The sequence below is a fragment of the Delphinus delphis genome, chromosome 3 (genome assembly GCF_949987515.2).
Source record: "Delphinus delphis chromosome 3, mDelDel1.2, whole genome shotgun sequence".
In the NCBI taxonomy this organism is placed as follows: Eukaryota; Metazoa; Chordata; class Mammalia; order Artiodactyla; family Delphinidae; genus Delphinus; species Delphinus delphis.
In genome coordinates this window covers 1,631,762-1,754,082 of record NC_082685.1, presented here as the reverse complement: position 1 = coordinate 1,754,082, position 122,321 = coordinate 1,631,762, and the positions used below count along the sequence as shown (strand labels likewise).

Here is a 122,321-nt window from a genome sequence, read left to right as displayed (position 1 = left end):
GAAAAGGACAGAAGCCCTGACACTCGCTACAGCGTGGATGGACCCCGAGAACACGACGCTCAGTGAGAGAAGCCAGACACAGAAGGACACACAGGGTGTGATTCCATGGATGGGAAACGTCCAGAACGGGCCGATCCACAGACACAGAGAGTGGATTCGTGGTGGTCAGGGGCTGGGGAGGGGGAGGGGGAGTGATTGCTAATGAGGACGGGGCTTCTTTTCAGGGAGATGGAATGTTCTGGAGTTAGAGGTGATGGTTGCACGTTGTGTCTGTACTAAATGACACCGAATTGTTCACGTTTGAATGATTTTTTGTGACTTCAATTTTTAAAAAAGTTCACTGAACTTGATGTGCTTACATTTACTGCATATAAGCTATATTTCATTAGAAAGGACATGGAAAAAGCATTTCACAGAAACTGCCCATTTCTTGCCCCCTCTTCGGCCCCTGCACAGGTCAGGTCCCACTATCCACGCCCACCGTGGCACCGTCCTAACCCCCATACCTCCCCACCCTAACCCCAACCGTTGCTCCCACATCCACCCCATCAGCGCTTTCCATTATCCTCCCCCATCCCCCCCCATTCTCCCACCGTCCCCTCCCATCCTCCTTTTCCACCATCCCTCCCCAGCCCCCCGCCAGCCCTCGCCACCCCTCCCGGACCTCCGCCGTCCCCTCCGCCCAGTCTCCCGGCGCCACCCACGGCCTGTTCTCCCCGAAGCCGCCAGAGGGCGCCTGTGAGCAGCGAGCCCGCGTCTCTGCTCTGCCCGCCGCCCTGGGGTGTCCCACGTCTCTCCGGGTGAGAGCCGAGCTCTCCGCGCCCCCGGGTCCTGCACCACCCGACCCACCCCGTCCTCTCCTGCCCTCACCTCCTCCCTCTCCCCGTCGCTCATTCCGTTCCAACCGCCACGGGCGTCCCCGCGGTCCCTCCCACCTGCCGGGCACAGGGCTGTCCCAGGGCCCCCTCCCAACCCCCCGCAATCCCCCGGCCAGGTGCGCCCTCGCCCCGGGTCTCCACAGGGCCCTCACCGCAGAAAGGCCTTCCATGGCCATCCATCGAAGATGTACGCCCCCATCTTCCGCCCCTCTTTATTTTCTCCCTACACCCCCAGGAGGGCCAGGCTGTCCCCCTGACATCTGTCCAGGCCTGTTGGGCACAGCTGCCCAACAATTATCTGCTGAATCACGACCCGGCGAGTGACCACCCAGATGCCACGGTGTTGCACTTTTTGGAGAAGTCAGCGAGCAGGGGGCGGGGCCAGGCCTCCTCCCACCTTCGGAGACCGCAGCAGACCCCGCCCCCCACCTGTGTGGCTGACTGGGATGCGCTATTTTTTCCTGCCTGATCTGCTGCCTCGAGTGCTTTAATTGCACAATAATAAGGGCGGGCCATCGGCGAGGAAACCTAAAATTACACCGGCACGCGCAGCCCATCTGTGGGGGCCGCCCGGCCCTCGTGGTCCTTCACGCGTCCGCCCTTGACGCCGCCGCCGCCGCCGCCGCCGCCGCCGCCGCCGGGGAAGCCTTCCCAGACCCTTGATCCAGGAGCCTGTCGCTGGGCGGGCTCCCTGTGGGCGGGGGCAGGCGCTGTTCCAGGCGGGGACAAACCGCAGGGTGGCAGCCTGGCCCTCCGGGGGCGCTAGGGAGAAAATAAAGAAGTAGGGGGAGAAGAGGGACCTGTTAGATGGATGGCCAGGGAAAGCCTTTCTGCGGTGAGGGCCCTGTGGAGACACGGGGCGAAGGCGCACCTGGCGGGGGGGTTGGGGGGGGGGGGCTCTGGGACAGCCCTGTGCCCGGCACAGCGGGGAGGGACCGCGGAGAGGCCTGGGCTGCTTGGAGCGGAGGGAGCTAGGGGGAGGGGCCGGAGGTGAGGGCAGAAGGGTGGGTCAGGCCGTGCAGGGGGCCGGCGGCCCTGTGGAGCCACAGCCCCCGGGCAGGGGTTCTCCTCCGGCCTCCCGCTGCCCCCTCACTCCACTCCGATGGCCTCCGCACGCCAGCATCCCAGCCCTCCGCTGGGCCTTTACCTGGCTGTGCCCCGGCCAGGCACCGCCCCTCCCCACCACAAAACCGCCCCCTCAGCTCCGTCAGACTTGTTCAAGCATCCCTTCCTGGTGGGGCTTCCTGATACCGCCTTACTGAACCAGCCCCCCATGCCACCTCACACCCCTGCTGGCTTTCTCCCCTCCTAGCACTTTGTACATACAGGTATGCACAGAGTAGGTGCCCAATGTATGCTGAAGGTGTATATGGATGAATATCTGACATCCAGGCCCGTGGCCAGCTCTTCCTGGAAGTGTCTGGATACAGATCCAGTGCCCCCAAGGGGGTGAGGGACCCCCGGCACCACCTTCCTGCCCGAGATGCCCTCTGGGCTCATCTCTTGGGCTGCCTTGCCAGATGACCACACACTGGGGGCTCAAATAACAGAAACTCACTCTCACATTCTGGAGGTCACATGTCCAAGATCAAGGTGTCAGCCGGGCTGGTTCCTTCCTGGCGCTCTGGGTTCTGTTCCAGGCTCTCTCCCAGATTCTGGTGGTGCTGGCATTCTTGGGGTTCCTTGGCTTGTGGACACATCATCCCAATCCCAGCTCTGTCCTCCACGACCTTCTCCTCTGGGTGTCTGTGTCCACATTTCCATCTTTTTTTTTTTTTTCTGGCCACGTCTCTCAGCTTGTGGGAGCTCAGTTCCCTGACCAGGGATTGAACCCAGGCCCCCTGTATTGGGAGCGCGGAGTCTTAGCTACTGGACCACCAGAGAAGTCCCCATCAAACTCCCTATTTTTTAAATATTCTTTTTCATATTCTTTTCTATTATGGCTTATCACAGGATATTGAATATAATTCCCTGTGCTATACGGGAGGACCTTGTTTATCCACCCTGTATATAATAGTTTGCATCTGCTAATCCCAAACTCCCAATCCTTCTCTCTCCCACATTCCCTCCCCCTTGGTAACCACACCTCCGTTCTCTATGTCTCTGAGTCTATTTCTGTTTCGTAGATAAGTTCATTTGTGTCATATTTTAAATTCCACATATACGTGATATCATATGGTATTTGTCTTTCTCTTTCTGACTTACTTCACTTAGTATGATAATCTCTAGGTCCATCCATGTTGCTGCAAATGGCATTATTTCGTTCCTTTTCACGACTGAGTAATATTCCATTGTGTATATATACCACACCTTCTTTATCCATTCCTCTGTCGATGGACATTTAAGCTGTTTCCAGGGTTTGGCTGTTGTAAATAGTGCTGATATGAACACTGGGCTGCATGGATCTATTTGAAATTTGGTTTTCTCTGGATGTATGCCCAGGAGTGGGATTACAGGATCATATAGTAACTCTATTTTTAGTTTTTTAAGGAACCTCCACACTGTTCTCCACAGTGGCTGCACCAACTTACATTCCCACCAACAGTGTGGGAGGGTTCCCTTTTCTTCACACCCTCTCCAGCATTTGTTATTTGTAGACTTTTTTTTTTTTTGAAAGGCAGACTGCCACATGCAGTGCTTCATTTGCATGTGTCTGGAGTCTTGGAAACTTGACTACCCTACATTCTCCTACAAATGGACCTTGAGAGCTTGTTTGGAGGTTCTAGCAGGGGAGCGCAGCTACTTGTATACCCTTGACCGAAGAACTGTCCTCCTCTATCAGGGAAGGTCATCCTCTTCCACCGGGCTCACAGCTTCCGGAGGGACACACGTGGAGTGGAAGGGGATACCCGCCTAGCTGGCCACATTGGCCTCACATCCTTTGTAGACTTTTTAATGATGGCCATTCTGACCGGTGTGAGGTGGTACCTCATTGTGGTTTTGATTTGCAGTTCTCTAATAATTAGCGATGTTGAGCATCCTTTCATGTGCCTGTTGGCCACCTGTATGTCTTCTTTAGAGAAATGTCTCTTTAGGTCTTCTGCCCATTTTTCGATTGGGTTGTTAGGTTTTTTGTTATTGAGTTGTATGAGCTGTTTGTACATTTTCGAAATTAAGCCTTTGTCTGTCGCATCATTGGCAAATATTTACTCTCAGTCCATAGGTTGTCTTTTCGTCTTGTTTATGGTTAAACTCGCTGTTTTCAAATTAGATCCCATTCACAGGAGCTGGGAGTTGGGACTTGAACCTGTCAGTCTGGGTGACACAATTCAACCACAACCTTTCTGGTCCTTGGCTGCCGGTTAAATCGGATTCTGAGCCCACTTAGACCTGCAGAGTCAAGTCTCTGGGGGTCCAGATGCTGCATTTTGGATACTGTTTTCATAACATTTAATTTTGATATAATTTCAAACTTACAGAAAATTTCAAGATTAGTGCCAGAAACTCCTATAGACTCTGCCCAGATTCACCAATTGGTTCCATTTTGCCCCATTTGATTTGTCACATTCTGTGTCTGTAACTATCTGTACCTGTGTCTACATCTATTATCTGTATACATATATAGATATTTATACACATTTTTCTGAACCACTTACGACTACGTTAGAAGTGTGATGCCCCTTCACCCATAAACACATCGCTGTATATTTTCTAAAACCCAGGATTCTCTTTTATAACCCGGTGCAGCTCTCAAGATGGGGAAATTTCACGTCGATACAATACTCATATCCAGCCCACTGTCCGTAGTCAAATGTCGCCAGCTGCTCCAATGATGCCCCACTGGGGAGGGGCTTGGTACCCGAGCAGGTTGCCATGGCAGCCAGGTCAGCAGGTGACAGCTCAGAGGAGCCTAGGCTGGACCTCCTAGGGAGCCAGCCTTGGGGGAGAGGGAAAGGGGAGAGCACCCCCTTCCCCAGGCTTGGAGATGGTACTGGCCCTGGGGTCAGAGTTTATAGAGCCTTGGGGACCACACAGAGCGAGGTTCCTCTTGGTCCTCTCAGATCACTGGGCGGTGTCAGGACTTGAATATGTCTTTTCGGGGAGACACAATTCAGTAGGACAAGGAGAGCCTACATTCCTGGGGGCACGGGCTTTAGAGGTTAGGCATTGCTGGGCAAGGCGGTGGGCATCTCCCTGGCCCTGCAGGTCCCCCGCTATTGCCCCGTGCACACGATGTCTCCCCCTCATGCCAGCCCCTCATGATCCCGGGGCAGACACTGCCTGCCAGACTCTTGCTTCCTTGTGGAGGAGTCTGGCTACTGTTCGGTGCCCACTCCCCACCCTGCCTGGGTGCTGGCATGAATCCTCATGGTGTCCCACCCCTTTGCTGGGGATTGGCTTGTGTGTGGACGTGTGACCCCCTTCTGGCCAATGAGATGTGAGGGAGGTGAGGGGGGCAGCTTGTGGAGTCACCACATTCCTCAGTTTGTGACCCCCCCCCCAGCGACATGGACTGATCCCTCCTGCTGCCCTCTCTCCGGTTCTCTCTCTTCTGCCTCTTTCTTCCACTTAGAAGGGCCCTTTTGATGACTCTGGGCCCACGAAGACAATCCAGGATAACCTCCCCGCTTCAAAGCCAGCTGATTAGAAGCTTAATTCCATCTGCAACCTTGATTCCCCCTTGTCGGGCAACATGACATAGTCACAGGCTCTGGGGACGTGGACGTGGACATTTGTGGGGGGTGTTATTCTGCTGACCACAGAAAGTTTCCTTGCTCCAAAGAGGGAGGCCCGGGAAAATGGTCCCTTTCTGCCTGTGGCCACTGCAGCTTCATGATGAGATGTCTGGAGCAGCTGCAGCCCTGGTGCCATCTGATGATGAATACAATGCAAAAGGAGGCAGAGCCGAGGGAACCACAGAGCAGCAGAGCCGGGAGGCTATGAGGAGGGAGTCCTGCTGGGAGGAGTCCAGGAGTCTCTTTTTGGAGGAGAGAACAGGTTGCCACATTGCTCAAGCCCATCTAGGTGTGTGTCTCAAAAAGACTACATTTCCCAGCTGCCCTTGCAGCCAGGTGTGGCCATGTGACTAAGTTCCACCAATGAGATATGAGTGGAGGGTGGGGAGGGGAGTAGGAAAGAGGGAAGAGTTGGGGGGCTGTTCTAGGGGGTCCTGGGGGCTGTCACTCGGGTGTGGCCTGTTGTGAAAGTTCGTCAAGCTGCACACTTAGGAGAGATGCTCTTCAACACTAAAAAGTAGAAAAAGTACCAAGAGGGAGGGGCACAGCCTCATCTCGAGCTGGGCATGGACTGCGCAAACCCACATGTCTGTGGGAAGAAACGATCTACTATTTTAATAAGCCCGCACCTTCTGGGTCGTGCCTGCACCCGTGAAACCAAACTCCAAACGTTGTCTGCTGAGGCCTGGCTTTCTCCCTGCCGATGCCAGCACCCTTTCCAGGTGCTCAGGAAGCATGCCTCTCACCCTGTCACCAGCTGCTGTGCGAGGGATCTGTGGGCCCTGGCTTGAGCTCTCTGCCTAGACCCTCAGCCAGACCTCCTTTCTGGGGTCTTCCACTGTGGGAGAAAAATAGACTGTCCTCATCAGGGCCAGAGAAGCCAAGGCCAAGAGCAGTATCCTTTTCAGGAAGGACGAAGCTTCTTAAATACGAGTGGAGGACGTTTGCTATTTGAGGCAAGAGCAGATGGCAAGCATCCCAACCTCCTGTCCTGCCACATGGACGTACCACACCGGGCCTCACCTACACGTCAGCCATTCTCTCCCGGGGGTGGTCCTGCCCCCAGGGGAGGCTGGGCCGTGTCTGGGGACATCTGTGGTCGTCACGACTCGGGGGGTGGGTGCTCCTGGCATCGAGGCGGTGGGGGCCAGGGAGGCTGTTCAACACCCACAGAGCCCAGGATGGTCCCGCGGAGGATGATCCAATGTCCACAGCGCTGAGGGGAGACGCTATTATGTGTGAATAAGACACGCAGCGGATGGGGAGGCCCCACGCCACATTCTTGGGCTCTTCTCAGATGCCGGTCACCGTCTGGGCCACCCTCAGACCCCCCAGCCTCGCCGGGTCCCCCCGTCCTCTTCACTGCCTGAGTGCGGGTAGGTGGGCCGGGCTGCCTTTCCCAGGACCCCCAGGATGGACTGTTGCCTAGCTTATGGACCTTCCAACTCAGGAGGAACTAATTTAGTCTTAGTGGAGGGCGGCGTGCAGGGAGCTTTGCTGGTCTTATGGCTTTCCCTCCCTGCGTCTCCATAGGAACTGGAGCGCGCTTTGAAATCCAGAGACAGAGGGTTTGGGACCCTGAAGCCTCGTTTCTGCTTCCTCTGGCTCATCCTTTGCCCGAGGTGATGAACATTGCACGGGCGAACCACCCAGAGGTGGGAAGGGCAGCGGGTCCCTTGGCTTCTGTCACAAAACGGCACGAGGCAAACAGCCCCCCTCCCTGGGGTGTTGCCTTCAGAACCGGCACCCATGACTCAGCTTCACCTGGGCTGGGCCGGGCTGGGCTGGGCCCGGGCCACATGCCTGGGCCTGGCCGGCTGCCTGTCTCGCCGTGGTCCTCGTCTCATCCTCCAGCAGCCTCACCAGACACGCTTCCACGGCGATGGCAAAGGAAACACACCAGGCAGGGCTGTCCCTTCCACCTCATTCTGTTTGTCAGAGCTCGTCCTGGGCTGGAGAATTGTATTCTGCTTTAGAGAAAGACCCCAAAGTCATGTGACAGAGGGCATGGGGACAGGGAAGGGTGAAGAACTGGGGTCTTTGTGCCGTCCATCTCCCGCGGTCATAAAGTTTTGTAAAAGATGCCACGGTGGTAGATGAATTTAAGTATTACAGCAAAATGCAATCTTGCCACATGCAAAAGTGTTGAGGGTTTTAATGCAGCTCAGATTTTCCTTCAGCTTCTCCCTCTCCCTTCCTCCTTGCTTTAGACGGCATCACCGTGCGGCTCCAGCTCCCACCAGGTGGCCCCTGCTCCAGCCCTTTCAGCACCACTCCCGGTGGTCGTGCTTCTGGATGAGGCTAATCTCTGAGCTGTCTGCTCACCCCATTTCACTTCTCAGATCTATGGGAACGGCTTCTCCCTTGCATCCTCCTGAGGGAAGCAACACTGCCCACACCCCGGCTTTAGCCCAGTGAGACCCGAGTCAGACCTGTAAGAGAATGAATGTGTCTGGTTTGAAACCACTACATTCGGGGCGATGTTTTTTACAGCAGCCGCAGGAGGCTTATACAATGCCACCAAGTGCCAGGCTCTGTGGGGACGCCGGGCCCCAGTGGGGACCCATCACTCCCCTCACGCTGCTCAAATCTCCAAACCCAGCAAGGGAACTGCTGCCGGGAGGCCCACGTCTGGGGAGAGATGTCGCCACTGATCAGGAGGAATGTCTGGAGAGGGGAACACACAGCCTTTGACTTATGAATCCCTGTCACCATTTTGGCCATATTCACCTGTACTCTTATGGCCTGACATATTTCTTCAAATCAAAACATCGACCCGGGCTTCCCTGGTGGCGCAGTGATTGGGAGTCCACCTGCCGATGCAGGGGACACGGGTTCGTGCCCCGGTCTGGGAAGATCCCACGTGCCGCGGAGCGGCTGGGCCCGTGAGCCGTGGCCGCTGAGCCTGCGCGTCCGGAGCCTGTGCTCCGCAATGGGAGAGACCACGACAGTGAGAGGCCCGCGTACCGCAAAAAAACAACAAAAAAACAACAACAAAAAAATCGACCCATTTCTTTTAACTGAACACATGTGAGCAAAAAGAGGTGTATTGTCTCTGTAAATGGAAAACCAATACAGCTTGCCATAAAGAAAGGAAAACATTAAAAAAAGAAAGAAAGAAAGATAAAGAAAAGAAAGAAGGTGTAAAAACTAGTGGATGAAATTTGATGAGGGAAAACAGAGGGTTTGCCTGGTATCAAAGTAGCTCCCTCAAGATGACTTATTAATTTCAAGGGCAACACCTTTACTTGACTGTGGAGAAGCCCGGAGTGATGCCCTGAGTCAGAGGATGGAGGTCACGTCACCAGCAACGGGACACCTGTGCTCTGGACACCACCCTCCCAGGAGGGCACAGCACCACAGCTGCAGGATTCCTGCCAACACATACAGCCTCTCACTGATCGTGAGACAATAGGAAAGAAGCCCAGGATGAAGGATGTCCTATAAAATAACTGACCAGAACTCCTCAAAATCATTCAGGTCATGAAAGACAGAGTGAAGCGTTGTTAGATTAGAGGAGACAAAGGAGACAAACACCCTGCTGCACTGGGACTGGCTCCCGGGCCAGGAAAAAAGAAGCTGTAAAGGACATTACTGGGACAACCTGTGAAATCTGAACAAGAATTCTTGATTAGATAAGGTATTGTATCAGTGCTACTTTTTCCTGATTTTGACAATCATGCTGAGGTGACAGAAGGGAATATTCTGTTCTTAGAAACACACTGGGGTATTTAGGGGTAAAGGGGTGTGCTGCCTCCAGTTTGCCTTCAAACGTGCAGGAGAGAGTGCAGACAGAAGATGAAGCTACCTGCAAAATGTCACAGCTGGCAGGTCTGCGTGAAGGTCCCCGGGAATTCTCAGGAAACTCTTGCAAATTTCTAGGAAGTTTGCAATTATTTCAAGACAACTACAGAACAACCAGAAACGAGGTGTGCAAACAAACACCAACGAGAACAAAATGAGGTTATTAAATTCTAGCTTTCACGACCTGTCCCGGGCTTGGGCCTGCTCTCCCTTGGTTAAAAGGGATGGACAAAACTGGGGGAGGTTAAACTTTTGCTGAGACTTTCTTCTTGAGGTTCCCAGAAGGACTGTAGAAGGGAGAGGGGAGTAACGTCTCATCCCCTTATTTGATGTTATTTATCGTGGGACTGTGTCCAACTTAATGGCACTGTGAAGACACCAATCTATGTGTCCTTGCTTTGGGAAACACTCTTGTAGAAGGTGGGAGCCACGGAAGGCTGCTGAGTGAGGGAAGAGTTGTGGCTGATCTCCAGGGAGAACAATTTAGGCTCAGGAAGGCCGCGTGCATCCTTGATCTTTGGTCAAGGGCATTTCCCATCACCACTGAAGTTTGCAAATGCAGCCCCACCTGGAGGCACCACCGCAGGCAGCTTAGCACTGTATGCTGTGGGTACGAGTCCTGTGCAATCTTGGGCAACGACTGCCTCTTTGAGCCTGTTTCCTCCTGGGTGAAAGCGAAACGGGGATGATGATGAAAAAGTCCACCTCGCAGAAGGGACTGTGTGTGTTTTCGGGGGGCGCGGAGGCGGGGGTGCTGGCGGGGCTTTAAGGAGATGCTGCGCGAAGACCTTGGTCCAATATGAACGCCCCAGCGGAGGGACCAACACGCCCTTGAGAGCAGCGGCATCTTGTGTCCGCCACTGGTACTGCAGCCTCTTCCCTGTGCCCGCGGAGCTCTGTTCCAGGTGCCGGGAGTCCAGGCACCTTCCCGCTGCAGCAGAGCCCGTATTCTAATGGGCTAACAAGACAACAGATATGTTAAAAATGCAATACGTGAGGTCGTGATAAAAGCTATGCAACAGGGCTTCCCTGGTGGTGCAGTGGTTGAGAGTCCGCCTGCCGATGCGGGGGACACGGGTTCGTGCCCCGGTCCGGGAGGATCCCACGTGCCGCGGAGCGGCTGGGTCCGTGAGTCATGGCCGCTGAGCCTGCGCGTCGGGAGTCTGTGCTCCGCAACGGGAGAGGCCACAAGTGTGAGATGCCCGTGTACTGCAAAAACAAAATAAAACAAAAAGCTATGCAACAGCAACAAAATTCCCGTAGATTTAGGTAGGAAAACAAGGAAGCTCTATTTCCGATGGGTGGGTGGTCAGGGAAGGCTTCTTGGAGGAGGTGAAATTTAAGGTGCCTCTTGGAGAACTCATTCACATGAAAGTCAAGGGAAGGGTAAGTGCACAGGTTGGCGTAATAGGGAAGAAACCTTGTATTCTATTACAAGCTAGTCCCTACGGGGATGTCGCCTATCAGCTTAAATTAAACACAATGGCCCATCTCTGGGAACCCTGCCTCCCAGGTAATAAGCATGAAACTAAAACACCTCTGTTCAGCTCCCAGGAAACCTCCCAACCCGGCCCACCTGAGAACGCCGCAGGAGGAAGACATTAACACCTGCCCTCCGGAGGCTGACGGGAACCAGGACGCGCTTGGCTTTAGTCCCGCCCCTTTCAGTACGGAAGAAGCGTGCGCGCTCTCTCAGGGAAGATGGTTCTTTGGGACGCAAGTCCACTGTCTTCTCCAGATCAAGTCGCTATTCCTTGTCCCAACGACTCGATTTATTAGCTTGTCGTGCGGGGAGCAGTAGAAGCTTGGACTCGGCAACGGGGCAGCAAGGAGGCAGCTCCCCTGAAGGGTGATGGAGTAGGGCCAGGGCAGTGGACGGTGGGGACCCTGCAGACCCACCTGGGCCACTTGGACAAACTCACTCAGGACTCAGGAAGGGATGGAGAGGGTTTCAGTGACGCGTTGTCGCGTAGCAGACAGCCCCATGTTAGCGACCTAAAACCGCCGTTTGTTACTTGCCGGGAGTCTGCTTCCTGGGCTGGTCCGCGTGGGACAGCTGTCTGGTCCACGCAGTGTCTGTTGGGGCTGGAGTCCCCTCACTGTCGGGGTCTAGCCGGGCACCGACCCAGACTTTGGTGTGGCTGCTTGGGCTTCCTTCCAGCGTGGGGGACGCAGAGTGGTCAGCCTACCTCCCTGGTGACCCCTGCAGTGGGCAGAAGCAGAAGCCGCAGGCCCGGGACCTCACGCCTGCCCCATTCTGCTGGCCAGAGTGTCCCCACCCAGATTCAAGGGGGGTTTGACTCCACTGCTCCACGGGGGAGCTGCCAGATGGCATTGCCGGCTCTGGAGACAAGCCGCCCGCCGCACTGAGGAGAGAGCCTGAGTGTCGGGCAGCATCCCTGGGTTCCGGCCCATATTCTGCCTCTGGACGCCCAGTTTCCTTAGTTTGAAATGAATGGATGTATTTCGTGCTTCGCAAAATCAGGGGTGACTTTCTCTGTGGGCCCTGCTGAATTTGGAGTTGTTTAAAAAGAAATTGGGTGGAGGTAAATTGTGAGACAGGTGAGTGGTGACCCAGCTGTTCATGTCTCTCCTCCTTCCCCTTTTCTCATGTGACCCTCTCTTTCTCTTTATTGAGGGAGATTTCAAGCAACTGCTGCTTTTCAAAATTTTATTTTATTGAAGTATAGTTGATTTACAATGTTGTGTTAGTTTCTGCTGTGCAGCAAAGTGACTCAGTTATACACAGATATTCTTTTTCATAGTCTTCTCCATTATGGTTTATCAAAAGATACTGAACATGGTTCCCTGTGCTATACTGTAGGACCTTGTTGTTTATCCAGCCTATATATAATAGTTTACATCTGCTAATCCCAAACTACCAATTCATCCCTCCCCCACCCCCTCCCCCTTGGCAACCGCAAGTCTGTTCTCTATGCCTGTGAGTCTGTTTCTGTTTCGTAGACAAGTTCCTTTGTGTATATGTGACCGTCTCTTATTCCATCCACTCATTCATACTGTAAAGAACACCCACGAATAAGAACGTCATCAGTAACTTCCCCATCTACAATCCCCACGGGCAACACTGTCCTGACTCCTTTACACAGTCGCTGTTCTCTCCCTCTTAAGAGCCCATCACGTGCACATGCGCTCTTTCCCCTCAGCCTTGCTCCTGAGCTGTGTTTGTGCTGCTCTGTGGCCATGGCTCATTCATGGTCCCTGCTGTACAGGATCCCGCTTCTCAGGCCACCAGTCTCCCATCCGCTCACCTGTGAGCGGGGTCCTGGGCTGTTTTCCACTCTTTCCCACTACGAACGGGGCTGGTCTGAGCAGCCTTGCTCAGGTCTCCTGATGGATGTGCTGGGATCAATCCAGGAGTGAAATTGCTGGGCGTTAGGGCAGACCAGTGTTCAACCTGATGAGATGATGCCAAAGTGGTTTCCAAAGCTGGACCAAATCACTCATTGATCCACATCCTCTCCAACATTTGAATGGTTGGCCTTTAACATTTCTGCCAGTTGAATGGATGTGAAATGTGACCTTACTAGTCTCTGTCTTCACTTCCCTGACACCAGGCACCTGCTCCTTTATAATAATTAATTAATTAATTAATTAATTAATTTTTGGCTGTGTTGGGTCTTCGTTGCTGCGCACGGGCTTTCTCTAGCTGTGGCGAGTAGGGGCTACTCTTCGTTGCAGTGTGCGGGCTTCTCATTGCAGTGGCTTCTCTTGTTGTGGAGCACGGGCTCTTGGCATGCGGGCTTCAGTGGTTGTGGCTCGTGGGCTCTAGAGCACAGGCTCAGTAGTTGTGGCTTACGGGCTTAGTTGCTCCGCAGCATGTGGGATCTTCCCGGGCCAGGGCTCGAACCCGTGTCCCCTGCACTGGCAGGTGGACCCCCAACCATTGCGCCACCAGGGAAGTCCCTGTTGTATTTTTTTGATTCCACCTACAAGTGTTATCATTGGTATTTGTCTTTCTTTGTCTGACTTACTTCACTTAGCATAATACCCTCCACGTCCATCCACGTTGTTGAAAATGGCAAGATTTCATTCTTTTTAAATGACTGGGTAGTATTTCGTAGTACATATGTACCACATCTTCTTTATCCATTCGTATGTTGATGGACGCTTAGGTTGCTTCCATGTCTTGGCTATTGTAAATAGTACTGCTGTGAACATTGGGGTGCATGTATCTTGTTTTTTTCTCTTTTTCAACATTATATTGTGCACAATTTCAAACACATACAAAAGTAAAAGGAAACCATATTGCGTTGTAAACATCCATCTTGTTTCCTCTGTACTTGTAGCCTTCTCTTACCCATGTATCCTCCACTGCTTTTGAAGCACATTCTAGGCTTTCTCTTGACGAGATCTTTCATTGGATCCAGTGATAACTTAAAGAAACTGTTATTCATTGAGCACGTACTGTGTGCCAGGTGCTTTGCACCTGTGGCCTCATGCACACCTGAAGACTCTGGGGGAGGGGCTGGGGCTCAGAGCAGCAGTGGGAGAAAGGGGGTTGGTTGTGATCCAAAAGGCCGGGCCCTGGGAGGGCCAACCCTCCCCGCTTCATGAGGGGCTGGGCTTCTCGCCTGTTCTTCCTGGGCTGAGCTCTGAGAAGCCTGTGTTCATCCCCCTGTCCCATGCCAAGCGGTCAGTGCGGCTGAGGCCAGCAAGCTGGGGCGGGAGTGCTGATGGGTCGGCAGGGTCGGGGTCGTGGCTCACTTGTGTTGCCCCCTCGTCACGGCAGGCGGAAGCCCCAGCTGCAGGAGCCGCTGAAGCTGCCCGCCTTCACGCGGGTAACCTCCACGGGCACCGTGCTGAGCCACGTGGGCTGCACCATCCTGGGCATGAACACGGCGCAGCTGTACATGAAGGTCCCAGGCAGCCAAACCTATCTTTGTGAATTAGTGATTTTTTCTGGATATATACCCAGGAGTGGGATTGCTGGATCATATGGTAACTCTATATTTAGTTTTTTAAGGAACCTCCATACTGTTCTCCACAGTGGCTGCACCAATTTAAATTCTCACCAACAGTGTAGGAGGCTTCCCTTTTCTCCACACCCTCTCCAGAATTTGTTATTTGTAGACTTTTTGATGATGGGAATTCTGACAGGTGTGAGGTGATACCTCATTGTAGTTTTCATTTGCATTTCCCTGATGATTAATGATGTTGAGTGTCTTTTCATGTGTCTGTTGGCCATCGGTATGTCTTCTTTGGAAAAAATGTCTATTCAGGTCTTCTGCCCATTTTTTAATCAAAAAAAATTTTTTTTTTTTTTTGCGGTACGCAGGCCTCTCACCGTTGTGGCCTCTCCCGTTGCGGAGCACAGGCTCCGGACGCACAGGCTCAGCGGCCATGGCTCACGGGCCCAGCCGCTCCGCGGCATGCGGGATCTTCCCGGACCGGGGCACGAACCCGTGTCCCCTGCATCGGCAGGCGGACTCGCAACCACTGCGCCACCAGGGAAGCCCCCCACCCAATTTTTTTTTCTTGACATTGAGGTTTTTGTTAGTTTGCTTTTTCTTAGTTCCTTGATTTCCTTTTTTTTAATTGAATTATACTTGATTTACAATGTTGTGTTAGTTTCAGGTGTGTAGTAAAGTGATTCAGTTCTATATATATATACCCTTTTTCAGATTCTTTTTCATTGTAGGTTATTACAAGATAATGAATATAGTTCCCTGTGCTATACACTAGGCACTTGTTGTTCATCTGTTTTATATATAGTAGTTTGTATCTGCTAATCCCAAATTCCTAATTTATCCCTCCTCCACCCCATTTCTCCTTTGGCCATAAGTTTGTTTTCTATGTCTGGGAGTCTATTTCGGTTTTGTAAATAAGTTCATTTGTGTCACATTTAGATTCCACATATCAGTGATATCATATGGTATTTGTATTTCTCTGTCTGACTTACTTAGTATGATAATCTCTAGGTCCATCCATGTTGCTGCAAATGGCATTATTTCATTCTTTTTTATGGCTGAGTAATATTCCATTGTATATATGTACCACATCTTCTTTATCCATTCATCTGTTGACGGACACTAAGGTTGCTTCCACGTATTGGCTACTGTAAATAGTGCTGCTAGATGTTGACTTGTATGAGCTGTTTATATATGTTGGATATTAACCCCTTATCGGTCATATCATTTGCAAATATTTTCTCTCATTCGGTAGTCTGCGTTTTCATTTTGTGGATGGTTTCCTTTGCTATGCAAAAGATTTTAAGTTGAATTAGGTTCCATTTGTTTGTTTTTGCTTTTGTTTCCTTTGCTTTAGGAGACAAATCCAAAAAAATATTGTTGAGATTTATGTCAAAGAGTGTCCTGCCTGTGTTTTCTGGTTTCTCCTCTTACATTTAGGTCTTAAAGGTCTTAAACTCCCTTTTGAGTTTGTTTTAGTGTATGGTGTTAGAGAATCTTCCAATTTCATTCTTTGACATGTACCACTCCGTGAAGAGACTGTCTTTTCTCCTTTGTATGTTCTTGCCTCCTTTGTTGTAGATTAATTGACCAATTAATTAATTGCGTGGGTTTATTTCTGGGCTTTCTGTGCTGTTCCATTGATCTATGTGTCTGTTTTTGTGCCACGTGTCTAGATTTTTCATTTTATTGTCTTTTGATGATCAGAAGAAGTAAAATTTAGCACGGTCATTTATGATCAGCATTTTTTTTTTTTTTTTTTTTTTTTGTGGTGCGCGGGCCTCTCACTGTTGTGGCCTCTCCCGTTGCGGAGCACAGGCTCCGGACGCGCAGGCTCAGCGGCCATGGCTCACGGGCCCAGCCGCTCCACGGCATGTGGGATCCTCCCGGACCGGGGCACAAACCCGTGTCCCCTGCATCGGCAGGCGGACTCTCAACCACTGCGCCACCAGGGAAGCCCTGATTACCATTTTTGTGTCTTGTTCAATAAAAACCCTTTCCTACCCCAAGGGCAGAAAGATGGCTACCTTAATTTCTTTCCATAAGTTTTAAAGTTTCGTTTTGGCCTTTAAATCCTGAATTGATTTAGAGTTGCTTTGGAGTGTGGTGTGAGGTAAGTGTGGTGGAAAGAATAGCGGTCCCCAAAGAAGCACCCATCTTAATATCTAGCCCCTGGGAACCTGTCACCTTCTATGGCCAAAGGGATGCAGACGGTGAGGCGGGCAGACTAGCCTGGTGACCCAGGTGGGCAGAACTTAATCCTGTGGGTCCTTAAAAGCTGAGACCCTCTCCCGGCTGTGGTCAGAGAAGTGAGAAGAGAGTCTAAACATGAAGAGACAGGCCTTGTCTTGAATATGGAGGAAGGGGTCTGGGCTGAGACATGAAGGGGAGTCTAGATGCCGTGAGCAGCCCTCCGTTGACAGCCAGGAGGAAACAGGGACCCAGTCCCGGTACTGCGAGGAACCGAACTCTGCCGACCCCCAAGGGGGCAGGGGACTGGTCCTCTGGAGCCTCAGGAAGGAGCCAGCCCCACCCAGTGAGACCCATCTTGGACATCTGACCTCCAGAACTGTCAGATGTTACATCCCTCCCGTTTGAGCCTCTAAGTTTGTGGTGATTCGTAGGCAGCAGTAGAAGAGGAATTCAGAGGGATCCCGTCTTATTTTCTGCTGTCTGCGTGCCCCGGGCCCAGCACCTGCAGTGAGATGTCTCCCAGCTGCTGCCCCTGTTCTCTTTCCATCCAAGTTCCAAATGGCCCGTCAGCCTGTGCTAGTGCCCCTTCATTTTCTGCCCAGTGACTCTCAGCTCCTGGACTGTGATCTTCCTTGCTTCTTTACTTATCTGAGCAGCAGAAATGGACCCTGGCTCTCCTTCAAGGGCTGGCAGAGCTCTGGCCCCTGGAACGCCCTCTCCTGACCCCATATGAGCGCCTGGCTGGAAAGAGGGATGTGGGGCTACGGTGAAGCCACACCCTGCCCCTCCTATGTGACTGTGGGTGGGGGAGGCCACGTCTCAGCCTCCCTGGAGCCCGGTGCCCAGTCTGCACCCCGGGCTGTGACCAGTCCCCTCTCCTGGGGTTGTCATGGGGACAAATGCACTGCCCGATGGGCTCCCTCGTGCAGGATGGCAGACGTGGTCGCAGCTCGCCGGAAGTGGGTCTAGTGAGCCATCTCGTAGCTAAGTGGCCTTGATTGTTTTAGTGTCTTCTTAAAAAGATTTTTATCGGAGTCTAGTTGATTTACAGTGTTGTGTTAGTTTCTGCTGTACAGCAAAGTGACTCAGTTATACATATACACATATCCACTCTTTTTGAGATTCTTTTCCCGTATAGCTTATTACAGAGTGTTGAGTGCAGTTCCCCCTGTGCTATATATTAGGTCCTTCCTAGTTATCTATTTTATATACAGGACCTTGTTTTTTATAAGCGGCTTCACTTTTGAACAAAGATTTTGTATGGGACTTTGCAGTGATGACGGATCTCTCTGGTTGCAACAACGTGGAACTTATCTTTTTGTGAGTCACTGCGTGCCAGGTGAGGGTTTAGGACACTTCACAACGATGGGATTTCTCGAGGATCTCCCAGATTGGACCAGACGCTCTCTAAGGCCTTCCTGTCTGGGACCCGCACAGAGGGGATGGCAAGGCCACACCCAGGGGCAAAGCATCAGGGGCACGGGGGTCTTAAATGATGCACAGGGCACAACCACACAGAGGGTTTGGGGGATGTGGTCCTGTGATGCCCTGAGGGGGTTTCCCAAAGGCTAGATCCCGGGATGGGGGGGCGGGAGTTGGGGCGGTGAGGACCAAGCAACTATCCTAACAATCACTTTCTCACTTTTTTTTTCTTCTTTTTTTTGGCCGCATGGCTTGCAGGACCTTAGCTCCCTGACTAAGCATCGAACCCAGGCCCTGACAGTGAAAGCGCTGAGTCCTAACCACTGGACCACCAGGGAATTCCCATGATCACCTTCTTCTGACCATGCGAGACAGCCTATTTTGGACACCAGCTATCGCTGAAGTTACCTCTCACGAGATGCTGGGGCTGGAAGGGTATGTATCAGGGCGCTTGTGGCTGCGGGGAACAGAAAGCCCACCTACAACTACTCAGCCTTCGGAGAACTATTCGTGTCAAGGAACAGGAAGCCCAGACACAGAAGGCTCCGGGGTCGCCAAGTCGATGATCTTTCAGCTCACGTCCTTAGACTAGCAGGTCTCATGGTCCCGATGGAACAGGGAAGAACAAATCTGACTCCACGTTAGAGCTGTTTTGCTTTAACCTTTGTGCCCTGTTGCCTGTGCTTAGTCATGCTGGCTCTGCACGTTTTGTGCAAGAATGTTGCCTGTAGCCTGAAATATACAGGACAGCCCTTGTCTCAGGGCTCTGACCTTTAAGAGCCCGTTCATAGGGAGATAAAAAGTGCAGGACGGAGAATAACATTTGTCTTGCTGGAGGTTTACAGGAACATCATGACCAGCTTCAAGAACAAAGGATTCCAGCACCACAAAGCCTGCAACAACCTACCACGCCCCTCCCACACCTTGCCTTCAAAAAGGCTTTGCTGAAACCCTTCGGGAAGTTCAGCTCCTTGCTCGGCCCTCTGATAAACCTTTCTCTGCTCCGAACTCTGATGTGACGGTTTGCTTGGCCTCCCTGTGCGTCGGCCACGTGGACTTGTGTCTGGTAGCAAGATGACTGCCTGTGCTCTAGACATCACACACAGTCCCAGCAGTAACCAAGAAGAAGACACAGGGTCTCTTCTTCCCGTCTCGAGAGACGACACCATCCCTCAAAGCCCCTGCAGACCTCCTCTCAGGTCCCATTCCTGAGCCAGTCCCGGGGCAGAGGTGGGACCCCTGCTGAACTGTCACACCCAGCACTGACTCCCCCATGTGAACACAAACAAGTCCTTTACTAAGAAGAAACATAGGGTGGAGCTGGGTGTGTGCCCCAGCACCGAGCCCTGTTCCCAGGGTAACTACTCACTCAGCAGCCCTTCCCCGAGAGCCCTCCCAGGCCCCGGGACACCAGTGAATGGGGCACTCACGGCCCCTGGCCTGGGAAGGCGACTTGCTACAAGGCTGTGCCAAACACCATGGAGAAGTCAAATCAGTGCCGAGATGCAGGGAGACCCAGGAATGGGGCTGCCTTCCCGAGGAGGAGCCCCCAGGATGTGTGCGGGCAGAGGCACAGACAAGTGCAAAGGCCCTGAGGTAGGTTCATGTTTAGGGAGCAGGAAAGCAGAGCGGCAGGAGGGGAGCGGGCAGGCTGAGGTTGGAGGGGTGGGCGGCCCCACGAGGGGTGCCCACCGCCTCAGATGCGTGGGCATGGAATGTAGGCTGAGAATGTGGGCGGGCCGTGCTCCTGTTGCCAGGTGACCACAGACAACAAGAGCAAAGCTGCAGGGCTGGGAAGGGCCCAGCACATGGGGGACCACCAGTAAAGCTCGCTGTACAGCCACCGCATGTCAGAGGCCAAGGACCAGCCAGAAAGGGGGCAGGATGACGGCACCCTGGGCCTCCAGGGCCCCACGTATGAGAACCGAGGGCCCAGGGTCCAGGGACCCCAAACTCCCCCTGAGGAGGTGACTGGGGAAGAATTCGTGGACGCCCAGAACCCGGAGGAGGCCTTCGCGGAGCTGGAGAGGGTTCTGGAGAAAGACGCGGAGGAGGGCGTGCCTGAGATGAGGTGGGCAGGAGAAGGGGGCGCCGAGGCTGGGGTGGGCGGGGGTGGCCCTGGGCGTGGCTGCACTGGCCTGGGTGCTCACTCTAGGGGTGAAGTTGTCAGCACCTCGCTGCTCTGAGGAGGAAGGCGGCAAACGGCCCCTGTCCAGGTGGCAGGGGGGTCGTCGTGGAAAACCCTACGCAAACGCCAGCTTTGGAGGTGGCAGAGTTGAGAGGTCGTGAGCCCTCCATCCGACAGAAAGAAAAAGAAATGGGGGAGAGTCTCCCAACCCCCAAAGCTGAAACCAATGCAAGTACCATACATTGCCAGAAACGCTTTCGGTGGCCAGGAGGACACCCGGAAAACCGCGGGTGCTCACTCTAGGGAGGGACCCCGTGCCCTAGTGTGTGCATGGGTTCCTCGGCTGGAACCCCTCGCCTCCTGGTCCTGGGTAAGCACGCGTCCCCTCAGGCACTGCAGAGGGGCCTTTGCCCTCCCGGCACAGTGACGGAGCTCGTGTGATGAGCGCACAGGGTGCTGTGTGATGTGGCCGGTGGGGCAGGGGACGTGTGCCGCGTAGAGGGCGGCGCTGCGCATAGGCGGGGCTCGGGGAGGGGTCCAAGCTGGGACAGGAGACTGGATGTCTTGGTGCTCTGGGGGCTTCCTGGGGGCACTGTCCATGGCTCAGCATCCCCTCTGTGGCCCTGCAGGCGGGAGCAGGTTTCTGTTCCATTTCACAAAGGAGGGAACCGAGGGCACTGGCTGGTGGCAAAGCTAGGATTTCAGATCAGGTCTTCATGGTGCCAGGGCTCTCCTCCAGAGGGCGGGGCGAGAGCACAAGGATGGTTCTACCCCGCCGGGGGAGCAAGGGCTCTGGCCTCAGCGTCCACCTTCCCTCAGCCGGCTGTCCACCTCCCAGAGGACCCCTGGCACCTCCGTGGGCTGGGAGAGGAGGAAGAAGAGGCGGCTGTTGGAGTTGGTGAAACCCAAGACCAACTGGCAAGTCTTGAAAGACAGGTGAGGTGTTGGGCGGCCTGGATGGGGGGGTCTGAGAGGGGCACGGTGCCCTCGGCAGCCTCTGGGTACCGGCCGAACTAGCGGGTCCCTGCGCAGAGGCGGGCGGGGCCCTGTCTCTCGCAGGATGGGGTGCTGCTGCAGGGGCTACGCCTAGATCTCCCCCCACATGAGGAACCTGCAGTTCTGTGTCTACTGGTGAGTCCCGCCCCCCCCCGCTGCCCACATCGTTGGGAAGGGGGGCCTTCACCGGAACCACCCTTCCTCTCCTGGGATAGGGCTGGGGGAAGGACTCTGCACTGGGGGCCCCGCCCCAGGATTCCCAGCTCTACCTGGAGCTCTGGACCCAGCCCCCAGCTTGAGATGGGTCTGCTCCTAGACGCCGGGCCGCTTCTCAGTTGCGCCTGTTTTTTTCCAGCTCCCTCCTTCTCTGAGCACCAGCGTTGCTCAGAATAACCTACACTCTCTGTGCTTCTAAGACTTTTCTCCCGCGTCCGTGTGTCCCTCTCTGACCTGCCTCTGCTGCCCATCTACTTACTCTCTCCTTTCTTCCTCCTGGAAGCTCTCCCTCCCTCGCCCTCCAGCTGCCCCTCTCCCCGCTGTCTGTGTTATGGGGTGCCCTGAGTTCTGCTGCTGAATGGGGCGCAGACCGCTGGGACCCTGGCTTCCCTCACGCTGAGCCCCACTGGGTGTGTTCCAGGCCATCTGTGTACTGGACAGAGAGGTTTCTTGAGGATACCACCCTCACCATCACGGTGCCCAGTAGGTTGACCTGCCTAACCCTAACTCTAACCCTAACTCCTTCTCTGCGGGGGGGGGGGGGGGGGGGCATCAGGGGGAGGGGGGCTGGCCAGGCGCCTGCGGCCGGGTCACCCCCATCTCACCGTGACCTGCACCTGGCTCTGTTTGGGGAGACCGAGGGGCCTCCCAGCCCAACCCTCCCAGGGGTCCCTGCGGGACTGCCCCTCCCCCATCTCCCAGGACCGCCTCCACCCCCAGTCTTCCAGGGGTCTCCTCTCTGGAGTCTGTCCCCAAGCTGGAGGCTGGTCCTGGTGGGGGAGGGGTGGGGGGCAAGCTCTCCAGGGGAAATCACAGTTTGCATCTCAGTCAAAGTGGGGTCAGTACTAGAAAACTCATTTCTGGAGAGCCGCTCAGGGCGAGTTGTCTCTTGGGTTTAGAATCCCCTGCAGTGAGCACGGAGGCCCCTGGAGCCCAGGCCCGTCCTGCAGAGGAGCCTGAGCCCCCTTTCCCCCCCACCCCTGTGTGCCCCGCGGTCCCCTGGTGAGGGTGTCTGCTGTGAGCTGTCCCTGTGTGAAGCTGGATTCAGGAGGAGGGAAGCCCTCGGGGAGGGGCAGGTTTCCAGGGAGCTGTTTCCCCTTTTGTGCAGAGGTGTCCCGCCGGTTGGCGGAGCTGGCCCGACCTAAGAGGTTCTACTCAGAGTATTACAACAACAACAGGTAGGGGGCGGCCGGGCAGGGACCCCTTTTCCTCGGGGCTTGCAGGGGAGGGTCCAGGTCCTGGGACCAGGAGACCCATTCACGCCGGCCAGGCAGTGAGCCTTTGAAGCTCAGCTACCCAGACAGGACGCAGGAGGCTCTCAGGGCTGCAGGGCAGGTGCTGGTGTCGCTCTGGGCAGCTGGCGGTTGTGAGACTGATGGTTTTAGGCGCCTGCCTCCTGGCACGATTCTGTCTCAGTTCTTGCGCCTTCCGCCCTTGCTGATGTGGGATCTGGTGTTATTAGACACAGACTGGTTTCCTATCTCACGCATGTGTGGAGAGGAAAACATGCCCGAGAGCCCCACTCACCCATGTTGACAGGCTCCAGCCACCGTTTCTGTGGCCGTCATTGTGACCACAACTTCTCACCTTAATGCTGGTTGGAGCGTAATCTGGAGGCATTTCTGTGTGACCTGTAATCTGGGGTGGCCTCTGCGATCTGTAATCTGCAGGGTGACCTCTGTGTGATCTGTAATCTGGGGTGGCCTCTGTGATCTGTAATCTGCAGGGTGACCTCTGTGTGATCTGTAATTTGGGAGGGTGACCTCTGTGTGACCTGTAATCTGGGGTGGCCTCTGTCATCTGTAATCTGGGGTGACCTCTGTGTGATCTGTAATCTGGGGGGGTGACCTCTGTGTGACTTGTAATCTGGGGTGACCTCTGTGTGACCTGTAATCTGGGGGGTGACCTCTGTGTGATCTGTAATCTGGGGGGTGACCTCTGTGTGATCTGTGATCTGGAATGACCTCTGTGTGACCTGTAATCTGGGGTGACCTCTGTGTGACCTGTAATCTGGGGCATGACCTCTGTGTGGCCTGTAATCTGGGGGGTGACCTCTGTGCGGCCTGTAATCTGGGGGGTGACTTCTGTGATCTGTAATTTGGGGTGACCTCTGTGCGGCCTGTAATCTGGGGGGTGACCTCTGTGTGATCTGTAATCTGGGGGGTGACCTCTGTGTGATCTGTAATCTGGAATGACCTCTGTGCGACCTGTAATCTGGGGTGACCTCTGTGTAAACCGCCTCATGGAGCACAGCCAGTCATGGATGGCCCCGGGCCTTCTGGTCGGGCTGACAGCATTTATCCACTGCATTCCAGCCTCAGAGATGTGAAAATAAGAGTCTGCCTCGGCTCAGTGAAATACGGCTGTTTCTGGGGCGGAGGCGGAGCCGAGATCCGATTTTAGGAGGTGGGGTGGTGGCAGGGCTGACTTTCATCCCTTCGATCCACCTCCTGGCCCCAGCCTGATGGTGGGAGTAGGGGAGACGGCTGGGAGGGGACTACCAGGGAGAGGGTCGCTCCATCCTTGAGAATAGGGGGCTCTGTTAGGGATTCTTTTAGGAACTCCTCTTGGAGGTATTTTGAAAACCCTGCACTGCACCAGGCTCTCCCTGAGCCCCAGAGTCAGAGAGGAATCGTATATACACAAGCACACAGACATGGCCCCGGGCGGTGGGTTAGGGTCTCAGGCCTGACTCTCCCTTAGGACCACCCCCATCTGGCCCATTCCCCGGTCCACCTTGGAGTACCAAGCGTCCGACCGCCTGCGGGAACTTGCCACCCCGAAGGTCCGGAGTAACATCTGGAGTATACACATGTCTGAGGTGGGTGCCCTTCTCCCCCTGGAGCTCCCCAGCTCCCCGCCGGGGGGCTCAGCGGCTCCGGAAGGACAAGAGGCAACAGACGTGTGACTGCTTCCCTGAACCATCGGGAGTCACCGGGCTTTGTTCAAGAAAAGGCGTTACTTTCCTGCCCCGGGCCTTGAAGGCAGTGCAGGGACCGCCCTCCGCTGCCTGTCAGCTCGAGGGGAGCCGGAGCAGGGTGGCCGGACAACGGCGGTTCAGAGGTGACAGCGGAGTTCTCCTCCAGTTGAGGCCCCCCCCCCCCGCCCCGGCTCAGGCCCGACTCCCGCAGCTACCCTCCGGCACCTGCGCGCCGCCCCGCCCTGGGCCAGCAGCACGGAGTCCCGCTCCCCTGGGAGGGGCCGCCGTGGGGGCATCTCGCACCCACCGAAGGACACGTGCTTGTTTCTGGGTTTTGGTTCCCGCACACACGGCTGCCGTGAGAATCTGGGTCTCTGTGGGATACGTTGCCGTATCTCCAGGGTCAACACCCAGAAGCGGGGTCCTGGCCAGGAGGCCTGTCCGACTTTATCAGAGACTGACCACCTGCTCCCACAGTGGCCGCCCCGTCTGGCACCGTGTGTCCATTTGCTGGTTTGTCTGTTTATTCCTTTACGGCCGGCCGCCCCGTCAGGTGTGCGGTGGGACGGCCTTGTGGTTTAATGTGCATTGGATCCGTGTCTTTTCATGCGGTTGTTTGACAGAACCCCAACTTGGACACTTTTACAACTAAATGCAGACAACACACTGCTTCTCCCAGAAACTCTTCATGTGGATTTCTAACAGGCGAGGGTAGTTTAAAACCCCTAACAACAAAGATCCCACTGAAAGAATTTAACAATAATACCTTAGTGTCCAAATACCCAGTCCATGTTCTGTTTCCCCAGTTGTCTCAAAAAAAGGCTTCAGGGCTTCCCTGGTGGCGCAGTGGTTGGGAGTCCGCCTGCCGTTGCAGGGGACACGGGTTCGTGCCCCGGTCTGGGAAGATCCCACATGCCGCAGAGCGGCTGGGCCTGTGAGCCATGGCCGCTGAGCCTGTGCGTCCGGAGCCTGTGCTCCACAATGGGAGAGGCCACAACAGTGAGAGGCCCGCGTACCGCAAAAAAAAAAAAAAAAGCTTCAGCAGTCAGTTTGGTTGGATCGGCATCCGGGGGAGGGTCTGGCCCCACCTCTTACCTGGAGACGTACCTGCTGTTTTCCCGGACCGTGCCTTGCCTTTGCCAGTTTAGCCTTCGAGTCCTTCTGTGCTCCAACACCCTCTGTGGCTCCCCAGTGCCCCGTGAAAACCAGCAGGATGGGGCCTTCTCCATCCCTACTACCCCATGTGCCCCCTGTTGGACTAAATGCAGGTCCCTCAACAAGCCCCTGGGCTTTGGCATGTGCAGCTGGGCATGTTCCTGCCCAGGCTGGTGGGGCCCCCATCCGACACCCCTTCTTGCTCCTTCCCAGCCCCTTTCACATGTGCTCTGGATGGGCTGTCATCCTTCCCTTAAACGTGAGCTCCCTGAGGACATGTGTCCGTGTCTGCTGTGGCCTTACTGCAGAGCTGGCCTTGCCCCGAGCAGGGCACGAAGCGGTCGTCGATATTCTTCGAATGCATGGATAAGTGACTGTTTCCCTGCCTGTCACCCCTGCAGACGGGGGGCCCCTTGAGGGCAGGACCGCAGGCTGACTCAACCGCCTCATCTGGTGACCTGAGCTGTGGGGGCCGTCCGGGTGGGCAGAGAAGGAGGGGAAGAAAGGAGAGGGGACAGAGGGGGTGGTTGAGAGGGGCGTGAAATTGTAAGCGCCAGGACGTCTTTGACAAGAGTAGTGTCTGTGATTTCTCAGCAGGACACTTTCAGGAGGAAAGGGACTCATCTCTCAGTCTCCCTAGAGAACATTACAGCCAATCCTCTGCCTCTGGGCAGTCTCCTACCCAAAGTGCACCCAGCAGAGAGCTTTTGTAAAACATTGAATGTTACACACACACCAAGTGCTTGTACAATTCACCCTCCTACCAACCACGTATCGGGATCTCTCTCCTCCCACCTTCCTGCCAGGGCTTGATAACGCCAGACTTTTTCACTTTTGCCAAATTTGTTGGCATGGAGTGATAGTTGGCTGTTTTAATTTACATTTCCCTGGCACACAGAGAGGATTATTGATCCTTTGGGTTTACTTTCCTGCATGATTAATTCAGTTTCCTATTGATTTTTCATGTTATTGATTTAGAGAAGCTCTTTATTTATGATGGCTACTACTAATCCTTTGCTGAACACACTGCAAACTAACTTCTTCCCAGTCAGTCTTTTGTCTTTCAGTGTTGCCTTCAGGGTCTTTCTGAACCAGGGGCCATGAGGAATCATGGGCTGCTTTACTCCTTCCCCTCTAATTCTGTTTCTAGGTGTCCCAAGTGTCCAGGGCAGCCCGGATGGCCACCCCCAGTCTGAGGATCATCCAGCTGGCAAAGCCCAGGGCTCCAGCCACCCTGCGGGAAGAGTGGGACCCCATGCCAAAACCCAAGCCACACGTGTCAGACTATAACCGTCTCCTTCACCTGGCCAGTAAGCAGGTCCCCAGGGATTCGGCATCTTATGAAGCAGCCTTCCCCACTGGATGCGGGCGGGGGCAGCCAGTCAACTTGGACCTGCTTCTGCCAGTTTTGTGCTTCCCTAGCTCCACCTGCACTGCAGACCAGCTGTCCAGATCCCTGTGGGCAGTTCATCTGTGGCCTGCATGGCCTCCCTGGGGGCTGGCAGAGGGAATCGCTCCCTCTGGGTGGGTGGGGGGCGGTTTGTGGGTCTCCCAGCACAGCAAGTGGGTGCAGAAGGGAAACTTGGGGTGCAGGGCCAGGGCCAAAAGAACCAAGCTGGGGCACAAGGGCTCTTTACATGGTGTTGGCCTGACTCTCCTCCTGTCCTTTATTTTATTTATTTTTTTATACAGCAGGTTCTTATTAGTCATCCATTTTATACACATCAGTGTATACATGTCAATCCCGATCGTCCAATTCAGCACACACACATCCCCCACGGCTTTCCCCTTTGGTGTCCGTACGTTTGTTCTCTACATCTGTGTCTCAACTCCTGCCCTGCAAAACGGTTCATCTGTACCATTTTTCTAGGTTCCACATACCTGCATTAATATACGATATTTGTTTTTCTCTTTCTGACCTACTTCACTCTGTATGACAGTCTCTAGATCCATCCACGTCTCAACAAATGACCCAATTTCATTCCTTTTTATGGCTGAGTAATAGTCCATTGTAAATATGTACCACAACTTCTTTATCCATTAGTCTGTCGATGGGCATTTAGGTTGCTTACATGACCTGGCTATTGTAAATAGTGCTGCAGTGAACATTGGGTTGCGTGCGTCTTTTTTTTTTTTTTTTTTTTGGCGGTACGCGGGCCTCTCACTGTTGTGGCCTCTCCCGTTGTGGAGCACAGGCTCCGGACGCGCAAGCTTAGCGGCCCCATGGCTCACGGGCCCAGCCGCTCCGCGGCATGTGGTATCTTCCCGGACCGGGGCACGAACCCGCGTCCCCTGCATCGGCAGGTGGACTCTCAACCACTGCGACACCAGGGAAGCCCGCGTGCGTCTTTTTTTTGTGTGTGTGTGGTACGCGGGCCTCTCACTGTTGTGGCCTCTCCCGTTGCGGAGCACAGGCTCCAGACACACAGGCTCAGCGGCCATGGCTCACGGGCCCAGCCGCTCCATGGCATGTGGGATCTTCCCAGACCAGGGCTCGAACCCGTGTCCCCTGCATTGGCAGGCAGATTCTCAACCACTGTGCCACCAGGGAAGTGCCCTGTTGGTATCATCTTTACTTTCTTTCATCAGTGTCTTATAGTTTTCTGCATACAGGTCTTTTGTCTCCCTAGGTAGGTTTATTCCTAGGTATTTTATTCTTTTTGTTGCAATGGTAAACGGGAGTGTTTCCTTAATTTCTCTTTCAGAGTTTTCATCATTAGTGTATAGGAATGCAAGAGATTTCTGTGCATTAATTTTGTATCCTGTAACTTTACCAAATTCATTGATTAGCTCTAGTAGTTTTCTGGTAGCATCTTTAGGATTCTCTAGGTATAGTGTCATGTCATCTGCAAACAGGGAATTTTACTTCTTTTCCAATTTGTATTCCTTTTATTTCTTTTTCTTCTCTGACTGCCTTGGCTAGGACTTCCGAAACTATGTTGAATAATAGTGGTGAGAGTGGACATCCTTGTCTTGTTCCTGATCTTAGAGGAAATGCTTTTCACCATTGAGAACGATGTTGGCTGTGGGTTTGTCATATATGGCCTTTATTATGTTGAGGTAGGTTCCCTCTATGCCCACTTTCTGGAGAGTTTTTATCATAAATGGGTGTTGAATTTTGTCAACAGCTTTTTCTCTATCTATTGAGATGATCATATGGTTTTTCTTCTTCAATTTGTTAATGTGGTGTATCACAGTGATTGATTTGCATATATTGAAGAATCCTTGCACCCCTGGGATAAATCCCACTTGATCATGGTGTATCGTCCTTTTAAAGTGTTGTCGGATTCTGTTTGCTAGTATTTTGTTGAGGATTTTTGCATCTATATTCATCAGTGATATTGGTCTGTAATTTTCTTTTTTTGTAGTATCTTTGGTTTTGATATCAGGGTGATGGTGGCCTCATAGAATGAGTTTGGGAGTGTTCCTTCCTCTGCAATTTTTTGGAAGAGTTTGAGAAGGATGGGTGTTAGCTCTTTTCTAAATGTTTGATAGAATTCGCCTGTGAAGCCATCTGGTCCTGGGCTTTTGTTTGTTGGCAGATTTTTAATCACAGTTTCAATTTCATTCCTTGTGATTGGTCAGTTCATATTTTCTATTTTTTCCTGGTTCAGACTTGGAAGGTTATACCTTTCTAAGAATTTGTCTATTTCTTCCAGGTTGTCCATTTTATAGGCACAGCGTTGCTTGTAGTAGTCTCTTAGGATGCTTTGTATTTCTGCGGTGTCCGTTGTAACTTCTTTTTCATTTCTAATTCTATTGATTTGAGTCCTCTCCCTCTTTTTCTTGATGAGTCTGGGTAAAGATTTATCAATTTTGTTTATCTTCTCAAAGAACCAGCTTTTAGTTTTATTGATCTTTGCTATTGTTTTCTTTGTTTCTATTTCATTTATTTCTGCTCTGATCTTTATGACTTCTTTCCTTCTGCTAACTTTGGGTTTTGTTTGTTCTTCTTTCTCTAGTTCCTTTAGGTTTAAGGTTAGATTGTTTATTTGAGATTTTTCTTGTTTCTTGAGGTAGGCTTCTATAACTATAAACTTCCCTCTTAGAACTGCTTTTGCTGCATTCCATAGGTTTTGGATCATCGTGTTTTCATTGTCATTTGTCTCTAGGTATGTTTTGATTTCCTCTTTGATTTCTTCAGTGATCTCTTGGTTGTTTAGTAACGTATTGTTTAGCTTCCATGTGTTTGTGTTTTTAACGTTTTTTTCCCCTGTAATTAATTTCTAATGTCATACTGTTGTGGTCAGAAAAGATGCTTGATATGATTTCAATTTTCTTAAATTTACTGAGGCTTGATTTGTGACCCAAGATGTGATCTATCCATGCGCACTTGAGAAGAAAGTGTAATCTGCTGTTTTTGGATGGAATGTCCTATAAATATCAATTAAATCTATCTGGTCTATTGTGTCATTTAAAGCTTCTGTTTCCTTATTTATTTTCATTTTGGATGATCTGTCCATTGGTGTAAGTGAGGTGTTAAAGTCCCCCACTATTAGTGTGTTACTGTCGATTTCCTCTTTTAGAGCTGTTAGCAGTTGCCTTATGTATTGAGATGCTCCTATGTTGGGTGCATATATATTTATAATTGTTATATCTTCTTGGATTGATCCCTTGATCATTATGTAGTGTCCTTCCTTGTCTCTTGTAACATTCTTTATTTTAAAGTCTATTTTATCTGATATGAGTATTACTACGCCAGCTTTCTTTTGATTTCCATTTGCATGGAGTATCTTTTTCCATCCCCTTGCTTTCACTCTGTATGTGTCCCTAGGTCTGAAGTGGGTCTCTTGTAGACAGCATATGTATGGGTTATGTTTTTGTATCTATTCAGCAAGCCTGTGTCTTTTGGTTGGAGCATTTAATCCATTCACGTTTAAGGTAATTATCGATATGTATGTTCCTATGACCATTTTCTTAATTGTTTTGGGTTTGTTTTTGGAGGTCCTTTGCTTCTCTTGTGTTTCCCACTTAGAGAAGTTCCTTTAGCATTTGTTGTAGAGCTGGTTTGGTGGTGCTGAATTCTCTTAGCTTTTGCTTGTCTGTAAAGCTTTTGATTTCTCCATCGAATCTGAATGAGATCCTTGCCAGGTAGAGTAATCTTGGTTGTAGGTTCTTCCCTTTCATCACTTTAAGTATATTATGCCACTCCCTCTGTCTTGTAGAGTTTCTGCTGAGAAATCAGCTGTTAACCTTATGGGGATTCCCTTGTATGTTGTCATTTTTCCCTTACTGCTTTCAATAATTTTTCTGTGTCTTTAATTTTTGCCAGCTTGATTCCTGTGTGTCTCGGCATGTTTCTCCTTGGATTTTTCCTGTATGGGACTCGCTGTGCTTCCTGGACTTGGGTGGCTATTTCCTTTCGCATGTTAGGGAAGTTTTCGACTATAATCTCTTCAAATATTTTCTCGGGTCCTTTCTCTCTCTCTTCTCCTTCTGGGACCCCTATAATGCGAACGTTGTTGCGTTTAATGTTGCCCCAGAGGTCTCTTAGGCTGTCTTCATTTCTTTTCATTCTTTTTTCTTTATTCTGTTCCGCAGCAGTGAATTCCACCATTCTGTCTTCCAGGTCACTTATCCGTTCTTCTGCCTCAGTTATTCTGCTATTGATTCCTTCTAGTGTAGTTTTCATTTCAGTTATTGTATTGTTCATCTCTGTTTGTTTGTTCTTTAATTCTTCCAGGTCTTTGTTAAACATTTCTTGTGTCTTCTCAATCTTTGCCTCCATTCTTTTTCTGAGGTCCTGGATCATCTTCACTCTCATTATTCTGAATTCTTTTTCTGGAAGGTTGTCTATCTCTACTCCATTTAGTTGTTTTTCTGGGGTTTTATCTTGTTCCTTCATCTGGTACATAGCCCTCTGCCTTTTCATCTTGTCTATCTTTCTGTGAATGTGGTTTTTGTTCCACAGGCTGCAGGATTGTAGTTCTTCTTGCTTCTGCTGTCTGCCCTCTGGTCCGGCCCGCAGTCCCCAGAACTGTCGCGGTTTCGGCTGCTGGGGGCCCTCCAGAGCCGGCAACCTCAGTGAGGCCGCCCTCCCCTCGGGCTCCGGGGCAGTTCAGTGACGGTGGAGGGAAGAGACCCCGAGCCAGGAGTTCCAGCTCTGTGGAAATGCGGGCTGCATTCTGGGCCTCTTCCTGTCCTTTAAAACAAAGGACATACCTGGTTCCCCCACAACAAAAGTAAAATGCACTAATTGTAGAGAGTTTGAAAAATGCAGAAGAGCATGAAGAAAGGAATCTTGCCACCCAAAGGTAGTCAGAGGCTTAGGAAAATTCGCTGTGTATCCCCGGCTCCTGGCACGTGGTCACCAGAGAGCTTGATTGGCTGTTGTGGTATAATCTGCTGTGTCCTATTTTCTCCGTTTCCTGTTTCCTTTTTTTTTGCGGGGGAGGTGGTTATTGATTTGCAGCAGCTCTTTATATAAGATGATCACTCACCCTATGTCGAGCACGTTGCAAAATAACTTCTTCCCAGTCTTTTTTCTTTCGAGCTTGCTTGTGGGATCTTTTGTTTGTTTGTTTATTCATTCATTCGTCTGTTCCCTTAATATTTGTTAAAGTATTTGTTGAATTTGTTATGACTGGTTAAATGAACAGAAACACAAATACACACGCACTTCTCTCTCAAACCATCTTGTCTCACACACATATGCATGAACACACATGTCTGGAATATAATAAGCACATGTACATTTGTACCTACACACGTGTGTATATTCATCCAGGCTTCAGGAGCACATATCAATGCACATCCGTGTGTGTATGGATAAAACTGGTGTAGGGCTGTGTTTTTCAAACCGCAGATTTCCACCCACTGATGGTTGTGACCAGCATTTAAGAAGTGAAGTGAGGATACATGCAGTGCAGGGGCCACGTGGGGTGGGCACTGGTCCATGCCGTTTTGCATTTGTGGGTACTGTGTGGCCGTGGACCAGTCACACTCTCAGGCTGTGACCAGAAGATTTTCGGAGCCCAGATGTTACAACAAAGGGAATGCCCCTGAGTCTCCCTGAGGACTCCCAGAAAGGTTGGCTCTGGGCAGGTCCTCCCGAGGTCCCCCAGCCCCTCCCTTTTGGGGGCCCCAGCACATGTCACCTGCCCAGGAGTTGTAGTCCAGCCTGAGGCTGGTGGAAGGGCCCCCCTTCTTTTCACCGAGGGCCTCTCCCCCGAGCTGTGGGTTGTCTGCTGACTAGGGGGAGGGCCCTTTTGCGATTGCAGGGTGTTGGAGCAAAGAGGAGTTTGGAAAGGCAGCCCTCAAAACCGAGGGGCCCAAAGTTAAGGCAGTGGTCACCGGTGGCCACCAGCGGTCACCTCTCTCCTGGTCCCCATGCAGGCCATGCCCCGTGGCTCCCACCGTGGAGGAAGGGGTGGCGGAGAGGTGGCGAAGGGGGCTGAGCAGGAGAAGGGCCGGGGGTCCCGGCAGGTGAACGGAGGGGGCTGGCTGAGCCACAGGTCTGCTCTGAGAGCTGTCTGTCCACGACTAAAGTGGAATGAAAGCCAATCCGTCCATTGATTTAAGTCAATGAACAGATTTTATTAAAATTAAACAACGATAAAAGTCCAGCCCATATCGGGTACTGATCCCATGTGGCTGGTGGGGCCCTGTGGAGAGGGCCCAGCTGGGGCTGCCTGAGCCCCTTCCTCACCCCCAGCCCCCAGGGTACCTTTTTCTGCTCCCTCTGCGTCCCCCATCTGGGACCCATGGCCATTTGAAATATTTTTTCTTTACAGTTCACCCTTTCACAGTGCACAATTCAATATTTTCCAGTATGTTCACAGAGCTGTGCACCCACCACCACAATCAATTTTATTTTATATTATTTATGTCATTTAAAAAATCGTATATATTTTTTTAAATTTATTTTTTATTCAAGTATAGCTGATTTACAGTGTTGTTAATTTCTGCTGTACACCAAATGACTCAGTTATACACATATATATATTCGTTTTCATATTCTTTTCCATTATGGTTTATCACAGGATATTGAATATAGTTCCCTGTGCTCTATAGTAAGACCTTGTTGTTTATCCATCCTATATATAATAGTTTGCATCTGCTAATCCCAAACTTCCAATCCATCCCTCCCCCTCTCCACCTCCCCCTTGGCAACGACCAGTCTGTTCTCTTATGTCCCACACAGTCGATTTTAGAACACTCCATCCCCCCGAAAGTGAAGCCCCGTCCCCATGAGCAGTCACCCCCATCCCCTCCCCCAGCCCCTGACAACCAGGAACCCACTCTCTGTCTGTGGACTGGCCTGTTCTGGACGTTTCCCATCAATGGAATCACACACCGTGTGTCCTTCTGTGTCTGGTTTCTCCCACTGCATCGTGTCCTCAAGGTCCATCCATGTGGTAGCGAGTGTCAGGGCTTCACCCCTTTTCATGGCTGAGTGATGCTCCCATGTGTGGAGGGGCACGTGTGTTTATCCATCATCTGTTGACAGACAGGCCATTAAACTTGGGAGCTCTGACCCAGAAGGCTGATCTCTGCGGGGCGAGGCGGGGGTGGTGGTGGCTGCATGCCCCAGGCTCCGGCTTCTGACACCACCCCCTTCTCCCGCCCTCTCCAGTGCCCAAGCCCCAGTCGGACAAGTGTGTTTCTGACCGAGACGCACGCTGGGAGGTGCTGGAGGCCACCAAGAAGGCGGTGGCCAGTCCCCGCATCGTCTCCCTGGCCAAACCCAAAGTGCGGAGGGACCTGAACGAGGACTACGACCCCTACCGCATCTCTCCAGCCTCCCTGGTGGCTCGTGCGTCCCCTCGCCTGCAAGAGCTTGCCACCCCCAAGAGCATCACCAAAAAAGCATGAGCAGCCCAGGTCTGGCCCCTCAGCCCTTTCCCAGTAAACACCCAAGTGCAGCTTGACCATGTGTGTGGCTCTGATCACTTTGGCCTGGAGCCGGGAGGGCAGCGGGGGCCCGGAGGAGACAGTAATAATAATGTTTATGTTTGCATCTAACCTGCAATCCTACAGCCCTTTTTCCCCAGTCACGTTCCCCTGGCGTCGCCAGCCCCTCGAGTGGCAGACTCCACGCTCTCCCACGTCAGAATTTTCCCTCTGAACCACTTCTGTCCCAACTTGCTTATCCAGCCGCATCCTGGGCGTCCACAGCCCCTCAAACTCAGTGACCTCCGTAAGAAACCAGCTGATGCCTGCTGCATGATGATGATCTTTGCAGTGACCCAACGGGGGGACTGTCAGTGTCACCCCTGTGCTGAGGTGGAGGCTGAGGGTCACAGAGTTTGTGAAAGACCCACCAGAGTTTCCCACGGCAGCTGGGACAACTCACCATGAACCGGGGGCTGAAAACCACACAGATGGGTTCTCTGACAGTCCTGGAGGTCAGGAGTCCGGCTCGGGTCTCACGGGGCTAAATGCAGGCGTGGGCAGGGCCGGTCCTTCCGGAGGCTCCAGGGCAGCATCGGTTCCCGCCTTTTCCAGCTTCTAGAGGGACCGCACCCCTGGCTCGCGGACCCCCCTGCATCCTCACAGCCAGCAGCGCAGCATCTCCCGTCTCTCTCTGCCTCTGACCCTCCCGCCTCCCTCTTATAAGGACCCTGGGATGACGCTGGACGTCTCGGGGAATCCAGGGTCATCCCCGTCTCAGGAGCCTTAACCTAATCCCAGCTGCAAAGTCCCCTCTACCCTGTGAGGCGACACATCCGCAGGGCCCAGGAAGGACGTGGGTGTCTTTGGGGGCTCTTATTCTGCTGAGCACAGTGGGAGAGAGATCTTTTCTGTCTCTGCAACCCTAGAGAAAGTCTCGTTTATCTCTGGCTCTGGCTGGACCACTTGGGGACTGATTGCTGGGTCCTGAGGGTGTGATGATGTACTGACAGCCCCTCACATCTCTCAGAGCCCAGCAAGCATCAGGTCCCGAGCCACGATCTGAGACCCAGTTATTCCCAGACTCTTTGAGGACGTGGGTCCAATATCACTACACATCCTTCTAAGAGGGAGGCCAAGGAAATTGTGTGACGCCAAAGCCACCCGCCGTGCTCCAGCCTGAAGAGGGAGGAGTGCAACCCTGAAAGGACCCACGGTCTCCTCTTGGGGCCTCGGGAGAGAGCGAGGCCCTGCTGACACCGTGATTTCTGCCCCCCAGATAATGAGGGTGTGTTGTATTAGCTACTGGGTTTGTGGTGATTTGCCTCAGCAGAAGGAGGAAACCAGTGCAGATTAGAAATCTTAGAGGTTCCGTCTTTAGACGCTGGGTGACTGCAATGCTGGCCAACACTGCATGTCCACCAGTGGGGGATGGTCAACCTTAGGGACCCTGCAAGACAAGACAAAACAAAACAAAACTTTAAACCAGCCGAATGTCCAAAACGACGTGCTCGTTCTCTTGTCAAAGACCTCCTCGCATTTTAGCGTTCCTCTTCAAGCTGAGAAAAAACAAACTTCGTACCGCATCTCCTGAAGAAATAAAATGTAACTTTACCTACACTGAAATCATTATCTCACGATTTAATGGGTCGATAAAGAAGCGTGTATACTGTCTGTCACCCATGCGATCCATGGTCCGCTTTGTTGAGACGGAACAGACGGGAAAATCGATCCTTTTCCGGGTTTTACCAGCACTGACGCAGGTAAACTAGCCACCGCTGCAATCAACATACACAAGTTTCATCTCCGCCCAAAACCCTGGGGCTGCTCTGTATTCAGGCTGTTCTCCCACCTGGGCCCTGGCAGCCGCCCACTTGCTCTGTGTCCCTACAGGCTGGAGTTTCTAGGGCGCAGGTAAACGGGGCAGGTGTGCGGGCGGAGGAGACTGCGTGTGACCTTCTCACTCTCGGATTTGATGCTGGTTCACAGCTCAGGGTCGGGATTTGCCCTGTGACCCACTCCGGGATCACGCTGAGTTTGGCCCGTTTACATCTCCTGATAGGACCAGTATCGGGGCTTAGTTCTTCCTATTTATGTGACACTTTCAACTGGTGTTACTTCTTTTGTTTGTTTCTTAAATCTTTCAAAATACGACTCATGCTTTGTGTCAGAGGCTAGGTCCCCAGGAAACAGACTGCGAGACAGAGGCTGAGATAGGAAAATGAGTGGGGAGGGTCCTTGTGGTCACCCCCGGCCAGGCGGTGAAGGATGCAAAGTCTGCGTACATCTCATGGGGAGCTCTGGAGCTTCACCCCTGTCCCCTGTTGACCACAGGTGCTGGGCCTGGACGCGGCAGCCTCCGCGACGGATAGGTGACATCTCTCTTCAGCCACCGATGTTCCCAGCAGCTGGGAAACTGCTTGTGTGTGTGTTTGGGGGGGCGCATGGTGCCCACAGTACCCACTAGCCACCCCTGAACTGCTCAGCTCAGGGTGATGTGCCTGGACACGGTCCCTCCAGGATTTCTTTTTCTAGGGGGAAAACTTGGAATAGAAAGATTAGTGGGTGAACCACAGCCCCACCGCTGCCCCGAGCTGCACGCCCCCACCACCCCTCACCTCCCCCAGCTCTCCCTCCGCTAGGCTAAGATGCTTAGCTGCTGGGGTGGCCCAGACCTCACCCCACACGCCGTCGAAATGGCAGAGAAGTGCCAGGAGCAAGGGACGCGGGGACACTCTGCCCGGCCGCCCTCCTGGGTGGCGTGTCCTCCGCGCCTTCACCTTGGCTGTTCCTGCTGCCAGGAACGCCCCCTGCAGCCTCCCCTCTTCCTCTCTGACCTCTCCGCTGAACACACTGCTTTTTACTTTCTTAGTTTCATTTCTTGTACTCTTTATTTGCAAATCATTCAGGTGTACAGAATAATTGCAAGAATGAGTATAGTAAAAAAAAAAAACCCCAAACTGCATACCTTTCCCCAGATTCAGCTATTAAGAGTTTGCCCCCCGTGCTTGCTCGTTTGCTGTCTTTCTCCGTCCGTGTTTTATAGACAGAAAATATACTTTTCTGAAGTACTTGAGAGTGAGCTGCGTACAGAGTGGCACTTTACCCCTGTCATTGTCCACTGGGGCGGCTCTAACAAAAAGGCCACGGACTGGGGTCTTATAAATAACAGAAATCTATTTCTCACAGTCCTGGAGACTGGAGTCCGAGATCGAGGTGCCAGCAGATTTGGGGTCTGGTGACGTTTGCTTCCTGGTTCTCGCTGTGTCCTCACAGGGCAGAAGGGGCGACGGAGGTCTCTGGGGTCTCTTCAACCAGGGCACTAATCCTATTCATGGGGGCTCCGCCCTCATGATCTAATCACCTCCTAAGGGCCCCACCTCCTAATACCATCACATTGGGGATTATGTTTCCACATACGAATTTTTAGGGTACACAGATATTTAGTCTATAGTAGCCCCTAAATACTTCAGTGTGAATTTTCCAAGAAGAACGTTCTTTTACATAACCAGAGAACAGCTACTGATTCCCATAAACTTAATATTGATGCAATGCATTTATTCCGCCTACGTCTGAATTTCAGTTTTGTCAATGGACCTAATAATTTCCCTCTGCCCAGGGACTTCCCTGCTGGTCCAGTGGGTAAGACTCCATGCTCCCAATGCAGGGGGGCCGGGTTTGATCCCTGGTCGGGGAACTAAGATCCTGCATGCATGCCGCAACTAAGAGTCCGCATGCTGCAACGAAGACCCAGTGCAGGCTAAATAAATAAATAAAATAAATATTAAAAAAAATTTCCCTCCGCCCTACTGGAGCCAGCCTAGCATCAGGCACTGTGTTTAGTTGTCACGTCTGGCGGATTTCCACACTTTTATGGCACTAATATTTCTGAAGAATACTGTCCTTTGCTCCCCCTGTTAATAGAATGTTCCTTATTTCGGGTTTGTGTGAAGCTCCTCAGGTATAGACACAGGTTATGCATTCCTGGGCATAAGTGATCCTTTCTCTGGGCACCCATCTGCCCCTCATTGTGGTGTTCATTTTTCCCACCTGGCTGAAATGTTGCCTCATTTATCCACTCTAATAATAGTCTGTGGGAAGAGACTTTCACTTTTTTATTTTTTAAATTTATTTTATTGAAGTATAGTTGATTTACAATGTTGTGTTTAATTTCTGCTGTACTGCAAAGTGAGTTAGTTATACATACGTATACACTCTTTTCATATTCTGTTTCATTATGGTTTATCACAGGATATTGAATATAGTTTCCTGTGCTATACAGTAGGACCTTGTTGTTTTCCGTTCTATATATAATAGTTTGCATCTGCTAATCCCAGACTCCCAAACCGTCCCTCCCCACCCTCCTCCCCCTTGGCAACCACAAGTCTGTTCTCTATGTCTGTGAGTCTGTTTCTGTTTTGTAGAACATTTCGTATTCATTTTTTCGTATTGCATCATATTTTAGATTCCACATATAAGTGATACCATACGGTATTTGTCTTCCTCTGTCTGGCTTACTTCACTTAGTGTGAAAATCTCTAGGTCCATCCTTGTTGCTGCAAATGGCATTATTTCATTCCTTTTTATGGCCGAGTAATATTCCATTATATATACACCACATCTTCTTTATCCATTCATCTGTCAATGGACATTTAGGTTGTTTCCATGTCTTAGCTATTGTGAATAGTGCTGCTACGAACATTTGGGTGCATGTATCTTTTTGAATTATAGTTTTGTTCAGATACACACCTAGGAGTGGGATTGCTGGATCATATGGCAACCCTATTTTTAGTTTTTTGAGGAACCTCCATACTGTTTTCCATAGTGGCTGTACCAATTTGCATTCCCACTGACAGTGTAAGAGGGTTCCCTTTTCTCCACACCCTCTCCAGCATTTGTAATTTGTACACGTTTTGATGATGGCCATTCTTACCGGTGTGAGGTGATACCTCATTGTAGTTTTGATTTGCATTTCTCTAATAATTAGTGATCGAGCATCTTTTCATGTGCCTGTTCACCGTCTGTATGTCTTCTTTGGAGAAATGTCTATTTAGATCTTCTGCCCCTTTTTTGATTGGGTTGTCTGGTTTTTTTTTTGTTGACTTGTATGAGCTATTTGTATATTTTGGATATTAAGCCCTCGTCGGCTGCATCATTTGCAAATATTTTCTCCCAGTCTGTAGGTTGCCTTTTCGTCTTGTTTATGGTTTCCTTTGCTGTATAAAAGCTTGTAAGTTTGCTTAGGTCTCATTTATTTTTGCTTTTATTTCTGTTGCCTTGGGAGACTGACCTAAGAAAACATCGGTATGATTTATGTCAGAGAATGTATTGCCTCTGTTCTCTCTTAGGAGTTTTATGGTTTCATGTCTTATATTTAAGCCTTTGAGCCATGTTGAGTTTATTTTTGTGTATGGTGTGAGGGAGTGTTCTAACTTCATTGATTTACATGAGGCTGCCCAACTTTCCGAACACCACTTGCTGAAGAGACTTTTTTCCACTGTATATTCTTGCCTCTTTTGTCGAAGATTAATTGACAGTAGGTGTATGGGTGTATCTCTAGGCTCTGTATTCCGTTCCATTGATTCATGTCTGTTTTTGTGCCACTACCATGCTGTTTTGATGAGTGCAGCTTTGTCGTATGGGGAAGAGACTTACAGAGAGGGATGAACGCATCCCTCTCTTCATCCGAATCGCCCTGCTCCCCCGCATTTTGCGGCTATTTGATGATTCTTGTCAAAGCTCCCTCCAAAGAGTCTCCTCTGGTTGCCTCAGGATGACTCAAGCCCTTTCCCTCGGTTTCTGCCACGAGTGATGATGACACAGAGCCCTACTGTCACTGCATCTGTTGGTGCATCTCCCTGCCTCACTGGAACTCTGGCTGTCCAGCGCCCAGTCGAGGGCGGCAGGGCGCACTGATTGACTGACTGATTGAGCAAGGACCCTCTGTCACAAGGGCCTGAACTCTCAGTCTGGGTGATGTATGCCAAGGTGAGTGGGGGCCCACGACTCATGTAACGTGTGACTTGTGCAGAGAGCAGGGCAGGCCTTCTAACAGGTGATCTCTCTCCTGGCTGGTAGGTTCTCGGAGCGCTGGCATAATGCTTTTACATCAAGCATCGAACACGGTGCGTCTCACCTCCTCAGCGCCCCGATGACACTGATATCAACAACAGCTTGGAAAGGACTGGGGCTCCTGAATTCCCCCTCCCCCATTGCACTCTTCCCGGTTTGTGCAAGCCAGAAACCTGGGGGCCTGCTCTCTGCTTCTGCTCCAGCCACACCCTAGTCCCTGCTCAGGCCTCCTCACTGGCCCCCATGTCCCCTCTGTCTACACCTTCTGCCTGGATGCCCCCAGCTCGTCTCTGTCTAAGACGCGAGACGTGGGGGAATCCTTGTCAGGACCACTTTGTTCACTCTCCCCCTCAGTGCCCAGCGCAGGCCCATCACATTTCATCCATTAGTTACAACCCGTGACAACCACAGTTCCAGAGCCAGCGGCCGGGCAGGCCTTCACCTCCCCTGCCCACCCGGGGCACTCGGGTTCCAAGCCTCCAATGAGATCCGTCATCACTGGTGCAAACGTGCGGAAGGTTCTAGAACCTCGCTGCCCAGGCTTCAGTCCGGGCTCCGCCGCTCGCTCGTGCCCGGGTGGCCCGTCACTCCTGGGCTCCGTGTCTTTACCTGTAACACGGGGGCACTACAGATTGGAAGGAGGAACCGGGACCAGTGCTTAAGGCGTGCTTATCAGGAATTGGCATTTCCACCACGGCACCCCCACCTCCCAGACGAGGCCAAGGTCCGCGAGACCCCGCAACCCGCGCCCGCCCGCGCGTCCCCGTCCGCGCACCTACTACGCGCCCGCCCGCCCGCGCCCCGCCCCCGGCTCCGCCCCGGCGCCCCCGCCCGCCCAGGGGCTGCAGCCAATGAGCGCGCGGCCCCGCATCCGGGGATCCCGGCGCGGCCACCGCCTCCCGCGCACACACGGCCATGGCGGAGGTGAGTGAGCGGGCCGGGGGAGCCGGCCCCCGCCCAGGCTTGCGCCCCCGCCGCTCGGCCCGGCCGCGTGGGGGCTCCGGGCGCCGGGACCCCTGCCCAGGGCTCGGGGCCGGGCCGCGGCGCTGCTTCCGTCGGGGCCCCAGGGGCGCTGGGCTCCGTCGGCGGCCGCCCCCGGCCCCCCCCTCCCGGCTGCCACATCGCGGGCGGCAGAGCGCATGTGTGGCGCGGGGGGCGGGGGCGTGGGGTGGGGAGGGGGCTGCGGGGGCGGGGAAGGGGTGAGCGCCCCAGGTTTCCCGCTCCCCCGCCCGCCGCCCCCGGCATCCGCCCCGCGTCTGCCAACTTAGCGGAGCACGCGCTCTCTCCGGACCCCGACTCACCAGACCCTCGGCCGCTGGACCCCCGCCCGCTGGCCACCCCCCCTCCCCCCGCCAGCAGGGCTTGCCCTACAGAGTCGCGCTTCCTCCGGACCCCAGCCCGCTGACCCCCCCACCCCCACCCCAGCGGCGCTGACCCCAAGGAGTCGCGCTCCCGCCGGACTCCGGGCGGGACTGGAGCTCTGACCTGGGGCCCTAACGGCGCGGATCCGGCCCGCGGGGGGCGTAGGGCTGCCTTTACCGGCGGCTTAAAGTTACTTCTCCGAGCCTCCTCTCTCTGTCCGGAAAGCGGGCCCAAGACCCCTTACCCCAAGTCCTTGGGGCCAGATGGATGTTGGAGTTCAGTGTTTCGGATTTGAGGGTTTGGGATGTGATGTTTGAGCAAACTCACCTGGTATCGTTGGGATCAAGACACTGAATAGCTTCGTGGCGGGTCAAACCAGGGATGAAAAACTTTCACTTTGAGGGCTTTTTTGAATGTCGGATAAAACAGTGCGAACCTGCTCTCACTTTATAGGGCCCTAGTGAGGATGAAATGAATAATGCACCTATTAGGGACTCAGCAAACGTGACTCTTAGCGCAGACGTTCGGTTTGGGGATGCCAAGAAGGTCCCTGGACTCAGCAAGTGATCCTCACCCAATGGGTGGGGCCGCCCGGGCCCAGAGAGGAGCAGGCACCCACGCGGTGAGGTGCAGCCGGGTCCTGGGATGCTTGGCCTGGTTATGGGGCCACACTGGGTGTTGGTATCTTGGCACACTGTGGGTGGATGTTGTGGAGGGCAGGACTGGTCATACTCTCCCACCAGTGACCTTCTCAGAGGCAGCGACAGGCCCTGTGTTTGCGCCTAAAAGGGTGTGGGCATCTCAGTCCAAGGCCAGACCTCCCCAGCTAGTTCCTGCCTTACGCTGGGTGGCTGGACCAAAAGGGCCCTTCCAGAGTAGTTCTCCTACCTTTCCTACCTTAGAGGGTGTTTGGGGAAACAGGCCTCCTGGGTGGTGGCTGGACTTGTGGGACGGAGGCGGAAGCCGGGTCTCCCGATGTCCCTGCAGGGGCACGGCGTTCTGTGTGTGCGTCTGCCCCAGGGGCCAGCTGTCTTGGCCTGGCAGGTAGCTGCGTGTTACAGGTGGATGGGGCAGACTCCCAGCCAGCCCGCCCCGAGCGCTGCGGGGTTTGGCTGTTGACTTTGCCCTGCCCAGTGTCACAGCAGCCGGGTGTCCAGGGTGCTCCTGTTGTCCTGTGTCCAGTTTGGGGTGGTGCCTGTTGAGTGAATTGGGGTGGTTTTCCTAAAAGAAAGTCCAAATGCCTGGCTCCATGGGAGGCCCTTAGGGCCTGGCAGTGAAGGACAACAGGTGTGCAAATTCCAGTCGTGGTGGGCATGGCCAGCCTCTGCCCAGGAGACCCGTTGTATTTCTGGAGCCTCTTACTCTGTGTGACCTTGGGTCGGTCACTCTCTCTGAGATGGGGAGGTCTCATGAGATCGTGGCTCCGTGCTTGCACAGAGAAGCTGAACCTTGTGCAGTCACTGTCTTGAACTGATAAAAATGGCGGTTCGTAACCGAGCGGTAAGTGCTTGATCGGGATTAGCTGCCTGATTTCTGTTGCCGCCAAAGTAGCCACAGCACCGTGAGAGAAGGTGGGGCGCTTCATGCTGCTTTCCTCGCGGATCCCAGCTTGCTCTTCGACAAACCTGAGTCCACCACCTCTGTCCTGTGCTTAAAAGACACGGCTTTTTGTTGTCCTCAGGGGAAAGCGCATCTCCTCCCCGTGACCCTTGGCCCGGTGGCATGATCTCTGAGGATCTCCCCCTGCGCCCTTCTCCACCCCCTGGGCTCCTTCTGTTTCCCTGTGCTGTCTGCAGCCTTGGGGGGACTCGCTGTGTGGTGCCGTCCAGCTGCCCTGGAGGCCTCGGCCTGGAGACGGCCACACAGGCCCTCCCTGGTTGTGCAGGCCCCCTACCCCATTTTCTCCCCTCAGTACTGTGCACATCTGCTTGTTTGTTATCTGTATCCCCAACGAGACGGCTGACTCGTCAGGACTGGACAGGCAGAACCTGTTTGTCGATTGACTGCTGTGCACCCAGTGCCTCTTGCCTCCCGGCCCAGAGCGGGTGCTCTACAGGCTGTCAGACAGGGATGAAGTGCTGGGTGGCCCAGCGGGACCAGGCACCTTTGCTGGGTGTAGGCGGGGGGTGGGGGGGGGGTCTGGTTAACGCTGCTGCCTGATGAGTCACCTCGACACTCAGTTCCTCAAAGCAGCCATCGGTTTTTTTTTTGGCGATACACGGGCCTCTCACTGTTGTGGCCTCTCCTGTTGGCGGAGCACAGGCTCCGGACGCACAGGCTCAGCGGCCATGGCTCACGGGCCCATCCGCTCCGCGGCGTGTAGGATCTTCCCGGACCAGGGCACGAACCCGTGTACCCTGCATCGGCAGGCGAACTCTCAACCACTGCGCCACCAGGGAAGCCCCAGCCATCAGTTTTTAATTACCTGTCACGGTTCTGAGGGCTGACTGGTCCCTCATGTGGTTGCGGTTGGTTGGTGGCTGGGCTGAGCCAGCCCCAGTGGAGGGAAGCATCCTCGCCCACGTGTGGCTGTGATGCCGCCTGCTGGCGTGGCCTCTCCTTGTGGCTTGTGCTTCCTCACAGCATGGGCGGCTGTGGGAACTGCACTGCATCTCACAGCTTAGTCTTGGGGGTCACGTGGAAGCCCTCTCACCAGAGTCCCAGGCCCAGCCCTCGCACAGGGTGGGGAGGCATGTCCGTGTCCCATGCCTGGAGGAACGCCTGTGGGTGGCGTGCCTGGGCCTTCCCGCCCTGGGCTTGCTCCCTCTTCCACCCCACTCACCTTTGGGACCAAGTCCGTAGAATGCTGTCTTCCTTCCTTCTTTCCTCCCCCACCCCCACACTTTTTTTTCCCTTCTTTTTCTTTTTAACCCAGAACGTGCTTAGTCAGCTCCTCATCCGTTTCCTTCTCCCACCTTGGCAAAACAGGGGCCTTAGGCTTGGGCGGGACCATCCAGGGTGCTGGAAACGGCGGGTGACTGACTTGACCTCTCTGAGCTGCAAGTCCCTTATTTCTCTTATGAAGAAAATGATTACACAACCTCTTGAGGACCCAGTGAGGAAATCAGTGTGGAAATTCCTACTAAACTTCTTTTTCTAAAATTTGAAAATTTAGTTTATTAACTATGGTATTCTATATATATATTTTTTGTAAACAGCCTTACTGAGGTATAATTCATTTACTATACAATTCATTCCTTTTAATGTGTGCGATTCAGTGGTTCTTCGTATATTCATAGAGTTGTGCAGCCATCACCAGTCAATTTTGGAACATTTTCACCAGCCCAAAAGAAACCGTGCACTCATTAGTCATCTCTCCCCCATCCGTCTCCCCAGCCCCTGACAACCAGGAACCGACTCTCTGTGTCTGCGCATCTGCCTGTTCTGGACGTTTCCCGTCAGTGGAATCGCACCCTATGTGTCCTTCTGTGTCTGGCTTCTCACTGAGCATCGTGTTCTCAAGGTTGTCCACGTGGTAGCGAGTGTCAGGGCTTCTCCTCTTTTCCTGGCTGAGTAATACTCCATCCGATGGCCATTTGGCTTCTTTCCTCCTTTGGCTGTTGTGAGTCATGCTGCTGAGAACACTCGTGAACAGGTCTCAGCGTGGATGAATGTTTTTGTCTCTCTTGGGTGTTTCAGGGAGGAGAGGCTTAACTTTTCCCTCTGCCCCCCCTGGGTCCCTGGCTGGGACTCCATGGTTCAGGCTGACAAGGGCAGCTTTGGGAGAGAGAAATAGGCAGCTTGTTAACCAGGTGGTGTGCGTCATGCGGAAGAACCCGGCGAGGAGTCCCCAAAGGGGTGGTCAGGGCGCAGGAGTGTGTGAACATCAGGGCGGTCAGTGCAGAGGGAAGGCCTTGACCTCTGGGGGCCGTGCCTTATGGGTGGAGGGGAGTGGGGCTGGTCAGTAGACTGTGCTCTGCCTCGGGGCCGGGTCTGCTTTCTCACCTGCCTTCACTGATGGTCACCCTGTGCCAGGGTGGCGTGTTGGGGGGCATCCGGTGACACCCAGGTGTATTCCCTGTGCTGTCCCATTGCACGTCCCCTCCCTCAAGTGCCTGCATTCCCTCCACACTTGATAGCATGTGTCCTCCTGGTCACAGAAGTGGTGTCTGACCTGTGCTTATTTGCTGTCCCTATTGCTGAGCTTTGCTTCCACCTGCCGATTGGCCATTTGTGTATCTCTTTGAAGGAATGTCTATTCAGAGACTTTGCCTGTTCGTCCCTTTAGAAAGGGACTGTATGATTTGCAAATATCTTTTACCGGTCTGTGAGTTGTCTTTAAATTTTTAATTTTGATGAAGTCCAGTTTATCTATTTTTCTTTTGTTGATTATGCTTTTTGTGTCTTATCTAAGAAACCATTGCCTGGTAAGAAAGATTTATCACTATGATTTCTTCTAAGAGTTTTATAGTGTTAGCTCTTATATTTGAGGTCTTTGATCCAGTTTGAGTGAGTTTTTGTGTGCGGTGTAGGATAGGAGTTGAATGTTATTATTTTGCGTTTGGATATCCAATTGCCCTAGCACTGTTTGTTGAAAAGACTGTTCATTCTGCGTTGAATTTTTCTGTCACCCCTTTAAAAATTCGCTTGGCTGTAAATATATGGGTTTGTGTTTGAATTCTCAGTTCTATTAATTTGATCTAAATATCTAGCCTTATGTCAGCACCACACTGTTTTGATTACTGCAGCTTTGGAGTACTTTTGAGACTGGGAAGTGTTCTTCCTTTTCAAGATTGTTCTAGCTGTTTGGGGTCCCCTGAGTTTTCATATGATTTTTGGAGTCTGTCAGTTTCTACATAGAAGCCCAGTGGGATTCTGATAGGCATTTTGTTGAATCTGTAGATGAATTGGGGAGTATTGACATCTTAGCAATAGTCTTTTGAGCTATGAATATAGTATGTCTTTCCATTTATGTAGATCTTTAGTTTCTTTCAATGTGTTTTGCACTTTTCAGAGTATTAGTTTTGAATTTCTTTTGCCACATTTATTCCTAAGTATTTTATTCTTTTTGGTGCTATTGGAAATGGAATTGTTTTCCTTATTTTCTTTTTGGATTGTTCATTGCTAGTATACAGGAGTAAAGTTGATTTTTGTAGATTATCTTGTGTCTTGCAGCCTTGCTGAACTCATTTATTAGTTCTGGTTTCTTTAGTGGATTCTTTAGTACCCTCTGTGTCCCAGGTCATGACTTGCCTTTCCAATTTGGATTCCTTTTATTTTACTTTCCTGTCCCGACTGCTGCCTCCTCCAGGACGACGTTGTGAAGAGACCGTGCTCTGGTTTTGGGGGAGGCGCTAGCCATCTGCCTCAGGGGTGGCAGTAGCTGGGGTTTGGATGGACGCCCTTTTCAGGAAGTTCCCTTGCAGCCTTCATATGTCGAGTGTTTTCATCATGAAAGGGTGTTGGACTCTGCTGTGTGCTGTCTCTGCATCTGCTGAGATGATTTTGGTGTGGGTTTTGTGTTTAGCCTGTCGCTGTGCTGGTTGTGTTGGGTGTCACACCTGTGCTGCATCCCTGCTCTGAGCCTCTCCTCATTGGTGTGCGGTGTTCTCTGTATGCCGTTGAACTCAGTTTGCTTGGGTTTTGTTGAGTTTTGTGTTTCTGTTTGTAAGAGATATTGGTCTAGTTTTCTTGTTCTTAATAAATTTTTGAACATTGTGATAATGGTAGCTTTTTTTAAAGACAATTAGAAAAAAGTTTATTTACTTATTTATTTGGCTGCCCTGGGTCTTTGGTTGCAGCATGCGGGATCTTTAGTTGCGGCATGTGAACTCTTAGTTGCGGCATTTGGGATCTAGTTCCCTGACCAGGGATTGAACCCAGGACCCCTGCGTTGGGAGCGTGGACTCTCAGCTAGTGGACCACCAGGGAAGTCCCAGTGGTAGCTGTTATGATGCTTTCATTTGCACTTTTAAAAAATTTGAGGTATAACTTACGTGCTTCAAAATATACCCATCTAAAATGTTTAATTCAGTGATTATTAGTATGTTCACAAAGTTTTGAGCCCTTCACTTTTGTCTGGAACATTCCATCACCCCAGAAAAACACCTGACCCCATCAGCAGTCACCCCAGCCCCTGACAACCAGGAACCCACTGTCTGTCTGCGGATTTGCCTGTTCTGGGTGTTTCCCATCAGTGGAATCACACCCTGTGTGTCCTTCTGTGTCTGGCTTCTCTCACTGAGCATCGTGTTCTCAGGGTCTGTCCACCTGGTAGCGAGTGTCAGTGCTTCACCCCTTTTCATGGCCAAGTAATATTTTATCATAAGGATGGACCACGTCTTGTTTATTCATTCACCTGGTGATGGGCATTTGGGTGTTTACACATTTTGGCTGTGGTAAGTCATGCTTCTGTGAACACCTGTGTACACCTTTTATGGACACATGTTTTTGGTTCTTTGGGGTGTGTACCTAGGAGTAGAATTAATTGCTGGGTCATTTGGTAACTGTTTACTTTTGGAGGAATTCCCAGATTTCTCCATAGTGGCTGTTTGCCTTTTTAAGACAAAGTTTCGGAGGCTGGTCCCTTGTGCAGTGGCTGTGGTGTCAGCACCTGGCTGCGGGGTGTGGCACCAGGGCTGTGTGTGGGCCTGGGTCACCTGGGCCCCGTGTCCTGGGCTGTGATCAGCACTGCTGGTGGCCGTCCGTCCCAGGCTCCTCACGGTGCCCGTGGGTGCCGTTCCCGCCGCCGGCCCTAGGCCCTCCCTGCCTGTCTCCGCAGGGACGCTTGGACTCCAGCGCAGCTACACACCTGGCCCGCCTTGACCCCCGCCCCAGCCCGCGGAGGCCTTCTGTTACCTGGTGCCCCATGCCCCTGGGGCTGGCTCTGACCCTCCACCGCCCTGTCTGGCCGCGGGGCCCTAATCCTGCTCGTCTCCTCTGCAGGCCTCCTCGCTAGAGAGGCGGAGCCCTGGCCTGGCCTCTTGCCTCTCTCACAGCCTGTGCCCTGGGGAGCCCGGCTTGCAGACCACAGCAGGTACCTTCCTCCCTGGGGCCCGGGCCTTGGCAGGTGCGAGAGACGGCACACTGGCCCCTGGAGCCTCGGGATGGGGCGTGCGGGCGGGGTGGCCAGGGCTGTCTCCTGTTGTCCAGACCGAGTGCCTCCGTTCTGCAGAGCTTCCTGGCCAACCCCGGGCCCAGGCTGTGGGTGGGGGCTGCAGGAGGGGGCGGTGCTGGGCAGGCACTCTCCCTACCCGGGGCCCTGCGCCTCCCCTGAGCTGGCCGCCTGCCCCTCCCGTCTGCTCCCTGTGGCTCTGCCCCCCTCTGCTGCACTCGGGACCCACATGCAGGTCCAGCCTGGGCCCTCACTGCTCCCTGGCTGGGGTTGAGTGAGACCTAGCTATTTCCTTTTTTGTTTTGTTTCTTCTAAAAATCAACTCATTGAAGACCAGTCATGGAGAGAGAGCAGTGAACACATCCTGGTTCTTTGGGGAAAACCCCAGATCTGGTCACGTCCCCCAGCTGCTGGGCCGAGGCCAGAGGAGGGCTGAGCATCGGTTGGGCTGCTGCGTGCCGACCCCGGCCCACGTGGACACACGCGTGTGCATACACCCCTGTGGTGGCAGCTGGGCCCCCGAGGCTTCCTCCGCCCTGTGGTCATCTGCAGAAGCTCAGTGGTTGGGATGGTGGCAAGGAGCTCACGCGGGCCTATGTCTCTCCACAGTGGTGTCCATGGGGTCCGCAGACCATCAGTTCCACCTGGCGGAGATCCTGTCTCGGAACTACGGTGTCCAGGAGGAGCGTGAAGGGGCTGCGCGGGGCCCAGAGAAGCCGGAGGAGGAGCTAGAGAAGGACTTCGTCTCCCAGGTACCCGGTGGGCGGGGCGTCCAGGGGGCATCGCCGCTGCTCCGTCCGCCTGGTCTCTGAGCTCCTCGGACTCCACGACGACCTGTGCCGCCGACCCTCTGTCTGCACAGGCCAGACCATGCTGGGCACTGAGGTCAAGGGATGGACCAGGCCAGTCCCGCCTTCATGGGGCGCTGGGCTCCAGACAAGCGGGTGGCTGGACATTGAACTCACTGTTCTCAAACTTTTTGCCCGCAGAACTCGCTTTTGTGCTCTTAAAAATTATTGAGGGTCTCAAGGAGCTTTGTTTATGTTGGTGATACGACAAACCCATTGTTAGTAGAAAGAACACATTTTTAGGAAAATGAAAAATAACTATTTTCAAGACAAAAAAATTAGGGAGAAGAGTGGACTAGTTTGACATTTTTGTAAATCTCTGTGAACGCTGTCTTTTAAGGCAGACGTTAGTCTGCTGTGATTTGTTCTTTTGGTTAAAGTGTAAATCTAGCCTCATATAGATCTGTTCTGGTTATGTTTTTTAAATAAATAAATTTATTTATTTATTTATTTATTTATTTTTGGCTGTGTTGGGTCTTCGCTTCTGTGCGAGGGCTTTCTCTAGTTGCGGCCAGCGGGGGCCGCTCACTGTCGTGGCCTCTCTTGTTGCCGAGCACAGGCTCAGCAGTTGTGGCTCATGGGCCCAGTTGCTCCGTGGCATGTGGGAATCTTCCCAGACCAGGGCTCGAACCCGTGTCCCCTGCATTGGCAGGCGGACTCTCAACCACTGCGCCACCAGGGAAGCCCTGAGGGCGGAGTATTTAACAATCTTTTCAGATAACTGGATATTCTTTGATGCTGCTCCAAGATGCAGCAAGTGGTAGTTTTGTGAAGTGAATTCTATAAGCAGATCCAGGAAAGTTTCTGTCCTTGGTGTTAAGATCCATTGGTCTTGACCCGTGTGTGATCTTGTCACCTTCTGCGTGGATGAGATGTTTGGTGAATATTGGTTCTGTGACGTATGAATCTTCCACATGTCCACAGAGTTCGCTGTATGAAATCTAGAAAGCGCACTTTGTTAATACCACAGACTGTGCTGCTTAAACAATAGACATTTATTTTTGTGCAGTTTTGGAGGCCAGAAGTCCCAGACCAGGGCCTGGCAAGGCTGTGTCTGGTGGGGGCCTGCTTCGCGGCTGCAGACGCTGCTTCTCGCCGTGTTCTCTCGGGGAGAGCTAGCTCTCTGGTGTCTCTTCTTATGAGGACACTGATCCTATTGCATCAGGGCTCCATCCTTGTGGCCTCATTTAACTTCATTTATTTCCGTAAAGGCCCCATCTCCAAACACAGTCACATTGGAGCTTCATCATATCAATTTGGGGCAGGGGGACACACAAACATGCAGTCCATTAAATGTCAACACTGATCTCACCAGATGTCTTTTAAGTCCTGGGACTTGAGTGGTTTTTTGTTTGTTTTTTTGCGGTACGTGGGCCTCTCACTGCTGTGGCCTCTCCCGTTGCGGAGCACAGGCTCCGGACGCGCAGGCTCAGCGGCCATGGCTCACGGGCCCAGCTGCTCCGCGGCACGTGGGATCTTCCCAGTCCGGGGCACGAACCCGTGTCCCCTGCATCGGCAGACGGACTCTCAACCAGTGCGCCACCAGGGAAGCCCTGAGTGTTTTTTTAAGGAGTAATCATAGGGCATTTATTTAGCTTGGTGCTGTGTATCACTTGGTGCCCATTTGGTCTTATAACCAAAACATGTCTTCTGTTCAAAAAAGAAAAATCAGTTTTAAGGAGTTCAGCTTGAATTCAGAACTTCTCAAAAGTAACCAAAAAGAAAAAAAATCAGCTATTCATTAGCTAAATTACCTCAGCTATGCTTTCTTCAGGGGAGTTCCCTGGAGGTCCAGTGGTTAGGACTCTGCGCTTTCACTGATGTGACCCGAGTTCAATCCCTGATCAGGTAATTGAGATCCCCCAAGGCATGCGGCACGGCCAAAAAAAAAAAAAAAATTCTTCAGGTATAATTTTTGTGAACTGATTAAAAGAAAGAACTTAATATCCAAAGCAAAATGAGAAACACCTGCCTTTTATATTCCCTCACCAGCGGGCATTGTGGTTTATGAAGTTCACGCTGTCACATCCAAGTTTTCCACAATTGGAATTTTGTGCTTGAAAGCTTTTACGCTGAGTTTTACTCCGTCAAGAAGCGCAGTCGGTGGTCTCCCTCGTCTGGCCAGTGCCTGGCAGGAGGCGGGAGTTGTCCGCCAGCCCTGAGCTCCAGGGTGCCGTCTCCATTACTCCCTTTTCCTCCCACAGAAGATCAAAACGACACCCGCTCAGGGTGAGCTTTCATAAAATCCATAGCGTCACAGGCATTGCAGGGTATTCTTTAGTGAGACGGGCATCTCTTGAAGCCCTTAGTGAGCACGTTGATGCTCGCGCACTTTGGTGCCCCTGCCCTGACCTCAAAGGCTGCCCCAGCCGCCCCCGTGCTGCTCCTCAGGTTGCTTCCCGGGGAGCCACCATGTCAGCTCCCACCCCACCCACAGGTGCACAGTTAGAAACTGGGAGAGGCACAGGGCGTGTGCAGGAGGCTGGAAGCCGACTGAGACCCTCAGCAGTCAGGACGCAGCATGGCCAGCGGCACTGGCCTCGAGCAGGCGAGGTTTGCAGAAACAGGATTGGAAAGCAGTACCGGAGTGGAAGGTAGTGGTGGTTTTTGCCTCTTCCTTCCCGGTAATTAAGGGTCTTATTTCTGTCTCTTGTCATATCGCGGTGGCTCCAAGTGTCAGCTGTGTTAGGCAGCCGTGGGGCCCTCGAGCGTCCTCTTGTTTGTTGTTGGTGCGGCGAGGGTCAGCCACCTCTCTGTTACATTGATGAGGCGTCCATCTCTTTACTTAGCATACTGAGGGTTTTAAAAAAGCAGGAGTGATGTTGGTTTGACCAGATGCCTTTTTTACGTTCATTAAAGGACCATGTTTTTCCCCTTCTTGTTTATTGGTGTCCCGTGTGGTGACAGTTGATTTCCAGACACTGGGAGTCCTCGCAGTGCTTGAGTGGAGCTTGCACAGGCCTGGGCGGGGAGGTGGAGGTGGACGGGAGCCTGCCCAGCTCTGCCCTTCGCGGCCAGGGGCGTTGGGCAGACAGCGGACGCCTCTGGGCTCAGGTGTCTCATCGGTTCCCTCCTGGGGCTGTGAGGGGCCCTTAGATGAGGGGCTGGGCCTGCGGTTTGGCTGGGGTGAGTCTCTGTGACTGGTCGTGGGGCTGACGGGCTCAGGGGTGGGGGAGCAGAGCCCCAGAGCAGCCCTGCCGACAGAGCCCTGCCCCCCAGAGCAGCGACATGCCCCTTGACGAGCTGCTGGCCCTCTACGGCTACGAGCCCTCGGACCCCATTTCGGAGCGCCAGAGTGAGGGCAGCGATGCCACAACCAACCTCCCGGACATGACCCTGGACAAGGTGAGGGGGCGGTTCTGGGGGTGGGCAGGAAGGCCCTAGACAGGCAGAAGCGCGGCTCTTAGCCTGGCAGTGTGGGTATAGCTAGTGCTGCCGGCTCTGGCCACACACCCAGGGTCAGGGTGGTCGCAGGGACGGCTCTGGGAGGGAGAGACGCTCCGGATCCCGAGCAGGTCGTGGCCTGGCCAGAAGGGAGGGGCTCTGACTGTCCTCAGCCTCGGGCGGAGGCCGTGTCCCTCCCCGACTCGGTGCCCCTGGCTGGCCCGCCCTTGTGCAAGTGCTTCGTCCGCGGAGCAGGGAGAGCAGCCCCGTGGGAGCCCTGCATGCCTAGAGGGAGGCTCGTCCGCCTTGGCACCACCACTGCTGTTCGGGTTAGGGTTATTTGAGATTGTTGAAACAAACTGCACAAACGTTCTCTACTTTCTTGTTAAAAGGAACAAATAGCGAAGGATTTGCTTTCAGGGGAAGAAGAGGAAGAAACACAGTCCTCAGCCGATGACCTCACCCCATCTGTGACCTCCCATGAGGCCTCTGACCTTTTCCCTAATCAGAGTGGACGTAGGTGTCCCACCCGCTCCTACCCCTGGGCCGCTGGGGACACAGACAGCGGGACCCCTGGGGGTGCCCTTCTCCTGTTCGAGCCCCTGTAGGGACCCCTCTCCCCTGCCCTGCCCTGCCCTGCCAGTGAGCTGAGGCTGGTGACCTTGGTTTATGTGAGGAGGGAACGTGTTGGTTCCTGTGCCTGAAAGTCCCTTAGATCCAGGGCAGCGTCCTCGGGCCATGCGTCCCTCACTCCCTGTGCGTCTCTGTGGCCTGAGCAGGGGCAGCGTGACGTGCTGGGGGTCTAGGCCCCTGGTTTACGACTGCAGCAGAGGGCGGCCTCCTGAGTCCCCGCTTCTGTGCCCGTCACAGCCCGTCACCCGGCCAGGGCCTGGACCCAGCTGCTTCTCAGGAGGGGCACACGTGGGGGTCAGGTGGATGGAGAATGGGGTGGAGGCCCCGGGGTCTGCTGGCTGGGGGGCCGCGCGGGGCCGAGGAGGTGCCTCACCTGCTGCTGTTTCCCCAAAGCCCGCTTCCTGCCTGATGCAGACAAGGAGCCTGGCTCCTCCAGCTCGTCGGACACCGAGGAGGACCCGCTTCCCGCCAACAAGTGTAAGAAGGTGCGTGGCCCTGACCCTGCGGCACCCTCAGCGCGGCCTCTGCTGGGCTGGGGCTCGACTGCGAGTGAGTGCCGTAGCCCCGAGGCCCCCCCGCCCCTGCCCCAGGACTGGCTGCACTGGACACAGTCACACACACAGCTGGCCTCTGCCTCCCACCTCACACCTCGGGCCGGGCGGCCTGGCTCTGGGTGGCAGCCTGCAGCCCCCATCAGCACCGCGCGCCTGGGCCTCCGTCTGCCCTGACTCTCCTGGGCCTTTGCCTTTGCAGGAGATCATGGTTGGGCCTCAGTTCCAAGCCGACCTCAGCAAGCTGCACTCGAACCGTCAGGGTGAGAAGCGTAAGTGGCCTGGGAGGTGGGGGACAGGGAGCAGGAGAAGTGCCAACCCCACTCCTCTAGGAGAGACTCCCGGGTCCAGCCAGAGCCAGTTCCCAGGTCCTCGGAGCGAGCCTGAGGGTCCTGGTCCAGGTCCGGTGGCCACCTCCCCGGGGCAGCTGAGCCTGCAGGACACTCTGGGAAGTGGCTGTCCCTCCCCGCTGGCTGGTCCTGGGCCCTGTGGGCCACCCACCCCCAGGGCTGCTACGCTTGTTCCCCTGGGTGTGTGGGCTCTTCCCACGTCACCCACGCGTCAGTCCCTCGCCTCGTCCAGGACTCGTCCCACATGCCCTCCAGAGACGTGTGTGTTTCTGCGTTCTGCCTGGCCCTGTTCTTCAGGGCGCTCACCATCCTGGACTTGTAGTCTGTCTGTCTCTCGATCCCGCTGGCATGAATGTGCGTTGCGTACGCTAGGGTGTTGGGTTCCCTCGTGTGCACGTGCCACGCCACGTTGACTCATCCTCCTGCTGGTCAGTGTTCACGGTGGTTTGCCCTGTGGTTGTCTTCGTGGACACACACACTTGTTCCTGGGGCGTCATCAGTAGGCACCGAGTGGGGCCCCCGCTCGCCAGCAGCGTGGGAGTTCCAGTTGCTCTGTGTCCTCATCAGCGCTTGGTGTGGTCTGCCTTGTTGACAGGTGTGGAGTTGTGCCCATTGTGGCTTTAATTTGCGATTACTGGCCACTTGGTGTCTCTTGGGAGGAGCCTGCTGAGGCCTTTCCCCTTTTCAGTTGGGTTGCCTTTCTCTGGTGACTTTCTGTGTGGATGCACATCCTTGGTTGGCTGTGTGGACGGCAGACGTTTTCTCCCGGTCTGTGGTGTCTGATTTCAGTGAAATCCAGCTTGTCTTTATTTTAGCCACAGTGTGTTTGTATGCTGTCTAGGGAGTCTGCAGGTCTTGAAGATATGTTCTTTTATTTCCCCTTTTATGTTGGCATCTATGATCTAATTTAATTTTAATGTATGGTTGGAGGTATGGGTCAGGGTTGACCCCACCACCACCACCCCCAGCCCTGCATATGGAAAAGTCCATTCTTTCCCCCACTGAATTGCAGTGGTGCCTTTATCAGGAATCGTGTCCGTAATGTGTATCTGCCTTTTGGGGCTTCTCTTCTGTTGTTCTCTTGTCTAACCCTGGGTCCTTACCACTCTCTTAATTATTGCAGCTTTGAAGTTAGTCTGAGGTGGTGCAAACCCTCCAACTTTGTAACTTTTATTTGTATGTCCACATAAGTTTTCAAATTAGCTTGTCATTTGTCTCAAAAATGCCTGCTAGGATTTTGATTATGGTTGCATTGGCTCTTTATTAATTTGGGGGAGATTGATACATTAACGATATTGACACTTCCAGTTCACAAACATAGCTTACTTCTCTGCTTAGGTCTTGTTATTTTCGGCAGTTTTTAGAGTTTTCAGTATAGCAGTCTTGTGAAATGCAGAAATGCAGTTTATTATTTTCAGTAATCTTGTACACAGTGACTTGGCTAAATTCACTTACTAATTTTATTACCTTGTAGATTCTTTCGCACTTTTAGACACATACAATCATATCATTTGTGTATGATAACTTTACTTCTTTCTTTGTGATCTTTTTATGTTTTATTTTTCTTGCATTACTGCACTGACTCCTTTTTGTGTGTGTGTGTGTGTGTGTGTGTGTGTGTGTGTTTAATAAATTTATTTATTTATTTATTTTTGGCTGTGTTGGGTCTTCATTGCTGTGTGCGGGCTCTCTCTAGTCACGGTGAGCGGGGGCTACTCTTCGTTGCGGTGCGCGGGCTTCTCATTGTGGTGGCTTCTCTTGTTGTGGAGCGTGGGCTCTAGGTGCGTGGGCTTCAGTAGTTGTGGCATGTGGGCTCAGTAGTTGTGGCTCGTGGGCTCTAGAGTGCAGGCTCAGTAGTTGTGGCGCACAGGTTTAGCTGCTCCGCGGCATGTGGGACCTTCCCGGACCAGGGCTTGAACCAGTGTCCCCTGCATTGGCAGGTGCTTAACCACTGCACCACTGCTTGGCCGTTATCTCTTCAAAATTGGTCCTGTGCTTTGTCCTCTTCCTCCATGACTCAGTTATACATGTCTTAGGTTGCTTGACCATCTTACACATGTCCCACACTATGTTCTCTTTAAGCTTCAGTTTGATTTTTTTGAATGGAATTCTTTCCAGTTTCACTAATCACGTCTTCTGCTGCTGTTGAAGCTGCCCAGTGGGTTCATAATTCACACACTGCATTTTCCAGCCCTGGAATGTCCATGTGATTCTTTTGAATTGATTTCAGTCCCAGCTTCCCATTGATTTTGTCCTTTTCCCTAAAGCGTTAGTCATAGTTACACTGAAGTCCTGTCTGCTAGCTCTGATGTCCAGCTGTTTGTGGAGTTATGTGTTGTCACGTGGTTTACCTCTCACCTTCACGCCGTAGGTAGACACACGGCGATGGTGGCAGGTGTCGCTTTTTCTCTAGAGAGGGGCTGGGACTCGGGCTTGACTTTGCAGATGGAGAGAGGTGGTCGCAGGTCTACAGGGGCGCCAGCCCCAGAGTCGCTGGTTCCCTCACAAGAGCGAGTCCAGTATGGAGCCGGCTCCACTCTTCAGCCACTGCGCCGGTGTTTGGCTTGTGTGTGGTGTTTAGTTTTTGGCCCCTGTGGTTCTTCCCTGAGTAATCAAGAGATGCTGACACTGGGGTCTCCCCAGGCTTGGCCCTGAACTCTCCCTTCTGCCTCTTGCTGCCACGTCCTTCCCCCCGCTGGAGGCTGTCCCCCCCCGCCCCGCCCCAAAGCAGACTGCAGCCAGAGTCCCTTTCTTATCCTTCCTTAATGCACCTGCCCCCCTCCCCCGCCATGGTAGGACCTCTACTGCCCTCTCCTCCCCTCCCTCCTCTCCCCGGGAGGTCTGCTCTCACGTGGCTCGTGTGATGCTGATGCTGCGGTTATAGGGACTGAGGCAGCCACGGGAGCTCTTGCCTGAGCGAGGCCGCTGGCACCCAGGTCTCCCCACTGTGCTTGATCGAGTCTGGGCTCTTCTCGCTGCTCCCTTGGGCCTCTGCCTTTCGCCTCCCTGAGCTCGTCCTGCAGCCCCTCCTCATGGGCCACGCTCAGAAGTCCCCCTTCCAGCCTGGGCTAGTTGCTGCCCCCTCTGGGACGCTGGCCTTGATAACTGGCTGCTCAGGGCCCACTGACCTCCCACCCCTTCCTGCCTTCCTGCCATCTCGAGCACCCAGGTGCCCGGAGCTGGCCCTGTGAGACGCAGAGGTGGAGGCCCAGGCCCTGATGGGCCCTTGTCCTCCAGAGGGGCTGAGTTGGCCTGCTGGTGATGCTTTTGGGGAGGAGGTCAGAGGAGGTGCAGACTGCGTGCCGGCACGTGAACTTGCCCCCTCCTGCACAGTCTATGAGAATGAAGACCAGCTGCTCTGGGACCCCAGCATCCTTCCTGAGGGGGCGGTGGAGGAGTTCCTGTACCGGGCGGCGAAGCGGCGGTGGCGCGAGGTGGCTGAGTCTCAGCTCCCGGAGGGAGAGGCGGTGAAAGACAGCGAGCAGGTGGGCGGCCCTGGGGGCGGAGGAGCCATGGGGCGGGGGCCAGTGTGGTTGTGTGATTGTGACGAATTCAAGGGAAACCACTTGTCCTGGGCAATGGTGGCTCCCCTCCCCCAGGCACTGTATGAGCTGGTGAAATGCAACTTCAATGCCGAGGAGGCCCTGCGGAGGCTGCGGTTCAACGTGAAGGTGATCCGAGGTGAGCGCAGCCCCAGCCCCGGCCCCCCCCACCGCCCACCCCCGCCACGGACCGCGCTGACCAACCCGCCCCCCTCCCCCCACCGCTCCAACCTTCTCAGACGGGCTGTGCGCCTGGAGCGAGGAGGAGCGCCGCAACTTCGAGCACGGCTTCCGTGTGCATGGCAAGAACTTCCACCTGATCCAGGCCAACAAGGTGAGGCCCTGCCCGCCCGCCCGCCGCGCCTCCCGGCCCGCTGGGGGCTGCTCTGGGGCTGGAGGGCTTGGCAGCCGGCACAGTTGTTGTCTACCCGCAGCGGGAGTCAGAACGAACCCCAGGCTCGTGGTGGGCTCCCTGGCTCATCTTCCTCTAGTTCCCCCATCCCCCGGAAAGGTTCCAATCTGGGGAAGGGTCTCGTGCCCACTGCCGGTCCCCCAGCGCTGACCCCCGCCTGGATCTCCCACGTCACCCCCTTGCCGTGGGGACTGAGGGTCTCCATATTCACTCCATCCAGGGACACATGCTCTCCCACCATTGCACCAAATAGGCATGACCGAAGTGGCTGCTAATGCCAGGTCCCCATGCCCGTCTCCACATCCATGTCCCCCCCACCCCCGTCCTCCCCAGGCCCGTGTCCCTAACACCAGGCCTGGGTCACTGGTCTCCCCACACCCCGCTTGGGTGCTCCCTGCCTGTGGCTCCCTTGTAATGACTCCCACGCTGACCTCTGTCACTGCCCCGGCCCTCTGCCCCCAGCCCTGGACATCTGCCTGGCCAGGCACCCGTGCCTCGTCTGGGAACCTGGCTGTCCCTCTGCGCCGTTACAGTGGCTCCCACTCCGGCCCCTCGTCCCTGTCTTGTCTTGCTCCCCTGGGGCCGGCAGCCCTGCCACTCCCACTCCCCACAGGTGGAGGAGCAGGGCCTGGCCGGCACCGGGCTCACGCTTGCCGTCTGAGCGTCTTCCCTGGGAGGTTGCCGCGGGTGAGGGGCCCTCACGGGGCTCTGTAGGACAGGGATGGTGCCCCTCTGACCGAACCCGGCACGGCCAGGCAGCACTTGGTCCTCTGGGACTGGCGCCCGCGCCTCCCGCCTCGCCTGTCCCATGGTAGAGGCCGCTTCTGTCCCAGAACCTGCTGGGCTGCTGCCTTTGTGTCCTGACCTGCTGGCTGCCGCACGCCCCCCACCCAGCTTAGGGCTGGTGACCTCTCCCACTGGAGTCTCAGGTCTGCCGTGAAGCTGGCCTCGGGGAGGCTCGTTGCACGAGGGGGTTTCGGTGAGAAGATCAGGCAGTCCCTGGATGCCCCTGCGCCTGCTTGTCTCAGCCCTCCCCAGGCACGGGCGCTGGGTCCCGCGGGGGTGGGGTTGTCAGCTGCGGGCGCAGCCCTGGCCTTGCTGCGGGTGATCCTCCGAGATGGGAAGACGCCCCGATCGCTCACCCTGGACACGAGCCCGCGGGGCGAGCTTGGCCTTCCAGGATGCAGGCCTGGCTTTTTGTGCTGCGTTGTAAATATGCCCTCAAGTTGGCTCACGCACCCGGCGTGCCCTTGTGCAGACGGCTCTCCCTGGAGCGCCAGTGACGCCCACGCTCAGTGAGAAGCGGGCTCGCTCCGCGTGCTCTCTGGGCCGGGGTTGTCTGCCCCCCTCCGCCGGGCCCGTGAGGAACAGAGCACACGTGGGTGCAGCCGTCCTCAGGGTGTCTGGGGCGAGGGAGGCGGACGGTGGGCCTGGAGCCGAGGCCGGGCACAGAGCGGGGGCAACTAGATGGGGTGCTGAGCTAAGGGCACGGGGCGGTGGGGAGCAGGCTGGGAAGGGGCTGGGGGCCAAGCTGACCGGCACCGCCCGCAGGTGCGCACACGGTCCGTGGGCGAGTGCGTGGAGTATTACTACCTGTGGAAGAAGTCTGAGCGCTACGACTACTTCTCCCAGCAGACGCGGCTGGGCCGCCGGAAGTACGGCCCGTCGGGAACCACGTACGTGCCAGGTGCCTGTGGGGTGGTGGGGGAGGCGTCCTGGCCTGAGGCAGCCCCTGCCCTCACCTTACCTCTCCCTGCAGGGACGCGGACCAGGACCTGGATGGCGGTGACCCCGATGGCCCTGGCCGCCCCCGCTCCTCGCCGCCCCTGCCTCTGCCTGCCACTGCCGACGGCCCGGGCCCTGAGCGGGACCCCCTGGCCCGGATGCGCACCGGTGAGTGGGGGGTGGCCCCTTTTCTCGGGGCGCTTCTCCCCGGCAGCCCAGCCTGGGCTGGTGGACACGGAGGAGTGAGTGGCATCCGGGGGCCAATGTCCCTTCACCCCCACGTGGTCTCACAGGGTGTCACACACGAGTCATTCTCGGGACTTGGCTCTCCACATGGGGGTACCCTGTGCGGCCTGGGGCCCAAGTGGGGCTGCTCTGCAGTCCCAGGTGGGAGCCCAGGGGGTGTTGCGCCCCCTTTGGTGTCTGGGCCCAGGACCGTGCAGGAGCAGGACAGAGCTCAGCTGGCGACTGCAGTTTCTGAAGGGGACCTCAGGGGACAAGGATGCTGCTTTGTGGGTCTGCTGGACGCTGGGGCTTCCCCTGTTCTGGCTCCAGGGTCCAGTTGGGTCTGTGGTGTGCCCGGGGGGTTGTCCGCGTGCCTGGCCCCACGGCCGTGTGCGGGAGCTCCCCGAGTCCACACCCCTCTCACTCTGTGAACTGCTGCGTCCTGTCCTGCCCTACAAGATGGGGGTCACGACCTTCCCAGGCGGGGCCCTTAGCCTCAGTGTGCCCTTCCGGTGTGACAGGGCTTTTCTGCATCCCTGTGTGTCTTACGTGTTTGTGTGAGAGCGTTTTGTGAGGAGGGGTCCTTGGCTTTGCTGGACCCGGCAGGTTGGAGCCCCGCACCAGGCACAGCCTGAGGCGACTGTGGCTTTTGGGTGAGCAGGCCGTACCGGGTTGCCCTTGACCCGGTGGAGCTGGGCGTGGGCGTTGTCAGGGCCTGGCCACAGCCGTGTTCTCCCCCCACAGAGCCCCTGAGCATGGGCAGCAGCACGTCTGGGAGTCTCGGCGCGCCCGGGGAGGCCTCCGACAGCCCCCTGTCCTCGGAGCCAGGGCCCTGTTCGTTCCAGCCACCGGATGTAGACACGCCCCCGGCCGTGCCCCTGCCTCGGCGGCCCCCAGCCCTGGCTGAGCCAGCCTTCTACTCCCCCACCACGGCCGCTTCAGAGCCTGGTGCCAGCCCGAGGCTGGCTGTGGACTTGGCCCTGCCCGGGGCCCTCCCCGAGGAGCTGCCCCTCATCTCCAGCCACGTGGATATGGACGGAGAGCCCGAGGAGGCCGTGGCCCCCGCACAGGTGGCTTTGTCGGTTGCCGAGTTTGGACTCATCGGCATCGGGGACGTGAATCCCTTCCTGGCCGCCCACCCCGCGTGCCCGGCCCCTGCGCTGCACTCGGAGCCCCTGTCACAGTGAGTGCGGCCCCTCCCCGCCCCACCCCCAGCTGCTGTACCCCAGCCTCAGGCCAAGCTGGGGCCAGCGGGAGGGGTTGCCCCGGGGCCGAGGATGGCGTGGCCCGCGGAGCAGGCTGGTGGTTTCTTCAGTTTTATTCTCTTCTTTATTTGGCTCATGTGTCTTCCTGGCTGGGTAATACATTCATGGGGCTCAGAATCCAAGAAGGTACAAACGGGGCCAGCGCCAGCTTCCTCCCGGCCCTGCCCAGGCGGCCGCCGAGGACAGTGCTGCCTCGAGAGGGGGAGGCCAGGCAGGCGGCCGTGCGGCTGTGCGGGCTGTGGGGGCGGCGTCTGCCGTGAGGCGGGGGCGGGGCCGTGGTCCAGCCCACGTCCCGCCCACGCCCCCGTGCCGGGCCTCTTGCTCTGGGGTTGCACTGACCTCCTGTCTCTCCCTCTCTCCCCCTGCAGCTGTAACGTGATGACCTGTTGATCCCTGGCCACAGGCGGGCGTTTGTGGCCCAGATTGGACTTGGGGCCGCTGTGAGGCCTGCCTGTCAGTCTTCCTGACCCTCCCCTCCTCGCGGGCCTCCGGTAGCTCCTCTGCTCAGAGCACGTCAAGGACCGGGCTGAGCGGTGGCCCCTCCCCACGCCACACACGCACCAGCACTGCTGCCTGGCTCCAGCCTCTGCGCCCACCACGGGACCCATTGGGTGGCGGGGCGCGGAGGGCTGGCCCATCCAGCCAGCAGAGGCGAGGAAGGCGGCCGGGCCCCGCCAGGGACGTGGGGAGGTGGGGCCGGACGCCGCCCCTACCAGCAGCAGCCTCCGCCGGCACCCTCGGCACTCTGCTCGCCTGTCTCCCTGCGCCTGGCCGGACTTCGGGCTGCCCCCGCCCAGGGCTCAGGGGGCAGCTGCTACTCGGTGCCAAACCCTGTGGGGCACAGAGCCATATACCTCGATGTCGGCCCGCCCCGCCCTGACGTCCACCCGCTCTCTCCACTTCAGGAAAAGCCGCACTTTATGCCCCCACCCCACCCCCACCTCCACCCCGGGGCCCCCGGCAGCCTCGGACGTGGGTCTGAGGACGCAGAACTCACAGCCCCTTGGTACCGAGGCCTGTCGCCTGCCGCACTGAGGGGACCGGCTCCAGCCCGTTTCCCTGACCCCCTAGGTCGTGTTTCTGTTGAGGCTTCCTAGCAAGGTGGCTTGGGGGCCTGGGCCTTCTCCTCTCCAGCCTCCTCGTTTTATTTATGTTTCTGTTTACAAATCGGAGTGGGGTCCTCCAGGGGCAGGGCAGCGCTCCCGGCCCCGGTGTCACCAAGGGGGGCTTTGGCTCGAGCCCGTCCGCAGGGCTGGACTCGACCTTCCCTCGGCCCACCAAGGACCACACTGTGAAGTGACAACTGCCTTGATCCCCTTGCTGTTTTATTTATTAAACTTGATTTGAAGCCCCGTGGGTGCCTCGTGGTGGGTCAGGTGGGTGGGACGCAAGGAGGTGCTGGGCCCCATCCAGGGACCTGGGGGCACGGGGGTCGTGGGGGAGCATGCTCTGTGTCTCAGTGACAGTGCGAGGGAGGTGGCCGTGCAAGTGGAGGTGACTTCCAAGCTGGACCCTGACGGGGACAGGCCTGCCTGTGAGCGCGTGTGAGGGCGAGGCTGGGGCCTCACACGTGCGGGGCAGGGGCCCCTGTGGAGACTGGACGGGGAGGGAGGCCGAGTGGAGGAGGCTCGGGGGCCGGTCGTGCTGGGTGTGTGGAGTCGGGGGTCAGTCCTGGCAGAGCTGGCTGTGCCAGCATGGGAGCCCGGGGCGTTTGGGTGGGACGGGAGGGATTGGAATGGTTGTGACGGAGTTTTCGGTCTGTTCGCGCTTTCAGTGCTTCAGAGGTGGTGGTTGCTGTCCTCTGGTTTCCTCCTTTCTCAGTAAGTGGCGTCTCCAGGCTGGCTTCTTGCCCCGCTCTGTGCGTTTAAGGTTCCTCCGTGGCTGTTCGTGGCTTCGTTGTTCACTTCTTCGTGCTGAGTGTGTGTTTTCTGGAATGGACTGTGGCGTTGCTCCGCTCGCCTGCCCGAGGGCACCTCAGTGTCCTCGATGTGGTGGCGGTGGACGCAGCGCCCGTAAGCCCCCATGTGCAGGTGTGTGTTTGGTGAACACCCGGGAGCTGGACCGCGTGGTGGTTCCCCTGTGCTTTTGTGAGAACCTCCAGGGTGGCTGCCCCTCCGTGCGCCCCTGCCTGAGGCTGCCCGGCCCCGCAGCGCTTGGGGCTGTCGGGACCGTCCCAACAGGCGCTTCCCACGGCCCCCAAAGGCAGGCTCACCCTCCTGAGGCAGGAAGTGAGTCTGCACAGTGTGCTCTTCGCGCTCGTTGGCTGAAAATGTCCGTACCCCTCCTTGGTTTTTCAAGGACTGTTTTCCTTTTTAACTTGGTATAAGATTCTAGGTTTCCTTTTTTTCTTTCGGCATTTTTAAGATGTTCCATTTATTCCTGGGTTCTCTTGTTTCTCACGAGAAATTTGGCATTTTCACTTGTGTTCCCTAAATACGATGTCTTCTTTTTCCTACTGTGATTTTCTCTGTATGTTTGGATGTGTTGCGCCTGGTGTTTCCTACATGGAGCTCCTTGGACCTGAGGGTTGATGCCTTTCATCGCTGGGGGGCTTCCTGGCTGTCATGCGTCAGGTATTTCTGCTGCCCCTTCTGGGCTCTGCTCCTGGGTCCCTGGTTACTCAGCAGTCCCCTGTTGTCGTCTGCGGACTCTGCATGTGTCGTCCTGTCCTCCCTGTGCATCTGGACCCGTCCTTGCTCCCTATCCCTCCTTCCACTGCTCCAGGCTGCCACCTGGCCCGTCCCACTGCATCTGGGACGCCTACGCTGTATATTTTGATTCTAGTATTTGCAGTTGTTTTTTTCTATATTTTTGCTGAAATTCTCCAGTTTTTTTCTTGTACATTCTTTATCCTTTTTGTAACAGTTACTTTAAACTTTTGGATAGTTCACCGTCTGGGCTATTCCTGGACACACATCTCTTAACTGTTTTCCCATGCTTATGGGTCCCAGCGTGTCCCATTCTTGTGGTTGTTTTAAAGGAGTCTCTTGCTCAGTGTCGGCCCATATCTTGCCAGTGCCCTGCCCGGCCTCCCTGTGGCCGTGGCTGCTGCTTTGCGGGCCTTCCTGGCCATAACCGCGTTGGTGCCTGTCTGCCTTGGTTTTCAGAATGTTAGTGCCTGGCGCGAGGCTACGGGAGTCCCGCTCGTGGCGCCGTCCAGGGCTGCCTGTGGACGGGAGTGTGTTCAGGAGTCGAGCATTGGTGTCAGCGCGGTGTTTACTGCTTCTCTTCTTTCTGCTTCCTCTTAACTGTTGTGCCCGGGCACATGGCCCCTTGTGGTGACCAAGGCGGCCACCCTCAGTCTGTGGTCCCTGCAGAAGGTTGGGTGAGCCTTGTTTCTGGGTCTTGTACCCATAACCGCACTAGTAACTCTGGCTGGGCAGGAGGGGTCTTCAGATTGGCTGGGCGGGGGCCACCTCCTCCCCTCACGTGGTCGGACAGGCCTCCCGGGGAGGGGCCGGCGTTCCGGGTGGGGGGGAGCGACGGGAGCACCGAGCACATGGGCAGGAAGGGTGGCAGCTGGGCCCACAGGAGTGGCGTCAGCAGTGGGGCCATGGGGCAGTGGAGGGCCAGGCGAAGGAGGCTGTCCCTCTAGGCCCGGGGACTGGAAATCTGCTTGCAAGGTAGCAGGGGCCTCCGAGGCTCCTGAGCTGGTGCAGAGTGACCGTTGCTCCCCTCAGGGGCATTGTCTGCTGACCAGGAACCTTCTGTACTGTTCGTTATCGCTGGACGTCGTGTACAAAGAGGCCCTGAAAGTGGAGCGGGAGGCGACGTGCCGTCCACCTCTGGTTCAGGGGTCTTGGTGGTGAGCCAGGCCCTGCCTGCCTGCAGGTCCACTTGTTGCCATCCCAGACCCGAGGGCAGAGTCGCCAGCTGCACCGCGCCACACCCAGGTCCCCCGTTCCGTCCCCAGTGGTAGGGGACACCTGCACAGCCTCTGGGATGGGCTTCTTACAAAGAGAAGTGTCGTTGTACTTTTACTATTACTGTTTCCCAGGTTGTCCACGGTTTTCTCCAGTCTACACGGGGGGGAGTAGAGCTCTTTTGTGACCTGCGTTCTAACCATACCGGGCGCTTGGTTTGAGGGGCCTTCCCAGGGGACATGCCAGGATTCCATGGCATGGAATCAGGTGACCCTGATTCCAGCTCCTCTGCTGAAGGAGGCTGGCATGAGCCAGGGCCACACTGGAGGCTGGACCCACAGGCAGCTCCCGGGCTTGGGAGGGGGACGGAGGAGGTGGCCCCAAGCTGACAGTCCTGGGCTGGGGCCTCGGCCTCCCTGGCCCAGGACCCTGGGCTCTGGAGTGGGACTGGGCTGTCCAGACCCGACCCCACTGTTTAGCCAATGCTTCTGTCCCCACAGTTCTTGTTTTCTTGGCTTGTGGTTCTGGGATGGGGCTGCCAGATGAAATACTGGGCACCCAGTTAGATTTGAATCCCAGGTAGACAGATATTTCAGTGTAAGTATATCCCATATAACATTTGGGACATACTTACGGTAACAAGTGATGTGTCGCTTATCTGGGATTCAAGTTTAATGGAGTCCTGTGCGTGTCCTCGTTGAATCTGGCAGCCCTGTTGCTGGGCTGCTGTAAGGATATGGGGCCTGGGCGCCTGGCACATCGGACGCCCGGCGAATGTCCAGAGGTTGGGGCTGGGCTGTGGCTTTGTCCAGCAGAGGCCGCTCCCGTCCCACCAGTCTGGGGGCTGACTGGAGCCTGTAGTGCCTCCCTATCTCGAGGGTCCAGTGGGTGGGGCTTGGCCCTCCCCGCCGAAGCAGAATTGGAGGGTGGGCAGTGGTGGCTGCAGAGCGGGAGCGTGGAGGCGTCTGCGGGGGTCCGATGCCTGCTCACACAGCCCCCACCCCCCCGTAGTTGGAGCCGCAGCTCTTGCTCAGAGACTTGGGATCGAGCTCCATGGTGAGCACTTGGGAAGTGAACTCAGCCCCTGCCGGTGGGCTGTCCCTACTGGGCGACACACAGGACAGCGGTGGGGTCACGGAAAAGGGGTTCTTGGCCTCTGAGGTTTGGAGGACTCCCTGGCCCTCCTGTGCCGCCCGTGTCGCTTTTCCTCGTCAGTCATGACCAGCCTGAAGGACCCGGGCCCGTGGCTTTGCGGGCAGGGGCGGAGGGGTGCGGTGGGAGCTTGACGGCATGCTCGATGGTGTGACCTGCCCTGTCTTCCCTCGTTTCTTGAGAAGCAGGTGGAGACCAGTCTCGTGAAGACGGCTCTGTGACTGTCTCGCACGGCTGTGATCCTGCGAGAGTTCGGGCTCTGGCCCCTGGGCTGTTCCTTGCTCATGGGCTCACCCTCATTCAGAAGCAGTGACTGAGCACCGGGTCTGTGCTGTCCTGCCTCCTGGGGCTCAAGCCTGGGGGTCGGCAGATACAGTCTGAGAGCACAGGAGGGGTGGGGAGGGCACCGTGAGGTCGGGGTGCCCTGCACGAGGGGCGACGTCACTGGGACGGGCTCCCGAATGGGGACTCAGTGCTAAACCGGGAAGGTCACCCTGTCCCCGACCGGAAGGTAGTGCGCCCTTGAGGGGTGGCGGAGTCCTGGGAGCAACGCGGTTCTGGGATTCTGGGTGAATTGGCGCTGGGTTCTGACGGAAGCCCACCTTAGGTGCCCACCTCCACCATTTTGTCTAGTGCTTCCTAGCGGGGCAGGCCACTGGTCAAGCACTTCACTATGACCCCAGGGCGGGTGCTGGCCTGTGCCCATCGTGCAGATGGAGAGACTGAGGCGCCGACTGCCCACTTAGCCTTCCTTGCCTGGACGCGCCCGGCACAGCCACCTGGGGTGCAGCCTGGGCTCCAGGACCCTCGGCAGGGAGGGAGGCCCGTGTCAAGGAGCTGACTCCAGGGTGGCCTGAGCCCCACGAGAAGTGCAGAGAGAGGCGGGGCTGCAGGCTGCACTCAGGGGGCACCTACTGTGTGCCAGCACCTTTCTGCCCACGCCCAGCACCTCTTCCTTGAGACAAGCCTGGGCCCCTCAGGTGGGGGGCGGCAGCAGGGCAGCGGTGACCTCCAGGCACAAGGGGAGACCCGGTCTCCAGGACAGGTGAGGCTCTCGGGCCCCAACTTGGGGCTCAGTTACATCATGCCGCCAAGCCCGGCTCCCCGTGGGGCGGGCCTTGCTGGTCCCCGGGGGATTCCCCAGCTAGCCCTAGTTTTAACCCCTCCTCCTAATCCTTGCTGCCCTCACCACATTTTGACCTTGATCCCGCCCAGGTATTTTAAGGGCAGGGTGAAACAGGTCAGCGGGGCCGGGGCGGGGGGTGGCCACATCTGCTCCAGCCACATGCTCTCCCTTCAGCCACTTGGTCTCCTGGCTCGTCAGGAACAGGCCATGGTCCTTCCCACCCAGTCTCTGCCCGCGGGAGCCTCCCCTGGAGCCTCCCGGGTTCAACCCCACGGTCTCCATCCAGGCCGGGCCCCACCACACTCCTCTTTGGCTGGCCCCGCCCGGCACGCAGTAGGTGCTTCATAAAGAAGCCCACATTTCATTGATGCCAGTATCATGTTGCACCTTCCCTACCTAAACTGAACGTGTCAAGACTACACAGAGAGGAGTAGTCACCCGATTGCCGCAAGGCTACAGTGAAGAGAGTGCCATGATAATGACGCCGGCTAACAGTCTCGTAACACGTATGCCAGGTACCTTCACACGTATAATTCCGTTGCATGAATGAATGAAGGGATGAATGAATGACAGGGCCCACCCCTCCCTGTGATTGCAGCAGGAGGACCCAGTGGACGGAGCCGGAGCCTTCCCGGGGCGGGGCCGCTCTGGCAGGAAGGAGTCCAGGGCTGCTGGATCCCCCTGAGCCTGAAACGGGTCCCTGGCGACAGCCCCACCCCTGCTCAGACAGAGGAAAATCTTCCGGGCAAGTAATCTGAGTCTTCTGGACGCCTTGGAGGAAGTCTGGGGGTGAGGGAGGAAGCTGCAATTTTAGGATGTGCCTTCCCAACTCCTCAGGGTGTGCGGCTGGAAAGGGGGGGTTGCTGGGATGTGCTTCCCGCACTGTCTCCGCCATGCCGCAGGCGGGAGATCCAGGTCCATCAGCTTCCACGCAGGACCTTGTTATGTCCTGGGGGTGGGCTGAGTTATTTTGAGTGTGTGTGTGGGGGGGCGGTGTCTGATGGCCTGCTTAGGGAAAGTTGTTCTGGGCTTCAGGGGCCTCGGCCCAGAGACACCCCCCTCAACCCCACAGTCTGGCCAATGGTGGAGGAGCCACAGATCAGCTGTGCCTTGTCGCCCCCCCCTCCCCACAATACCTTGGCTGTCTCCCAACCCTCACTCCCCCCACGGTGCAGGCGTCTGTTCATCCTCCCAGGAAGCAGGGTTAGGGACTCTGAGTTCAAGTCTCAGCTGCTTGACCTTGGGCCAGGGGAAGCGGCTTCCTGCATCTCTAAAATAAAGCCGGGAAACATCTTTCTGTTTTAAGATTGTTGGAGGGGGTGGGCCGGTGAACGTGGTTTGGGGGTGGGGCTGGGGCCAGGCTGCTTGGGTTCAAACCCCAGCCAGCCCTGCCTCTTGCCACTGTGTGACCTTGAGAGAGTGGCAGAACCTCCCTTGTGTCTCGCCAGGTCCAGGCAGGGCTCTCCAGGAGGTGGTGACACGCCCCGAGGCCTCTCATTTGGTTCCAGCCCCAAGGATCCCGTGTGCGTGTGTGGACCTCCTGCGCCTCCCAGCTCAGGGCTGCCTCGGGACCGGGTGGGCGTGCAGGGCACAGACCCTAACCCTACCCTTCCTAGCGTGCGGGCAAGTTCCTACCGCCCGCACGATTTGCTCCCTGTAAAAGGGGGTAGGAAGTGTGCCACCCAGGAGAAGGGCCTGGCACAAGCAGGGTGGGCGTTGAGGAACTTTCTTAACAATGCCAGGGATGGAAGGGCTGCAAGGATTTTAAGCATCAGGAGGAAAGAAGAAAACCCCTGCAGTTAAGCCGTGACACCCCCCATCTATTTGTAGGCACTTCCTGATTCAGACGTATTCAGACAGGCACACAGGAGCTCAGTGCCCCAAAGACGAAACCGAGGCGCAGCCTGCGGGTGCCCGAGCTCCGTCCTCCTCCACACCCCTTCCTGCTGGCCTCTCCGTTCACCCCTCACTCATTCCTTCGTTTGTTCGTTCCTTCTCCTGACCCCCGACTCAGCCGACCCAATCCGTGGGTGATCGGGGCGTGCGGCCGGACGCGGACGCTCTGGGGTGACACCGGACTAGCCGTCCCTGAGCCTCAGCCTCCCGGCGGGGGGCGGGGAAAATGCTGGGCACCGACGACCCCCCTCCCCCAGCTCGGAGACCCGCGGCCCCTCCTGCCGCGGGTCTCGTACCGACACTGTTCCCCTGCCATCCTCGCGCGCTCCCCACGCCCCTCCTCCCCGCGCGCCTCGGGCGGGGCGGAGGCAGAGTCCGCCCCCTCCCCTCGGAGGCTCCGCCCCTCCCTCCGCTCCCCTGCCCTGCCCGCCCCTCCCGGGTTGGGCCAGGCTCCCCGGCCATGTGACCCCGCGGCCCGTCTGGGACGCGACGGGACGCGCTGGGACGGGCGCCGGGGGTCGCGGGCAGCATGGAGCGGAGGTGGGTCTTCGTGCTGCTCGACGTGCTGTGCGTGCTGGTCGGTAAGAGCCGCGGGGACCCGGGTGTGTGTGTGAGGACCCTTTCCCAGGCGGGCCCATCCCCGGTGCCCGCAAAGTTTTGTAGGACTGGCTGGGGGCTGCAGCGGCCCTATCTCTCGGAGGCCCCCTGGAGGTGGGGGGAGCCGGGGGAGGACCCTCGGGCCGTGGATCGAGCAACGCGCCCCCGCCCCGCGTGCCCCGGCGCCCGCGCGCGCCCTCTCAGGCCTCAGTTTCCCCCGCGCATCCCCGGTCGGAGGGGGTCGGTGTCCCCCGCCCGCGGCAGCAGGAAGTCGCTGCCGGGGGCCCCCCATGCCTCCCCTCCCGCCCTGCCCGGCCCGGCCCGGGCGGTGATTCACGCGGGCGTCGGCTGGGCTCGGGCGAGCCGGGCGGGGGGCGCGGCCGCGGGTCGCCCCGGGAGGCCCTCCACCCCGCATCTTGGGTCGGCTGGTCCAGTGGGGTCTGGGAGGGCGGAGCCCTGGCCGGGGGCGCACGGGCAGTGGTGGGATTCGAACCCGCGCCCCGTCGCCCTCCTCGCTCGGGCCCAGGAGAGCCGGGAGAAGGACTGGGCCGCAGGCTGTTGTGGAACTGGAGGCCTCGGGGTGGCGCGGGCCAAACCTGTCGGGCGGGTTTGCGGGCCAAGCTGGGGGCAGAGGCCCCCTCGCCGCCCCTCCTCCAGGGTCCCGGAAACAAAGGCTGTGTGTTTGCTCCGGGGCTGTGCGGACAATGGCCCCGGAATTCTACCCCCCGCGCAGGGAGGGGCCCCTCCAGCCTAAACTGCCCTACCCCCAGTCAGGCTGGGGACCGAGGGGTCTGCCCTGACTGCAGGCAGAGGCCAGGCTCTCCTCCCATGTCCTAGAAGAGACCCTCTTGGGATGCGCCAGGTGGCAACTGGAGGTCCCCGGGGGCCGTCTGCCAACCCTGGGCGTCGTTTCCCGAGCACTTATTTATTTAAACATTTGTGTGGCACTGACTATGTCAGGCACTAAGCAGCCTGCAATTAATTAAACCTTTTTCTCCAATCAGCCTGTAAGGGGGTGCTGTTATGCTCCCCAGTTTCCACCCAGAGACGTTCAGGTGCCCACTGGAGGTCACACAGCAGCGGGGGAGGGGGGTTGGGTTCAGCTGCCATGTGCCAGGTGCTGGGGGCCCGGGCAGAGCCAGCTCCCAGCCTAGAAGCTTCAGGACACAAAACAGTTCAGTCTTAGATGGTGACAAGGGCCCTGGGGAAAACACCAGGGGTTGACACCAGGGCAGGGAGGCTCTGGTGGTGTCTGCTGTGGGGACATCTGAGCTGGTGCGGCCCAGGCAGAGGGAGGCTCCGTTCCTGTGCTCTGAGCTCTGTGCCCTGAATCCCGGGAGAGCCCAGCTCCCGCTCTGATCGGGGATGCCCGAATCTCCAGCGGGGAGGGCTGGGGCTTGGGGACAGGAGTTGGGGGGCTGACTCGATGCCCGGGCCCCCATGGGAGCCCCTGCTCTGCCCAGGCCGTGGGGTTTCTCGGCCTCTCCTCCTAGGCCTCCACCCTGGCCAGAGAGGTCTTTTGGAAACATTCTCCCTCCCTCTGCTGCAGCCCTCCTGAGACCCCCGCCCCTGCCGCAGAGCCCCTCTCCCCAGCGCTCTGCTCTCCAGGCTCAGGCCCATCTCCGGCCTTGGCACTGGCCACCCCTCTGGGGGGTGTTCTTCCCCAGGTCTCCCCTGTACTTCTTCCTTTACGGCACCTTCCCTGTGTGGCCTCCGCGACACCCTACTGAAGGCCGCAGCCACCTCCCCGATTCCGGTCATCGTGTGCGTATTATTTTTATTCCCAGTTGCTCTCAGCTCCATGAGGCAGACCTCTGTGTTCTTCACCGAGTCTTTCCCTACATCAGCACCATCACACGGTGGTCCCGGAGGCCCTTGAATTTGGCCTTTGGAAGGAGGAGTTGGCCCTGCCCTCCCCCTGCTCTGGTCGTCAGGCCCCAGCAGAGCCACACCCTTTTCCACGTGTCACCTGCCCTGCCAAGGCCAAAGGGCACCCTGCCTGGGTTTGTCTCTGTGCACCCACCCTGGGGAGCAGGGAGCCCTGTGCCCCAGCCGCCCTTGGTCACCCTTGGCTGGCGGGGCCTCTGGACTCCGGGGCTGCGGCCGTGCCAGGCAGGGCCCGGTCATGACTTGTGACTCCTGAAAGCACCTTTGGATTGAGCTCCCGGGGCCTGGGCCGGGCCTGTCGGGTCACCGTGTGGCCGGTTCAGGGACACCACGTGGATGAGGTGTGTTCCTGATCTCTCTGGCCGGCCCTAGAACAAGGAGCAGAGTGTCCTCCTTTTAACAGATGCCTGTTAAACACTGGCCTCGGCCAGGCCCCAGTAGGCTCCAGGGACTCAGCCTTGACCACGACAGGCGCGGCCCCCACCCCAGGTGCTCACGGAGCGCTGTGTGTAGCCGGGGGAATCATTCGAGTGTCACACGGTGACTGCACAGTTGCACACAGGCAAGAACCATGAAGAATGGAAGTTTCCTGCCGTGAGAGGGCTCCCAGGAGCACGGAAGGGAGTTCGAGATGTTCTGGGCCACGAGAAGGATGTGAGCAGAGGCCCTGGTGGCTGCCTGCTGGCTTCGTGCAGAGGGCAGAGAGGAGGCTGGAGGGAAGCGAGGCGGGGAGAGGGTGGGCGACGTTGGGGGGGTGGACACTGGGCCTGGGCAGGACTTTGGTGTTTATCTGATGATGACGGGGAACCACAAGGGGGTTTAATGGGGCAGTGACCTCCCATTTGCTGTGAGAAAAGCTCCTCCTAGCTCTCGGGTGGGCTCGGAGGTGAGGGGACCCGGAGGGAGGCTGAGGCAGGCGTCCAAGCGCTCGGTGCCGGCGCAGGCTCGTCCGTGTGGCCCTGGGGCTCAGAGAACCTCGTGGCTACCGGCCTCCTCTCCCCAACCCCAGCCTCTCTGCCTTCCGCCATCCTGACGCTCGTGCACGCCCCGTACAAGCGAGGATTCTACTGCGGAGATGACTCCATCCGGTACCCCTACCGTCCAGACACCATCACCCACGGGCTCATGGCCGGGGTCATCATCACCACCACCGTCATACTTGTAAGGCAGGAGGGGTGTGGAGGGCGGAGGGCTGGGGCGTTAGCAGGTCGAGTCCTGCCCGGGGTGGTGTCTGTGGGGAAGAGGGCCCCCTTGGAGTTCCCAGCCCCCCAGTGACCGTAGGGAGGCCGCGCACCCTGACCCCTTTCTTCAGCAGCCCTGAAGTCCCCAGCTGTTCCCCGCAGGTGTCGGCCGGGGAGGCCTACCTGGTGTACACAGACCGCCTCTACTCCCGCTCCGACTTCAACAACTACCTGGCCGCCCTCTACAAGGTGTTGGGGGCGTTCCTGTTCGGGGCTGCAGTGAGCCAGTCGCTGACAGACCTGGCCAAGTACATGACCGGCCGGCTGCGGCCCAACTTCCTGGCCGTGTGTGACCCTGACTGGAGCCGTGTCAACTGCTCCGTGTATGTGCAGGTGGAGGTGTGCAGGGGAAGGCCTGCTGACGTCACCGAGTCCAGGTAGGTGCCGCGGGGGCCCCGGGCCGCAGACACCCCACCCGGGGAGGAGAGTGGGGGCTGGAGAAGGGCCCTCGGGAGCTGGATATTGAGGGATGAGTTGTCAGGTATAGAAGGTACAGGGGCTCCACGCTGGGCAGAGAACAGGCAGGAGCAAGGCCTGCAGGTGCCCGTGGGCCTGTGTCCTGCAGGCAGGGAGGTGAGGTGGTGCCAGGCGTGTCGGGCCCTGGAGCAGAGCAGGAGGCTTCAGGAGGAGTGACCCACCTCCCCTAAATTTCAGGCCCCATCCTCACGCTGCTGCTCTGTCCTCTCACCATCTCTACTGGTAAACTTTTCATTTAATTGATGTCCTTATTTTCCTTCTTTAAAAATTAGATAAAAATTCACAAAGTATAAAATTCACCAATTTAACCATCTTAAGCTTCTGTCAGTTTTTGCCTCCTGTATTTTGGGCTCTGTTGTTAGGTGCTTATATCTTTGTAATTGTTACTTTTATACCTTCTTAATGGATGGATCCTTTTCCCGCTCTATAATGCTCTTTGTCTTGTTGTTTGTTTTGTGTATATTGTATCTTTTTTGTTTGTATTTCAATTTCTCCATTACTGCCTTTTCTGTTAATAGGTATTTACTCTGCAAAAAATTTGCAACTGTATAGTTCCACACCCCCCCGCCCCCTTACGAGGTTATTGTCACAAATTATACCTTTATACATTGTGTGCTCATCAACATAGATTTATAATTACTGTTTCTAAAAAATTGAGCTGTATTTGCCGTATAACGTTATGTTAGTTTCAGGTGTACAGCATAAAGATGAGATGTTTGTACTTATTGTGGAATGATCCAGTAAGTTTAGTTATGTGCAGTTGTTTTTTCTTTTTTTAATCACGTAGGGAAAAGCAGGACTGTAAACCAAAATACATTAACACTGCTGTTTATGTTTTGTATTTACTTTTACTGGTGACTTTTCCGGGCTTTTTTGTGGATTTGAGTTACTGTCTAGTATCCTTCATTCCTCCATGAAAGACTCCCTTTAGTATTTCTTGTAGCGCTTGTAGGTGTAGGAGCTATGAAGTTTCTTGGTTCTTGTTGATCTGGGAATGTCTAGATTTCTCCTTTATTTTTACAGGATCATTTTGCCAGATGTAGAATTCGTGATTCACAGGCGTTTTTTTCCTTTCAGTACTTTTGAGTATGTCATCCTTCTGGCCTCCATGGTTTCTGATAAGAAATGAGCTACTAATCTTACTGAGGATTCCTCGTACACAATGAATGCCTTCTCTTGCTGCTTTCAAGATTTTCTCCTTGACTGTCTTTTGGTGGCCTGATTATACTGTGTCTCTTTGTGGCTCTCTTTGAGTTCATCCTCTCTGAAGTTCATTGGGCTTTTTGGACGTGTAGAGTGATGTTTTTCATTTGATGAAAATATTCTTCAAGTATTCTTCCTGCCGCTTTCTCTCTTCTCCTTTGGAGACGCTTATACGTATATATGTTGGTACATTTGATGGTGTCCCACAAGGCTCTGCGTTTCATTCATTTTTCTTCATTCTTCTTTTTTGTTCCTTAGACCGAAAGTCTCGATTGACCTATCTCCACACACGCTTCTGCCTGCTCAGATCTGCTTTTGAGCCCGTCGGGTGATTTATTTCAGATACTATAGTTTTGAACTCCACAATTTCTATTTGTTTCCTTTTTATAACTTCTGTTTCTCTTTGGTGTTCTCTATTAGGTGAGACATCATTCTCACAGTCCCTTTAGCTCTCTGAACATATTTTAAATGGCAGATTAAAAGTCTTTATCTAGTGAGTCTAACATCTGGGCTTCCTCAGGGACAGCTTCTAGTAATAGATTTTTTTTCCCTAGGTACTTCCCGCATTTTTTCATGCGTGCCTTATAATTTTGTTGTTGTTGTTGTTGAAAACCGGGCATTTTCAATGTTATAATGTAGCAACTCTGGAAATCAGATTCTACTCTCCCCAGGGCTTGTTTTTGCTGTTTGTTGTAGTTGTTGGTTGTTTGCTTAGTGAGTGTTGTGAACTAACTTTGTAGAGTCGGAGTGGCCGTGAAGTTCTGCTGTTAGCTGAGTGATCAGCTAACGATTGGACAGATATGTCCTTAAATACCTGGAACCGGGGGAAAAAAAATTCCATTTTACAGACGGGCTTTGTGTGCTATGTTGGGGCATGTCAGCTGACAACTCTGCCTTAACCTTTACTTACTTCTTGCTTGGTCAACCAGAGGTGAGAGCTTAGGGCCTTCTCAGGTCTTTCCTGAGCCCTGAGGCCCAGCCCTGGCCTCTGGAATCCCAGCCCTTATTCTCCAGAGCTTCTCATTCCCTGGCCTTTCCTCCCAAGCTTTTTGGTGAGTCTGTCTGCTGCAACTGCTATCCGTTGCCCCAGGCGATGGTGACCATTACATTTGCTGTAAATATTTACGACCAGTGATCCAGGGAGCCATCAGACAGGACCGAACTATCTCAGTTCTTTGTAAGTGAGCTCTGTTCTCCCTCCACGGCCACCACCAATCTGATTCTTACCGTTGTTGTCAGTTTTTTAGTTGCTTTTACGGGGTGGGGGGATGGACCTTTGGAGTCTCTTAATCTGCCATCTTTTCTCTTGTCGGTTGATGTCCTTTGTTAAAACTTGAAATTATGTAAAAAGAAAATGTGGGGCTTCCCTGGTGGCGCAGTGGTTGAGAGTCCGCCTGCCGATGCAGGGGACACGGGTTCGTGCCCCGGTCCGCAAAGATCCCACGTGCTGCGGAGCGGCTGGGCCTGTGAGCCATGGCCGCTGAGCCTGCGCGTCCGGAGCCTGTGCTGCGCAACGGGAGGGGCCACAACAGTGAGAGGCCCGCGTGCTGCAAAAAAAAAAGAGGAAATGTGAGCCTTGTATCAGTGACCACAGGTGCAAAATGGTCTTGAAAAGAAACACAGTGAAAGTGAAGCTGCTGGCTAGACACAGTTGTCTGACCTCAGTTCCGTGTTCAGGGCCTGCAGCATTTTTGTGGTGAGGCCTTAAAGACCGCGAGACCCTATCGCATTGTCAGAGAAATGGAAAGGGAAGAACTGATGGTGTCCAACAGTGGCCGTGTTTCTACCTGAAATCTTCCCAGACTCTGGGAGGCATGGCAGGATAGGACCGGGGCCGGGGGTGTTTGAAGGCAGAGGCGCTGAGTGTGGGCCCTCCTGAAACCTGCCGCGCTCTCCTTTCTCAGATTATCCTTCTACTCTGGACACTCCTCCTTTGGAATGTACTGCATGATGTTCTTGGCGGTGAGTTTGTTTCTCTGTGACTCGCTTGTGGTGGAGCGGTGGCCTAGGCCCTTCCCTGGGCCTCAGTAAAGCGGGGTGGGTGGAGGTGGTGATGGATGGGCTCTGGCTTGTTGATAAAAACTGGAGGCCCTGGGCCTACAGGTTCCAGGCTCCTGGCCTCAGTGTCACCGTCTGTGCGTCCGGCGGGGGTGGGCGGGCAGGCTCCCATGCTGACGGCTGCTCTTGGCCCCCAGCTCTACGTGCAGGCCCGGCTGTGCTGGAAGTGGGCACGGCTGCTGCGGCCCACCGTGCAGTTTTTCCTGGTGGCCTTTGCCCTTTACGTGGGCTACACCCGTGTGTCTGACTACAAACACCACTGGAGTGATGTTCTCGTTGGCCTCCTGCAGGGGGCGCTGGTGGCCGGCCTCACTGTGAGCTCCCGGGCCCCGACCCCCTGCCCTGACCAGAGACCCCCCTCTGGGGCCCTGCTGCCCTCTCTCTGCCTCTCCAGGACCCAAGCCCTCTCCTCCCATCTTTCCCCTAAGATCCCCCCCTCTGCTGTCCTCATTGACCCCGCCACGGTGCCCCTCAGCTCCTGGGCTCTACTGCCCCTCCCTGCCCTGTGCTGCCGCATCCCGTCCTGCCCCCGCCCAGTCAGCTCCTGCCTTCCTCTCCTCTGCTAGGTCCGCTACGTCTCCGACTTCTTCAAAGCCCGGCCCCCGCGGCACTGCCTGGAGGATGAAGAGGTAGAGCGGACACCCAGCCATCACTGACACTGGCCCTGGGCGAGGCTGGCTGCAGCCTCTGCGGGTCCCCTCCTGCTGGGGCTCGGGCTGTGGGCAGCGAGCGTGTCCATGGTCCTGGCAGGTCCCTAAGCCAGGATGGCTGGATCCTGGCGTGGGTTCCGCTAACCCCACCTCCATGCACTGGGCTAGGGGGTACCTGGGGCAGCCCTAGCGTGTGGAGGGGGACTCTTCCTCAGAACCCCTGTCTTTTGTTGGCTTAGGGAAGGGACTGAGAGATCCCAGTGGATGCCGGTTTTGTAAAATGTGACCTCTATTTGGATTTTTAGTAAAATAGGGCGTTTGCTTGACAGATGTTATCAGCACCTCTTCCTTATGGCCGTTCTGAGGACTCTGTTCCTACAGCAGAGGGGGAGACCCTCTCTGGTTGGGGGCTCAGCTGAGCGAACCAGCCATGCCTGCGTTGCTCCTCTGGTCACGTGGGCAGGAGGGGTGCAGGAGAAAGGCCGACTGCCCGTTCCACTCTCCTGTGGCGCTAAGGTTGGGGGTCAGGTGGACCTGCACAAGCAGTCGGGGTGTCACCCTGCAGAGAGAGCCCTGAACAAGACACCTGCCGTTGTTTGGCCCCCGGGGCCGGGGAGGCTAGCAGAGACCCGAGTCCACGTCGCGTGGAGAGGTGTATGTACAGCTCTTCCCTCCTCCCAGTAAGGAGGCCTCTGCCGGGGGCCCCTGTGCAGGCCCCCAAATGTAAGGGCTTGGGAAGAAGTTCAGATGCGGTTAAGACCATGGCCACAGGAGCCTGGGTCCTCATCAGCACCCCCAGAGACTGACTGTGTGCAGGGCTGTGCTCAGGTCCGCTGAGAGGGCAGCTCCCGTGGGCTCTGCCAGGTGGAGCCTTGCAGTGGCCGGTGTTGAGTTGGAAAGATCACACGTGGGGTTTGGGCCTGGAGCGGGCTCCTTATGCCCTTTTGCTGGGGGATATACCACCCCAGCCCCGGCCCGGGCCTCAGAGTCCCTCCCCTTCGAATGACCGGGACCTCTGCCCTCGGATCGTCCCGTCTCAGTAGTGCCCACCTGCGTCTGTCCATCCCTGTGTCCCTGGAGGACTCACTGAAGCTGAAACTCCCCCAGTCCTGACCCCTTCCCTCTGGTCACATAGACCCCTGTGCACATGGGGCTTCAGAAACGGGCCCCCATGACTTCTGCCCTGGAATGGGAACCGCTCACTCACCATCCACAGAAGTGAATGTCAGGCAAGCGGCATAGATCAGGCCATAAACAAACCTTACAGAGGGAAAATAGGTTCAAAACCTTAGCATGGGGAAGACTTTTGTAACTGGGAAAAATAGAGAACGGGAAGTAGAGGGAAGCTGGGGCCCAGGCCGGGGCGGGGGGTGGTCAAGAGGTGGAACAGACGATGGGGGATAGACTCCATGTGCCAGGAAGGTGTCCAAGGTGACTGAAGCTTCTGGACCTGATCACTGATGGGCCGGGGTCCCTGAAACTTGCAGAACACACAGAGCTTACCTGGTCAACCAGAGCGTAAGTAGGAAGTTTAATCTTTCGTCAAATATCTGGGCAAAATGGGTGATTTAGTTTTAAGAGTCTGTTTTTGTTTTACCTGCACCCAGAACCTGTCTTATTCTGTATCCATTTCAGGGTGTTCCCGTCTGGTCTTAGCAGTGCCTGGGGGCCGAGATGCAGCCTAGCAGCCTGCACTGGAGGCCAAGATGGAGAAGATGAAGATCTTCACGGCCACCATGGCCTTGCCCTCAGCCTGTGGTAGATGGGGAGGGAGGTGGCCCACACACTGCACGGCAGCAGGACGCTGAAGGTCAGGAACTTGGCTTCCTTGAAGGTACTGGGCAGGTTCCGGGCCAGGAAAGCCCTGGTGAAGCTCCCCGGGGCTAGGAGCCCAGGTATCCCAGGGCACAGTAGAAGAGAGGGACCAAGCCCCGGTTGCAGGCGAGGAGGACACATCTAGGCTCGGAGTGCGTGTCTGTGTCAGTGAAGAGAAGAGAGGTTCCCAGGCAGATTCCACAGAGAGTCGGGTGGATTGGGGAGTGGATGAAGGTGAAGTCGGGTGCCCCTGACACCAAGCAACTTTCCTCCCAGGAGCAGTGATCCTGAAAGTCAAGACCACACAGAGGGTTTGGGCCCAAACAGTGGAAACAGCGCAGTAAACACCGTGCCAGATGTGGTTGCTGGAGGGCGCAGGTGGCTGTGCTGGGACGGCCGATGAGAGGTGAGCAGCACAGAAAGCCTGGGCGCAGGGAGATTAGGAGGACGCAGCTGAGAGTCTCGCTCTTGGCCTCGACTGTGGGCGAGTCTCGGGCTTAACGAAGACCCCCAAGGACCACAGCTGTGAGAGCAGTGGAGGAGAGAGCCGCCCCCAAAGGGTCCTCAGAAGCTGGGCAGGTCACAGCCGTTGGGGGGTGGGGGGGCAGCGTTCTCTCTTACTGTTTGAGTATAGGATGCTGCACACACTGGTTTGCATCTGACAAGAAGAGCAGAGATGCAGTGTTTCAGGTGCAGTAATTCTTACGCATCCAAGCATCAGTGTGTGGTCACATTGGAAGTTAGGACATATTGATACACCCAGGCGGCGCCGTAAGGAAACTCTCATGCGTAATTTGAGGTTTACGGTCCTTATGGTTCTATGGCAAGAATAGTCTTTTCTCTTTTCCTCTTTACGTGGAGGGGGGTGGGGGTGGTGTTTCTTTAGTTGATTCTCATGGGAAGCTCCTAGGTCCTTAGCCAGGGAAATACCATTTCTCATGGCATGTTCTCGACGCTCAACATTCCGTCTGCCTTCTGATGTCGGGTTTTGAGAACCCCTCCTAACTGAGTGTCGAACCATATGCAGGAATTTCTGTGCAGCACGGTGCCGTGGTTTGGTAGGAAGTCATGCTTGCTTTTTCACAGGTGAGATTTTGTAAGGGCTGTGACTGACAATATTTCACAGTACAAAAAATGGGATGAAAATGTGGCAAAATGGAGTAATTATGAAGTCTGCCTGTTTGTGTACAGGAATCCATGATGTCACTCTCTTTACTGTATCTTGAAAACTTTTACAGTCATTCAAAACAGGAAAGCTCTGCCTAAGTGAATCTTCCTAAGTTGAAAAATAATGTATTCATTCCTCATTCACCAAATAAATCCCTGTTTAAGTTGTAACAACATAAAATCCTAATGGAAAAACTTTGTAATGTTGGTTACTGTAGCGGTTTCTGCTCGTGGGTTCCCAGCAGCAGCGGAGGTCATGACGTTCATGTCTGTCTGACCGACCACAAACGGGCCATTGGTAGGGACTTCGTGGAGGGTCACCCCCTGAGGCTGTGTGGTTTGGGGATTCTTCCTGGAGGCTTAGCGGCCTCAAGCCTGCTAGACTAGCCCCTCCGGTACCGTCAGCCCTCGAGCACCTCTTATGGGGGGTGGGGGGGGGTGCTGTTCTATTGCAATTTTTAAACCCTGTGCTTTTCCTTCAGCCCCTTAGAGCATAGTTTCAGCAGCTGGACAGCTCCTAGGTCTCCTGTCGGCCTGCTGACTTCCCGTATCTGATGTAAACATGCCCCAGAATTTTTCTGTTGGCCTCATTTTTATCAGTGTGAATTTTTGGGATCCAAGTAGCCCAGTTTATACGATTGAGAGCTACATTTCTGGGTGAATCTAGGGCACTAAGGAACAATTTCCAATTGGAAAAAGGCTGGAATCACTTGACAACGGGCATCCACCCTGCAAGGGTGCCCAGATCTCCCCCGTGCATGTCTTTCCTTGGGCTCCAGAGAGAACGCTCACCTCTCACATCATCACAGACCAACAGCCCCGCCCAGGTCCAGCCATGGGGCAGCGGCAGCCACACCATGCCTGAGGCCAGAGGAGCACTCCTGGAGGCCACCTGACTCAGACCTGGTGACTGACCCTTGACACTCAGCAGAAGGTCACAGGGACCTTCAGTGACCTGAACGGGAAGGAGAAAAGCATGGTCATTTTCTTCTCCAAAGAAACGATCAAGAGAGAATACCTCTGTGGTACTCATTTGAATCATATTCCTTTTCACCTGCCGTGGAAAGCGATCTGGAGATTAAACGTTACTTTCAGTAAGTGCAGCTGCAAGGGTTTCTTCGTACCATGTTTTCTTTTCTTTATCTTTCTGGCCACACCGCACGGCTTGCAGGGTTTTAGTTCCCTGAGCGGCGACTGAACCCGGGTCCTGGCAGTGAAAGCGCCAGGTCCTAACCACGGGACCACCAGGAGATTCCCCATATTTTATTTTCAACGTCACTGGAAGGGCTACCTGGAAAAATTGCTCAGAACCTATTTCTAGGACCTCCTGTGGTTGACTTTAGCCTGTAAAGTCTTCATTGTCTCCCTTGTCGTTGCCGAGTCAAGTAAAGAACACGCCACCCCAGTTCTGTGCATTCCGGTTTTCCACCTTGAACGACGTACAAGGACATTCTCTCTTCATTTGTTTTACCGCCCTATTTGTTGCTGGACAGGACGTGTATTCAGCCCTGCCCCCGCCGCGCTTTCATCTCCACTTGTGGGAATTTGTAGAGGTCCAGCAGTGTCTCCCTGAGCAGGAAAAAGCTGATGTGGTTCCCGCAGTGACAGCGGTGGCTGTGTTCTCTTTCTCACAGGTGAAATACAGGTTGGTCTGGCCCGCTCCTGACAGCCAAGCCAGGGAGCTTCGCCAAGGTCCTTTGGTCTCTTTTGTAGGAAATGGACACGTGATATCCTAAGGGTGTGTTAGGTGGGTGATTGGTGTTCCTGTTGATCTCCTCAGGGTCAAGTCCAAAGATCAGAATGTAAATATAGTTTCTGAATATCCACCTGCATCAAAGGAAGAGCATTAGGGATTCGAAGTCATCCACACATGTGGTGATTATCTATGAGGCTAATCACAGGGCACCCTGTGGTGCTTTGTCCAAACATGGAAGCCACCAATGACACGTGGCTTTTAAAATTCAAATCAATTTAAATGAACGAGATAAAAATCCAGTCTACCGGTCACAGTAGGCTGAGGAGAAGAAAAAGGATATTTCTGTCATTGGAGGAATTCTTTTGAGATATTCTTGTTTAGAGAATTAAAACTAAGAAAATTCAGTTAGGGTTAAGGTTCCAAGTGAGGGTTAAGGTCAGGGTCAGAGGTTAGGTTCAGGATGAGATTAAGGTCAAGGTCATCATTAAGGAGTGAGGAGGTAGCTCCGTATCCTTGCTGGCTGAGCGACCATATCAATTAATTGGAATTCTCTGCATAAACGAAACTGAGGGGAAAAATAGACGGCCATACAATTATAGTGGAGACTTTGCTATCCACTTTTGGTAGTGGGTAGATCTAACAGACAGAACCAACAACAAGCAAAAATAAATACATAAATAAAAATAAAAATCGGTGGACTTGAATAACACCACAGACCGAATGGACCTAACAGACATATGTGGAACTTTCAGCCCAACAACAGCAGGATGTACATTCTTCTCAAGCGCATATGGCACATTCTCAAGGATAGATCACATGTTAGGTCAACAACTCTTTAAGAAGATTGATATATACCAAATGTCTTTTCTAACCACAGTGGAATAAAACTAGAAATCAATGGTAGAAGGAAAACTGGAAAATTCACAAATAGGTGAAAATTAAATAACACACGTTGAACAATCAGTGGGTCAAAGAAGAAATAAAAAGTGAAATCTGAAAATATCTTGAGACAAACAAAAATGGAAACACAGCATACCAAAACTTGTGAGATGCAAAGAAATAGAAAACTGTCCCTGTTTGCAGATGACGTATCTTTATCTATAGAAAACCCTAAAGACCAGAAACGAAAAACCTGCTAGAAATAAATGCATTCAGCAAAGTTGCAGAATACAACTCAAAAATCAGTTGTTGTATCTATACACTAATTAATAGTGATTGATGTTGAATCTTTTCAGGTGACTTGTCATCTGTAAACCTTCTTTGGACAATTGTCTATTCAGGTGCTTTGTTCATTTAAAAATTGGGTTGTCTGTGTTTGGTTCAGTTGTAAAAGTTTTTTGTACGTTAGGGCTAGAGTTAGGATATAAGTGTTAGGGTTTAGGGTTGGGATTGGAGTCAGGGGTTAAGGGCCAGGGTCAGAGTTAGAGGTCAAAGTTTAGAGTCCAAGGTCTAGGGTTCCAGGGTTAGGGTTGTTAGGGTTTAGGGTTTGAAGTTGAAGGTTGGGGTTAGGTTTAAGCCTCACTGGCCCACTTCCCCCTCTTCTTTCCCATCTCTCTGAGGCCTCCAAGGATGGATAGGACTCACCTGGTCACGAGGCCCTAGCCTGACAAGGGTCTCCATGGTACCAGGGGCCTCAAAGAGACCCTCAAGTCTGACACATGAGTCAGGAGTTGAGCTGGACAATTGGTTGTCTGCCCTGCCTAGTCCTGGGCTCTGACAGTGGAAGAATGAAATGCCCACACTGGTCACTGACTGTTTCAATCCAACCTAACCTCAGTCAAGGATTGTGAAGGGCCTCAGAAGTCAGGCGGGGAAGGTGATGCCGGCCCCACTCTATCCGGGCAGTCCCCAGGTCCAGTGCAGCCCTGACACATGAGGGTACTTAGTAGACGTGTATAGGTTTATGCAGGACTGGGTGCAGCGGCCTGCCAGCCCCCAGGTGCTGCCTTGATGGCTGGTGTGGCCCTCCTGGGACTTGATGAATCCTTTGTCCCATCTGAGTGGGCAGCAGAAACGGGTCTCAGAACAGCCCTTGGTCTCCGACCATCCAGGCAGGCATCTGTGGCTGTCCAGCTCAGGTCAGTCTGGGCCCCCTCAAGCCCCCGTGGCCAGTTACTGAGCTGACCCTGCTGCTGGGTGATTGACCAGCTACCTGGGCAGCCTAGAGAGCCCCTTGGGGTTTTCTAATTCCCAATATCTCTACGGTTGGGAAAAGGGCCTCCTTCCTCACAGCCAGTTAGGTAATGGCCCTCTAAACGTTGAGTGTGACCCTGGCCACCACAACCAGACAGTGGCCCTGCAGTCCTTTGGCCTTCTGGTTGTAACAAAGTTTGACATTCATGTTCATTGAGAATCAAAGATATGGGAGCAACTGGGCCTCCCGGTGGGCAGTTTCACACTAAGGCCTTGTGTTCTTGGAGAGCCATGTGCGTCCACGGTCCAGCCCCTGTGGTCTCCAGAAAGCCAGCCAACTGTGGATTCCATGGTATGGAATAATCCTGGAGCCTCCCTCTGCTTCACTGAGCCAGTTTCCTTGCCATCCTAGCATTCGGTCGAAGGCACATGGCCTGTTCTGGGCCAGTCTCTGAGATGAAGGGATCCAGTGCCCAAGGCAGGAGCCCTGAGTTTACCACCAGTACCCACCTTGCTTTTTCAGCAAGTGGAAGAGCTTGCCATCCTGGGAGGACAGCAACGGCACTGGGTGGGCGGCTGCAGCCCCTGACCCTAAGTCGACCCCTTCTTTCCCTGGGGTTCCGATCCCACAGCTGTACAGCGGGCTGTCAGTGATGTGGGATCTGCTGCTTTCACTGAGCCGGCATCTGTCCTCATGTCCAAGTCCAGCACCTCAGCTTTCCTTTGGGAACTACCTCTCCCCTGCTTCCAGTCTAAACAGTTCCAGAGGGCTGACCCTCCATCTCACCTGCCGTGAAGACAGGTGTACGATCCAAGTCTAGCCAATCCCATGTTCCATCCTGTGGGTGCTCTGATGGGCTCAAGGATGAGAATGTGACCCGAGCCAGGCCAAAGGCATTTAAAGCTGCGATTCTCATGGAGCCCTAGGGACGGAGAAACCCTTCGCAGTAGACCCGCGGAAGCAGTGAGAGAGACCGTGCCTGTGAATGGGCCACCCCAGGGCACTTAGTAGGGCAGGGCTGGAGAGGGACCAGGTCACACTGCGAAAGGGTGAGCCCCTGGGTCTGCCAGGTCCAAAGCCGTTCTTCAACTTGCCTCTTGCAATTATTAGTTTACGTCTATCATTTAAAGATACTAATTTATTTTACTTCAGTAAGTGTGTCCGGTCACTTGCCATCCAAAAAGTCCCGACACTTGAGAATCCATAATCCCTGAGATCCCTTCAGTTGTCCTCACTGGGCGTGGCGTGGCTGGAAGAGTTGAAGACACTGGTTGGGGTCTGGTCTTAGGGGAGCTGCCGAACGTCTCCGTCCCTGTTCCTTCCTTTTCCCAGGGGAGGAAAACCCCTGAACAACAAGCAAAAACCAGCAGAGGGAAGAGGTCCCTGGGTGGTTAACCGGTCCGTTTGTATTTTCTTTATTTTAGGGTCAATTTTGTTACTGTGTATTTTTACTAGGAAATCACCCATTTCCACTAGTTTTCCAGTTTGATGCAATAGGTTTCTCATATTTGACTTGCGATTTCTCCTCTTCTGGTTTTCTACAGAACTGTTACAATGAGTGAACCGATATTCATACGTTATTTTAAACTAAAATGTCCCTATTTTATCTGGGTTCCCTTCTACCTTTTCTGTGCTAGATCCCATCCAGGGTATCACATGACATTTATCTGTTATGTCTCTTTGGGCTCCTCTTGGCTTGGACAGTTTCTAGACGCCTTGTGTCAATGACCTTGACGGAGGTAGGTCACCGTGCAGACCCCACACTTCAGGAAAGGGGAGTTAGCTTCACTTCCCTGATGCATGGTTGAGTGTCTTATCAATTGTTTGGAATCCCCCTGCATACGAGATTTCTATTCAACCTCATTTATTTAAAAAAAAAAAAAAATCTGTGCGATCATTTATTTCTTACCGGTGTGGACACCTGGATAGATATTTTAGGCTTTTTGGTTATAATCCAGCACTGCAGTATTTGGTTGCTTCATTCATTCCTGCTCTGGCTACTGAGAGCTCTTTCCATTGGTCCTGTTTCCCTTGACATAATTCCATCGGTGGGTTTTTTTTTTCTTGGTACTTTCCTATTTATACTTCAGGGTTATCCTGGCCGATATGTTTACCGTCTCAGTCCTAGTATCAGCCATTTCTTCAAAGAGCCCTGGTTCCTTTTACCAGAGAATGATATTAAAACATGTGGGAGCTAAATGTGCTCAGCTGACAACGCAGGGAAATGTATGCATGCATTCTAACCTGTGTGAGTTGTGGGCGCTCAGGGCGGGCGGGGCGGCTCCAAAACATGTCACGACGACAGAGTGATCATTTTAAATTCAAGTTACTTAAGAAACAGGCTGAAGCAAGAGGAACACTTTGACCCTTCTCTCTGTCTTCCTGAAAGCAGGAAATAAATCTCCTGTGTGAAAGGTGCATCTGGAGGTAAAAGGACACCGCTATTGCTAGAGACAAGGAATTCAGGGCCAGGAACATAGATGAACAAACCTCATTACTTCTTTTTGTTTAAACGCTCATACACCACCACCAAGTGGGTTTTATTTTATTATTATTTTTTGGCTGCGTTGGGTCTTCGTTGCGGTGCGCGGGCTTCTCGTTTCAGTGGCTTCTCTTGTTGCACGGGGTCTATGCATGCGGGCTCAGTAGTTGCGGCACGCGAGCCCTAGGGCGTGTGGGCTTTAGTAGTTGCAGCCCGTAGGCTCGGGAGTTGTGGCGCATGGGCTCAGTTGCCCCGCGGCATGTGGGATCTTCCTGGACCAGGGCTCGAACCCGTGTCCCCTGCATGGGCAGGCGGATTCTTAACCACTGCACCACCAGGGAAGCCCCTACTGCTTTAATTTACTCCCGAAGCCCAGACTCTGTTTAGATTCTTCACTAATTGAACACGTCAAACCTCAGTTTCTTTGTCCTGTCAATTCCTCACAAATTTATTGTTTCTTTGCCTAAAAAGTATAAAAGCTGCCTGCTCTGACTACTACTTAGGTCCCATTTCTGTGAGACCTCTGTGTGCAGGGATAGAGATTTGTTTTTTCCTCCTGTTAATCTGGCTTGTGTCAATTTTATTATCGGTTCAGCCGCAAGAACTCAAAAGGAAAATTCCCCCTCGCTGACAGTATATTCACCTAATTATAAAGATTTCTGTGTGGAACTGTCTTTATCCATATTAAACTAAAGATGAGTTTATACTGATGTCTCCAACATGATCTTTTATCACATGGATGTTGTAACCTTCTCCCCTTAATTATCTGTAACTTTCCACTCAGACGGTGAGAAAACTGCCTCCCACTGTCTGTCGTTTATTTAATTCGTTGCTTGTTCTCTTCCAGGTTACAGATATACTGGTTTCAGTATTGGTAGCTACTACCCCATGGGAAAGACTTTCATAAAATAGAGTCCGCTGTTTATGTGTGGTTCATTTTGCCTTTAGTCTACAGAGTCTGCTCATTTCCAAAGTTACTGAGGTCACCACCAGCAGTGAGTTTTTTTCATACATTTATCAATTGGTTAGATGCTTTGTTACATTCTGCATTCCATCGTGTGACACTCCTATATCCTAAATAACTGAATTTTAATAGATTAGGATTTACTTATTGGACTGTACAAATCCATGGGTTTAGACAAACGCACAGTGTCTGTTATCCATCACTTAAGTATCAAATGGAACCCTTCACCCCACCCCACCCCAGAATCTGTTTACCGTCTCTGTTTTGCCTTTTCCACATTTTCATATGAATGGGGGTCATACAATGTATAGCCTCTTCTGGCTGTATTATTTCACTTAGTATAATTCATGTAAGATTCATCCTTTTTTTTTTTTTGCATGGGCTGATGGTTCATTCCTTTATATTTCTGAAGAGTATTCCACTGCATGTGTATGAGAGGAAAAAGAATTTTTCCCTCTATCATTGTAGGTTCTTTGTTGAGACACCCCCCCACACCATAATAAAAGATTACCAGGAAAAAAAACAGAAGTTTAATAACATGTGTACCTTTTGTATGCATGAGAGATACCCAGGAAAACTGAGTAACTCCCTGAAATGGCCCAAATCACTTTACATACCATCTTCTTCTAAATGGAAAGAAAACAGGGGTGTGGTTGCTGTGCGGATTTAATTCAGACCTTTTCCACTGAGAAGAATTTCTTGAGGTTTTGTCACCCTTCTATTCTTAGTTTGGGGAGGGAGATAACCTTTCAAATGAAGAGTTCCCTTATAAATGTAAATTTCCTTCACAAAAGGGCCATCTTGACTTGGGTTTCAGAGGTTTTTTTTTTTTTTTTTTTCAGAGATTCTTATGTGTCTTTTTTTTTTTTAAAGATTTTTTTGATATGGACCATTTTTAAAGTCTTTATTGAATTTGTTACAATATTGCTTCTGTTTTATGTTTTGGTTTTTTGACCACGAGGCATGTGGGATCTTAGCTCCCTGCCCAGGGATCGAATCCGCACCTCCCGCATTGGAAGAGGGAGTCTTAACTGCTGGACCACCAGGGAAGTCCCTATGTGTCCCTTTTAAAAAAACCAAAAAAACACCATCAGCTTCCAATAATCCTTATGCCAAAGAGACATATTTTGGGGTGGCATGTTCAGCTCCCGTGACGTGGATGCACCCCAATTTGCTTATGCTTTCGTCCACTGAAGGACGTACTGATTTCTTTATGTTTTTAGCCATTATGAGTGGAGGTGCTGCGGACATAGTTGATCAAAACAGTTGTCTAAATGGTGGAAGAGCAATTGTTGGATCCTGAGGTGAGACTTGTTTGGTTTTGGGAAAAAACTGCCAAGCTGTCTTTTGAAGGAGCTGTACATGCGTTTCATCAGCAAAGAGGGAGAGTTCCTATTTTTCCTCACCCTCCAGCAATCGGTTCTGTCACTTTTTTGGAGTTTACCAGTTCTCATAAGTGTGCAATGCTATCTTGTTTTCATTTGTAATTCTCCAATGGTATATGATACTAAACATATTGTATGCTTATCTATTTTCTGTACGTTATTTGACCAGGTGTCTGTTCAGATCTTTACCCACTTTAAATGGTATTGTTTTGGAGTTCTTGGCATAATTTGAGTACTTTTATCAGATATGTGTTTTGAGAATATTTTTTTCTCTCTGTGGCTTGTCTTTTGGTTTTCTGAATAAGGTCTTTCACGGAGTAACGATTTTTAATTTTCTGAAGTCCACATTATAATTTTTTTTTTCTTTTGTGGGTAGACTTTTGGGATTTTTGTGTTAAAATTCATTACCAAAACTGATAGGGATAGAGTAGGATAGTTACACAGGTAGTTGTAGAAGTCCCAGTAGGGCATTATAGATAGAGAGGGAAACCTAGGGAAATCTGGGAGAACACTGAGAGTTAATGACCGCTCAAGAAAGCTATCTGAATGTCGGGGAAGAAGCAGGCTTGTTTAACTATAAATAAATAAAACCACGAGATATACCCTAGGTCATTAAGTGAAAGGAACAAATGAGGCCTGCATTCTGCAAGGTTCAGCAAGGTGATGGCCCTTAGGACCAAGGACAGGTATCCTGCCTGATACTAAACAGGTGCAGTGATGTAAGCCTGACCTCAACTCGAAGAATGACGAAGAAAGCGGTCTCTTCCCCCTCCCCACTTCCCCTTGGTTATAAAAATGTAGCCCACTTAATCCTTGGGGCAGAGCCCCCTCTCTTGCCCGCTTGCATCCCTCACAAGTGTCCTGTAAATCTACTTCTTGCCTATCATTTTGCCTCTCGCTGAATTGGAGACACAAAGAACCTGAGCCTCAGTGAGTCCAGACACCAGGTGAGGGATTCTAATTAAAAGACTGTGGGTTCTAGCCCCCAATCTGGGTTTTGGCTGGGTCCGAGTCCCGGCACATGGCTTCAAGTCCCAGTCAGAGGTGCATGGTTTCAAAACCAAGGTTATGTAGATTTTCTTCTAGAATTTTTATAGTTTTGCATTCTAAATTTGTCTATGGACAATGTTGAGTAAATTTTGGTGTGAGTTGTAAAGTTTGTGTCTATATTCATTTCATTCCATGCAGTTTCCAATTAATTGTTCCATAACTAATTGTGGAGAAGTCATGGGCTATTTGGCTATTTTCATATTTTTATCTCCAAATCTTAGTGGATTCACCAGGACTGCCAGCAGGGAGCACAGTCCCCACTGAACTGTGGGATGGTGTGGCCTGCATGTCCCCAGCGGCTCCCTGGGGGTGCGGAGCCCGCCTCTGTGACCCTGCAGTGTGTGCGCGTTCTATCTATGGTCTTGGCTCCCTGCACAGAGAACGGGAGCTGTGTGTCCTCAGGACCTGCGGGGGAGGAGGCGCCATGGCGGGAGAAGTGGGGAGAAGCTTCCTGTGCATGGCTGACTGCTGGGGGCCAATGCTGAGGACCCAGCAGAAGCAGGGCTTGATTGGAGCATTGTGGGTTTTTCATTGGTTTTGTGTGTGGCGCAGATGGCGTCCAGTTTTCCCAGCGCCCTCTATTGAGGGGCCCGTCCTTTCCCTGCCGTGTGTCTTGACTCCTTCGTCATGAATTAACCGACCACATGTGTGTGGGTTTATATCTGGGCTCTATGCCTCTAGTCCACGTGTCTGCTCTTCTGCCAATTCCATGCTGTTTTAGTTGCTGTAGCTCCCTGATATAGTTTGAAGTCAGGGAGCATGATTCTTCCAGCCTGCTCTCCTTTCTCAGGGTTGCTTTTGCTGTTCGGGGTCCTTTGTGGTTCCACACACATGTTAGGATTGTTTGTTCTATTTCTGTGAAAAATACCTTTCATATTTTGACAGGGACTGCACTGTCTCTGTAGATTGCTATGGGTATGATGGACATTTTAACGATGTTAATTCTCCCATTCCATGAGCACAGAATATTTTTCTATTCATTTGTGTCTTCTTCAGTTTCTTAATCAATGTCTTATAGTTTTCCTAGTACAGGTCTTTCATGTCTTTGGTTAAATTTATTCCTGGGTAACTTGTTCTTTTTGATGCAATTATAAATGGGATTGTTTTCTTAATGTCTCTTTCTGACGGTGTGTTATTAGTGTATAGAAATGCAACTGAGTTTTGTACCTTGATTTTGTATTCTGCAGCTGTATTCTGACAATTTTTTTGGTGGAGTGATGTGGAAAATTGTAATTCTAAAATCCCACAGTTTCCACTGTATTCCAGGTCATCCACAACACCCAAGACATTGTGGCCACTAATATAATCTTCCCGTAGTGCCTCTTAATAACATATGGAACTACAAGGGCGATTGGCATCATCATTTTGGGTGAACTTGGTCTGGGTAAGTCTTGGCCTCTATAAAAAAGCTTGATGTCTCTCAGCTTTTCTGGCATCGTATTAACATGATTGCTTTGAAAAGTAATTTACTTTCCAGCAACCTCAAACGTATAGAAAACTTTCAATAACAGTAAAAATACTCACACTTACCACTTTACACAAAATACTGCGGTGTGTTTGACCCAAATCAGGAACGCTCGCCCCGCGTACCAGCACGTAACCCCCAGATGCGGAAATCACATGGTTTCCACACTATGATCCATTCCACAGGCCCGCTTCAACTTTCACCAGCTGCCCCAGCTGTATGAAAATGTCTTTTTCCATTCTGATCCAGTTTGCTTTTTAGGAACTGTTCCTAAGACGTTCCCTCATTTTCAAAACCTTGATGGATTTAAAGTGCACACGATGAGTCCAGTCTGGTTGGCCTTTCCAGTATGGCTTCTTTCACTTAGGGTGTTTTCAGTGTTCTTCCATGTTGTAACATGTGTGAATACTTCGTTCCATTTTTAGTTGTTATTACAAATGTATAACTAACCCCAACCCTAACCCTAACCATTTAAACCGTTTTAAGTACACAATTCTGTGGCATTAACTACATTCACATTGTTGTACAGATATCCTCACCATCCACCGCCAAGAGTGTTTCATTTTCCCCAAGTGAAACTGTGTATCCACGAACCACTAACTTCCTGCAGCCCCTGGCAACCACGTTCACTCCCTTTCTGACTCTCTCTCATCAAGGTATCTTATAGAAGTGGAATCATATGCTTGTCCATCAAGACTGGCTTATTTCACTTAGCATAGTGACTTTCGGTTTCATCCACATCGTAGCACATGTCAGAATTTCCTTAGTTTTTAAGGCTGAATGATATTTCCTTGCGCATATACCACGTTTTGTTTTTCCGTTCATCCATGGATGGACACTTGGGTTGCTTCCACCTTTTGGCTACTGTGGATAATGTTGTTATGAATATGGGTGTACAGATATCTGTTCCTGCTTTCAGATATTTTGAGTATCTGCTCTGAAGTGGAATTTGTGGGTCATACGTTACTCTGTGTTTAAGATTTTGAGGAACTGCCGTATTGTTTTCCACAGTGGCTGCACCCTTTGACTTTATCCCTTTATATGGCAGAATAATATGGTACTTTATGGGTATACTCCATTTTATTTATCCATTCACGCTCTGGTGGACACTTTCATTCTCTCTAACTTTTGGTGGTTGTGAACAATGCTGCTATGAGTAATCGTGTACAAGTTTTTGTTTTCAATGCTTTGGGGGCTATATCTAGGAGTGGAGTTTTGAACTATATGGTAATTGTATTTTTATCGTTTCAAAGAAATGCCAAAGTATGGTACACATAAAGCTGCAACATTTTTCATTTCCGCAAGCTATGTTTAAGGGTTCCAATTTCTCTACGTCGTTGCCAACATATTATTTTTAGTTTTCTCGTTTGTACCCGTTCTAGTGTAGGCGAAGCGGTATTGTATTATGGCGTTAATTTGCATTTCCATTATGACTACCGATGTTTGAAATCTTTCCAACTTCTTGTTGGACATTTGTATGTCTTTTCTGCAGAACGGTCCATGCAAATCCTTTGTCCATTTAAAAAATTGGCTTATTTGTCTTTCTGTTGATGATTTGTAAAAGTTCTTGATACATTCGGAAGAACAGACTCTTCTCAGATATGTCTCATGTGCAGACACAGACCGTTCTGTGGTCTGTGTTTTCACTTTCTGGGTAGTACCGTGTGATGCACAGAAGTTTTTAAAACCGAGGAAATAGAATCTATCAATTATTACATGGGGAATGTAACCTTCCGCCTTTGTTCATCTGTAACTTCCCACTCCAAGGGTTCCACCATTTGTCATTCATTGAATTCATTGCCTGCTCCATTCCAGATTACAGATATAGTACCCTCAGTATTGTTAGCTCCTAACACCACGGGAAAGAACTTACGGAGTCCAGTATTTACGTATGACACAATTTGCCTTTGTAGTACAGATTCCGTTCTTTTCTATCGTTAACTAGGTCAAGTACCTTTTGCCCCACCACCAACAGTGAACTTTTTCCATACATTTATAAATCATATTCTTTGTCACGTTCTCTATTCCACCCTATGACACTCCCATGTCATATCTGAATATATTACGATTTATTTGTTGGGTTGTAAGAATCCGTGGGTTTAGACTAATGCATAGTGGCAGGTATCCATCACTAAAGTGTCATATGCAATATTTTGACACCCCCCACCCTCTAACATGTTAACCATCTCCGATTTACCTGTTCCAGAATGTGATATAAATGGAGTCATTCACTGTGTAGCTTTCTCGGACTGAGTTCTATCACTTAGCAATATACATATAAGATTCATCCATGTTTCTTGCATGGGTTGATGGTTTCTTCCTTTTTATCTCCAAGTATTATTTTATTGCCTATGTATGGTAGAAAAAATAATTTTCCCTTCACCCTCCTAGGTTCTTGATTGAGACCCCCCCGTAATAAAAGACATACACAATTATGCAGTCAAATGCGAATAGATATCTTTCTATCTATCTATCTATATCTTTCTTTCCAAAATTTTAGCCGTGAATCAGTAAAACTGAGTAATAAAAAATTATCTGTTTATTTAAAATAGTTGGTTTAAAAATAGCACTATCATACGACCCAGCAATCCCACTACGGGGCATATACCCTGAGAAAACCATAATTCAAAAAGAGTCATGTACCACAATGTTCACTGCAGCTCAATTTACAATAGCCAGGTCATGGAAGCAACAGATGAATGGATAAAGTAGATGTGGCACATATATACAATGGAATATTACTCAGCCATAAAAAGAAACAAAACTGAGTTATTTGTAGTGAGGTGGATGGACCTAGAGTCTGTCATACAGAGTGAAGTCAGAAACAGAAAAACAAATACTGTATGCTAAAACATATATATGGAATCTAAAAAAAAAAAAAAAAGGTTATGAAGAACCTAGGGGTAGGACAGGAATAAAGACACAGACCTACTAGGGAATGGACTTGAGGACACGGGGAGGGGGAAGGGTAAGCTGTGACAAAGCGAGAGAGAGGCATGGACATATATACACTACAAAACGTAAGGTAGATAGCTAGTGGGAAGCAGCCGCATAGCACAGGGAGATCAGCTAGGTGCTTTGTGACCACCTAGAGGGGGGGGATAGGGAGGGTGGGAGGGAGGGAGACGCAAGAGGGAAGAGATATGGGAACATATGTATATGTATAACTGATTCACTTTGTTATAAAGCAGAAACTAACACACCATTGTAAAGCAATTATACTCCAATAAAGACGTAAAATAGCGGCCAGAGGGCAGTTAGCCTTTCTACGTTCCCCACGCTGGTACTAGGGGAACAGACCTTCCGGCCCGTGGTGTTCCTCGGTTATAAATTAGAGTGGAATGTGCCCGGATAAACCCACAAATGCTGATGTCTCCTTACTTTTGTTTGTTTTTAAAATTTAATTTATATTTTTTATTGGAGTGATATTCCACTGTGTACATGGACCACTTCTTCTTGGTGCACTCCTCTGTTGATGGACATTTTCGTTGCTTCCAAGTGTTCGCTATGGTAAATATTGCTGGAGTGCAGGATTGCCAGCCTGTGACTTTTTGATTCTTTTTCTCAGGTGATAGGCCCAGCAGCGGGTGTGACTGATTGACTAGTAGCCCAATGTCTCCCTTTTGAAAGCACCTCCATTGTGTTTTCGTTAGTGGCTCTTACCACGTCCCCCTTAGAACCCAGGGTACGCATTTCTCCACAATCCCTTCAGCATTTATTGTTTGCAGCATTTTTGCTAATGGCCATTCTGACTGCTGTGAGCTGATAGGTTTTTGTAATTTGGGTTTGCCTGTCTTTAAAAATTCCTAAAATTCATCATTTTTCCATGCCTTTTTCTTTTCTGTTAAAAAAAAGAAAGAAAAAAGTGTGAGTACAATGTACCTCTTGAAACTGTCTTCTTGGAAGGTTGCCCTCTTTTGAATTTTTTGTCGATTTTCAACCCCAGGATTTTTTTGGAGGGGAGGTGTCATTTACAGACCTGCAATGAGTGTGAATATTTAGTGACCATTAGCACTGGGTTGAAAGCTGCTGTTGTGGGAAACGACCACAAGGCGGCAGCATTTCTCCATTCCCAAATCTGGTTGCTAGGGCAGCAGAGCGTTTCCGGAAGTCGTGTTCCTAGGTTGTAAATTAGAATGGAATGTGTCAGGAAAAAGCCCCTTAAGTTTATGTCTCATTACTTCTTGTTCGTTTTTTAAATTTCATTTTTATTTTTTAACAGAGCAAATTTGATGACACTTCTGTTTTTTCTAGGAGCGCGAGATGTGGTTCTTTTACACATATACATATATATCTATTCATCTTTGCATCCGTTTCCCATGTAGGTTATGACACAATGTTGAGTAGTCTTCTCTTGGTATGCCATAGGTTTTTGGTGATTACGTATTTCACATGTGTTTGTATATCTCTGTTAAGCCCAATGTCGTAATGTATCCAAGCCTCACACCTTTCCGTTGGTGAACCCACAGTTCGTTTAATGAATCTGTGATTGCCATTCTCTGTGGAAATACCTTCATTGGTATCAATTTTTAGGTAACACCTATAAGTGATATCATAGTATATGTGTCTTTCGCTTTCTGACTACAAGTTGCGCGATTACTTCTAGACTCATCTACGGTGCTGCAAATGGCACTGTGTCATTTTCCTCCTTGGCTAATATTCCATCTGTACGTGCAGCAGTTCTTCTTTGTCCACTCATCTGTGGATGGACTTTTCGGTTGCTTTCATGTGTTGGCTATTGTAATACTGCTGCAATGCACATTTGCCTGCCTGTGTCTGTTTCTGTCTCTGTAGATTATAGGTCCAGGAATGGGCCTACTGGATCATATGGTAGCTCAATGTTTACCTTTTCAAGGCACCTCCATTGTGTTTTCATTAGTGGCTCTTACCACGTCCCACTTAGCACCAAGGGTACGCATTTCTCCACAACCCCTTCATCATTCATTGTTTGCACAATTTTTGCCGATGGCCATTCTGACTGGTGTGAGCTGATAGGGTGTCGTAATTTGGATTTGCATGTATTACATATTTGTGTGATGGAATGGTATCTGTGCTCATTTGAAAGTCTTGTTTTATGCATCAGCCCACCTCACCTTTCCCCTTAAGCAGCCATAAGCGTGTTTTCTAAATTTGAGACCCTGTTCTATTTTGTAATCCAGTTCCTGTGTAGCCAAGTTTACATTCCGTGTATTAGTGATATCTTATGATAAGTTTCTTTTTCTGTGTGACTTATTTCACTTAGAAACATCGTACCTGAATCCACTCATTATGCTGCTACTGGCCTCATGACATTGATTTCATGGCTGAGTGATATTCCATTGTACATAAGTACTACAACATGTTTATCCATTTTTCTCTTTCCTGGGATATTTAAGGTGTACCCGAGTCGAGGTTCTTGTAAACAGATCAGCCCGAAATTATGGGGTGCCTGTGACCTGTCGATTTTTGGTTTTCCGAATATATACGCCCGTAAGTGGAAGTGCCCTAGGCTCTGTAGCTCTGTTTTTTAGATGTTTCAGGAAACACCATACACTTCTCCAGAGTCGCCGTTGGCAATTTACATCCTGCCCATCAGCATAACAAGGCTCTCTGTTCTCCATGGCCTGTCCTGCATTTCTGGTTTTTACACTTTTTCAGGATGGCCCTTTTGGCTGACGCATATTGAGTCTCCTTTGTAGTGCAGATTTCCATTGCACGCTTGTTTGGTTGGCCAAAAAGTGCGTATGCGTTTTTTCCTGAATATATTCAGAAAAAAACGCAGATGCCCTTTTTGGCCAAGTGCATCATTGTCGAAGTTCTGTCGCTTTTCATGTGCTTTATAGGCGAGTCCAATCTGCCTCCTGAAATCGGTTTCCTGCAATTCTGCCTTGCTTTCAAGTCCTCTTCGTAGCCTTACCTCAATATATTTTTGGACGATAGTGGTCCTTTATAACCCTGCAGGTTTGTGAATTGCAGTGCCCCTGAGCTCCTTTCTTCAACTCGCTTTCTTGTGAGCTGGCCGCAAAACGGCAGGATTGCTTCAGGCCCTATTCTGGTTTGGGGTGGGTGGTGGGCGGCTGAGCTTTTGGTTCTTTTTCCTGATTGGAAATTAGAGTGACATGTGCCCGTCTAAACACCAAGAGGTAGTCTCTCATTGGTTCCCCCTCTTCCCCTTCATCCTCCGGACAGATTTCAAACTGTAAGAAACAGGAGGTTAAAGGTGCTGATTCTCCAGGTGGGGAGATTATTAGTAAAGCAGGTGGAATGGCCAACCCGATCACCTGGAGATGAAAAATGAGGTGCGTTTTAGAAACCTTTCCCGATCACACGGTGGACCATCGTCTGGGTTTCCCATGCATGTTTTAGCTGTAGGAAGATTCCCTTGAACCTGGAGAGTTGGGACCCATGGAATGGGGACCATGCAGTATGACTTCAAAGGGTCTGCATTTGCTCACCGAACCTCACCAATCCTCTCAGCCCCAAGAGTGTCCAGCCTTATGTCTCATCCAGCCGTGGGTCTAGATGTGGTCAATCCAGGTTGCATCACAGCCCCTGAACGAATTTTGTAACATTTTCTTTCTGTGTCTTTTTTTTTGTTTTTTTTTTAAATTTATCTTTAGAATGGGGTAAAGGTGATTCTCCACGCTGTCTTTCCGGCTGCTGCACATCCACTTGTTTCACTTACAGAGAGACATCCATATATTCTTTTATGATTCTTACCAGTCGTGTATATTCTTTTCTGGTGACTAGAGTGTGCCGAGTCCAGTTCTTGAGCTATAGAGTAGATCTTGTCGATTACCTGCTTGGTCTTTGGAAGCGTATCTGTGTTCATTTCAACCCTCTGGTTTATGCCTCACCCCTCCCCACCTTTCCCGTTTAGCAGCCTTATGCGTGTTTGCTACATATTTGACTCTGTTTCTGTTTTGTAATTTAGTTCATGTGCAGCCATTTTTAGATTCCACCTATAAGTGATATCGTATGCTAAGTGTCTTTTTGTGTCTGACTTTTGTCACTTAGAATGATCGTATCTCAGTCCACCCGAGTTGCTGCAACTGGCCTTATTTCATTGATTTCATGGCTGAGTACTATTCCATTGTACATAAGTACCATATCTTCTGTATCCATTTTGTCCTTCCAAGGACATTTATATTGTTTCCAAGTCGAGGATCCTGCAAGAGCGCTGCATTCATAGTTGAAGTTCCTGTGTCCTATAGGTTTATGGTTATCCCGAGATATACACCCAGGAGTGGTAGTGCCGTATGCTCTGTAACTCTATTGTTTTTTAATTAATTAATTAATTAATTTTGCCTGGGTTGGGTCTTTGTTATTGCGTGCGGGGTTTCTCTAGTTGCAGGAAGTTGGGGCTACTCTTCGTTGCAGTGCACGGGCTTCTCATTGCGGTGGCTTCTCTTCTTGTGGAGCACGGGCTCTAGGCGTCAGGCTTCAGTAGTTGTGACACACGGGCTCTGTAGTTGTGGCTCATGGGCTCTAGAGCAAGTCTCAGTAGTTGTGGTGCACGGGCTTAGCTGCTCCGCGGCATGTGTTATCTTTCCGGACTAGGGCTTGACCCCGTGTCCTCTGCCTTGGCAGTTGGATTCTTTTTTTTTTTTTTTTTTTTGCGGTACGCGGGGCCATGGCTCACGGGCCCAGCCGCTCCGGGGCATGTGGGATCTTCCCGGACCGGGGCACAAACCCCTGTCCCCTGCATCAGCAGGCGGACTCTCAACCACTGCGCCACCAGGGAAGCCCGGCAATTGGATTCTTAACGTCTGCGCCACCAGGAAGTCCCTGTAACTCTATATTTTAGAATTTATAGGAAACATCGTACCCTTCTCCAGCGTGGCTGTTAGCAATTGACATTCCCACCATCAGCGTAGCAGGGTTCCGTTTTCTCCACATCCTCTCCTCCGTTTCTTGTTTTCACACTTTGTGAGGTTGGCCATTCTGACTGGGGCAAAGTGCTACATCTTTGTAGTGTTGATTTGTATTTCCCGCGTGTTTGGTTGGCCACAAAGGTCGTATGGGTTTCAACCTGTACACCCTTTTTGGCCAACTGAATCATAGGCAATATTGAGCGGCTCTCACGTGCTTTAACGGTGAGTCCGATCTACCTCTTGCAATCCGGTTCCTGCAATTCTGCCTTGTTTTCAAGTTCTTTTCAGTTACTTACCCCAAGACATTTTTCTACCATAGTTGTCATTTACAACCTTGCAGGCGTTGTGGATTGCAGTGCCCCTGGGCAACTGTCTTCAACTTGTTTCTGAAACTGGCCACAAAGTGGCAGGATTGCTCCAAGCCCCATTCTGGTTACAGGGGCAGCCTAAGCCTTTGGGAAATTCCTCTTCCTGACTGGAAATTAGAGTGTCATGTGCTGTCCGAACACGTAGAGCTTGTCTGTCATTCCTTCCCCCCTTTCCCTTTCATCCTCCCGAGAAATTCCAAGCCTCGCACTGACCGGCTGTTGAGTGTGCTGACTTCCCCGGGTGGGGAGACGCTAAGGAAAGAGCAGGGAACCCTCCCCCAGGACATGTGGAGATCAGGTGACTTTTCCAAACTCTTCCCGCCCATATGGCCCCCCATCCTCTGGGGTTCCGTCCGGACACCCCGTGGTTTCCAGCGGTGCGGGTCTCTGGCGCTGCCCTGCAGGGAGCAGCCCTGCTACCCGCACCTACAGCGCCGCCTGCTGGTCTCTTCGTCCTCCCGCCGGGCACAGTCTTCCACCTTCCCCGCTGACTCGGATGCTCTGTCTCCACACTGTCCTGTGATCAGCCCCTCGTCCCCACCGCCGTCACCCCCAGCTCCACACCCCTCCTCCAGCCTCAGGGATGACCCAGGACTGGGCTCTCCCACCTGCCCACCCTTGGACTGTGTCCTCAGTCCACGTGTGCAGACAGGTGAGGATGCCCTCCAGAGGCTCCCAAACGCTTCACCCCTACATCCTCCCCGGGGTCGGCCCATGTCCTGTCGGGATGTTCCAACGTCAGCAAGCCCCCAAGTACATGCCAAGGGCAGGCATCAGGCCTGCTGCGTGCACTGCTGTGCGTCCTGCTGTATACACAGGCATGACCCTGCCCCAGGGTGCAGGAAAGACGTGGGGAGAGGGGCTGCCCACAGGGTGGACGTCAGCTCTCGGCTCACCAGGCAAGGGCAGCCGGGTTCTTGATCCTTGGACCCTTTCTCACCCAGCCGGACCATGACCTGGCTTTGTTCCCACCCCCGTTGTCCCTCCATTGGCCTCGCTCTTGTGAGCAGAGCAGGACAGTGTGGTCTGTGGTTACAGGCCGAGACACACAGACACTGGCTGACCCGCGTGCACCCACCTGACCCCACGGAACGGGCACTGCACCAGGGCCCGTGCGGTGTGGGTTCACCTGCCCACAGAGAGGCCGGGCCACTGTCCTGGCTCCAGAGGTCACCTTGAGTCTGACGGGAGTGTCTGTGCTCCGTGGGCCTCGCTCCAGGCTGGTCTGTGCTGACGGTGTGATACACGGTGGGGTTTCCTGAGTCCCTCCGGGGGCTGGAGGCCAAGGCCAGGCACACGGCGGTCCCCACATTGACATGACAGACCCCAATAAACCCTGTACTTCAGGACTCAGGTGGGCTTCCCTGGGCTGCCACAGCCGAGGAAGCTGGACCCTGCTCGTCCCCTCTGTCCTCGCTGATTTAACTTGCATCCTTCACCATAATAACCACCTGGGTATAACAGCTTCAGGGAATTCTGGGAGCCTCCAAGAAAAAAGAAGCCGGGGATGGGGTCTCTGGGTCCCCAACTCTGTGGTTGGCTCAGAAGTCGGTGGGGAGGATCTTGGGGCCATGACTGGACATGAAGGACCAGAAACGGGTAAAAGGAGGTGGCACCCCACCCCCTTGGAAAAAGCCCCGCCCCTTCCCCAGAAGTCCACTTCATCCCATCAGTAGCCTCCCTCCTCCTCCCTTTGTCTTTACTCTTTAAAATTAAACCACTCTCTCCAGGGGGGCCAGAAGGTGATCTGTGAACTTAGTTCTGGCTTCTCCATTCTTTGGCCACTGAATGGAGCCTGTGCTGTGTTGGTCTCGGCTTTGGTTTTGTTACTTGCCTACTTGAACCCACGTGGAAAAAGGAAACCTTCCCCACTGGGGCAGAGCGCCTCACAGGCTGGGGCCCGAGCAGGGTCCACATGACTTCACTTGGTAACAGTCTGTAAGGGGACGGTGGTCTCTGCCCGCGGGCTGGGGAACACCTACAGCCACAGCACCGGCCCCGTGGATGGCACGGCCCCTCGTGGGCCTGGACCGTGTGCTCTCGTCCCCCCACGCCTGACACCCCTGACAGTCGTGACGCGGTGACACTGGCTGCTGGGTGTCCAGTCAGGCGGGACCAGAGGCAGCACCTGGTGCCAGATCAGACGTGCCTTTTCACGGGCAGGGGACATAGGAGATATTAGGACTTTGTGTCTAGAAAACAAACCAAGCGGCTAGAAGCTGATCTGAGCCGTGGACTTGAAACCCATGTGCGAGGTGAGGGCTCCCGCTGGACACTGGCTCGGGAGCTTCCGCACAGGCGAGACCACACCCGTGCTTCCCGCCCGACCCCTCCAGGCCTCCCTGCGGGCACAGCTGGACCTGTGCCCCTCAGGCTCCCCAACCCAGAGCCTGGAGGGCTGATGCTGCCAGGGCCTGGGGACACGAGGGGTCCCTCCACCAACGCTGCTCGGCCCCTCCTCCCCAGTGACCAGGGGAGGGAAGCCCCGGGGAGTCTGAGGCCCGGCACAGGCGAAGTTCGCATCCCCCCGGGACCCCCGGCCCCGCCTTGCTTCCTCAGGCCCACCACCTGCCCCTCCCTGTGCCCGCGTCCCACCGACCCCATTCCCGGTGTGGACGTCCACGTGCACAAGCTGCTCCAGGTCCTGTTCCCGCATGGGACACCCCATCCCTGCTTCTCCCTAATGACGGCCCGGACCCCGAATGTTCTGGGCAGGAAGAGGGCCGAGGAGGACGCCGGCCTGTCCCGCCTGCCTCCCGGGGGCCCAGACACAGGGCTCGGGGCTGCTGGGCCTTGAGGTCTGGATGCTCCCAGGTGTGGGATGAAGCCGCCACTGCCCGCTGGAGCTGCTCCTTCCGAGACTCGGGAAACAGGGGGACCCACCAAACAGAGCCCGTCCCCAGGCTCTGCTGCCAGTCTGCTCGGCTTTGCTCTCCCGATCCTGAAGACAGACCTGCGGGAAACAGGGCCTGCGATTCCCACACTGACGGTGTTCTGTGGAATTTCCACTAGACCCCTTCCTACCCTGTTCTGAGCAAATTACTAGTCAGTCCATGCTACCATCACCCCACGAGCAGACCAGGAAGCTGAGGCTCCGAGAAGCCAAGTAATCCAGCCGGAAGCACAGCTGTGGGACACGGAGTGGGGTCTGCACCCGCCGCCCGCCCAGGGGGACTGCCCACTCCCCGCAGCTTCCACGCCTGTTCCCTTCACCCCCTCCCGGGGCCAGCTCACAGAGCCTCCTCTTGGGGGGACTCACTTACCTTCTTCTAACAGGATCCATCACACTATCCTGTTCTGGGATCACCCGGGAGGCTTGTCACTCTGAAGCAGGTTCAGCTTCACGTCACCAGGGCAGCTTTCCTGGATCACACTCACCACCTGCACGTCCACTCTCAGCTCAGACCCAGAAAGGCCCCCTCGGCCCCGAGCCCCATAGCTCTGCCTGGGCTCCCACCTCCTCCTGCCTGGTCCGTCCCTCTCATGTCCCCTGCAGGGTCACCAGGAGCTCCCACCTGCCCCAGGCAGGCTGTCCATTCTGTCCTGGGGAGGCCTCCGTGGTGTCAGGTGGAAGAAACAAGAGGTACCCGTGGGGCCTCCCTCATGCAGCCCAGTGGCCAGCACCTGCCTACTGACCTCATCGTTCTAGATGGACAGGGGTTCAGGGGCCCCGTGGCATCTCCTGGTTCTCATTTCATCCCAGCACTGCCCACAGGGAAGTTGCTAAGCAACTCTGTGCCGGCTGCACAGAGAGGATGCGCATACACACGCCCCCCTCCCAGCCCACGGGGCTCTCTTGGCCAGGCCCCTCTCAGGATATGGAGCTCATCTGGGCAGGAACCCAGCAGCGCACGGGGCTCTCGTGGTCAGGCCAATCCCAGCATATGGAGCTCACCTGGGCAGGTACCCAGCAGCCCCCGGGGCCCTCGTGGTCAGGCCCCTCCCAGGATATGGAGCTCCCCTGGGCAGGCACCCAGCAAGGCTGGGCACACAGGAACCATGCACATAGCCCTCATTGCAGAGCACCCCCAGCCCACCTGTCGGTCAGAGCTGACACAGAGCACCTCAGAGCAGGACCTGAACTAACAAACAGCAGCTCCGGGACAGGTCTGTGACCCTGGGCTTCACTCTTTGCAGCCGCCTTCCACCGGGTCTTCCAGAGGCTTCCACTGCAGCTGGGGCACCAGGCCTCTGTCTCCACCCACCACCCCTCCTCTCCCTGACCCCTGGGTTCCTCTCATTAGGAGAGGGTCTTCTTGAAGTTGTCTCCCACTCATGGGCCAGATAAAATGATTAGAAAACAAGCTAGAGCTGCAGCCCCTTGTCTATCTTGACTCTCAGGAGCCCACACCTGTTCTTTGGACCTGGCCGGTTCAGCAAGGCCCATTTTCTGAAGCTATGAGCCCCTGAGGGGCGAGGATTGGCTGACCTGGGCAGCCTGACCGTGCGGGCCAGCCCTCCCCAGGTGTGCCTGGGTTGAGGTCAATATAAACACCGCTCCAGGCAGCAAGAGCTCCTGCAGCTGTGCCTGACGCCGTATTCTCTGCACCGTCAGCAGTGTCGGGGCTGGGCTGGTGGGAGGGAGTAGGGCCCACGGCTCTGTGGGTGGCCCGGTGTGAGTGGGGCTCTGCTGGACTTTCTGCAGCAGTTGCCAGGCTGCCACCTGCTGAAGAAGAGGATGTGTCACCCGTAACTGCCGCTGGAATTTCTCCCTGGGCAGAGGTGAGGAAGGAAAAAAGCAGTGGGGGCCGGGACAGGAGGGGTACCTCAGGCAGGGAAATGGAAAGCTTCCAGAAGTGCGCCCGGGTCCAGGACCATCCTGGCTGGCCTGCAGGCACCAAGTTGACCGGCATGCTGTCACTCGTGTGGCTCCACGGCCTTTCCTCTAGGCTTTCAAGTCCTTGTACATATTCAGGTGTTTTACCTGGGAAGGGTGGGAACAGTTCAGCAGAACCTGGCCTGGGGCTCAGCTCACGTTTACTCAGAGACGCCTCGGCACGGTCCCCCAGCTTTGCAATGAGGACGCTTGTTGCGTGGGGGCTGCTGGCTGAATGGGAGACGATTCCCCACCACTGACCAACTTCAGAATTGTTTACCACTGGAGCAAGTGCCCTGATCGGGTTTTCATCTGTGTAACTGGTGGGTTCTTAATTAGCAACGTGAATGGTGACATCAGAGGTCCTGAATCAGGATGGAAATACTTGTCCCCAACAGGTACAGGCGTAAAGACCTGGGGAGGCCGTGTGCAGCCGGCAGCCTCAGGCATGGGCTTCCGACTGACCCCTCAACATTCTGGTGTCCAGCCTCTCCTTTAGGTTTTCTGGGCCCCAGTGCTGACTCTAAGGGTTCTGCAATCCAGCCTCTGTCGGCCTCAGTGAGACCTGAACTTCCAGGATCCTACAGAGCAGGGTCTGTGTGACTGTTCTGTGGCTTCTGTAACAAATGACAACAAGCTGGGTCGTTTAAAACAACAGGAATTCATCCCCCCCTAGTCCTGGAGACCAGACATCTGAGATCAAGGTGTTTCAGGATGGAAGTCCCTCCAGAGGCTCCAGGATAGGGTTCTTTCTGCGTTTTCCCGCTTTTGGGGGCTCTAGGCGTCCCCAGGCTTGTGGCTGCATCCCTCCCGTCTCTGCCTCTGTCTTCACGTGACTTCTACTCTGTCTGTGTCTCTCCTCTTTTGTCTCTCATAAGGACGCTCTCAATTGGATTGAGGGCCACCCTAACCAAGATGACCTCACCTCGAGATCCTTAACTACATATACAAAGACCCTTTTCCCAGATATCGTCCTGTTCACGTGTTCTGGGGGGGGACACATCTTTTGGGGCCAGCATTCAACCCATTATCTGTGTATAAAATACCCCTCATTTTAGGAGATTACCAAGGTCCCGTATAGATTGGCACAGACAGCAGCCATGTGGGTGGGGTCTGGGCAGAGTGAGGACCCTGGAATCACCTGGAGAGGATGAAGTCCTGGCTGCGTTAGGTGAGCTCTTCCACCACGGGGCCCGTGGAAACAGCCACTCCACTCTGTCCGTGGAAAGGGACCCAGTGCCGAGTCCAGAAATGGTTATATTGCAAAGCTGGCTCTTCTGGGATCTCATCACCAATAGCATCATGTAACCAATAACTACAGGCTTGGGGGAACCGGTTTCTGGCACGTGATGACAGCACTGTCTCTTTAGGCTCATCCAGCCTAGAATAGGAATGTTTGAAGAAGACTTCGGGAAATTCCCAAGCTGGGTTGTTAAGGAAACTGAGCAGGTTTGTCAAGGTTGTCAAGGAAACGTCTCCCTTAAACTGAAGGCAGGGTTGGGAGAGCTGAACTCCAGGTGTCTTTTAAAGGGGCTGCTTGAAGCACCATCACCTGAGCGGTGGTCTCACCGTGAGTTGGGGTTTGAGAAAAGTGTGATGAGATTGAGCCTGACTTTCTGTGACAGCTGGGGAGGGGTTTGTAAAGCACCTTAAAAGCGCCTTAAAAGCACTTTGCTTTGTTGCTAAAACAGAGTGTCTCCCAAATATGGGCCGAAGCTCAAGATATCTTTGTCCCTTTCTTGTGAGAGTCCAGGGCAGGTGGGTGTCAGGTCCCAGGCTCTGTCCCCCTTGCCTCTCCTCCCTGCTTCCAGGTGAGGGCTCCAACCAGCAGGGTGGGGTAACCAGGTGGGCATCATGCCCTCCGTCCTAGGATGCAGGCTGGTCAAGGCCCTCACCACCTCCACCCCTACCCCTTGGTAACACGAAGACACTGTGCACCGGCTGCAAGGGGTGGGAGGCCTGGGAGGTGCGGGTTAGCCGTGAACAGGTAAAAGGGAAATCAGTTCTGATGGGCAGCTGCGCGGCTCTGCTGTGAGGGTCGCCTGGATGCTCGCGCACACACTCTGGGTCCTGTGACGCTTCGATGCTTCGTGGTTCTGGAAATCCTGTAGTGAAGCTAATGCTCTCAGTGGAGGTGGGGAAGCCAAAGGTCCGCAGTTCACACTGAAGTTGCTGATGTACGTGCAGGACGAAACCATCTCGTGTGAATGTAGATCAGGCACGTTTAACGTGAATGCAGTCGTGTTATGCCTAAAATCTATCTTGTGCCTCCCGTCAGGGACCCCCTCCTCAGTTCCTGGGGTTCCTGTAACTCACATACAGGGGGATGGAGAGTGGGTTCCGTCCAGTCTGAGCCCTGAGTTACCCTCCGTGTGAGTCTGCTCAGGACCGCCGTAACAAATAGCACAGATAGGGCAGCTTGAATAACAGACCTATCTCCCAGCCCTGGATGCTGTCGGAGATCAAGGTGTGTGCACGCTGGCTTCTCCTGAGGCCTCTCTCCTTGGTGCTTAGACAGCCGTCTTCTCCCCAGGTCCTCACATGGTCTCCCCCTGTGCCTATCTGTGTCCTAATCTCTTCTTGTAGGACATCAATCCTATTGGATTAGGATCCACCCTGTGACCTCATTTTTACCTTGATCACCTCTTTAAAAATCCCATCTCCAGATACAGCCGTATCTTGGGGTCCTGGGGGCTAGGGATCCAGCATGTGAATTTGGGGGCATGTGACTGAGCCTATACCATCCTCCTTAGGAACCAAGTGTGCTTCAGTCCTTCCTTCCCTCAAATCACACGAGGTGATGTAATGGCTCAAGGAGAGGCCACTCGTGCAGAGTGTGTGTCCCAGCTGGGGACCCCTTCTCTGCTCTCTTTGATCAGGCCGTGGCAGTGCCTGCCCCGTCCTGAGGTGAGCAGTTCTGGGGTTTCCTGCCGTGTCTCCCGGCCTGCTGAGGTGCTCATTGTCAGGGAGCTCAGGAGCCAGCAGCCTAGTGGGGATGCCGGGGACTCTCAGGGCCTTGGCAGATGTCTCTCCCGGCAGATACCCTAGCGAAAGTGGGGAAACATTTGGGGGATTACAGGCGGGAGAGAGTCAGTCTCGTTTATGCTTCAGAAAGACCACGTTGGGGTGGGATGTGAGACGCACCGTGAGGGCAGGGAGATTTGTCAGGCTTGATGGAGGAGCCAGGCACCCGATCGGGCTTGGGCCAGGGCTGTGGGCGTAGAGGGGAATTAGTGTGGGAACTGGCCACAGTCTCTGGAGGAGGAGCTGACAGTCACTGGGGCACAAGGAGAGTGGGAGCCTGGGAGGACCCAGTATTACCGAACCGCTTGGGTCTGCCTGCCCAAGTACAGTAAAGCCAATCTACTGACACCAGTTGTGGTGAAGGCAAGTGCAGCTTTAATTATAAAGGCGCCAATACAAGGAGGACAGTTGGCTTGCGCTCTAAAAGCCCAAACTCCCTGAGGGGTTTCAGCAAAGCATTTTCAAGGCCAGTTTAAGGAGGGGGGCGGTCGCAGGGTATGTGATCAGCTGGTGCACAGCTCTCTGGCTGATGGTGAGGTAACAGGTGGTTAACATTATAAATTCTTAGGCGCCAGAAGCTCCGGGGCTAGCTGTTCATGATCATCAAGTAGTTAATTCCTTCCACTTGGCGGTGGAGGAAGCGTGCATCAGACACTGTTATCCAGGTACTTCAGAGAGGAGCAACAGCAGAGGATGTGGGGGAGGGGTCCGTCCTGGGAAGGCCCCGGAGGGCCCTGCTCGGTTACACCCGGTGCCTGGGCTCAGCAACCTGGGAAGGTGGGGCTGCTCCTGGGTGTGGGGAGCTGCAGGATCCCAGTCCTCTGAGGGCCCTGTTAGCCCCCAAGGTGAGATGGGGGTGCAGTGGCTGGACAGAGGCGTCTGGCCTGGGAGAGGGGTCCAGGATGGAGATGTCACTGGAATCATCACAGGGAGGGAGAGGAAAGGCCAGTGGGGGCAGGTAGGTCACAGCAGACTATGTGCAGGTGACTGCGGTCCTGTTGGAAGCAACTCAGAGCCAGAAAGGAGTGGCTGTCAGGGGCTCAGCTGCATTCTCCTGTTCCTTTGTAAAACCGCTGTGTCAGAGTTTGAGACACCGCCAGGAGACGTCTGGGCCCAGTGCTGCCACGGCTTCATCTAAGGGGCCCAGGGGGAACAGAGAACCACTGCAGGCCCCGCCCATGTCCTCACTGGGAATGAACCCCATCGGGGCTCCTGGGCTCACAGACTTGAGGGAACCTCTGTCCTCAGGACCGGTCTTCCTCCCTCCTCTCACCTGCTGGTCAGAGGCCCAGGAACCCCCAACCTGGCTCCACCCCCAGGGCCTGGATTCTGGGACAGCTTAGAGGTAAGCAAGACCCTCATGTTCCTTTATCTGCCTGGGGGTGAGAATGTCTTAAATGCTGCAATTGACTGATTACGGAGGGCTGAATGTTTCCAGCAGGTATGGGTGGAAAGATGGGGTGTGAAGTTCCTATGTCTTCAGGGTCTTCCCAGCATGAAGATGTGTGTGTTTCCCCCCGCCAGTCAGTATCCTCCCAGGAAGCCCAGATCCACGATTACGAGGGCAGAGGCTCTCTCCTTGCTTATCTGTAACTTCCCACTCCCACAGCAAGGAGCCTGGCTCCCACCACTTGCCATTTATTTACGCATTGCTCCTTTCCAGATGACATGTGCAGAGGTTTCAGAATTGTTAGCTACTACGCCCTGGAAAGAACTTCATAAAATAAAGCCCTCTGTTTATGTACAGTCCATTTTGCCTTTAGTCTGTAGATGCCATTCATTTCCAAAGGTGACTTAGGTCAGCAGCTCTTACCCCATCCCCATACAGTGAGTTTTTTCCATATATTTCTTTTAAAAAAAAATTAATTTATTTTTGGCCGCCTTGGGTCTTTGTTGCGCGTGGGCTTTTCTCTAGTTGCGGCGAGCAGGGGCTGCTCTTTGTTGCGGTGCGTGGGCTTCTCATTGCGGTGGCTTCTTTTGTTGCAGAGCACGGGCTCTAGGCATGTGGGCTTCAGTAGTTGTGGCTCACGGGCTCTAGAGCGCAGGCTCAGTAGTTGTGGCGCACGGGCTTAGTTGCTCCACGACATGTGGGATCTTCCTGGACCAGGGCTCGAACCCGTGTGCCCTGCTTTGGCAGGTGGATTCCTAACCACTGAGCCACCAGGGAAGTCCCTGGATAGCCTCTTTTGATGCACAAAGGTTTGTAATTTTGAGGAACTCCAGTTTATTTTTTCTGTTATTGCGTGTGTTTTAGTGTCAGATCTAAGAAACTGTTGCTAAATGCAAGGTCATGAATCCCTTGGTTTATTCCAGAATACTGTCATCCCTCGGTATCCACTGGGCTAGGGTTTAGGTCTGGGGTTTGAGTCAGTGTCAGGGTTTAGGGATCAGGGTCAGGGGTCAGGGTTGGAGAGTCAGGGTAGAGGGTCTCGGGGTCTGGGGTTAGGGTGTTAGGGTTAGAGGTTAGGGTTCTTTAGGGTTAGGGTTAGGTTTAAGCATAACTGGCCTCCATTGCCTTTCCCTTCTCCTCTCTGAGGCCTCCAAGATGGATAGGATTTGCCCAGTGTCAAACAGGAGTCAGGGAGCTGAGGTCAGTAACTGTTTTCTGGCCTCCCCTCCCCCAGTCCTGAGCTCTGAGAGAAGAATGAAATGTCTGTTCTTGTCTTGGACTGTTTCGTATCCAACTCGACCTCTGTCAAGGATTGGGGAGGGTGTCAGAAGCCATGCATGGTTTCCTTCTGCCCTCCTACCTGGGAAGGGTGATGCTGGCCTTACTCTGCCTGGGCAGCCCCAGGTTCCAGCACAGCCCAGACAGGAGGGCACTCAGTGGACATGTGTGGATTTATACAGGACTGGGTGCAGTGACCTGCCAGCCCCCAGATGCTGCCTTCTTGAGGGCTGCTGGGGCCCTCCTGGCACTGGAGGCATCCTTTGTCCCATCTGAGTGGGCATGAATAGATGATCAAGTCTCAGGCAGGACAGCCCTCGACCTCTGACTATCCAGGCAGGCATCTGTGGTCCTCTAGCTCAGTCCAGCCTGGGCATTGTCAGGCCCTCATGTACAGTTACGGAGCTGACCATGATGCCGGGCAATTCAAGAGCTACCTGGGCAGTGTAGACATTCCTTTGAGAAGTTTCAACCACCAACATGCATGTGGCTGAGCAGAAGGCCTCCCGCTCACGGCCTCACAGGCTGCCAAGAGAGGTAATGATCCTCTAGACATTGGAGTGTGGCCCTGACACACACCCATGCAGCAGACCATGGCCCTGCAATCCTTTGGCCTTCCAGTTGTAGGAAACTTTTGACATTTATACTCATTAAGAATCGAAGATTTGGGAGCAACTGGACCTCCCAGTGGGAGGTTCACACTGAGACTGCATTGTCCTGGAGAGCCATATGCATCCATGTGGCCTCTGGAAAGCCTGCCAATTATGGGTTCCATGGTGTGGAATAATTCTCGAGCCTCCCGTTACTTCATTGCACAAGAGTTTCCTTACCACCCTAGCATTTGGTTTCTTCCCTTAGTAAAGGAAAGAGAAGAAAGTGGAAAAGGAGCAGTATTGTTTTTCAGGGATGGGCAATTGATATGGCCAGGGAGATGGCATAGCTCAAGGGCTCCCACCTCTCAGGGGCAGGCATGAGGTCTGTGTGTCTTCTCAGGACACATGGGCTGTTCTGGGCCAGCCTCTGAGATGTGAGGACCTGATGCCCAATGCAGGAGACTTGAGTTTACCACCACCAATGCCTGCCTTTTCAGCAAGTGAAAGAACTTCTTGCAGTCTTGGGAGGACAGAAGAGCCCTGGATGAGTCGCTGCAGCCCCTGACCCTAAGTGAACCCCTTTCTTCCTTTTGTGTCAGATTCTGTGCTGTGCAGTGAGCTGTGATTGACGTAGAATCTGTTGCTTTCTCCCAGCCAGCATCTGTTCTCATGCCCAAGTCTAGTGCCTGAGTTTTCCTTTGGAAATTACATCTCCCCTGCTTCCAGTCCAGACAGTTCCAGAAGGATGACCCCAAGTTGCACCCAGCTCGAAGATGGGTTTATAGTCCACATCTAGCCAGTCCCATTTTCCATTTTCTGGTGATGGGTCAAGGATAAGAATGCAACCCAAGCCAGGCCAAAGGCATTTAAAACCATGATTGTTCTTGGAACCCAAGAAAAGGAGAAACTTTCTCGGAAAATGGATGGTGAGTGGTTGTCAGCCTAGAACTGCTGTTGGCCCAAGGGCAGTGAGAGAGCCTGCCTGTGAATGGGGTCCCCCAAAGGCACTGAGAGGGACAGAGGTTTGGAGAGAAGCAAGGTCACACTGAGACAGTGTGAGCCACTGGACCTGCCAGGCCCAAACCCATTCTTCAACTTGCCACTTGCAAGTATTTCTTTATTTCTACCCTTACAATAAATACTAATTTATTTTACTTCCGTAAGTGTGTCCAGTCGCTGGGAAAAGAAAAATTCCTAGTTGACACATCTGAGTCAATAATCCCTGACCCTTCCTCAGGTGTCCTCACTGGGTAGGCGTGGCTGGGGGAGATGAAGACACTGGGTGGGGTCAGATATTAGGGGAGCTGCCAGACAGCTCTGTCCCTGTTCCTTCCCTATCCCGAGAGAGGGAAAGCCTGGAACAGTGATAGGATAACCAGTAGGGGAAGAGGTTCCTCAGTGGTTAATTGGTCTTTTTGTGTTTTCCTTAATTTAGGGTCTATTTTGGTAACGTGTTTTTACAAAGAAATCACCCATTTCCTCTCGATTTCCAGTTTGTTACAATAGGTTTTTCTTATTTGACTTTTAATTTTTCCCATCTTTATCTACAGAATCATCACAAATAATGAACAAATATTGATAATTTATTATTAACTCAAGTCCATATTCATGTTCCCTTTGTTATACCTTTCCTTGTCCCAGGATCACAAATGACATGTGGTCATCATGACTTCGGGTGGCCTCGGCCTGCAGCGGCTTGAAGCAGGGTTTTGGTTCGTGGCCAGTGATTAAGGTCGGGTCGCGGCGGTGAGAGGACCGTATCCTAGCCACTAGACCAGTGGTCAGTGACAAGGTCCTGGCCCTATGGCTTTGCAGAAAAGAATTCCCAGAAAGATGGAAAGTATTGAGACAAGTAAAGTATTTATTAGAAAAAAAAAAGAATAGAGTACGTGTGGCTAGACACACGGGCGGTCTCAGAGAGAGAGTTGTGCCCTAGAGGCAGTTTGAATCACTTTTATGGGACATTTCTTCCATGTTTCCTTTGGCCAATCATTTTGATTTGCCTGGTTCAGAGTCCTTATTTGGTGTATCTTGGGATCTTCCCATGCATGCATGTGCATCTCTTAGCCAAGATGGATTCTACCGAAGAGGCCTATGGGTAGACTTAGCCCCTTAGCATCACTTCTCTTTTGACCTCCTGGGAGCCTTTCTGCACATGTAGTTGGGGAGGTCTCCTGACTTTAAGAATGAGGAATATGTGATCTCTTATCTTCTATCTGGGCAGGGCCCAGCCTCGTCTCTCAATTGTCTCTTATTCCCATCTCGGAGTATTGGTTCACAGGGAATTAACTCAAACCGTTTGCCCTGGGGGGCCCATCTGTCTCCTGCCTCAGTCATGTCTGTTTAGTCTCTTCCAGGCTTTGACAGTTGCTCAGACTCTCCTTGTTTCCATGAACTTTAACAGTGTGGAGGAGGACTGCTCAGGTATTTTATAGACTGCTCTACACTGGGATTTGCTTGGTGTTTTGGTCGTGATTAGACTAGCCTTTGAAAAAGCAAATCACAGAGGTGAAGTGCTTCTTCTTCACTATATATCGAGAGAACAGGCTCTCAAGGGAACTTCTCACTTATATTCTCAACTTTGATCACCTAGCTGAGGTAGTGTTTGTCAAGTTTTCCCACAGTGAAGTTCATTTTTTAAAATTTATTTTACTTTTTAATTTATTTTATTTATTTGGTTGTGCCAGGTCTTAGTTGTGACAGGCAGGCTCCTTATTTGAGGCTCGCTGGCTCCTTAGTTGTAGCATACAAACTCTTAGTTGCGGCATGCTTGTGGAATCTAGTTCCCTGAGCAGGAATCGAACCCGGGCCCCCTGCATTGGGAGCATGGAGTATTAACCACTGAGCCACCAGGGAAGTCCCATGAAGTTAATTTTTCCCCATGTCCATCCTGTGTGTCTTATTTAGGAAGAAGTCATAATGCAGAACCCACACTTGAGGAGAGAGGGGTTAGCTTCACATCCCTGATGGACAGCTGAGTGTCTGTATGAATTGTTTAGAAGCTTTCTGCATAGGAGATTTCTGTTTAACACCATTCATCAAAAACTATGTAATTTATTTTTACCAGCGTGGATACATGAGTAATTATTGTAAACTTTTGCTTATAATCCAGCACTACGTTATTAGACTGCTTAGTTCATTCTTGCTTTGGCTGTTGAGAGCTTTTTCCATTTGCTCCTGTTTTCATTTTACATAATTTTTCTTTTTCTTTTTTAAAAATTATTTTTGTCCGCGTTGGGTCTTTGTTGCTACGCGCAGGCATTCTCTAGTAGCAGTGAGCGGGGGCTGCTTTTTGTTGTGGTGTGCGGGCTTCTCACTGTGGCTTCTCTTGTTGCAGAGCACGGGCTCTAGGCACGTGGGTTTCAGTAGTTGCAGCACGCAGGCTCAGTAGTTGTGGCTCCCGGGCTCTAGAGCACAGGCTCAGTAGTTGTGGCGCACGAGCTTAGTTGCTCCGCGGCATGTGGGATCTTCCTAGATCAGGGCTCGAACCCATGTCCCCTGCATTGGCAGGTAGATTCTTAACCACTGCACCACCAGGGAAGTCCTTACATAATTTTTCTCTTGTGTTTTTTTTTCTTTCGGTATTTCTTTACTTTCTGATATTTTAAGATTATCTTGCTTCACGTATTTACTGACTCAGCCCTTTCTTCACAGAGCCCTTGTTCCTTTTATTAGAGAATGATATTAAAAGTGTACTTGTGGTAGCTAGATTTGCTCAGCTGACAATACTTGGAAGTATATGCACGTATCCCAGCCTATGCATTATACACGTAATTATAAAAATTTCCATGGGGAGCTATGTGTACCTCTGTCAGGCTAAAGAGAGTTTATACTGATGTCTCCAGCCTGATCTGTCATGACGTGGATATTGTAACCTTCTCCCTTTGTTTGTCTGTGACTTCCCACTCCAGTGGTAAGAAACCTGGCTGCCACCATTTGTCATTTATTAAATTCAGTGCTTGTTCCGTTCGATGGTGGATACAGTAATTTCAGTACTGTTAGCTGCTACCCACCATGGGCAAGAACTCTGAGTCCACTGTGTATGTATGGCGCATTTTGCCTTTGGTCTACAGATATGTTCATTTCCATAGTTGACTTAGGTCAGCCCATTTGTCCCACTACCAACAGTGAGTTTTTTCATACATTTCTAAATCAGTTAGATTCTTTGTTACATTGTGTAGTCCAGCCTTTGACACTTCCATATCCTAAGTAACTAAATTTGAATAGATTATAATTTACTCATTGGGTTGTAAAAATCTGTGGGTGTAGACAAACGCATCGTGGCAGGTATTCATAGCTCTAAAGTATCATGTGAACTGTTTCAACCACATGTTCCATAAACTGTTTCCAAAACATGTCTGTTTCGCCTTTTCTAGAATATCGTATAAATGAGGTCATACAGTGAGTAGCACTTCAGACTGGATTCTTTCACTTAGCAATGTAAGTGTTAGATTCATCTTTATTTTTATTTATTTATTTATTTTTACACGGGTTGATGGTCCATTCCTTTATATCTCTGAATACTATTGCATGGCATGTATATGAGAGGAAAAATAATTTTCCCTCTTCTCTGTTCTTCATCGAGATCCCCCTTGTAATGAAAGGGAGATGAACTGGAGAAAAAGAATCGGAAGTTTAATTTATACCATGCATACCTACTTGTATACGTGACAGATACCCAGGAAAACTGAGTCACTCCCTGAAATGGCCCAAGCCATTACCTTAAGGGCCATCTTCAGCCCAGAGCAAAAGAAAGATTTTGGGGAATGAAGGAAGCCATTTAAGGGAGGTTATGAGGCAAAGCACAGTAAACAAGGGTATGGTTGTTATGCAGATTTACATCCAGGCCTCTTTCACTGACAAGATTGCGTTAATACTTAGTCATCATTCAGTTCCTGGTCCAGAGAGGGACACACCCTTAAAAATGGAGATATCCTTAACAAATGTAAATTTACTTTATAAAAGGACATTTTCTACTTGGTTTTCAGAGATTTTCCTGGGTTGGCTGTTTTTTAAATTAATCAGCCCAAAATAATGCTTTTGTCAAAGGGACATATTTTGGGGTGGTGTGTTCTGCTCCCCTTGACATGTTTGTCCCATAACTTGCTTATGAATTCATCTACAGAAGGACATCCTGATATCTTTACTTTTTTAACTCGTGAGCTCTCGAGCACAGGCTCAGTAGTTGTGGCGCACGGGCTTAGTTGCTGCGCGGCTTGTGGGATCTTCCTGGATCAGGGATCAAACCCTTGTCCCCTGCATCGGCAGGCAGATTCTTAACCACTGCGCCACCCAGGAAGTCCAAATGCTAGCTTGTGTTTGAACACAGTTTTTCAAAGCAGTTGTCTAAATACAAGAGGTGTGCTTCTTGGATCCGAAGGGGTGAGACTGTTTAGATTTGGAAAAAACTGCCCAACTGTCTTCCAAAGTTGGCTGTCCATGCATTCCACCAGCATCGTGAGTATACTCGTGTCTGCTCGTTTAGTATCTGTATATCTTCTTTGTCCAGGTGTGTGTTTCAATCTTTACCAAATCTTAATGGACTTGTTTGGTATAATTTGAGTACAAATCCTTTATCAGATATGTGTTCATAAAAATTCTCAGTAAAATAGAAGTAGAAGGGAGTTTTCTCAAGTTGATAACAAAAATCTACAAAAACTGTAACTTCACATTACGCTTAATGGTAAGAAACGTGAAACTTTCCCACTAAGTTCAGTTAAAATTCAAGGATGTGGGCTTCATATCCTCATCCTGTCCTTTATCTGGTCCACAAGTTGAGAGCAAAGAGGCTCAGCGGCCATGGCTCACGGGCCCAGCCGCTCCGCAGCATGTGGGATCCTCCCGGACCGGGGCACGAACCCGTGTCCCCTGCATCGGCAGGCGGACTCTCAACCACTGCACCACCAGGGAAGCCCTCTCCTTCAATTCTGAATCATAATCTTGCTGGTAGAGTATTCTTGTTGTAGGCTTTTTCCTTTCAGCCCATTGAATATATCCTGTCTTTCCTTCCTAGTCTGCAAAGTCTGCTGAAAAGTCAGCTGAAAGTCTTTTGGGAATACCTTGAACATAACTAGATGCTTTTATTTCCCTGCTTCTATGACCCCTCTTTACCTTAAATTTATAGCACTTTAAAATATATCTTGGTGTGGACCTGTCTGTCTTCATCTTCTTTGGGACTCTGTGTTTCCTGGACCTGGATGTGTGTTTCCTTCCCCAGGTTAAGAAACTTATCAGTTACTATATCCTCTAATATGTTCTCTGCCGCTTTCTCTCTTCTCCTCTTTCTGGGACCCCTGTGATGCTCATGTGAATATTCTTGATGTTGTCTCAGAGGTCCCTTTACCTATAGTCTTAATTCTTTTCACTTTGTGCTATTCAGCTCGGGTGGTTTTCACTACTCTGTTTTCCATTTTACTGATCTGTTCTTCTGTATCGTATAATATAATGTTGCTTCCCTCATGTGTGTGTGTGTGTTTTAATCTCATTTACTGTATTTTTCAGCTGTTTGGTTCTTTTTGACATTTTGTTACTGTTTGTTGAAGTTCTCACTATGTCCATCTATTCTTCTCCTGACTTGGGTGAGCAACTTTATAATCATTACTGTGAACACTTTTTTTTATCGGGTAGAATGCTTATCCCTATTTTATTCAGTTCTTTTTCTGATGTCGTGTCTTGTTACTTCATTTGTAACATATTCCTCTATTTCCTTATGTATCCTAATTCTCTATGCATTTCTACTCATTAGGTTCAGGTTGTTACATTCCCGGATCTCAGAGAAGTGGCCTTATATAGGAGATGACTGATAGGGCCCAGCAGCACATTGTCCTCTGGCCAGCAGAGCCACATGCTCCAGGGGTGTCCCCTGTGTGGGCTGCACACACCTTTCTCTTACGGCAGAGCCAACTTCTGTGGACAAGCTGGTAGGCGGTATTGGACCCTGGCCTAAATGGCTGTAAGGCCCTGCGGTATGTGATTGCCGTAGCCAAGGCAGCCCTCCGTTATGGGTGCTGTGTGGTGCTCCAGGTGCGTAGGTGGACAGGGTAGGCCCCCAGTGTATCTGGTTGTGGGGCCTCTGGTGCAGGAGTGCTATGGTCATGGTGGTAAATGGGGCAGGCCCCTGATTCTAATCAGTTCCAGGGAAGACTCTAAAATGTTGCTTGCCGATGTCTCAGTTCCTAGTGGGAGTCCCAGTTGCCTCTTGCCTTTCCAAGAAGCTCTCCGAGATTAGCAAGTGGGTCTGACCCAGGTGTCTTTCACACTACTGGCTCTGCACAGGGACTGAGAACGTGTGAGATTTGTGTGTGACGTATGAGAGCAAAGTCTCAGTTTTCTTTAGCCTCCAGCTTTCCTGAAAGTAAGCCCTGCAGGTTTTCAAAGCCAGACCTGCTGTGTTCTTTTCTTCGCAGTGCAGGAACCCTGGGCTGAGCAGCCTGATGCAGGGTTCAGACCCTTCCCTCCGTGGGGAGGACCGATGCGATTGTGATATCTTCCAGCTGTGGGTCACTGTGCTCGAGGCGTGGGTTCCAACTAGACTGTGTTTCCAGTCCTACCTGCCTTGTGGTTTCTCCTTCCTTATATCTTTAGTTGTGGAAAACCTTCCTTGCTCGTCTTTAGGTCATTCTCAGAGATAATTTCCATGTAAGTTGTAGTAATTTGGGTGTGTCCGTGGCAGGAACGGAGCTCAGTATCTTCCTACTCTTTCATCTTAATCCCCTCTCAAGAATTCTTTTAAAATACATGCATTTATTACTGTAAACATAACTCTTTGTATTGCATTGTTTTTCCTGTATTCCATAAATTTAGGTACTTTGTGTTTGTAAATGTGTTTGCTTTAAGATACTTCTTAAAATTTCCCTTTTTTTTTTTTTTTTTATTTGGCCAAGCCGCGCGGCATGTGGGATCTTAGTTCCCCGACCCAGGGATCAAACCTGTGCCCCCTGCAGTGGAAGCACAGCGTCTTAACCACTGGACTGCCAGGGAAGTCCCAAAATTTCCCTTTTGATTTATTCCTGTATGCATTGGCTATTCAGGAACTTATTTTGTTCAATTTCTAAGTGTTCTTGAATTTTCAATTATTCTTTTTAATATTGAATTTCAGTTTCATACCACTGTGGTTGGAAATGATCCTTGATATGATTTCAGTATTCTTGGATTTTTGAAGACTTGTTTTGTGGCTTAACATAGGATCTACCCTAGGAAATGTTCTATGTGTACTGAAGAAGAATGGCAATTTTGCTGCTGTTGAGTGGAATGTACTGTATATGTCTGTTAGGTTCATTTGATATCAAGTGTGGGTTCAAGTTCGGTGTTTCCTGATTGATATTCTGTCCGGATGGTCTATACAGTGTTGAAAGTTGGGTATTGATGTTTCTTACCATTATTTTATTTCTGCACATTTTCCCCTTCATGTGGGTTAATATTTTCTTTATATGTTGAGAGACTCCAATGCAGGATACACACATATTTATAATTGTCATAATTTCTTGATGAATTAATCCCTTTATCATTATATGATAACCATCTTTCCTTTGAGAGGTTTGACTTCAAGTCTTTTTTGCCTGATAATATACTAGTCAGGCAAGTATGATTTTTATGGAGTATTTTTTTTCTAATCATTCAATTTTATGCTATATATGGATTTAAAGTTAACATGAATCTCTTGTACACAGTATATAACTGAACTTTCTTTAATCCATTCAGCCACCCTATGGATTATTTAAATTGAAGTATAGTTGATTTACAATATTACATTAGTCTCAGTGGTACAACATATGGATTCAATATTTTTATAGATAATGCTCCACTAAAGTGATTACAAAATAATGGCTATATTTCCCTGTGTTGTACTATATATCCTTGTTTGTTTAGTTCATACATAGGGGTATTGGATTTAGAGAAACAAACTACTGTCTTTCCTTCCCCACTTCACTCATCCCACCAGTAACCACTAATTTGTTCTCTGTGAGTCTTTTTCTATTTTGTTATATACATTCCTTTCTTGAATTTTTTAGATTCCACAGAGAAGTGAGAACATAGAGTATTTGTCTTTTTCTAACTTATTTAAGGAGGTACACATATTCTAGGCCTATCCACGTTGTTGCAAGTGGCAGAATTTGATCCTTTCTAATGGCTGAGTAATAGTCTATTGTGTATAGATACCACATCTTCTTTATCCGCTCATCTGTTGTTGGATATTTAGTTTGCTTCCATATGTTGGCAATTGTAAATTATGCTGCTATGAACACTGGGATGCATGTATCTTGTCAAATTGGTGTCTTCATTTTCTTGGCACATATACCAACCGGTGGAATTGTTGCCTAATACGATAGTTCTACTTTTAGCTTTTTTCAGAACCTCCATATTGTTTTCATAGTGGGTGTACCAATTTACAATCCCGCCAACAGTGTACTAGGATTCCCTTCTCTCCACGTCATGAACAACATTTCATATTTGTAGACTTTGGAATAATAGCCATGTTGAGAGGTGTGACGTGACGTCTCATTGTGGGTTTTGTTGTGGGTCATTCATGAAATTTAATTTACAAAAGAAGGTGATAGGCTGGATGTGATCTCCAGGTTGAGTTTGCTAATGCCTGGTATAGGCTAGTTTGAGGAGAATTAATACCTTTACAATGTTATTTATTGCTGAATTTTTTCAGGTTGACATTTAATGATTGGTAACTGATTAAAAAATTTTTCTCCCTAAAGGATATCTAAAGTCTGTCGGTTTGTTTCTGTTTTATAAATTAGTTCATTTCTATCATTTTTTAGACTCCACTGTAAGTGATATCATAGGATATTTGTCTTTCTATCTGACTTACTTCACTTAGAATGAAATAAAGCCATTTGCAACAACAGGGATGGACCTAGAGATGATCATGCTTTTTCATTTCTGTGTAATAATCGATTGTGTACACGTAACACTTCTTTATCCATTCATCTGTTGGTGGACATTTCGGTTGCCTCCATGTCTTGGCTATTGTAAATAGTGCTACAGTGCATGTTGGGGTTTGGGTGCATTTGTCTTTTTTTGACTTGGTATTTTTTGTTGTTGTTGTTGTTGTTTTTTTTTTTGCCGTACGCGGGCCTCTCACTGCTGCGGCCTCCCCCGTTGCGGAGCACAGGCTCTGGACGCGCAGGCTCAGCGGCCATGGCTCACGGGCCCAGCCGCTCCGTGGCACGCGGGATCCTCCCAGACTGGGGCATGAACTCGCGTCCCCTGCATCGGCAGGCGAACTCTCAACCACTGCGCCACCAGGGAAGCCCGCATTTGTCTTTTTGAAGTCTGGTTTTCTGCAGATATATGCCCAGAAGCAGGACTGCTGGATGATATGGTAGCTCTATTTTTACTTTTTAAAGGCTTCTCCATACTGTGCTTTATAGTGGCTGTTACCAGCTTACATCTCACCAACAGCATAGGAGGGTTCCCTTTTCTCCATGTCCACTCCAGCATTTATTGTTTGTAAACATTTTGATGATGGCCGTTCTGACTGTGCGAGGTGATACCTTCTTGTAGTTTTGATTTGCATGTGTCTAATAATTCGAGATGTTGAGCATCTTTGCATGTGGTTTTTTTAAGCACTGTGAGAAAAAGTTACATTTGACATTGGCTTTTTGAAAGTCTGACTGTTTTGAAGTTTTGTTCGATAACTACCACAGGACATTTATTAAGGGCAGGTGTCATTTACACCCTGGCAGTCCTTGTGAATATGAAGTGCCCATAAGCACATGTTTTAAAAATGGGTACAAGCGGTAGGATTTCCTTCATGCCCCTCTCTGGTTACTTGGGTAACCGCAGCCACTGTGAAAGACAGGCTCCTGGATTGTAAATTAGTGTGGACCGTGCCACAACGAACACCCAAAATCTTGTGCTTTGTTACTTCCTGTTTTTTTTTAATTTAATGTTTCTTTTTTTATTGGAGTAAAGTTGATTTAAAATATTGTTTGTGGTAGGCGTACAGAATCTTGTTCAGTTATGTATATTCATATGTCTATTCATCTTTTCCCATATAGGTTATTAGAGAGTGTTGAGTAGACTTCCCTGAGTAGACTTCTTTTCATCAAAGATGAAAAGTCTATTCATCTTTTCCCATATAGGTTATTAGAGAGTGTTGAGTAGAC

General features: G+C 52.5%; 3 protein-coding genes across 9 annotated transcripts; all 3 read left to right on the top strand.

Moving 5' to 3' along the window:
* Nucleotides 1-4,691: 4,691 nt before the first annotated feature.
* On the top strand, nucleotides 4,692-34,485 carry SPMAP2 (sperm microtubule associated protein 2). The gene is given in 12 exon segments (XM_060006446.2): nucleotides 4,692-4,702; nucleotides 14,109-14,235; nucleotides 19,809-19,972; nucleotides 20,849-20,965; nucleotides 21,089-21,160; nucleotides 21,663-21,724; nucleotides 22,350-22,419; nucleotides 23,945-24,062; nucleotides 26,467-26,626; nucleotides 33,892-34,038; nucleotides 34,073-34,139; nucleotides 34,413-34,485. Coding segments are annotated over 12 exon segments (1,188 nt in total).
* A 6,623-nt stretch (nucleotides 34,486-41,108) lies between these two features.
* Nucleotides 41,109-62,918, top strand: MIER2 (MIER family member 2). Of its 4 annotated transcripts, none has more exons than XM_060006494.1 (14): nucleotides 41,109-41,144; nucleotides 48,468-48,558; nucleotides 49,246-49,388; nucleotides 52,704-52,829; nucleotides 53,261-53,384; nucleotides 53,895-53,986; nucleotides 54,255-54,315; nucleotides 57,736-57,887; nucleotides 58,002-58,083; nucleotides 58,184-58,278; nucleotides 59,908-60,032; nucleotides 60,116-60,249; nucleotides 61,051-61,489; nucleotides 61,940-62,918. In XM_060006494.1, the coding sequence occupies exons 1-14, from the start codon at nucleotides 41,136-41,138 to the stop codon at nucleotides 61,959-61,961; spliced, it is 1,695 nt and encodes a 564-aa protein (XP_059862477.1). In that variant the 5' UTR covers nucleotides 41,109-41,135; the 3' UTR covers nucleotides 61,962-62,918. The 4 variants fall into 4 exon arrangements, with proteins under 4 accessions (XP_059862477.1, XP_059862476.1, XP_059862475.1 ...); XM_060006493.1 differs by having other exon boundaries at nucleotides 54,255-54,324; XM_060006492.1 differs by having other exon boundaries at nucleotides 54,255-54,324; nucleotides 57,736-58,083.
* Nucleotides 62,919-70,033: 7,115 nt separating this feature from the next.
* On the top strand, nucleotides 70,034-77,876 carry PLPP2 (phospholipid phosphatase 2). 4 transcript variants are annotated; one of them, XM_060006489.1, is made up of 6 exons: nucleotides 70,034-70,189; nucleotides 73,102-73,253; nucleotides 73,436-73,710; nucleotides 76,918-76,975; nucleotides 77,209-77,385; nucleotides 77,638-77,876. In XM_060006489.1, the coding sequence occupies exons 1-6, from the start codon at nucleotides 70,138-70,140 to the stop codon at nucleotides 77,725-77,727; spliced, it is 804 nt and encodes a 267-aa protein (XP_059862472.1). In that variant the 5' UTR covers nucleotides 70,034-70,137; the 3' UTR covers nucleotides 77,728-77,876. The 4 variants fall into 4 exon arrangements, with proteins under 4 accessions (XP_059862472.1, XP_059862474.1, XP_059862473.1 ...); XM_060006491.1 differs by having other exon boundaries at nucleotides 70,100-70,148; XM_060006486.1 differs by lacking the exon at nucleotides 70,034-70,189 and adding an exon at nucleotides 72,595-72,746.
* The last annotated feature ends 44,445 nt before the right edge of the window (nucleotides 77,877-122,321 follow it).

Excerpts from the sequence above, each read along its gene's own strand:
- PLPP2 (XM_060006486.1), top strand. The coding sequence starts at position 72,671 with ATGGAAGTTTCCTGCCGTGAGAGGGCTCCCAGGAGCACGGAAGGGAGT. Across the intron at positions 72,747-73,101 it reads TTCTGGGCCACGAGAAGGAT|CCTCTCTGCCTTCCGCCATC; the intron begins GTGAGCAGAGGC and ends CCCCAACCCCAG. Across the intron at positions 76,976-77,208 it reads ACTGCATGATGTTCTTGGCG|CTCTACGTGCAGGCCCGGCT; the intron begins GTGAGTTTGTTT and ends CTTGGCCCCCAG.
- MIER2 (XM_060006492.1), top strand. Across the intron at positions 52,830-53,260 it reads CGGACATGACCCTGGACAAG|GAACAAATAGCGAAGGATTT; the intron begins GTGAGGGGGCGG and ends TCTTGTTAAAAG. Across the intron at positions 60,250-61,050 it reads CCTGGCCCGGATGCGCACCG|AGCCCCTGAGCATGGGCAGC; the intron begins GTGAGTGGGGGG and ends CTCCCCCCACAG.